Source organism: Gopherus flavomarginatus, chromosome 15, assembly GCF_025201925.1.
Source record: "Gopherus flavomarginatus isolate rGopFla2 chromosome 15, rGopFla2.mat.asm, whole genome shotgun sequence".
Lineage (NCBI taxonomy): Eukaryota > Metazoa > Chordata > Testudines > Testudinidae > Gopherus > Gopherus flavomarginatus.
Window position 1 is genome coordinate 1508997 of NC_066631.1, and position 143076 is coordinate 1652072.

The following is a 143076-nucleotide window of genomic DNA, read 5'->3' on the forward strand; positions in this document are numbered from 1 at the left end:
CAGTAAAAAGGCCTGAAGGTCTTTGGATGCAATTGGAGAGCCACTGTCACAGACAGAGTTTATGGCGCTTATGTCTGTGCCCAAGGTAGTTGTTAATGGCAGCAGAAGTCCCCTTTCTCCCAGAGACAGTCCCTGCCACTGTGACTAATAGGCAATTGCACCAGTAAATGAGCCTTAATGGGAATGCCCCAAAGATCAAAGGAGAGTTCTTCCCAGCAGGCTAGCAGCATTTCTTTTGGTTCTGGTTCTGGCCATGCTCTAGGGCCTATTAAACGATGTGATGGACTATGGTGCCATTGGCTATGTTCTAGGTCCCTTTGTGACCTATTAAAACCCACCGAATGACTGGCAGATATGCTTGTGGAGCAGATGATGTCCCAAACTTGTATGAGTGCGGGTCACAGAACTGGTCATGTCGTTGACCTGGGGTGATAGCTTAACTTGGTGGAAACCACATTTTAAATCAAGCTTATTACAAATATTTGGCCAATTTCTATTCTGCAGGATGTCTTCAGTTCTGAGAATTGACTGTATCTCCCTGCTTATGGTTTCATTAACCTCCAGGCCTGTCAACACCAAAACAGACCCCTCAGCCTGTTGGCACTACCATGAGTGGTGACAGCCAGGTTGTTGGTCCTTCTACCCATTTTATGATTTTTTTTTCCAGGTTAGTTTGTCCTCAGCAGCTTCCCTTTAAGCTGTATCAAAGCCTGCATGTGCCCTGTGCTACTGTTTCATACTGGGTCCACGTACTTTCCCTGACCTCTGAAAACACTCCTTAAATTCCTCTTCTATAGCCCTTGAATTTCCATCCCAGATATGGATTTGGCTCTCGTTTTCCAGCACAGCAAAGCAATTCCTTTCCCTTGCAGTCCAAGGAATTTTGTCTGGTGTGGATTTTTTTTTTTCCAGACTTAATGCGTGTTTGGAATTTCCCAAGGATAGGCAAAGTTTTCTTGGGGCCCTACAGCTCATTTTTAATGATCTCTCAGTTGCAGTTGTTTCTCTGTCATCTTTTTAGCTCTTCCCTGGCTGCTAGTCTAATAATATTACAGGCAGGGCCTCCATCAGTAAGTATGTGCAACTGTGTAGACCTCACTGCTCACTGAAACATTTTCTGCCTCAGTGTCTCTCTTGTCTCTTTTGTTTCAATTTACATTCATCAGCTGATGACTCCACCATCACATACACATGCACTTTTCCCAGTTTTATTTCTGCAGAGAACTGCAGAGTCCTGTCTTTCCACAGACATGGCAGATTTTCCCTTGGCCAGTTTTGGCTTATGGGCTCTCTTCTGCCACATGTGCAATAATTGTGTTGTCCTGGAATAGTTAGATCCTGCTGTGATGCTTCCTGGGGGGTATCCAGGTCTGTGCCTATGTTAGGACTCAGGTTCCAAAACCCCTAATACACTGTTAACCCTTCAGAATACCTACACACACCCCTCTACTTGCTGCCACCACACAAATATGCAATCTTAACTGACCATAGGTAAGAGTTAATAATGGATTATTTCAGATAGTTTGAAATGCTGGTGTTGAAGGCTCTTACACAAAGTAAGAGGGAAGGTGCTCTTATGGATTGGTAACTGGTTAAAAGATAGGAAACAAAGGGTAGGAATAAATGGTCAGTTCTCAGAATGGAGTAAGGTAAATAGGGGTGTCCCCCAGGGGTCTGTACTGAGACCAGTCCTATTCAATATATTCATAAACTATCTGGAAAAAGGGGTAAACAATGAGGTGGCAAAATTTGCAGATGATACAAAATTACTAAAGAGTTAAAGTCCAAGGCAGACTGCAAAGAGCTACAAACGGATCTCTCAAAATTGGGTGACTGGGCAACAATGTGGCAGATGAAATCCAATGTTGATAAATGCAAAGTAATGCACACTGGAAAACATAATCCCAACTATACATATAAAATGATGGGGTCTAAATTAGCTGTTACCACTCAGGAAAGATCTTGGAGTCACTGTAGATAGTTCTCTGAAAACATCCACTCAGTGTGCAGCAGCAGTGAAAAAAGCAAACAAAATGCTGGGAATAATTAAGAAAGGGATAGATAATAGGACAGAAAATATCATGTTGCCTCTGTATAAATCCATGGTGCACCCATATCTTGAATACTGTGTGCATACGTGGTTGTCCCATTTCAAAAAAGGTATACTGGAATTGGAAAAGGTTCAGAAAAAGGGCAACAAAAATGATTAGGGGTATGGAATGGCTTCTGTATGAGGAGAGAGTAATAAGACTGGGACTTTACAGCTTGAAAAAAAGACTGCTAAGATATGATTGAGGTCTATAAAACCATGACTGGTGTAGAGAATGTAGATAAAGAAGTGTTGTTTACTACTTCTCATAACACAAGAGGTAGGGGATCACCAAATGAAATTAATAGGCAACAGGTTTAAAACAAATAAAAGAAAGTATTTCTTCACACACACAGTCAACCTGTGGAACTCCTTGTCAGAAGACGTTGTGAAGGCCAAGACCATAATGGGGTTAAAAAAAGAATTAGATAAATTCATGGAGGATCGGTCCATCAATGGCTATTAGCCAGGATGGGCAGGGATGGTGTCTCTAGCCTCTGTTTGCCAGAAGCTGGGAATGAGCAACAGGGGATAGATCACTTGATGACTACCTGTTCTGTTCATTCCTTCTGGGGCACCTGGCATTGGCCACTGTTCTGATGTTCTTATGAAGCAAGATGGTTAGTGTGTGTTGGGTAGATTTTCAGTGGATTCATAGATTCCAAGTTCAGAAGGGACAACTGTCCGCATCTAATCTGCTCTCCTGTATAGCACAGGCTGGTTATGGTCAGATTTAAGGATTTAAATGAGTGTTTGGCAAGTGTGTGGGGGGGGTATGTTTGTTTGTTTTATTGTATAAAGTGGAAATGCTTTATTCTAGAGTTTATCATCTGAGAAAACTGTTTTAATATTTTTTGCGGTGTGTTGGGTGTGACACACCAAGGAAGTACATGGCTTTGTTTTGTCACTAGTTGATTTTTGGTTGGAGTTAAAGTTGTAGCTTTTGTGGGGTTGTGGTTGGGGATAAGGAAATGTGGAGGTCGCAAAATCATGGTTGTAGTTAGTAAGGGATGACTGAAGACTTAACTAGCAAGGCCATGCCTATGCTGGGATGAAACTCTTACAGAGCTGGGAGTGAAGGGAAAACAGCTGATTGGCTGGATGGGCTGTCAATCATCCAGACAGGCAGAACTTCTCCATAAAGGGCTCTGGGTAGAGAAGTCAGTTGTAGGGAGAGTCAGAGTTGTAGGGGAAGGGTGTCAGTAGGAGCTGTCAGAGTGATGTTGTCAAGGTATTAACTGTGGGTGTAGTAGGATAGGAAGAAAACATCTGACAACAATGGGATTTATTTTTTAAAAGACTCTTGAGGCTTTTGAAATCCCTCCAGTCTGGGTCTTGGTGCCTCATTGGACAAAGATGACCTTACTGCTGCACTCTGCCCAATGTCTTTTTCCTGGTGCCTTTTGCAGGGTGGGGCGTTGGGAGGGAAGGACTATCATTTGAGCAGCTGGGCCTAACTTTCTCTTTGAGGAGCCTCTACACATTCCCACTCTTGGAGCAGGTGGTCCAGAGTAGAGATCGTCTGGAAGAGCTTCAATTAGAGGTGGGTGTGATGGGTTCCTCCGGGGTGCCAACTGGAACTGGGGTACCACTCAGCCTGGCTGACCCACCAGCCAGGGCTCCCTTTACACTGTACTGCTGTGACAAGCCCTCAAGCCCCCACCAGCACACATACAGGTAGGGGGACACCCAGCTGCCGCTACACACAGATGCTCAGATCAGCTCTGCATGGGAAGGCTCAACTAAGGCACCTCCCGGTTCCTAAGGCATGCACGCCCCTCTGGAGTGTAAACCCAAAATTATACCATCATGGGCTTCACAGAAAACTGTACAGTGTAAGCTCATAAAATTTGCCCTCTCCTTCAATGTGGAGAAAGAGATGCAACAACTTTCCGTCCCCAGTTATAATTTCCACACACTAGTATTAGACAAAACAAAAACAAATCTATTAACTACAAAAGATAGATTATAAGTGATAGCAAACAGATCAAAGCAGATTACCTAGCAAATAAATAAAACCACACACTGAATTTAACACATTTGATAGATAGGATATGAATTAGCAAATTCTCACCCTGAGTGATTAAACAGGCTGGCAGATTCTAAAGGCACAAGCTGCCTTGGCTTTTCAGCTTGGGATTCCCAGGTTTTCATATACAGGCTAGAAATCCCTCTAGCCTAAGACCATCACTTCCCACAGTTCAGTCTTTGTTTCTCAGGTGTTTCCAGGTGTGCTATTATAGGGGGAGTGAAATCCCATCATGTTGTCATTGTCCCCCTTGTATATCTTCTTCCCACTTGCTGCAGAGCTGTTTTGCTGTGACCTGGGTCAAACAGTCCTATTGTGTAGTGCTGTCTCTGAGAGGTTTCTATTGCACACAGTTCCTGGGGTTATCCTGGTGCTTGTGTGCATTTTCTCAATAAGCCATTAACATTGTTTGGCCTTTCTGCTGTTGTACCTGAAAGGCTGCTTGTGGGTGTTTTCAACCTCACAACGTGTTTCAGTAACACATACGTAGCCAAACTTCATAACTTCACATACGATGGTAGCACACAATACAATGAGATATTACTGTCAGCAGGTCAAGACTTATAGAATGATACCTCACAAGGCAGACTTTGTACAAAACGTGTCCTAATTACATGATAGTGGTGAATATGGGGTACCAGGATGTCACACTGGGTAACCTTCATTTATCCTTTTCACCAAGCTGGCTCATTAAACTGTGTAGGGCTACCCCCTGGTGAGAGCAAGACCTGCACAAACTGAACTGGCATAGGAGAAGGAGGAGGTAGAAGTTCCTTTCCTCATAATAAGCTGTCATGGTATAATTCCCCACTCTGAACCTTAGCGTCCAAAAGATGGGGTACCAGCATGAATTCCTCTAAGCTCAATTACCAGCTTAGAACCTGTAGCGCTGCCACCAGCCAGGAATTCCAGTGCCTGGTACACTCTGGTCCCCCTAAAACCTTGCCCGGGGACCCCCAAGACCCAGACCCTCTGGATCTTAACACAAGGAAAGTAAACCCTTTCCCCCACCATTGCCTCTCCCAGGCTTCCCCTCCCTGGGTTACCCTGGAAGATCACTGTGTGATTCAAACTCCTTGAATCACAAAACAGAGAGGACAATTCACCTTCCTCCCTCCTTCTCTTTCCCCCTCCCAGACTCTTCCTGAGAGAAAGTAATCCTGGCACAGAGAGAAATCAGCCTCTCTCTCCCTCTTCCCTCCTTTCTCCCCACCAATTCCCTGGTGAATCCAGACCCAGTCCCCTGGGATCTCACCAGAATAAAAAACCAATCAGGTTCTTAAACAAGAAAAGCTTTTAATTAAAGAAAGAAAAAACAGTAAAAATTATCTTTGTAAATTAAAAAAAAAATGGAATAGGTACAGGGTCTTTCAGCTATAGACACTGGGAACACCCTCCCAGCCTAAGTATACAAAGTACAAATTAAAATCTTTTCAGCAAAATACCAATTTGAACTCCTTCCAGCCAAATACACATTTGCAAATAAAGAAAACAAACATAAGCCTAACTCTCCTTATCACCTAGTACTTACTAGTCTGAACTTATAAGAGCCTGTATTGGAGAGATTGGAGAGAAACCTGGTTGCACGTCTGATCCCTCTGAGCCCCCAGAGTGAACAACCACAAAAACTTCCCTCCCTCAAGATTTGAAAGTATCCTGTCCTCTGATTGGTCCTGTGGTCAAGTGACAGCCAGGCTCACTGTGCTTGTTAACCCTTTCCAGGCAAAGAGATATGAAGCACTTCTGTTCCATTAACTCTTACTTATCTGTTTATGACAGGCCCCCCAAATCGCTGACAGTGTGGAACCACACTGGCAGTGATTTCTCCCTAGAACTCTAGAATAAACAGATTAATAAACACCTGCACCTTTACATATGCTACTAATTATGTACAACTACAAAATTCTTCACATTACAAGGACAATTTTTAACCAGTTGATGTTAGGGAACTTTCACGGGAGAGTGCATCAACTTCTTGATCTGTTGCCGCTGCAGTTGTTTCTGGGTTTTGGAGAGGGTTACCTCTCCCATGCCATCGTTACTTTTCCCTTCATCGTAGACACCATCAGGCCACTCGGCGTCATCTCCTCCCTGGGCTGTGAACTGACAAACCTGTAAGTCTCTGGAATAAAAGGGTTTGAGAGAATTAACGTGGTACAATCTGGGCTTTAGGGAGGAATTGGGAAATGCTATGAGGTAGTTAATAGCTCCCAGGTGCTCTTGGACCGTGAATGGCCCTTCCCATGACGCTTTCATTTTATGGGCCTGTTGCGCCTTTAAGACCGTAACCTGGTTTCCTACTTTGAAGGAACGCTCTCTGGTATGTCTATCATACCAGGCCTTTTGCTCTTTGTGAGCATCCTTTAGGTTTTCTTTAGCAAGGGCTACAGAGTGTCGAAGGCTGTTCTGTAGGTTGCTTACAAAGTCCAGAATGTTAGTTCCTGGAGTGGGTGTAAACCCCTCCCATTGCTGCTTCACCAAACCAACTGTAATGGCCCCTTAACCTCGTGGCCATACACAAGCTCAAACGGTGAGAACCCTAAACTGGGATGTGGTACAGCCCTGTAAGCAAAGAGCAACTGCTGCAACACTAGATCCCAGTCATTGGAGTGTTCGTTCATGAATTTACATATCATGGCCCCCAAAGTTCCATTAAACCTTTCCACCAGGCCATTGGTTTGATGGTGGTACGGGGTGGCAACTAAGTGATTCACCCCATGAGTTTCCCACAGTTCTTTCATGGTCCCTGCCAGGAAATTAGTTCCTGAATCCATAAGGATATCGGAGGGCCAACCTACCCTGGCAAAAATGTCTGTTAGGGCCTGGCACACAGTTTTAGCCCTAGTGTTGCCTAGAGCTACTGCTTCTGGCCATCGGGTAGCAAAGTCTACGAAAGTCAATTGTTAAGATAAGTTCCTGTCTGCATCCTAAAAGACTTGCCCATACCGGTATTGCCCTGGCCTCTTCCTTTGTCAGTCAGTGTTAAAGGCATTCTGAACTATATGCATTTCCTCACCTTTTGGGGGTGAAGCCAGACTTTCAGGCACCTGCTCCCCTACTTGGTGTAAACTTTGCTTGTACCAATCAGAAACGAACACATACAGTTTTTGGGCCCCGTCCCCTATGACACTTCTATGATGTCATAGTGGGTATTTTAGGCTGGTCTGCCATGTGCAGGCAGAAGAGGAGAAAGGAAAAACGAATCCTGTGTACCTTGTACACACCCGTAACCGAGCCTGATCACCTCGAAGCCTCTCTCAGCTCACGTGTTTTAAGCAGAGTTTCTACGTTTGCCGGTCGTTATGAGTTGGTTTGTATTCGTAAGTATTGGTTATTACTAAATGCTGCATCTGTGTTTATAAATATTGTTTACTGCATCTTTGTTTATAAATATTGTTTAATAGTAAATACTTTAGCCATTGTATGTTTTAAGTTCCATTAACCCTATTAGCTAATCATATGCTGCTTCCCTACCCCTTGTAACTATCCCCAATAAAACTTTTAATTAATTAATTTTAGTTGTGTGCGTGCCTGCAGTTTGCATCGTGACCCAGACCCTCCTTGCATCCCTTACCTATACAGTCTATTGCCACGTGCAGCCTGGTAAATAATAGCTCTGCATTTTTCTTTCGCCCCTAAAAGTACGTGGCAATCTATGTCAATATGTACTGCTTTCCTCTGGGTGTCTTTTTTGAGAATATCCACAGTTACTTGCTGAAATGGGTCCTCTATTATGAGGAGTGGCTGGAGAGGGGCCTTGACCTGGTCTTGAGGCTTTCCCACTTTTTGGCACACCTCACAAGACCAGACATACTTGGCAACATCCTTGCCCATCCCCTCCCAGTGGAAGGACTTCCTCAATCTGTCTTTGGTTCTGTTCACCCCAGCATGGCCACTGGGATGATCATGGGTCAAGCTTAAGAGCTTCCCCCGGTACTTAGTTGGAACCACCAACTGTTTTTGTGGATGCCAGTCTTCTCGGTGTCCACCAGAAAGAGTCTCCTTATATAAAAGCCCTTGTTCTATAACAAACCGGGATCGGTTAGAAGAGCTGAGAGGCGGTGGAGTGCTCCGTGCCGCCGCCCAAGCTTTCTGAAGGCTGTCATCTGCTTCCTGCTCAGTCTGGAACTGTTTCCTGGAGGCTAGAGACACCAGTTCTTCCTTAGACTGTGGACTTGGGCTTGGTCCCTCTGGAAGCGATGTAGGTGATGAGGTTGTTTTCGTGGCCGGTGAACTGCTCTCCGCTGGTGCACCAGGTGGTATTTCAGGCTCTGGCTGAGCCTCTTGGGTCTGGTTGTCTGCTGTTTCTGCCAGTTCAGACTCGCTGGCGCCCTCTGGCATTGGGGTTGAAGATGCGTTTGCAAGTGCTGGCATCAGTGCTGGCAATGGTTCTGGTGCTGGTTGCGTTTCCAGGTCCGGGTCTGGGTCTGGAAGTACTGTGGCTGTTGCAGTCATTGGCAGGGGATCTGGGTCTACTACTTCTGTCTGGGTCTCTGCTAACACAGACGGGGCCCCTGTGGACAGCTCAGGAACAGGGATGGGTCTGGAAGCTTGCCTGGCTTGGCTGCGGGTAACCATTCCCACCCTCTTGGCCCACTTTACCTGGTTGGCCAAGTCTTCCCTCAGTAGCTTGGGGATGTGATAATTGTCGTAGACTGCAAATGACCACATTCCTGACCAGCCTTTGTACTGGACAGGCAGTTTAGCTGTAGGCAAGTTTACCGCTTGGGACATGAAGGGGAAAATTGTCACTTGAGCCTTTGGGTTGATGAATTTGGGGTCCACCAAGGATTGGTGGATAGCTGACACTTGTGCCCCCGTGTCTCTCCATGCGATAACCTTCTTTCCGCCCACTCTCAAAATGTCCCTTCGCTCCGAGGGTATTTGAGAGGCATTTGGGCCTGGGGATCTTTGGAGTGATGGAGATGTAATGAACTGCACTCTGTTGGGGTTCTTGGGGCAGTTGGTCTTTATATGTCCCAGTTCATTACACTTGAAGCATCTTCCAGCTGACTGGTCACTGGGCCGAGGTGGGTTACTGGAGATTGGTGAGGTGAGAGAATAGGGCGTCGGCGGCTTTCCTTGGGTTGTAGGTGGGGTCCTGGGTTGCCCTTGGTGATAGGGTTTATTGTCGGTGTGCCCCCTGGGTATTCACTCCCCTTGACAGTAGCTTTTTTCTTTTCTGCCACTTCCATCCATTTGGCTCCAATCTCCCCCGCCTCAGTTACCGTTTTGGGCTTCCCATCTAGGATGTACCTTTCTATTTCTTCAGGAACACCATCTAAGAACTGCTCAATTTGTATCAGGAGGTGCAGCTCGTCCAGATTGTTCCTGATATCCAGGCTTCATAATTCTTTGCAATGTAGTAGGCGTGTTGGGGGAATGACACATCTGGTTTCCATTTTAGGGCTCTGAAGCGCCGACGGGCATGTTCAGGTGTTATCCCCATTCCGTATCTGGCCTTGGTTTGAAAAAGTTTATAATCGCTCATTTTCTCCTTAGGCATTTCAGCCGCCACCTCTGCTAAGGGTCCACTGAGCTGTGGCCTCGGCTCTATCATGTACTGGTCTTCAGGGATGCTATACCCAAGGCAGGCTCTTTCAAAATTTTCTCAGAAGGCCTCAGTGTCATCACCTGCCTTGTAGGTGGGAAATTTCTTGGGATGTGGAACCATAATTGGCGAAGGATTGTTAGGATTAGCTGGAGCATGCTGCCTAGCCTGTGCTAATTCCAGTTCATGCTTTCTCTCTTTTTCCCTCTCTTCACTTTGTTTTTGCTGCTTTTCCATATCTCGTTGGTGGGCCGCATCTTTTGCTTCTTGTTCTCTTTTGTGGGCTGCCAGTTTGATTTTTTCTTCTCTTTCTTTCAGCTCCACCTCTTTTTCTCTTTTTTCCATTTGTCACCTGTGGTCTGCTTCTTTGATTTGCTCCTCTGCCTCCATTTTTGCCTTGGAAGTCATGGTTCCTGTTTTCTTGTGTTGGGGTGCCCTCTGCTGGTTTATTGTCTGAACTGCTGTTCCTCTGCTGCTTTCTCTGTTGCCTTCTTCGGGTTGCTTAGCAACAGAGTCTTTCTTTTTTTTTAACTCCTTCTACCTAGCTATTCCCGACAGAGTTAGAAAGAAAAAAAAACATTCATTTGCAAATGTGTTTTGCTGGTGTATGGTGACTCACAACTGGAGTCCCTTTGTTTAACAAAGATCCTTGTTAAACTCTAATGCCTCTGCCTTCAGGCAGTCTCTCTGCACAACCAGAAAGGAGAAAAGGAAAAAAATTTCTGGCTGTTTGTTTACTTTTAAAAACCCTCTCTCCTGCTTACAAACAGCTAGCAGAGAGAAAAGAGAGAGAAAAATATCCTACTGGCTTTTGCTTCTAAACCCAAACCTCTCAGTCTGCCTGCAGATATCTAGTAGGGAGAGAAATAAAAACCTCACTGGCTTTTGGATTCTCTCTTATCTATCTATCTATCTATCTATCCCACCTCTGCCACCATGTCATGGTATAATTCCCCACTCTGAACCTTAGCATCCAAAAGATGGGGTACCAGCATGAATTCCTCTAAGCTCAATTACCATCTTAGAAACTGTAGCGCTGCCACTAACCAGGAATTTCAGTGCCTGGTACACTCTGGTCCCCCTAAAACCTTGCCCAGGGACCCCTAAGACCAAGACCCTCTGGATCTTAACACAAGGAAAGTAAACCCTTTCCCCCCGTTGTCTCTCCCAGGCTTCCCCTCCCTGGGTTACCCTGGAAGATCACTGTGTGATTCAAACTCCTTGAATCACAAAACAGAGAGGACAATACACCTTCCTCCCTCCTTCTCTTTCCCTCTCCCAGACTCTTCCTGAAAGAAAGTAATCCGGGCACAGAGAGAAATCAGCCGCTCTCTCCCTCTTCCCTCCTTTCTCCCCCACCAATTCCCTGGTGAATCCAGACCCAATCCCCTGGGGTCTCACCAGAATAAAAAAACAATCAGGTTCTTAAACAAGAAAAGCTTTTAATTAAAGAAAGAAAAAACAGTAAAAATTATCTTTGTAAATTTTTAAAAAATGGAATAGGTACAGGGTCTTTCAGCTATAGACACTGGGAACACGCTCCCAGCCTAAGTATACAAGTACAAATTAAAATCCTTTCAGCAAAATACAAATTTGAACTCCTTTCAGCCAAATGCACATTTGAACTTCTTCCAACCAAATACACATTTGCAAATAAAGAAAACAACCATAAGCCTAACTCGCTTTATCTACCTAGTACTCACTAGTCTGAACTTATAAGAGCCTGTATTGGAGAGATTGGAGAGAAACCTGGTTGCATGTCTGATCCCTCTGAGCCCCCAGAGTGAACAACAACCAAAACTAACAGCACACACAAAAACTTCCCTCCCTCAAGATTTGAAAGTATCCTGTCCCCTGATTGGTCCTCTGGTCAGGTGACAGCCAGGCTCACTGAACTTGTTAACCCTTTCCAGGCAAAGAGATATGAAGCACTTCTGTTCTATTAACTCTTACTTATCTGTTTATGACATAAGCAGTGATGAAGGGTTCAGTGAACTGAAGAGACCACTACTAGCAAGTGGACTGGAGGGCAGCTGGAATTTTAAGCAGTGCTTTGTTATGATTTGTACATTGGTAGCACATTGCTTAAACAGAAGTTGTGAGGCTGGGTGTGCATGTTGCTGTGCAACATGGGGGTTTGCAGGGGTGGTATGGTGTGTATGTGGTTTCCTGTGTTCTAAGGTGGGGCCTGTGCATCTCTGGGTAGCTGTGGGAGGTAAGATGTGGGGGTCTGTCATGGTATAATTCCCCACTCTGAACCTTAGCATCCAAAAGATGGGGTACCAGCATGAATTCCTCTAAGTTCAATTACCAGCTTAGAACCTGTAGCGCTGCCACCAACCAGGAATTCCAGTCCCTGGTACACTCTGCTCCCCCCAAAACCTTGCCCGGGGACTCCCAAGACCCAGACCCTCTGGATCTTAACACAAGGAAAGTAAACCCTTTCCCTCACCGTTGGCTCTCCCAGGCTTCCCCTCCCTGGGTTACCCTGGAAGATCACTGTGATTCAAACTCCTTGAATCTTGAAACAGAGAGGAAAATGCACCTTCCCCCCTCCTTCTCTCTCCCCCTCCCAGACTCTCCCTGAGAGAGAAAGTAATCCTAACATAGAGAGAAAATAACCTTTCTCTCCCTCTTCCCTCCTTTCTCCCCACCAGTTCCCTGGTGGCTCCAGACCCAGTCCCCTGGGGTCTCACCAGAATAAAAAAACAATCAGGTTCTTAAACAAGAAAAGCTTTTAATTAAAGAGGGAAAAACAGTAAAAATTATCTTTGTAAATTTAAGATGGAATATGTTACAGGGTCTTTCAGCTATAGACACTGGGAATACCCTCCCAGCCTAAGTATACAAGTACAAATTAAAATCCTTTCAGCAAAACACAAAGTTGAACTCCTTTCAGCCAAATACACATTTGCAAATCAAGAAAGCAAATATAAAGACTAATTCACCTTCTATCTAGTACTTACTGTTTAGAACATAAGAACCTGTATCAGAGAGATTGGAGAGAAACCTGGTTGCACGTCTGGTCGCTCTCAGAACCCAGAGAGAACAACAACCAACACTAACAGCACACACACAAACTTCCCTCCCTCAAGATTTGAAAGTATCCTGCCCCCTGATTGGTCCTCTGGTCAGGTGACAGCCAGGCTCACTGATCTTGTTAACCCTTTACAGGCAAAAGAGACATGAAGTACTTCTGTTCTATTAACCCTTAACTATCTGTTTATGACAGTCTTAAAGCCAGATATGTCTTTTGCCCCCACTGCTCCCCTTGGAAGGCTGTTCCAGAACTTCACTCCTCTAATGGTTAGAAACCATCATCTAATTTCAAGTCTAAACTTCCTAGTGTCCAGTTTATATCCATTTGTTCTTGTGTCCACATTGCTACTAAGCTTAAATAATTCCTCTCCCTCCCTAATATTTATCCCTCTGATATATTTATAAAGAGAAATCATATCCCTCCTCAACCTTCTTTTGGGTAGGCTAAACAACCCAAACTCTTTGAGTCTCCTTTCATAAGAAAGGTTTTCCATTCCTCGGATCGTCCTAGTAGCCTGTCTCTGAACCTGTTCCAATTTGAATTCATCCTTGTTAAACATGGGAGACCAGAACTGTACACAGATGAGGTCTCACCAGTGCCTTGTACAATGGTACTAACACCTCCTTATCTTTGCTGGAAATACCTTGCCTGATGCATCCTAAAACCGCATTAGCTTTTTTAACGGCCATATCACATTGGCCGCTCATAGTCATCCTGTGATCAACCAATACTTCGAGGTCATTCTCCTCCTCCATTACTTCCAGCTGATGTGCCACCAATTTATAACTAAAATTCGTTATTAATTCCTAAATGCATGACCTTGCACTTTTCACTATTAAATTTCATCCTATTACTATTACTCCAGTTTACAAGGTCATCCAGATCTTCTTGTATGATATCCCGGTTCTTCTCTGTGTTAGCAATACCTCCCAGCTTCGTGTCATCCGCAAACTTTATTAGCACATTCCCACTTTTTGTGTCAAGGTCAGTAATAAAAAGATTAAATAAGATTGGTCCCAAAACTGATCCCTGAGGAACTCCACTAGTAACCTCCTTCCAGCCTGACAATTCACCTTTCAGTATGACCCATTGTAGTCTCCTCTTTAACCAGTTCCTTATCCACCTTTCAATTTTTATGTTGATCCTCATCTTTTCCAATTTAGCTAATAATTCCCCATGTGGAACCCTGTCAAATGCCTGACTGAAATGGAGGTAAATTAGATCCACTGCGTTTCCTTTGTCTAACAAATCTGTTACCTTCTCAAAGAAGGAGATCAGGTTGGTTTGGCACGATCTACCTTTTGTAAAACCATGTTGTATTTTGTCCCAATTATTCTTTTACATAGAGACTGTCCGGTTTGGCCAATGTACATGGCAGAGGGACATTGCTGGCACATGATGGCGTATATCGCATTAGTAGATGTGCGGGTGAATGAGCCTCTGATAGTGTGGCTGATGTGATTAGGTCCTCTGATGGTGTCCCCTGAATAGATATGTGGACAGAGTTGGCAACAGGCTCTGTTGCAAAGATAGGTTCCTGGGTTAGTGTTTTTGTTGTGTGGTCTGTGGTTGCTGGTGACTGTTTGCTGAACTGAACTCAACTGAATTGCTCAAATAAATTTGTTAATCTCTAAGGTGCCACAAGTACTCCTGTTCATTTTGCAGATACAGACTAACATGGCTGCTACTCAGAAACTTCTCTTACTGTGACAGTCTGAGGCCCTGTTCTTAGGCTAAGTAAGGCCTTTGGCTAAGCAGCAGAGGCAGCCATAAACTGGGAAGTGAATGGTCACATCCTCTGTCGTAAACAGATTGTTAAGGGTTAATGTCTCTTGTACCTGTAAAGGGTTACAAGCAGGGAACGGGACACCTGACCAGAAGACCAATCAGAAGACAAGATACTTTTAAATTTGGGCGGAGGGAAGCTTTTGTGTGTGTTCTTTGTCCATTGTGGGTTCTTCTCTCGGAGGGTCTGAGAGAGACCAGACATTACTACAGGCTATCTAAGTTTCTTTTCTAATAGTAAGTAAAAACAGGCTGTTTAGGTTTTTTTATTGTTTTACTCTATTTGCAATTGTGGATCTGGCTGGTTAACTTTTATATGTGTAGTTGCTAGGAATATTTTGATTTGTATTGGTACTGGGGGGAAAGTCTCTTTCTGGTGTCTGTAAGCTATAGGACCCTGTAATATTTACATCTTGAAGTTACAGAGATCATTCTTTACTTTTTCCTTTCTTTTATTAAAAGGTTTCTTTTTAGAGAACCTGACTGATTTTTTTTCTTGTCTCTCTTGTTTTATTCCAGGGGATTGGGATAACTCACCAGGACGAGTAGGGGAGACGGGAGGGGGAGAGAGAGAATCTCTCTCTGTTTTCCTTGAATATGTTTGCCTCTTTGTGGAAGGGAAGGGAGATGCTTCTCTGTATGGTGATTTAGAGGTTGGATCAGTATCTCTCAGGATAGCCCAGGGAGGGAAATTCTGAGAGGGGGAAAGGTGAGGGGAATGGTTTATTTCTCCTTGTTTTAAGAACTCAAGGGATCTGGGTTCTTGGGGTCCCCAGGGAAGGTTGGGGAGGTCAGAGTGCCTCAAAACACTATATTTTTGGGTGGTGGCAGTGGCTATTGGATCTAAGCTGGTAATTAAGCTTAGAGGATTCAGGTGCTAGTATCTCATTTTCTGAACTCGAAGGTTCAGATCTGAGAGAGAATGCTATGACATCCTCACATTCCAAACTAGTCACATTGAAATAAGGCAATCTGGGGCTGTTAGGAAGGTGATCCAATCTATCACCTCCAGAGAAAGGGAAGAGTCTAACAGATGTAAAAGGAAACTTAGTTTGATAGCATCCTGTCTGGTAAGAACTCATTTATCAGTAGCTGGGATGTGAAATCCTCATTTCTGTATTGTTCTATCATTGTCATCTCCACTTCCATATTGTTTGTCTGTATAATCTCTGGTTCTGTGATTGTTTCTGTCTGCTGTATAATTAATTTTTTTGGGTGTAAACCAATTAAGGTGGTGGGCTATAATTGGTTAAATAATCATGTTACAGTATGTTAGGATTGGTTAGTTAAAATCCAGTAAAATAATTGGTTAAGGTATAGCTAAGCAGAACTCCAGTTTTACTATATAGTTGGCAGTCAATCAGGAAGCAAGGCTCTGTGGTGTCAGAGCTGGGAAGGGGGACACTGAGGAAGGAAACTGGAATCATGCTTGCTGGAAGTTCACCCCAATAAACATCAAATTGTTTGCACCTTTGGACTTTGGGTATCGTTGCTCTGTTCATGCAAGGACCAGGAAAGTGAGCAGGTGAAGGGATAATCCCCCTAACATGGGGAGAACCCTTCCTGCCCTATTTCCAGCTTTGGCCAGCATGGCCAATCTGTCACTTTTATGAGCACTTAATTTACTCTCCCCAAAATGATAATCCGACAGACCCAAACTTGCTGACGTTATTTACACAATGTGGTTTCCTATTGGCAATAACAATGGCAGCTTTCACTCTCCACTATGTAAATATTTATCCCAAAAGCAGATATGGATCCAGTAGAGACCTTGTAGTCCTGGCCCTGGCAGCGTCGCATGTCCTTCCTCCATCCATGACAAATCAACTTGCCAGGTGACAGAGCTTGAGAAGGAACAGGATGTGATCCTTGTACAATGGACTCCAGAACCTGGGGGTGGGGGAAATTTGCCCAAGTGGTTTGATATATTGGGATTATGGAGGGGGGAGGGAGGGGATGAAATTAGCACATAATCCCAAAAACACAACACAAACCGAGCAGCCACAGCAGAGACAGAACAGCTCCTGTCCATCCAGGAAAATCTCCTTTGTACATGGGCTGTTTCCTCCTCTACCCTCTTGTCACTTTTGCTGCTGCAGTGCTTATAATGGAGTTCATTTCCCAACCAGTTTAATCCCTAATCCAGAGTGGGAGGCATAGGCACCAACTTTTCCTGGCGCCAGTGGGTATTTGAGCTCCCCTTCCCACCTCTGCTGTGCCCCCATTCCAACCCCTTCCCCAAAGTCTCTGCCCTAACTCCACCCCCTCCTTGCCCCAATTGGACTCCTGCCCCAAATCTCCCCCTTGGCCCCACCTCCCCCCCTGAGCACACCGTGTTCCCACTCCTCCCCCCTCCCTCCCAGCGCTTGCCACCACGAATCAGCTGTTTCACGGCAGGAAGTGCTGGGAGGGAGGAGAAGCTGAGCCACGATGTGCTCAAGGGAGGAGGTGGAGCGGAGGTGAGCTGGGGTGGGGGGCTGGGTGGGGAGCTGCTGGTGGATGCAGAGCACCCACCAATTTTTCCCTGTGGGTGCTTCAGCCCCGGAGCACCCATGGAGTCAGCGCTTTTGGTGGGAGGGTGGGAATCTGGCTCACCTGGGGACCTCCCCAATGGTGGAAAGTGTGCAGAGCCTGAACTGCTTCCCTTGGCCTGCTGGGCCATTTCATGGGGCATAAGGTTCAGGATGTAGATACTTGGGAGGATTTACACCAATTGAGGGTTTGGGCCATTTTTAAAGCAAATGCACAGACGTGAAGAGGGACCAGGCTGCAGAGGCTTCAGGCAAGTTCTGTGGCATTACCCTTTCACCCCTTGAAAATGACAGTTCTGCCGTGGGTGCATAGCAGCCACGTGTCACCTGGGTTTAGAATGTGGCCCGTAGTGAAGAGTCTTTTCTGAGCTGCAGTAAATGGTTACTATTCAGTGATGGCCATTGTTCCTAATCCAACTCATGTGTTACTCCCAGACTTTAGGCATTGGGGTTGTTGGGGGGAGGGTGGATGGATGAGCTACAAACCCTTTCACCTCTGAATGTCCAGCTCACAGCATATCTGGAGGATGACTGGCAATGACTAGCCCTGCCCTAATGTGTCATTGCCTAGATTCTATGGAGTCCAGCTGAGTTTAGTGACTGACAGTCACTATCATCTGGTGGCAACGCAGTGACTTGTGAAAGGAACCTAGCAGGTCTCAATCCAGGGCCTCATGGACAGGTGGCAACTTCACAAAAGACCCAATCACAATTGGCCCTGATGCCAGTTGGTACCCCCAGTGTAGCAGCCCAGGGCAGAAAGGACCAGGAAGAGTCATTCCCCTCTCACTGCTGGCAGGGATCCCTTTGGGTGAGCATTGCCATTGAGGCACTTTGCACAGGCAGGGCGAGACAGGAGGAGCTTGCACTAACATGGCTAGTGTTGTACCTGTTGTCTGGTAATAATCAGAAAGAACTCTGGCAGTAGAAATTTAATGATGAGAGACCTGGGACTGTCTCACTCCTTGGGGCAGTAGGAGCTGGGGAGAGCTGGGGCAGAGGCAAAGGACACACAAAGGGAGCTTTGGAGTGAAAGCAGGGTCCGAAGCTGGGCGACGATATGCAGTTGGCACGGATGGTCAGTGTCGGGTTTGTTACAGCTGCCCAGTCACCCTGTTTGTTCTATATCAATGTAAAGCTCTAATGACCAGGGCCGGTGCAAGGGATGTTTCGCTCCCTAGGCAAAACTTCCACCTTGCGCCCTCCCCTGTCCCCGCAAGCCTGGGAGGCGGGAGAAGCGAAGCAGCCACGGCGTGCTCGGGGAGGAAGTGGGGCAGGGGTGAGCTGGGTCAGAGAGCTCCCCTGCGTGCTGCCCCCCCTTACTTGCTGCAGGCGGCCCTCCCCCACGCTCCCCTGCCCCAGCTCCCTCTGCCTAAATGCCAGTGGCAATTGGGGCAGCTGAAGATCCAGCCGCTGCGGTCGCTGCCGAAGAAAACGCCTCCCCCCACTAGTGCCCTAGGCGACCACCTAGGTCGCCTAAATGATTGCACCGGCCCTGCTAATGACAGCACTTTCCCTGTGCATTCACCCAAACTGGTGGTTCACCACCCACACACTTTTCACTGTAAAAGAGTGGAGAGATAAGCAAGAAAAAGGCCATGCACTACTTAAACACTGCCACTGCAGTTCCATGGGGGAGAGGAGCAGTCCTGACACTAGCCCAAGAGGCAATGGCCAGAAAAAGTCCCAGAACTCTCTCTTATTGGAGTAAGCCCAAATGTGAGCTGCTAGATTTGCAACATGCTTCTGTCTTGGTGTAACCGTATCAGGAAGACCATTAGCAAAAACAAAAAGAAGGGCAATCATGAGTCCTCCAAAGAACCAAGACACAGATAAGGATTGCAACAGCCCTGTCTAATGAACCCCAGACAGATCCTGTGATATTCTGGGAAGGAACAAATCAGATAAAAGGATTGGAAAAGGTTGAACTGAAGATGGGTCTGGTTCAGAACCCCAGATCCAAACACCCCCAGAACTAGGAGGGCACAATCAGTGCTTGATCCAGATCTTGAAGGAAAATTTGTTGCCACTAATGCCTTAAGAAATTTGGGCTAGTTGACTGGGGTCATCTCAGTTCAACAAAGGTAGGGTGACCAAATGTCCCAATTTTATAGGGACAGTCCTGATTTTTGGGTCTTTTTCTTACACAGGCTCCTATTACCCCCACCCCCTGTCCCAATTTTTCACATTTGCTGTCTGGTAACCGTAAACCAAGGAGACAGCCAGGCAGTTTGGGAAAAGGTGTGGAACAGGTCTCTGGTGCCCTCCAGCAGGGCCAGAGTCCAAACACTATGGGAAATGTTCAGTAAAGGGCCTATCTTAGCCCCAACCCCTCACCGGTCATGGGCAACATTTGAATGAGAGCTGGGCAAACCAGGGATCATTAAGATTCAGATCCCACTTTAGGTGAATTCGCTAAGTTCAAAGTGATCATCTAGTCCAAGAAGACTCTTCCAGTTGGTATGGCTACTTGCACCTTTTCCTGTTCTCTGTATGTATAAATATCTCCTGTCTGTGTGCTCCATTCTATGCATCCGAAGAAATGAGCTGTAGCCCACGAAAGCTTATGCTGAAATAAATTTGTTAATCTCTAAGGTGCCACAAGTACTCCTAATAAATGAGTGTACCCCAAAGTAACAGGCAAATCTGGTAACAAATGTCTGTGTTGTAATTAAACTATTTGACACTTTAGGAAACTCTTAGACACTTAATGATTTAAAAAACAAAAAATAATAGACTATCACAACTATTGTGTTGTATTATGACATGTCAGCCATAGTCATGCACCTCTACCACTGACATGCTATGAAATAGTGTAAAAATAATATAATATAAACATGAAAAATGGAGTAAAATAAAATTAAATTACATTTTGAAATTTTCTAGATCAGGAAAGGAGACTGTATGTACAGATTCAAAGGGCCTGAAACTCTTCACACTAAAGTCCTCACTTCACTGTGCCAAACTGGTTAACAGGGGCCTTGCTGCATATGAGAATCAGGCCCATAGATTTTAAGATCCAAAAGAACCACTGTGATCTGATGTCCTGCATAGTGCAGGCCATTGTATTTCACCAAGGGATTTCTGCAGTGGAGGCTAGGGTTGCCAACTTTCTACTTGCTTAAAATCGAACAGCCAAGGCCAGGGGAAGGCAACCTATGGCACACAAGCTGAAGGCGGTACGAGAGCTGATTTTCAGTGGCACTCACACTGCCTGGGGCCTGGCCACCGGTCCAGGGGGCTCTGCATTTTAATTTAATTTTAAATGAAGCTTCGTAAACACTTAAAAAAACGTACATACAATAGTTTAGTTAGATATTATAGACTTACAGAAAGAGACCTTCTAAAAACGTTAAAATGTATGACTGGCACGCGAAACCTTAAATCAGAGTGAATAACTGAAGACTCGGCACACCACTTCTGAAAGGTTGCCGACCCCTGGCCTAAGCAGCAGTGACCATGATGAGATGTTGAGTTGAGGATCCTGACAAAAGGAACAAAGGAGAGTAGCAAAATACGGACTCTGGACTTCAGAGAAGCAGACTTTGACTCTCTTAGGGACCTGATGGGCAGGATCCCTTGGGAAGCTAATACGAGGGGGAAAGGAGACCAGGAGAGCTGGCTGTATTTTAAAGAAGCCTTATTGTGGGTGCAGGAACAAACCATACTGAACTGCAGAAAGAGTAGCAAATATGACAGGCAACCAGCTTGGCTTAACAGTGAAACCTTCGGTGAGCTTAAACACAAAAAGGAAGCTTACAAAAAGTGGAAATGACTAGGGAGAAGTATAAAAATATTGCTCGAGCATGCAGGGGTGTAATCAGGAAGGCCAAGGCACAATTGGATTTGCAGCTAGCAAAGGATGTGAAGGGTAACAAGGAGGGTTTCTACAGGTGTGTTAGCAACAAGAAGAAAGTCAGGGAAAGGGTGGAACCCTTACTGAATGGGGGAAGCAACATAGTGACAGATTATATGGAAAAAGCTGAAGGTCTTCATAGACAAGGTCAGCTCCCAGACTGCTGCACTGGGCAACACAGTATGGGTAGGAGGTGACCAGCCCTCTGTGGTGAAAGAACAGGCTAAGGACTAGAAAAGCTGGACGTGCACAAGTCCATGGGTACAGATTGAATGCATCCGAGGGTGCTGAGGGAGTTGGCTGATGTGATTGCAGACCCATTGGCCATTATCTTTGAAAATTCTTAGCGATCGGGGGAGGTCTCAGATGATTGGAAAAAGGCAAATATAATGCCCTTATTTTAAAAAGGGAAGAAATAGAACCTGGGGAATTACAGACCGGTCAGCCTCACTTCAGTCCCCAGCAAAATCATGGAGCAGGTCCTCAAGGAATCCATTCTGAAGCACTTGGAGGAGAGGAAGGTGATTGGGAACAGTCAATATGGATTCACCAAGGGCAAGTCATGCCTGACCAACCTAATTACCTGCTATGATGAGATAACTGGCTCTGTGGATATTGGGAAAGCAGTGGATGTGATATATCTTGACTTAGCTTTTGATATAGTCTCCCACAGTTCTGTTTCTCTTGGGGGGACTTCTGGTTTTGGTTTTGATACGGTCCCCCTCGGTTCTCATGGGGGACTTCAACCACCCAGATATCTGCTGGGAGAGCAATACAGCAGTGCACAGACAATCCAGGAAGTTTTTGGAAAGTGTAGGGGACAATTTCTATTTCTACTGCACTGGGCAGCACAGTATGGGGAGGAGGTGACCAGCCCTCTGTGGAGAAAGAAGTGGTTCAGGACCATTTAGAAAAGCTGGATGAGCACAAGTCCATGGAGCTGGATGCGCTGCATCCGAGGGTGCTAAAGGAGTTGGTAGATGTGATTGCAGAACCATTGGCCATTATCTTTGAAAATTCTTAGCGATCGGGGAGATCCCGGATTACTGGAAAAAGGCAAATATAGTGCCCATATTTTAAAAAGGGAAGGAATAGAACCTGGGGAACTATAGGCCAGTCAGCCTCACTTCAGTCCCCAGCAAAATCATGGAGCAGGTCCTCAAGGAATCAATTCTGAAGCACTTAGAGGAGAGGAAAGTGATCAGGACCAGTCAGCATGGATTCACCAAGGGCAAGTGATGCCTGACTAACCTAATTGCCTTCTATGATGAGATAACTGGCTCTGTGGATGAGGGGAAAGCAGTGGACGTGTTATTCCTCGACTTTAGCAAAGCTTTTGATACGGTCTTCCACAGTATTCTTGCCAGCAAGTTAAAGAAGTATGGGCTGGATGAATGGACTATAAGGTGGATAGAAAGCTGGCTAGATCATCGGGCTCAGTGGATAATGATCAACGGCTCCATGTCCAGTTTGCAGCTGGTATCAACCGGAGTGTCCCAAGGGTTGGTTCTGGGGCCAGTTTTGTTCAATATCTTCATTAATGATCTGGAGGATGGAGTGGATTGCACCCTCAGCAAGTTTGCAGATGACACTAAACTGGGAGAAGTGGTAGATATGCTGGAGGGTAAGGATAGGATACAGAGGGACCTAGACAAATTAGATGATTGGGCCAAAAGAAATCTGATGAGGTTCAACAAGGACAAGTGCAGAGTCCTGCATTTAGGAAGGAAGAATCCCATGCACTGCTACAGACTAGGGACCGAGTGCCTAAGCAGCAGTAGGGATAGCTCAGTGGTTTGAGCATTGGCCTGTTAAACCCAGGGTTGTGAGTTCAATCCTTGAGAGGGCCATTTGGGGAACTGGGGTAAAATTCTGGGGATTGGTCCTGCTTTGAGCAGAGGGTTGGACTAGATGACCTCCTAAGGTCCCTTCCAACCCTGATATTCTATGATTATACCACTATAGCTATTCCCATATGGGAAGTGGAATGGCTGTACTGCTATAAGTTCTGCAGAAAAAGGACCTGGGGATTACAGCACACAAGATGCTGGATATGAGTCAGCAGTGTGCCCTTGTGGCCAAGAAGGCCAACAGCATATTGGGCTGTATTAGTAGGAGCATTGCTAGAAGATCAAGAGAAGTAATTATTCTGCTCTATTCAGCACTGGTGAGGCCACACCTGGAGTATAGTGTTCAGTTTCAGTCCCCCCACTACAGAAGGGACGTGGACAAATTGGAGAGTCCAGCAGGGGGCAAAGAAAATGATTAGTGGGCTGGGGCACATGACTTACGAGGAGAGGCTGAGGGAACTGGGGTTATTTAGTTTGCAGAAGAGATGAGTGAGGGCGGATTTGATAGCAGCCTTCAACTACCTAAAGGGGGTTCCAAACAGGATGGATTTAGACTGTTCTTAGTGGTGGCAGATGATAGAACAAGGCGTAATGGTCTCAAGTTGCAGTGGGGGAGGTCTAGGTTGGATATTAGGAAACACTATTTCACTAGGAGGGTGATGAAGCACTGGAATGGGTTACCTAGGGAGGTGGTGAAATCTCCTTCCTTAGAGGTTTTTAAGGCCCGGCTTGGCAAAGCCCTGGCTGGGATGATTTAGTAGGTGTTGGTCCTGCTTTGAGCAGGGAATTGAACTAGATGACCTCCTGAGGTCTCTTCTAACCCTGATATTCTATGATTCCCATAACACCCTTGTGCTGCCCTCTTCCCTGCCCCTCCTCCGAGACCCTGCCCATGCCCCATCTCTTCTCTGAGGTCCTGCTCACCGCTCACTCCATCTCCCCCCACCTTCTGTCGCTTGCTCTCTTCACCCTCACTTACTTGCTCATTTTCATCGGGCTGGCTCAGGGGGTTGGGATGTGGGAGTGGGTGACGGCTGGGGGCGGGCACAGGCTCTAGGGTAGGGCCAAATATGAGAACTTCAGAGTGAGGGAGGAGGCTCTAGGCTGAAGCAGTGTGTTGGGATGTGCGAGGGGGCAAGGGGGTGCGGGAACTGTTGTGGGGCTGGGACTGAAGTATTTGGGGGGCAGGAGGCGGCTCTGGGCTAGGATTGAGGGAATGGGATGGTGGGAGGGGGATCAGGCCTGGAGCAGGGGGTTGGGGCGTGGGAGGGAGTGAGGGCTTTGGCTGGGGTTGTGGGCTCTGATGTGGGGCTGGGGCTGAGGGATTTGGGGTGCAGGAGGAGGTCAGGGGTGCAGGCCCTGGGCAGCGCTTACCTCAAGCAGCTCCTGGAATCAGCGGCATGTCCCCCCTACAGCTACTATGCGGAGGAGCAGCCAGGTGCTTGAGGTGTGCTGCCCCGTCTGCACGTGCCATCCGCACAGCTACCTTGGTCATGGTTCCTGGCCAATGGCAGCTGTGGGAGCTGTGCTTGGGGTGGGGGCAAAGTACGGGGCTCCCTGGCTGTCCCTACACATAGGAGCTGTAGAGGGAACATGCCAGCTGCTTCCTGGGAGCTGCACGGTGTGGAGGCTAGCAGGGAGCCTGTCAGCTCCACTGCGTGGTGCCGCCAACCAGACAGTCAATGGCCCAGTCAGTGGTGCTGACCGGAGCCGTCAGGATCCCTTTCCGACTGGGTGTTCCAGTAGAAAACCGGGCATCTGGTCACCCCAGCGGAGACAGTTATTTTCTCTGTTACCAAAGGGAAATATATCAAACCCAATAACATGTGTGAGCGTTTATTTGTGGGGACTGTCCCAATCATGCACCACCATTGGACGCAAATACACTTCATATACTGAAGAGTAAAACCCAAATTCCTGCATGCTACTTCTCCCACAATAACTGCAAGTGTGTAGGTTGAAAAGCAAGGTGAATTCTGCTGTGCAGTGGGTGCCATGTTGAGAGCCTACATAGAAGGGATCTGTGCCATGGTGCTGCTCCATAGGTGCGCCATCTGCCCCACTGCAGGAGGGGGTCAGAAGGCATGGGATAGTTAGTGTCTTTGCAAATTTGTGGATCCACCAGCCAAACTGTCTATGTCTGTAGCTGTACACACCATAGGGGGTGCATGGCAGCAGCAGAGGCTGCAGGAGCAGCTAGGAAATGTCTCCACATGTTCCTGCCCACCTGGGGGCAGCATTCTGTAACCCCCATGAAGGACCACCACTCAAGACCTTTTGTTCCGGCTTTGCATAGGTGAGGGTCATTTGGGCCTAATTGCAAATTCCAAGGTGGCAGCTCTAAGGGATAAACCTCACTGCTTCTCATAGACTCATAGACTTTAGGGTCAGAAGGGACCAATATGATCATCTAGTCTGACCTCCTGCACAAAGCAGGCCACAGAACCCCACCCATCCACTTCTATAACAAACCCCTAACCTATGTCTGAGTTATTGAAGTCTTCAAATTGTGGCTTCTAGTGGCAGCTAGATACTCAGGAGAACATGAAGAAGTTTCCCTGCCTTCCAACACCCGGTACATCAAACTATTAGTTACTCACCAAAAGAGACACAGCATGGGAGATAATGGCTCCTAGGATAACTTTGCTAGCCCAGCCTTCCTCCCTCTGCTTTTTACTTGTAGGCTAAATCCAATGCAGGCTCCAGTTCGGTAAAGTACTGAACAGATGTGCAAATCCCATTGACTTCAGTGCAATATAATCACATGTTTAAGTGCTTTGATGAATTGGGGAGATAATCTTCCAGGTGTCTCTGCATGCCAGTAAGTAACCTAGGGTTCTTGAGTCTCTCTGTGTATTGAAGATTTGGAGTGGACCCTTTGCTGTTTGCTATGTGATTTCTGCTCCATGTTCACTCCCTTTATCTGTTGCTCTGTATCCCCAAAAGGGCCAGTATCCCCCAAGGGGATTGCTAGAGCACAGAACCATGCACAGAAGCTCCCCCCAGGTTTGCCCCGACATGCATCCTACCCTCAGAATCATGTCAGTTTCCTCCAAGGCATTGTACACTTTCTCTCTGGTCCCAGTGTGGAGAGCACTAAGCCCCGAGGGAGCAAAAATTTTCATATCCCTGATGCATTTTTTTTATGGCTACTGTTTGCTCTCAACTCAGCTTGCAATCATGCTACCTGAGACTGCAGTTTTGAGTCCACTTACAAACCAAGCAAGATTTGGCCTGGCCTGTACTCAGGTGGGAGACCTTCAAGGAAAATGCAAGGTACTGCAGGCAGGGCTGGCTACAGCTTTTTTGCAGCCCCAGGTTGCAAAGAGGGAGAAGGGGAAAAAAAAAAAAAAAGCTGCGATTGGCAGCACTTCAGCGGCTGCTCTCCCGCACCGCTTCATTCTTTGGCAGTAATTCGGCGGTCGGGCCTTCCCGCCGAGAGGGACTGAGACACCTGCCACCGAATTGCTGCTGAAGACCCGGACATGCCGCCCCCTTCCATGGGCTGCCCCAAGCACCACCTTGCTGCGCTGGTGCCTGGAGCTAGCCCTGACTGCAGGAAGAGACATTGGTGATCTAGTAAAGAGTGTATTTCCCATTGAGTCAGTAGTGATCCAGTGCACCAGCTCAGTGCTAGTGAACCCTGTGCTACTAGCATGGCGGCTTTCAGCTGAAATGTAAAACCAAGGCCCTCATCGCTTCGGATTATTAACAGCCACATAGAATTTTTTGCAAGACCCAAGATGTTAACCCTAGAGAACCAAGGAGTCCAGTGACACCTGTGATACAGCATGGCCAGAGGGCAGCAGGAGAGGTTTAGAAGGGAGCCTTATTCCCTGTAAGGGGAAGAAAGTTTGCTATAGATTAACTAGAGCGCCTGACACCAATTAGAACACCGGAAGCCAATTAGAGCACGTGCAGTCAGTCACATGATAAAAACCCCGGCTTCAATCAGACAGTATGGGAGTTGGAGCAGAAAGGATTGATGTTGGAGCAGAGAACAGTTTGAAGGGAAGCTGTCATGGTATAATTCCCCACTCTGAATCTTAGCGTCCAAAAGATGGGGTACCAGCATGAATTCCTCTAAGCTCAATTACCAGCTTAGTACCTGTAGCGCTGCCACCAACCAGGAATTCCAGTGCCTGGTACACTCTAGTCCCCCCAAAACCTTGCCTGGGGACCCCCAAGACCCAGTCCCTCTGGATCTTAACACAAGGAAAGTAAACTCTTTCCCTCACCATTGCCTCTCCCAGGCTTCCCCTCCCTGGGTTACCCTGGAAGATCACTGTGATTCAAACTCCTTGAATCTTAAAACAGAGAGGAAAATCCACCTTCCCCCCTCCTTCTCTCTCCCCCTCCCAGACTCTCCCTGAGAGAGAAAGTAATCCTAACACAGAGAGAAATTAACCTCTCTCTCCCGCTTCGCTCCTTTCTCCCCACCAATTCCCTGGTGGATCCAGACCCAGTCCCCTGAGGTCTCACTAGAATAAAAAAAAATCAGGTTCTTAAACAAGAAAAAGCTTTTAATAAAAGAAAGAAAAAACAGTAAAAATTATCTTTGTAAATTTAAAATGGAATAGGTACAGGGTCTTTCAGCTATAGACACTGGGAATACCCTCCCAGTCTAAGTATACAAGTACAAATTAAAATCCTTTCAGCAAAATACAAATTTGAACTCCTCCCAGCCAAATACACATTTGCAAATAAAGAAAACAAACATAAGCCTCACTCGCCTTATCACCTAGTACTCACTATTTTGAATCTATAAGAACCTGTATCAGGGAGATTGGAGAGAAACCTGGTTGCACGTCTGGTCACTCTCAGAACCCAGAGAGAACAACCACCAAAAACTAACAGCACACACAAAAACTTCCCTCCCTCAAGATTTGAAAGTATCCTGTCCCCTGATTGGTCCTCTGGTCAGGTGAAAGCCAGGCTCACTGATCTTGTTAACCCTTTCCACGCAAAAGAGATATGAAGTACTTCTGTTCTATTAACTCTTAACTATCTGTTTACAACAGAAGCAGAAGACAGTTTGGAGAAGTGCTGTGGTGGGCTAAGAAGTCCAAGACCCTAGGTAAGGGGCACCTGGCTTGTGCAGAGGGATGGCAGAAAGCCCCCGCACAAGCTGAAGGGCAGGAGAGGGAAGTAGCCCGGGGAAGGAACCGTCAGTTCAAGTGGTTCACCACTATCCTCATGGCCCCTGGGCTGGGACCTGGAGAAGAGGGTGGGCCCAGGTCCCTCCCTCTCCACTCCCCTCCTCTAGGACACGAGTGGGGCAATTAATATTCCAATTTAGGGGTCAGAAATGGTGCCCTGAACCCTCCCCCAAAGAAGAGAAAGTGCGAGAGCCATCATAATAGTGCTGGCAATTTGCCACACACTGTAAAGATTAACAGATTTATTTGGGCATAAGCTTTTGTGGGTAAAAATCTACTTCTTACATGCAGCTGAAGCAGTGAGTTTTTTACCCATAAAAGTTTATGCCCAAATAAATCTGTTAGTCTTTAAAGTGCCACTGGACTCCTCGTTGTTTTTGTGGATACAGACTAACATGGCCACCCCTGATACTTGAACCCTAGAGCAGAGGTTTTCAACCTGTGGCCCATGGACCCCTGGGTGTCCGCAGACTATGTCACAGGGTATGTCTACACTACGGGATTATTCCGATTTTACAGAAACTGTTTTTTTAAAACAGATTGTATAAAGTCGAGTGCACGCGGCCACACTAAGCACATTAATTCGGCTGTGTGCGTCCATGTACCAAGGCTAGTGTCGATTTCCAGAGCGTTGCACTGTGGGTAGCTATTCCATAGCTATCCCATAGTTCCTGCAGTCTGCCCCGCCCATTGGAATTCTGGGTTGAGATCCCAGTGCCTGATGGGGCAAAAAACATTGTCACGGGTGGTTCTGGGTACAGCCTCACCCCTCCCTCCATGCAAGTAGCAGACAACCGTTTTGCGCCTTTTTCCTTGGGTGAACTGTGCAGACGCCATAGCACAGCAAGCATGGACCCTGCTCAGCTCAAGACAGCAATCATGGACGTTGTAAACACCTTGCGCATTCTTGTGCAGTCAATGCTGAACCAGAACCTGCAAAACCAGTCGAGGAGGAGGCGGCTACAGCAGCCCGGTGACGAGAGTGATGAGGGCATGGACACAGATTTCTCTCAAACCGCGGGCTCCTGTGCTTTGGAGATCCTGCTGGTAATCGGGCAGGTTCTAGCCATTGAAAGCCGATTTTGGGCCTGGGAAACAAGCACAGACTGGTGGTACCACATAGTGTTGCAGGTGTGGGATGATTCACAGTGGCTGCGAAACTTTAGCATGTGTAAGGGCACTTTCATGGAACTTTGTGACTTGCTTTCCCCTGCCTTGAAATGCCAGAATACCAAGATGAGAGCAGCCCTCACAGTTGAGAAGAGAGTGGCGATAGCCCTCTGGAAGCCTGCAACGCCAGACAGCTAACGGTCAGTCAGGAATCAATTTGGAATGGGAAAATCTACTGTGGGGGCTGCTGTGATGCAAGTAGCCAAAGCAATCATTAAGCTGCTGCTATGAAAGGTTGTGACTCTGGGAAATGTGCAGGTCATAGTGGATGGCTTTGCAGCAATGGGATTCCCTAACTGTGGTGGGGCGATAGATGGAACCCATATCCCTATCTTGGCACCGGAGCACCAGGGCACCCAGTACATAAACCGAAAGGAGTACTTTTCCATGGTGCTGCAAGCACTGATGGATCACAAGGGACATTTCACCAACATCCACGTGGGATGGCCGGGAAGGGTTCATGACGCTCGTGTCTTCAGGAACACTACTCTGTTTAAACGGCTGCAGCAAGGGAATTACTTCCCAGACCAGAAATTAACAGTTGGGGATGTTGAAATGCCTGTAGTTATCCTGGGGGACCCAGCCTACCCCTAATGCCACGGCTCATGAAGCCATACACAGGCAGCCCTGACAGTAGTCAGGAGCTGTTCAACTACAGGCTGAGCAAGTGCAGGATGGTGGTAGAATGTGCATTTGGCTGTTTAAAGGCACACTGGCACACATTACTGACTTGCTCAGACCTCAGCCAAACCAATGTCCCCTTTGTTATTGCTGCTTGCTGTGTGCTCCACAATCTCTGTGAGAGTAAGGGGGAGACCTTTATGGCGGGGTGGGAGGCTGAGGCAAATCACCTGGCCACTGATTACGTGCAGCCAGACACCAGGGCGATTAGAAGAGCACACCAGGAAGCGGTGCGCATCAGAGAAGCTTTGAAAACCAGTTTCATCACGGGCCAGGGTACGGTGTGACTGTTTGTGTTTGTTTCTCCTTGATGAAACCCTCCTCCCCCTTGATTGACTCATTCCCTGTAAGCCACCCACCCTCCCCCTTCGATTACCGCTTCCTTCCTAAGGAAAAAAAATCACTTTCGTTTAAAAATCATGTATTCTTTATTAATTAATTATAAAAAGAGGGCGAGAACTGACAAGATAGCCCGGTGTGGTTTGGGAGGAGGGAAGGAAAGGGCCACTAAAAAAATTTCAAAATAATGACAGCCTTTTGGTTGGGCTGTCCACTAAGGTGGAATGGGCAGGTGCACGGAGCCTCCCCCATGCGTTCTTAGTTGTCTGGTGGGTGAGGGGGCTAAGGAACATGGTGAGGGGGAAGGACGGTTATATAGGGGCTGCAGCGGCACTCTGTGATCCTGCTGCCGTTCCTGAAGTTCCACCAGATGCCGGAGCATGTCCATTTGATCACGCAGCAGCCGCAGAGTTGCATCCCGACACCTCAGATCTTCCTGCCGCCATCTCTCATCTCGAGCGTCTCTCCTCTCCTCATGTTCGTCCCTCCTATCCTCACGTTGGTCCCTCCTGTCCTCACGGTCACTGGCATCTTACCTGTACTTTGATACCACGTCATTCCACTCATTCAGATGAGCTCTTTCATTGCGGGTCACTTCCATGATTTCCGAGAACATTTCGTCTTGCATCTTTTTTTTCCGCAGCCTTATCTGAGATAGCCTTCGGGATGGAGGACGGAGACTTGAAAAAGTTGCAGCTGCAGGAGGGAGGGAAAAAAGGGAGAGAAGTATTTAAAAAGATACATTTTACAGAACAATGCTTATACTCTTTCACGGTGAACAACATTATTCACCTTACATAGCACATGTGATCTCACTACAAGGTCGCATTTTGCATCTTAATATTGAGTACCTGCGGCTTTAGTGTTAGAGATCACAGACACAGGTCTGGGCATCAGAATTTGGCTTGCATGCCATTGTAAGCCATTGTCTTTCGGCTTCTTCAGCCTTCATATATCCAGCGCCCTCCTTTCTCAGATAGCAAGGAAAGCCCGTTGAGTGCTGCTTCTTTCCTGTTAACGTGTAGCACCAGAACCGCTCCCATCCACTTCTCTGGGATGATTGCTTTACCCCTCCCCCCACTCCTTGGCTAGTATCATGGAAGATCGCTGCTAGCCACCTTCCCCCACACCACGTGGCTGGTAGCAGGGAAAATCCCAGCTAGCCAAATGCGAGAAAGCTCAGAGCCAATCACCCTCCCTCCCCCTGCTTGGCTAAATGCAGGAAAGGATTTCTTTTAAGCCACAGGCAAACTGCCCAACCATCTCTGTCCCCTTAATTAAATTCCTGAATTTCAACCAGGTTACCATGAACGATATCACTCTCCTGAGGATAACACAGTGAGATAAAGAACGGATGTTGCTTGAATATCAGCAAACACCAGGACCATACGCAGTTAGGTTTTGTCATGCAATAATAGCAGATTACTTGCTACATGCATGGCGTGGTCAAGTGTCCTACCATGGAGGACGCAATAAGGCTGCCCTGCCCAGAAACCTTCTGCAAAGGCTTTTGGAGTACCTCCAGGAGAGCTTCATGGAGATGTCCCTGGAGGATTTCCGCTCCATCCCCAGACATGTTAACAGACTTTTCCAGTAACTTTACCGGCTGCGAATGCATCCCAAGTCCTCAGGGCAAATTAATCATTAAAAAATGCTTGCTTTTAAACCATGTTTTATATTTACAAAGGTACACTCACGAGAGATCCCTTCCATGGCTTCATTGTCTGGGATAGTGGCTTGGGAGGGCTGGGAGGGTAATTCCATCAGGGTGAGAAAAAGGTCCTGGCTGTTGGGGAGAACAGAGTGCTGTGTGCTCTCTGCAAGCTCATCCTCCTCTTCTTCCTCCTCATCTTCCCCGTCCACAGAATCCTCAGCCATGGCTGAGATTACCACCCCCCCTCAGAATCCATGGACAGGAGTGTGGTAGTGGTGGCGGACCCCTCGAGAATTGCATGCAGCTCAGCATAGAAGCGGCATATTTTCGACCCTGCCCCGGACCTTCCGTTTGCTTCTTTGGTTTTCTGGTAGGCTTGTTTGAGCTCTTTAACTTTCACATGGCACTGTACTGAGTCCCTGGTGTGGCCTTTCTGCATCATGGCCTTGGAAATTTTTTTCAAATGTTTTTTCATTTCATCTTTTGTAAAGGAGTTCTGTTAGCAGAGAATTCTCTCCCCATATAGCGATCAGATCCAGTATCTCCCATGTGGTCCATGCTGGAGCTCTTTTTCGATTCTTAGGAGACTGCATTATTATCTGTGCTGATGAGCTCTGCGTGGCCACCTGTGCTAGTGAGCTCTTCACGCTGGCCAAACAGGAAATGAAATTCAAAAGTTTGCGAGGCTTTTCCTGTCTACCTGGCCAGTGCATCCGAGTTCAGATGGCTTTCCAGAGCGGTCACAATGGTGTACTGTGGGATACCACCCGGAGGCCAATACCGTCAAATTGCGGCCACACTAACCCTAATCCAACATGGCAATACCGATTTCAGCGCTACTCCTCTCGTCGTGGAGGAGTACAGAAACTGGTTTTAAGAGCCCTTTACATTAATATAAAGGGCTTCGTTGTGTGGACGGGTGCAGGGTTAAATCGGTTTAACGCTGCTAAATTCGGTATAAACGCGTAGTGCAGACCAGGCCTAAGATATCCAAAGGGGTCCTCACCACCATTTGAAAATTTTTAGGGGTTCGCAAATGAAAAAAAGGTTGAAAACCACTGTGCTAGTGTCCTAGCAAAATTCCAGTTTATGTAACTACATTCTGCTTCCCTACCTTCCCCCTCCAATATCAGTTGGCTCCTTCTGTGCTTCTTGCCTGTAACTGTGATGTAGTGTGGGCAGGACTGGCTCCAGGCACCAGCTGAGCAAGCAGCTGCTTGAGGCGGCCAAGGGGAAGGGGCGGCACTTTGGGCTCTTCGGCGGGAATTCGGTGCTGGGTCCCTCGGTCCCTCTTGGAAGGAAGGACCTGCCGCCGAAGAAGAAAGCGGCATGATGGAGCTACTGCCAAATTGCCGCTGATCACGATTGCCGCTTTTAAAAATTTTTTATTTTATTTTATTTTTTATTTTTTTCACCGCTTGGGGCAGCAAAAGCCCTGGAGCCGGCCCTGAGTGTGGGTGTGCACTGCTAAATAGCTGCCACCTGCCGCCCCAGAGGGCAGTAGGGCAGAGCATTTTAGCAGGGAGTGAGCATTTGGAGTAACTTCTGTGCCTCAGCAATGAGAGATATAATTATACCAACAGGCCATTGCGTTCAAGTGAAAGATTCAGTTGGGCTGGGATGTGCCTCTGATCAGGGTCACTTTCTCTTTAAAATTTGAGGCACAGGAAAGCAGTGAGAAAAAAAGAGAAATCTCTCCATAGAGGATGGGAAAGGAAACTCCAGCAGCATGCTGTGCTGTGTGAATTAATTTGAAATGAGCAAGTGACACTCACAGGCCAGACTTGGGCAGAGGCCAGGTCTGAGTGAGTGATGCTGCCTGCTTGACTGGAAAATGCGATCGTACTCTTGTTTGGCCAGGCTTCATGTAAAACAGAAAGGTGTAAGGGCCTGGTTTGCGTAGTGATTTAGGGGGCTGGAGGTCCAGAGTATCAGACTGTACCTCTGCTCCTCACAACTGCACCATAGCCCTTCCCTGTGCGAGGGCTCAGGGTGAAATCTGAAGGTGTTCCCCAGGTCCTGTGCTCATGGATTTAATGAAATATTTACTCGCTTGGAATCCGACCTTTGAAACCAGGCCAAGCTAAGGCCTCCTAAATAGCTGCCAAGCCTTAGCTGGCGAGGGAGGCCTACCGCCCTTCAGATTCATCATTAGCCTCCCCACTCCTGTTGGAGGAGCTCTCTGTGTGTGTTTCAGTGAGATATTTAATGTCGCCTGGGATCCTGTTCAGTCTCCTTTTGGACTTTCCCATCTCTCATGGCCTTTGCCTCGTGAACAACATGTCTGATTTGCCTTTCAAGAGGTTTGGGGGAGAAAGAGAAAGATCAGTATGTTGGGGAATGGGGATAAATGCCACTAATCTCAGCAAATGTCCCTTGGAACCCAACACCTTGGACTTTGGGGTTAATGGCCTGTGAATATTTATTGATTTGCTATGTAGAAGCCTCTCTAGCTGAACACGTCATGCAGGATCGCTGATGTTTCACATGCTGAGCCTGATAGATGCCTGCATTGTCATCTGAGTCCAGAGACAAAGGAGAAGACACATTAGCTGCATAAATCCTAGGGAACTCAGTTCCAGTGTCCTGCTGGGGGCAGGTGGGGTGTTTAAGATTTCTAGGAGCTCCAGATAAATGCTCAGTTTGGGGCCCTCATTCACACATGACAAATCAAACCATTGCATATAGTGCCTGAGGCAACTGAGGAATTATTACTGTCATGCACAGGGTCATGGTAAGCAGTGGGGGCTGCTTCCTGCTCTTGGTTACACCAGTGCAAATCTGGAGTAACTTGGTTGATTCAGTGAAGTTTCTTCAGGTTGATACTGGTGTAATTCAGAGTGGGATTTGGCCCAAACACTGCTAAACTGAGGATTTAACAATATGGTGGGAGGTCCCTTCCAACCCTATGATTCTATGATCCCCACTCACCTCCCTTACTGTGGGTGTACACCCATCAAACTTAATTACTGATCACTAATACGATTAACCCTTGGGTGGGTATCACATCTAGACCTATAGACTCAGTAAAGTCACCCTGGCTAATCAATGGGGGTGTGGTTAAACCAGGGGTCGGCAACTCTAAGTTAAGGTTTCGCGTGTCGGTAATACATTTTAACATTTTTAGAAAGGTTCTTTCTATACGTCTATAATATATGTAAGCAGAGTCAGGATGAGCTCTACCCTGACATCTGGTGGTGAATTATGGGGAGTGTGGAAAGGAATTTCAGGTGTTTGCATTTGCACACCCACCCTGCCTAGCATAGCCCATGGCAGCCTGGGATGGTTATTTTGACAACTCTGGGATCCCCAATTTCTTTGTTATTGGGGCAGGCGGAATAAAGTGTTGTCACCCTGATTATGTGAATGAGGAACTATGAGACTGCTTTATGACAGAGATGTCTCACCATCAATTAAGTAGCACTCGCTGGACAAGGGACATGGGTGCCAAAACCCAGTGAACTGAGAGAGGTTGGGGACTGGTGTGTGTGTACCTGATGGGATGGGCCTCTTTTGAGGGCTTAGAACACCAATTGCACATTCTCCTCTCTCCACTGTTAAAGAGCAGAGCTAATTTTGATTCTATTAGGAGTTCATCTAGAGGCTGCTGAGCTGAATTCACTTTGGGCCAATAGTGCACCAGCACTGGGGCTCCCCTACTACAAACTGAAATCACTAAAAGAGCTAAACGTGCTGAGCTGAGATCACTGAGTGCTGTGTTAACTAGTGGGGGAGCCTGAAGATCTATCGCTAAGCAGCTGGCAGAGCGGAGCAGTTTGCAGCATGGTTGGAGCAGCCCATGGAACAGTGAGCAGAGCGGAGTGGTTTGTGGGACGGTTGGAGCAGCTCATGGGTGGGCTGGAGGAGCAGCACAGCTGGTGGAGTGGAGCTGGTTGTGGTGAAGGTTGCAGCAGGACGCCACGGAGAGGCAGAGCAGTCGGCCCTGGCCCACGTAAGATGCCCCTTAACACCCTGTGTGCCCCCCCACCATTTCCACCCAGGCTCGGGGGTGAAACTCTGCAGATAAACTTTTGAACTCTGGGGCGGCACTGATCAGGGACAGAGAATTTTGGGTTGTTGGACTTTGGGGTGATTGGACTTAAGACCCTATGGGGAAAATGACATTGACAAAACTTATTTGGTGGGTCTCTTGCTCATGGTTTATGTTATGAATCCTGATTGTGGTGTTTCCCCAATATGATGCCACATTGTTTCCCTCCTTTATTAAAAGGATTTTGCTACACTCAGACTCCATGCTTGTGAGAGGGGAAGTATTGCCTCTTAGAGGCACCCAGGGGGGTGGTATGTAGTTGTCCCAGGTCACTGGGTGGGGGCTCGAGCCAGTTTTGCATTGCATTATTGAAACAGAACCCCTGGATACTGAACCTGGCCCTTGTTGCTGCCAACTCAGAGGGGCAGAAGGGTTACATATATAACTAAACTATTGTTGTATATAAAGTAAATAAGGTTTTTAAAATGTTTAAGCAGATTCATTTAAAATTAAATACAAATGCAGAGCCCCCTGGACTGGTGGCCAGGACCTGCGCAGTGTGAATGCCACTGAAAATTAACTCGCATGCATGTGCCATAGGTCGCCTACCCCTGGGTTAAACCATCAGCTCAACAGCGTGAGTCAGCTCTATTCTATTCCATCATGTCTGAAACATCTCTGTTTTACACAGAAACCTCTTTTTTTGACTTTTATTTTAAACATGTTTTTTTGTGGTGGTGGTGGGGGTTCCCCACAATATTCTACTACACACAATTCCGCTTTTTGCGTTAAATGGGTCTCTTTTACACAAAGACACAAGAGCTAGTTTCTCACAAACTATTTTTTTATTTAAAAGACATATGCCCCTTGAAAACAAACCAAGATGCTCCATCAAAAACTTTTATCTTACTTAATGGCCACATAGATCTTCTAACAGAAACACAGATAGTCACAAAGCCCTTTTCAATAGATATTTTTGTTTACAGCTACCAAGCTTTATAGCAAAGGTTTGTCCCCTCACCAGTCTCTTAATCCTCTTAGATTTCTTACAAATAGTCTTTTTCTTAGCAGGGTTCTGTAACTTTTTGTGCAGTCCAGATGGTCAATATACTGCTGTAAGCAGGCATCTTCTGGTCATCTCTGGTCATTTTCTTTAAAACACTGTCAGGGTCTCAACTGAATTGTACAGCATTTGCCAAGGTCATCCCTTGTGCTAAATTTTCTTGGGTTAGCCAAAGATATTGCAGATCATAACCTATGGCCATAACACTGTTTAATAAGCTTTCCAAACACAGCTCAGCGCACAGGTCCCAGAGCTTGCAGTTTAGATCCTTCACAGTCCAGCTCACACAGCGGTTGGGGCTGGCGCATCTATGACACAATCTTCAAAAAGCTTTTCCCTAAGGCAGTGATTAAGGACAGCATAAACAGCAACATGTACAATAGAACACATGACATTTTTAAGCTCATGACTTGGCATTGGCTCAGTTAGTTCCATGCCAAGCCTTCTCCTTAAATCCACATAGCCGTCATCCTCATCATCCTTATCAATGATTTGTACTGGTGCTGAGCAAAAACAAAGTGGGCCCAATTTGTCTTGTTGTCTGATGCAACACTGTCCAGAGCCTCCAGGGCCTCTACAAAGGCATCGTTGAGCTGTTGAGAGATTTCCAGAAAAGAAACAAATGTAAGCCCCCACTGCTTGTTTTTAGATTTACGCAACCCTGTGTTGATTCCTAAACCCATTACACCCCATCCTTGACTGTCACTTCTTAATCATTCATTTACCTGAGTGATGTCTTTTCTGTTCACCTTGTCCACTGGTGACTCCCAGGAGCCGTGGTTGCCTTCCTCCATAGGGGTGGAAAAAGAGAGGCCGTCATGGTCGTCGGTCTTCCTCACAAATGGTTGGGTTTTGGGATCAGGGTCCGGCGTATCCATCAACGGCTGGGCCAAATGGCTGCCCTCTGCTAATCCCTCCTCCTCCTCGGAACTGTTGGTGATGTAGCGCTGTCTCCACATGTGGTCAAAGGCCCTCAGCTAAAACAAAGTCTGAAGTTCTCATGGGGGTGGTGAAGGAGGCCATGTTTCCTCTCAGTGTTTCCACAATTTCTAAAACATGTGTTCTTGTAACAAAACGGCCTCTTCTGCATGGCGCTGGGACTTTTGGAGGTGGTGCTGTGCTCTGATTGGTAGAGGGCAGTAGGGAGAGCTCTTAGGGGGTCACACAACCCTCTTCTGGGCAGGTCACCAGAACACCCCGATTGGTCAAATCTGCTTTGAGGGAGGTCCTCTGTGGCTGAAACCCATCCTGATTGATAGAGGGTGGTGGAAGGAGTTCTTAGAGAGGTCACATGACACCCTTTGCTTCCGGTCATGTGTCCACCTTGTCCCCAGAAGTAATACACCCATGGGGCCTTAGGGTGACAGTTGGGTGGAGCCTATGTTTGACTGATGGTAGGTTCCTTATACTACTTGCAGGCTCACTCTGAACAGGCCCCCACTCGGAGTCCCAATTATCCAGCAGCCCCTCTACTCTCAGACCCCAAGCCCCGGTTCCCCTTTTTATTCCACAAGACTCCTAACTCAGTAACCTCTCCTTCCTGACTGGACTTCCATGCTGAAGGAATGTGCTATCCTGGCAGTAGCCAGAAAGCGAGACGTTAATAAGAAGGCATAAGTCCACCCAGATAAATACTGTAGACCCAATGAGTAACCCACTAGTAATGTACTCTGGTGTGATCCTTTACTGGGTAGTTAATGATTGGCTAGGAAAAGAGCATGAGGCAAAGCCTGAAGGGAATTAGTGAGTTGACAAGAGTCTGTGTCCCAGACCATGGGTCATTATTATTGGGAATCAAGAGGCACCTGATTCTGAACACTGCCCAGACATGCACTGGAAAATGTGACATACCCATTGCTCTGATTCATGGGGGAATGGGAGGGCTAAGGTTGGGGAGTGAATCCAGGTCTGTGGTCTGCTGTGAGAGTGAACCACTCAGAACATGAGTAACCCACGAGTAACCTACCTTGGTGTGATCCTGTATTGGGTAGTTAATGATTGCCTGGGAATGAGCCATAAGGCAAAGCCTGAGGGGATTTAGGGTTGAATGCCCAAAAGGGGTTAGGCACCTGGAAAACTCGCTGCAATTCTCAAAGCCTGAGTCAGGTGCCTGAGCCTATATAATGAATGGGGTGAGCAGGGCACCTGGGACTGCAATTCACAAAACCCTGCACCCTAGGCGGGGAGCTGCCTAAGATAGTCAATAGGAGATGCCAGCCAGCCAGCGAGGTGTGTGACAAGCCCCACCTCTCTCATGGAGATGGGCAGCTTGTGATTCTGAAGCTGGAAACCCTCTTTAGGGTTAGGCACTTTATGTCACTGGAGCAACAAGCTGGCTGTGTCCTTCTAACTTTGAGCCTGGTATTTAGCACTTGCCTGAGATGTGGGAGAGCCGGGTTCAATTCCCCCTGCTCTGCCACAGGGGGAGAAAGGATTTGAACAAGGGTCTCCAATCTCTCCAGAGAGTGGGCTAACCACTACTGAGGGATATTCTGCTACAGGGCTCCCTTATCAGAGTAGTTAATTGGACTTGGCCCTCCCTGATCCCAAGTGAGTGGGCTAACCACTCAGCTTGAAGGTGAGTGAGCACCTCTTCCTCTAGCTGGGTTTTGAATAGGACCCAGTGCAGAAGGTGGCCTCTGAGCACAGCCCTCAGTGAGTTGGCTGGTGGTCAGTGAAGCCTCTGTGCCTGGTCTGTGGATGTAGGTGGGAGAGAGGTGCACCCACATTAACAAAATCTGGGGGGAACCAGGCATGGTTTTGCTTTGGATCCATCTCTGAATGAACAAGTCCCAGCAGATCTCCACTCTTCTCTGCCTGTTCTTTGGATACTGTTTATATTTGGTCCTGGGTGCAGAAGTGCCTACACAAAATGAGTGTGTCTGCACTTTCAGTAAGCCAGTCCCCACAACGTGAACCATCGAGACGGATTTAAAATGTGTGGCCTAAACTGAATGAGCTCACTCTCTCCTTCCTGTAATGTGTGCCCTGCCTTGCCCTTTCCCTCTCTAGGGGAGCTTATATCCCCGGATCTCTATTATTGGGATTCAATTTTGTGCTAGCCATGTTGGTCCCTGGATATTAGAGAGACAAGGGGGGAGGGGGGTAATATCTTTTATTGGATCAACTTCTGTTGGTGAGAGACAAGCTTTTGAGCCACACAGAGCTCTTCTTCAGGGTCAGGTCTGGGAAAGGGGAGTGTCACAGCTGGTGGAACAGATTGATTAGCATAAATAGTTAACATATATTTCATGGGACCATTCAAGGTTAACATCTTTCCAATCATAAGAGGGAAAAGCTGCTTGGCGGTGCTTGTTGGGGGATTATAGATTAATAAACCATAAATCCAGTGTGGTGCACCTCCTCCAGTGCACTAAACCAGACAATCACTAAACGCTCAAATGAACTCACGCAGAAAAATGATGAAAGACAAAACCACTGTATCACCTATGGGTGAAGACTTTTCACAAAGCGATCACTCTATAGCTGACCTATCAGTCCTCATCCTCAAAGAAAAGCTGCACAGTACTTTCAAAAGCTGTGGGCACTTAAATTCATAACTTTGCTAGACACTAAAAATCAGGGACTAAATAGACACACTGGATTTATGGCTTATTACAACAATCTGTAACCCACTAACAACCCCCACAGCTACCTCCCTCTCTATGACTGGAGGATGTTAACAGGCCACTTCACTTGAATGTTCCCTTGAAATACACCTTAACTACTTACGCTAAACAATTGATTCCACCTGTATTTAGCTGTGTAGGTTTCCTGAGTACCTTTCCCAGGCCTGGCCCTGAAGAAGAGCTGTGCGGAAGGTGGAAAGCTTGTCTCTTTCACCAACAGAAGTTGGTTCAATAAAAGATATTACCTCCCACACCTTGTCTCTCTATTATTTGGATTGTAAAATCTTTGAAGCCAGAACCTACCTCCTCTGTGGAGTCTATAAAGCACCTAAGGCCCAATTCAGAAAGGAAATTAAACACTTGAAGTATGTAAATAGTCTTATTGAAATTCACTGAGGGTATGGCTACACTTGCAGCTGTACAGCGCTGGGAGTTAAACCTGTCTTCATACAGATGAATAGGGAAAGCGCTGCAGTCTGGCCACACTGACAGCTATCAGCGCACTGTCGTGGCCACATTTGCAGCATCTGCAGCGGCTTTGGGAGCGGTGCATTATGGGCAGCTATCCCAGCATGCAAGTGGCTGCAATGTGCTTTTCAAAAGAGAGGGGTAGGGTGGAGTGTGACAGGGAGCGTGGAGGAGAGAGAGAGTGGATTTTTGGAGCTAACACTTGGTCAGTAGCTGCCTTGCAAGTTCCGACCCGTTCACTGAAAGCAAATAGCCCTCTTTGTTTTTTTCCTCAGACACCAGATAAGCAGCCTCCCCGAAACAGACCCCCCCCTCCGCACGCCGTGCTGCTTCTCTCCTCAAGCCCCTTCCTGCCCCTCTTTTCAAGCAAACACTAGCTGTGGGCGTTCCAAAGGGAGCACATTCACAGCAAACAGTAACGTGTTTGTTTTTTTGATAAGCAGGTCCCGGAGCCCAGAGTTCACAACAGAATGAACAGAGGCATCACAACAAAACAAAGAGAGTTATCTTTACTTAAAAACATTATGGGAAAGTTCCGGAGGTCAGTTACAGCATAGCAGGATTATTCCCTGTTTACACTGGCACCCCAGCACTGCAGCAGCAGCGTTATTCTCTTTATTCCTCTTGTGGAGGTGGAGTACAACTAGCGCTGTAGCCAGGGAGACGCAGCGCTGGATGTGCCTTGCCAGTGTGGGGCAGGGAGTGAGTTACAGTGCTGTAAAGCCACCACCAGCGCTGTAACTCTCAAGTGTAGCCAAGGCCTGAGATTAAAGTTGAAGCATATGCCTGTGTGCTTTGCTGGATCAGAGCCCTAGTACATGTGTGGATGGTATAAAATAATAATAATCCCTATTTTTTCCATGATACATTTTCCAGATCTCAATCCACATATTCTGAGGCTCTGATTACTTACAGACCCCCAAATTCAAATGTGACTGGTGAGGGGCTTCACCTTTCTCTAGGCCAGGCAGTGAATTGAGTCTAATTTCCAGCTGGCTTGTCAGACATGTTCTACATACAACAATTTATAATATTGGTTCGGAAATCAGCACAGACTCACCAAAAAGGCCAAACTTCATTGTCACTGTCCTGTGATTTCCAGTGAACTCGAGCTATGAAACACAAGGAAGTTTTCACTGGCCTGTCACTGAGCTGGAAGCATTCCATCAGTAGCAACCTTCAAGGCATTTAGCAGGCATATCAAGTAGGAAGATAAAATCATGAACAGCAAGCAAGGTTCTGCAAGGATGTTGCACAACCGGCATGGAAGCAATGCTTATTAAAGCCCAGCATATCTCTGAACTCACATACTGCAGACCAAGCGCACATTTACTGGGTAATAAATCACACACACAAAGGGAGCTGGGAACAGAATTACAGTGCACAGCTGCAAAAATGTAGGCCTCTGCCACTTGATCTAAAGGACAGCTCAGCCACTTGGCCCTCTCTGCAACAGCCGCCACTAGCTAGCAACAATGCTTATTAGCATATATTCATAAAATCATATCGAGTGCAACATCACAGTAGGATCATAAGGGTTTATATGGCAAGGACTCAAACAATCTGTTAATTTCACAGTGGAAAAAACCAGATCCTCATGATTTTTTGGGCCCCTGGTAGCCAAAGAGTGGTTTACTGTGGAAGTTTGAAAATTCTTCAACTCAGGGTTGTGAATGTTTGCATTTTTTCTCCATTGCTTTCAACAATTTTGTGAAATATTTGATATTTCTTTTAGAGTTAAGCAACAGTTTTGTGTCAGGGCTGCTGTAATATGATATATCTGTTGTCATCTCAAGCTCCATTTATTTCATTGGCAACAGTTTGGGCATTCTTTTAGAGATTTGGGGGTTTTAAAATTGGAACATGACAGAGTACTAGGAGCTTAGGGCTGACCCAGCTATCCCCTGCCCTGGAGTGGACTTAACTGGCAGATGGGTTCTCAGTGGCCCATTAGGCATGGGGTTGATGAGCTAATGAGAGCAATCAACTCATCAGCTGGGAACCGTTAAAGGACAGAAAGGAAGTGCAAGGGAAAAGCTGGTAAAGGAAACAGGATCGGGAGATCTTTTCCTCCCCCTCCCTGGTGAGTGGGCTAAGGCAGGGAAAGTTTACTTCCAATTGTATGTTGCTGCACAAGGCTGAACTGGTGGAAGGGATTCAATAAATACCATGGTGCTACTTGCAAATATGTGGATGACCAGGGTGTTTGAGGTGGTCCAAAGGGTGGAGAAGACTGTCAAGTCACAAGAACAGAGACTCATTTCTTATGGTGTATGTGTATGCCAGTAACAGCCAGAAATTCCAGCTGAGATCAGTTATGCTAGGCCTTTTGCATACATACGGGGAGAGGCAGTCTCTGCCCTGGAAAGCTTATACTCTAACTAGATAAGATGGATAAAAAATGGGAGAAGGGAGTGTGATGCTCCCCATTTTACAGATGGAGTACACAGAGTCTTCCTAGGATCACAAAGGAATTCTAGGGCAGCAGCAAGAACTGAGCCTAGAGTTGAGTCACTGGCCAGTGCCTTAACCGCCAGGCCACCTCACAAGAGGAAGGACACACGCCCATGACGGAGCTTAAAATGATGTGTGGTTTGTTAGCTGTAAAAGAAGGCCTTGCACTGCTCTCTTTGAAAGCAAGGGCGAACCCACTGGCTTTATGAAAAAATTGAGGTTTTGGAATTTGTTTTAATACCCCATCAGAATGAAATGGAGACCTTTCAATATAGGAATGGCCTATGGGTCAGACCAATAGTCCATCTAGCCCAGTGTTCTGTCTTCAGAGAATGGCCAGCTGCTTCAGAAGGAATGAACAGAAAAAGGCAGTTATCAAGTGATCCGTCCCATCATCCAATCCTAGCTTCTGGTAGTCAGAGATTTAGGGACACTTAGAGCATAGGTTGGTGTCCCCGACCATCTTGGATAATAGCCATTGATGGACAAAGCCTCCATGAATGCATCAAATTCTGTTTTGAACCCAGTTATACTTTTGTCCTTCACAACATGCCGACACATTTTTTGTAAAAACAAAACAACCAACCAACCAACCCCATGAATGACTTCAATTATTTAGTGGAACAATTCCAACAGGGGATTTTGACTCCACCCATAGTGGTTAGGACACTCACATGGAATGTAAGACACCCAGATTCTAGTGCCTATTCTACCTGAGCAGGCACAAGTACTGGAACTTGGTTTTTCCCACGTTGTGGGTAAGTGGCCTAACCACTGGGCTATTGGCTATTCTAACACAGGGAAGCTCTCTACCCTGATACATTTCCACACATGTAAAGCATTTTTGACAAAATTGTATTTTCCAGCAAAGTCTGATTGAAAAATTTTCCATCAGTTCTATCTTGTAATTAGCTCCATGGTATCTGTCCTGTTATCACCCAGCTGCTTCTGTTTATCATTTGTTAACTAACTTGTATTTCTGTCAATGAGGAACTAAAACCTGGATTAACTGGAATTATAACTTTGGTGGGTAGCAGTCATCTAAGATAAATTGCACAATGGTTTTTGCTATAACTTCTGCCAATAGCTGCTTGTAGCTTTCCACACAATTGTCTTTTGGGTTGAAATTTTCCATGCTTGGGCTCCATGCTAATGTGATGATTGGGTGGGGTTTTATTAGCTTTTTTTAATTATATAATTTTAAGCCAGTTGCATTGAGTGGTTTCTGAGGAAGACAAGCTGTCACTCAGCAGTAAGCCCAGTTGAGGCCTGTTGGAATTGTCATAAACAGATAGCTAATTGGTCCTCTGGTCAGGTGCTTCAGGTGAAAGAGACATTAACCCTTAGCTATCTGTTTATGACAGGAATAGATACAGAGATTTTTTTTTCTTGGTTTTCCTTCAAACCCCATTGCCTCCTCCCAAAAATACCTAAGAAATTAAATACAAATAAAACCTTCATTCGTTCAGTGTTCAGCTGAAATCTAAAGAGGTCAGATTCCTGCAACAAAGTCAACTGAAGACAGGATCCCTGCACAATTCAGAAGCAGGCCTGGCTCCATGTACCTGCCAACAGGACTAGTTTGACTGAGCCAATCTCAGGGCTTGTCTACATCACGAAGTTGCAGCGCTGGTGAGGGGGTTATAGCGTTGCAACTTAGGAGGTGTACACATCTGCAGGGCATCACCAGCGCTGCAACTCCCTGTTTGCAGCGCTGGCCGTCCTCCCGTTTTGTCTCGGGTGTAGAGGATCCAGCGCTGGTGATCCAGCGCTGGTAATCAAGTGTAGACACTTACCAGTGCTTTTCTTGACCTCCGTGGAATAAGCAGGTATCCCAGCATACCTGAGGAAGCCTCTGGTAATCAAGCAGGTCTCCTTCCCCGGTTTGCTCTTGCGTTCCCCGAACCCCCGTGCAAGCAGGTCTCCTTCCCTGCGGTTTGCAGGGGGGTTCGGGGAACGCGAGAGCAAACCGCGGCGAAGCTGGTCTCCTTCCCCGGTTTGCTCTGGCGTTCCCCGAACCCCCGTGCAAGGAGGTCTCCTTCCCTGCGGTTTGCAGGGGGGTTCGGGGAACGCGAGAGCAAACCGCGGCGAAGCTGGTCTCCTTCCCCGGTTTGCTCTCGCGTTCCCTGAACCCCCGAGCAAGCAGGTCTCCTTCCCTGCGGTTTGCTCTCGCATTCCCCAAACCCCGAGCAAGCAGGTCTCCTTCCCTGCAGTTTGCAGGGGGGTTCGGGGAACGCGAGAGCAAACCGCGGCGAAGCTGGTCTCCTTCCCCGGTTTGCTCTCGCATTCCCCGAACCCCCCTTGAAGCCGCCCAACAGCGCTGCAGTGTGGCCACATCTAACACCACTTGCAGCGCTGGTTGCTGTAAGTGTGGCCACTCTGCAGCGCTGGCCCTATACAGCTGTACTAATACAGCTGTAACAACCAGCGCTGCAAAATTGTAGATGTAGACATACCCTCAGTGCCTTGGTGTCCTGGCCAATCTCCCAGGACAGCTGACAGCTTGGGAAACCTGTTAGTTGTGTTGCATGTTCTGCAAATGAGATACACTGAAGGCCACAATATAGGACAAAGCCCCAGTCCTACAGTGAGCACTGTGTGGGCGTGCTACACTTACAGTGGTTCTCAGCCAGGGGTATGTGAATCCCTGGGGGTGCACAGGAGTCTTCCAGAGAGTACATCAAGTCATCTAAATATTTGCCTAATTTTACAACAGGCTACATAAAAAGCACCAGTGAAGTCAGTACGAATTAAAATGTCATACAGGCAATGACTTATTTATACTGCTCTATAGACTATACACTGGAATGTAAGAACAGTATTTATGTTCCAACTGATTTATTTTATAATTATACGGTTAAATGAGAAAGTAACAATTTTTCAGTAATAGTGTGCTGTGACACTTTTGTATTTTATGCCTGAAAGGGGATCAGGAGTCTTGAAAGGTTGAGAATCACTGGGCATCTGTGTGGAGACCATTGGAGCACGAGTCTACCCATGGTGCAGGCATAATAGACTGCACTGCACATTTAAACAGGAAAACAAGACCGGTCTCCAGTTCCGAAGAGTCACATGGCTAAGTTAAAGTCACTGCAGTAGCAGGCATTTTTAAACTGCAACCTACAAGTACAGTCTGCTCGTTATTTACATCTCCCCAGATCAGAGACAGCCTGGGGTGCACTACCACCCCTGTAGTGTACTGATGTAAAGGAGAGGAAGCAGGATGGGGGAGTCAGGGGAGGTGGTTCTGGGATCCTGTTGGGTTGGGTCTGGTTCTGGGCTGGAATTAGGAAGTGGCCTGGTTTGATGGGCCTTGTGAGTTCAGTGCTGGGCTGGGAAGAGGTGTTGGCTCTAGCTTGGGAGCAGCTGGGGGATATGGTTCTGGGGTCCCTGTAGGCTCAGTTCTGGGCTGGAATCAGGCGAGGGCTCGGCCCTGGCTCTGGCTCTGGCTCGGATTCAGGAGCTGGTCCCTGTGGCTGTGGGCCCGGTTCGCGGCTGAGGCTAATGGGTTGGAGCCAGTTCCCAATTCCCGGGCTCACCCGCAGATCCGCCGGGGCCGCAGCCGGACCCGCGCCAGCCCACAGACTCCGCGCCTGGGAGGGGCGCCGCTCGCCGCTGCTGCCCCCGCAGGCCGGCTCGGGGGAGGATCCGCGTCGCGGGCTCCTCCCGGCGGGGCGGGGCGGGATGGGGCCGCGGCCCGTTTAGAGCCGTGTCCGGGCCCGGCCGCGCGGAGATCGGGCCCTGGCTTGTCCCGAACCCGCTCCGGAGCGGCTCCGCCATGGATCTGCAGATCCTGGAGCACCGCGTGCGGGTGCTGAGCCTCGCCCGCCGCGGCCTCTGGCTCTACACGCACCCGCTCCTCAAGCTGCTGCTCCTGCCCCGGCGCAGCAGGTACCGGGCGGAGGGAGCCTGCCTTGCACGGGTGTGGGGGCTGGGGAGGGGGAACCACTGGGCCTGGGTTTGCTGGGGGCCGGCCGGGAGCAGATCCGGCGAGTATGGCTGGGGCAGCTGATGGAAGAGCTAGTGCCCCGCGGTCAGTCTCTCACTTCCTTCCTTCCCAAACTGCAGAGTCCCTGGAGATGTGGATGGGCCCGTGGGCCGCCCTTTGTATGGGAGGCGGGGGCTGTGAAAGCCCCTGGTCTGTGGCACATGCGGTGGGGGCAGGGAGAGAAGGCGATACTGGTGTCGGGGGAGGGGATGAGAGTGAAGGGGTCAGGAGGACTGGTTCATTTGGGGTGGGAAGCTGTGTGCCCCCAGTGAGTCAGGGTAGTAGATAATGGATATGGGGGGAGAGGGAGACCCTCAGTCCTCCCTCTGAGCATCCTGCTCCCACTTTCTGATTGTGGTAGGAGCTAATGGGTGTGAGCTGTAATTGGTGGATGAGCTTTAGCTAGCTGTTGGGGCCAGGGTTGAGGGGGTTGGGCGGGCATGGATAATGGGTTGGATTGGGGCAAATTATGGGAGAATAGTTGCTTTGCTTGCAGGGTGAGGTGGGATGCTGTGTGTAGCAGGCTGTATGTGTGGAGATGGCTTGCTGGAGAACATGTTGCTTTGGTAGGCAGAAACTGGGCCAGAGTGAAGGGAGTCCTGTCTTCCTTTAATATGGAGACCATGACATTCAGACATTTTCTTTCTCCCACATTCCCAGGGTAGGCACACATGTTAGGTGTGAGTATGAAAAGCTTTTTGGGGTCACATAATCCGAGTTGCTTTCACAATTATGCACGCTCCTGTGCTAGATTGTTCTTTGCACTTTCTTATTCACAGGCTGGTGCTCTGGAACTTTAGCATAACGAGTATTGATGTAAAATAGAACTTTAACCTCTGCAAAAATGCATAGGTTGTGTGCGCCAGACACACTTGCCTGAGACTTTCATACACAATCATGGATAAGTCCGCTTTGTGCTCACTCCAAGTTGGGTCTTGCACACTCCTAACACAAGTGAATGTTGGCACTGGGTAGCTCTTTGTTGCCATGCTTGTTGCTTCTCTGGCTTGCATCAGACTTCCTTGTGATTCAGCAGCTGGGGGATTTTCCCTGTCCTGATATGTCTACAAAACCCAGGTCCATCTGTTGGGTGTCTGTGAATGAAATTGCCCCAGGCTCAGAGAGCCCTAGCTCCCTTCATGAGAACACTTCACTCTGCCGCTGCTTGTCTTCTCTTCACTGAGAAGTGTGCTTCTGAATTCAGGTGTGCTCTTTAAAACCATTCCCTCTCACCCCGAATCTACTGAATCATTCCAGCTGCCCTTGGATGTGGTGCTGTCTGGACATCCCTCTATGCCAGAGAGCAGTCATGTTAGCTAGAGTCATGTTTGATGTTGATTCTTGCTAGAGCAGTGCTAATGCTTTCAAATCCTACTGTAGATAATAATGAGGAGTGGTTTATAAAAACATGCTATAGCCTGGGTCTCCCTCCTCAAAGACTGGATTCATCTTTAAAAATCAAAGCCAGAAATCTTACAGTAGTAAACGTGATTGGATGGAAGGAAACCAGTCCTGTCTAAGCACTGCTGTGAAACATGAGTGTTTCTAATCCTGTTGGGCCTCTGCTGTGTTTCACAACAGTGCTTAAATGTGGCTATGTAGTGTAGATGGTTCCTTCCAGTTTGCAGAGGGGAAATGGTGGGTGAGGCAAGCATACAGGTCCATGGAAAAGTACCTTAACTATCCTTACATGAGGGGAATTGCTCTGCCTGTGGCAAGTGAACCAATACTGGAGAATCTTTCAGTGTGCACATTACATTCATTTATGTGTTGATAGGTGCAAGTTCTTCAGCCTGACAGAGACTCCTGAGGACTACACCATTATGCTGGATGAAGAAGGCTTTAAAGGTACGGTGTGACAACTCTCTCATGCTGAGGCTGCAATTCATGGAGACACAATGCTTTTCCCAGTTCTGGTATTAGCATGCTTCCTGTTTCATTGCCATTCAAATGCTGTTCAGGCCCATTGTTTCTCTTTGCTGCTTTGAAAACCCTGCATCAGAGGGCAACTGCAGGACATAGGGTAGATTTTTCTGTAGAGCCCTGTTGCTGTTACTGGCTTTAGGCTTAATACAGGTCTGTCAGTATAATGTGTGCCTCAATCCATGCTGTGGATGATCGTGTAGATGTGCATTGGGTGCCCTGTAGCTGTCTGTACATGTTAATACTAGATGAATACTTGTTATCATGTTGGTATTTAAAGAGGAAATGCAAATATTACACTGAAGCTGGTTGATGAGCTTGAATGCCCCTCCTAACCTGGATATGTGAGGGTGAGGCTTTTCCACATCTGGTGGGGTTCTCAAAACCAGCCATACTTCTACTTCTGGAGTTGTGGCTCCTGCTCAATGCCTTCCCAGCCTGCGATGTGCTGCTGATGTCACGTTCACCATGGAACCTTGCCAGCTGGCCTATAGAGGCCAGGAAAGTGCTGGTGATGCGGTCTTGCCAAGTGTACTTCTAGAGACAAGAAGATGCAACAACTTAATGCCTTATAGATGGTGCAGTATACAGCAGAGGTGCCAAACGGGGGGGCCAAGGGACCATGGCCCCACCACTTTTGAAAGTGGATGGACCTGCCCTTTCTACTTGTTGCCACAGGCCCAGCCTCCTGCCCCAACTTTTCCCCCTGAGGCCCTGCCCCACAGTCAGGCTCAAAGCTGGAGCCTGGCCTGCATAAGAGCAGCCCTGGCAGCTGTAGGGAGCCATGGACTTTCCACTTGCCTGTGGTGGGAGTCATGAGAGTAGCCCTTGGCCTGTGCCCCACTCCCCAGGGCAGGTGGAGGGTCCATTGCTCCCAGGTGGAGGGAGTGATCAACGACTCCATGTCTAGTTGGCAGCCAGTTTCAAATGGAGTGACCCAAGGGTCAGTCCTGGGGCCGGTTTTGTTCAATATCTTCATTAATAATCTGGAGGGCGGTGTGGACTGCACTCTCAGCAAGTTTGCAGATGACACTAAACTGGGAGGAGTGGTAGATACGCTGGAGGGTAGGGATAGGATCCAGAGGGACCTAGACAAATTAGAGGACTGGGCCAAAAGAAACCTGAGGAGGTTCAACAAGGACAAGTGCAGAGTCCTGCACTTAGGACGGAAGAATCCCATTCACTGTTACAGACTAGGGACTGAATGGCTAGGAAGCAGTTCTGCAGAAAAGGACCTAGGAGTTATGGTGGACGAGAAGCTGGATATGAGTCAACAGTGTGCCCTTGTTGCCAAGAAGGCTAATGGCATTTTGGGCTGTATAAGTAGGGGCATTGCCAGCAGATTGAGGGATGTGATCATTCCCCTCTATTCGACATTGGGGAGGCCTTATCTGGAGTACTGTGTCCAGTTTTGGGCCCCATACGACAAGAAGAATGTGGAAAAATTGGAAAGAGTCCAGAGGAGGGCAGCAAAAATGATTAGGGGGCTGGAGCACATGACTTATGAGGAGAAGCTGAGGGAACTGGGATTGTTTAGTCTGCAGAAGAAAGCAGTTATCAAATCCCCCCTCATTCTTCTCAGTTACCTGAAAGGGGGTTCCAAAGAGGATGGATCTAGACTGTTCTCAGTGGTACCTGATGACAAAACAAGGAGTAATGGTCTCAAGTTGCAGTGGGGGAGGTTTAGGTTGGATATTAGGAAAAACTTTTTCACTCGGAGAGTGGTGAAGCACTGGAATGGGTTACCTACGGAGGTAGTGGAATCTCCTTCCTTAGAGGTTTTTAAGGTCAGGCTTGACAAACCCCTGGCTGGGATGATTTTGTTGGGAACTGGTCCTGCTTTGAGCAGGGGGTTCGACTGGATGACCTCCTGAGGTCCCTTCCAGCCCTGATATTCTATGATTCATTACGGGGGACCCCTGGTAATGGGGATATGGCCAGGGTCTGCTCCCAGGCCCTCCTACTCCAGGTGGGTGGAAGGGCCAGAGCCTCCAGCTTGTCGAGGGGGTAGGGGGGCAGGGCCTGGGGGTAGGGGGAGAGCAGGGCCATGATGGGAACAGAGCTTCATTGCTCCTCCACTTTAGGAAGAATCCTTCGCCCTAGCATACAGTAGAACTCAATTGAAAATAAACTCTGGTTGCTTGAGTTGTTGCTGCTACAAAAGCTGCTTGTAGACCTTTGCTAAGACTTACTGTTCCAAATTACCACAACATAATGAGGCAATATCAGTAATATAGATAAACTAAGGCTGGAAGAGGATACATGTATTATTTCTTTAAAATTGTAGCAGTAAGCCAGGCAGGCAGTGTTCCATCTAATTTTTTCTGCCCATGGGCAGAATAAATGTTATGTGCACCAATATGGAGGTGTTGTGACACACATCAGCTCTATTGCTGCACATAACAAAATTTCATGTGGTGGGGATGGGGCCAAGGGATTCTGAGTGTGGGAGTGGGGCTTGGCTGGGGCAGAGGATTGGTGTGAGGGCTCCAGTTGGGGGGTGTGGGCTCTGAGGTGGGTCTGGGGATGAGTGGTTTGGAGTGCAAGCTGCCCTAGGGGCTATGATGGGAAGAGAGGAGCCCCCCACACACCTCTCTCCCTGCAGCAGCACCTGAGTTCATCCTTGGCCCCACTCCAGAGCCTGCACCCAGGGCCCTGACCCCCTCCTGCACCTGAACCCACTGTCCCAAGCCCTGAGCCCCCTGGAACCCCCTCCTGCAGGCCAAACCCTTCATCCCTGGCCCCACCCCTACGTCCCAACCCTCTGCCCTAGCCCTGAGCCCCTCCCAACACCCCTCATTCCCAGCTCCGTTGGATCACTGGTATCAACCGTTTTCTTCAACTGGGTCTAAATAAAATCAGCAGGCTTAAACCAAATAAAAGGAAGTTCTTCTTCACGCAGCGCACAGTCAACTTGTGGAACTCCTTACCTGAGGAGGTTATGGAGGCTAAGGACAATAACAGCGTTTAAAAGAGAACTGGATACATTCATGGAGGTTAAGTCCATTAATGGCTATTAGCCAGGATGGGTAAGGAATGGTGTCCCTAGCCTCTGTTTGTCAGAGGATGGAGATGGATGGCAGGAGAGCGATCACTTGATCATTGCCTGTTAGGTTCACTCCCTCTGGGGCACCTGGCATTGGCCACTGTCGGTAGACAGATACTGGGCTAGATGGACCTTTTGGTCTGACCCAGTATGTCCGTTCTTCTGGTTTGCCAGAAAAAAGTTTGAAAACTGCTGCTCTAACCTGGTGAGGATACTCTGCAGCACTGAGCATTTCACTGGCACTCTGTCTGCGACATACTGGTTCTGTTCTGGTGAAACTAGGACCAGAAAGAGATGCTTCCATTCCTTTTCAGTTAACATATTATACTAGCAAGCACCAATTGAAGTCTCTTTCGTGTATTTTTGTAGGGTTCCCTTGTCTCCTCCACCCAAAAAAAATGGTGGAGGTGGTAGGGCGTTCATTCCTATATATGGGAGTTGGGAATGGAGCTTATCACTGGAACTGTGTGTGCTGTATATCTTCATGACTCATGCCAGCTGTATGCGTGATGCGGCCTAAAGCTAACCCAGGCCAACATAGCCCTCTCTTGCACACCGTGTGCAGTATGCTTGAAGAACAAGGCCTCCGATTTGTGCTTCCCAATCTGGGTGTTTCTGACTTCCCACTCCTGTTGCAGGGCAGTACAGGCTGGCAAAGAATAAAATGTATGTCTTATCTTGGTGGATCTGGCCTAGGAGTTGTCACTGACCTGGAAGCTGAACTCCAATTCCTTGCTTCCCCCCGGCTGCAGCATGGCACTAGATTGGGTCTGGTGGATCTATCAGTGGGCACTGGTCCTTCTGTTGTAGCTGAGGATCTGGTCGTCACTTAGCTTCTAATCCATTACAAACTGTCCTGCCTTGCTCAGGCCAATTTGGAATCTCTTGCTTCAGGGCAGGGGGTGGAAAGTAATTAGTGAAATCGTTTTGGGCTGTGAGAGGGTATGGCTACACTTACATTTGTGCAGCGCTGGGAGTTACAGCTGTATTTGTACAGCTGTGTAGGGCCAGCGCTGCAGTGTGGCCACATTTGCAGCGCTGTTGGGAGTGGTGCATTGTGGGCAGCTATCCCACAGAGCACCTCGTCCCATTTTGGTGCTGTGGGTTGTGGGAAGGGGATGGAAGGGTGCGGGTCTTTCCGCTTCCTGTTCCAATGCCCCGTGGTGCTTTGCTACACATTCCAAGCAGTTTGGCGCCATTGTGAGTCTGCAGCGCGATTTCTGTTACAAATGGAGCCCGAGCTGGTGAGGACCTTGCTGATGAATGTTGCCAGCACATCACGCATGGCAGTGGAGCTATTCCTTCAGCTGCAAAGTGACAGTGAGGAGTCAGATGATGATATTGATTCGCCTGACGCGCAAGACACTAAATTGCTTGTGGCAGTAACGGACGTGCTCAGCACCGTGGAACGCCGCCTTTGGGCTCGGGAAACAAGCACTGAGTGGTGGGATCACGTCGTCCTGCAAGCCTGGGATGATGAGCAGTGGCTGCAGAACTTTTGGATGAGAAAAGCCACTTTCATGGGACTGTGTGCTGAGCTCGCCCCTACCCTGCGGCGCAGGGACATGAGATTGAGAGCTGCCCTGCCAGTGGAGAAGCGGGTGGCTATTGCAATCTGGAAGCTGGCAACTCCAGACAGCTACCGGTCGGTGGCGAACCAGTTTGGAGTGGGAAATTCGACCGTTGGAATAGTGTTTATGCAAGTTTGCACGGCCATTAATCGCACCCTGCTAAGAAGAACCGTGACTCTGGGGAACGTGCAGGACATTGTGGATGGCTTTGCACAAATGGGTTTCCCTAACTGTGGAGGGGCAATAGATGGGACGCATATTCCTATTCTGGCACCACCGCACCTGGCATCAGAGTACATTAATCGCAAGGGGTATTTCTCTGTGGTTCTCCAAGCGCTTGTGGATCACCGTGGGCCTTTCACTGACATTTACTCAGGATGGCCTGGAAAGGTGCATGATGCACGCATCTTTCAGAACAGTGCCCTGTTCAGGAAGCTGATTGCTGGGACTTTTTTCCCAGACCGCAAGATCACAGTAGGGGACGTCGAAATGCCCATTGTGATCCTTGGAGACCCCGCTTACCCTTTAATGCCATGGCTCATGAAACTGTATACAGGGAAGCTTGACAGGAGCAAGGACCGGTTCAACTAAAGGCTGAGCTGGTGCAGAATGACTGTGGAATGTGCTTTTGGCTGTTTAAAAGCACGCTGGAGGTGTCTCTACGGGAAGCTAGATTTGGGGGAAAGCAGCATCTCCGCTGTTATATCCACGTGCTGTACCCTCCATAATATTTGTGAAGGGAAGGGTGAAAGATTCAGTGAGGATTGGACCCCGGAGGTTCGATGCCTAGAGGCTGAATTTGCACAGCCAGAAAGCAGGGCTACTGGAGAGGCCCAGCAAAAGGCTTCAAGGATTAGGAATGCCTTAAGGGAGCAATTTGAGGCTGAAAGCCAACAGTAATGTTTGGTGCCTTTGCTGTGCCCATATTTCCCTTAGGGTACAGTATTTCTCACTTTCTGCAATAATAAAAAATGTTTTAAAAGCCAAGAAACCATTTATTCAAAATACAGTACATAAAAGGGCGGGGGATAGGGTGGTGGACTGTACATTCAGAGGTTTGAATATGTCCTGCTTGGATTGCTGTTCAATGCCTGCTGCACTTCAGGATTAATATGCTGCATCATGATGGGGGTTGAGTGCATAGGGTAAGGGTTGTAGCTCTCAGGGCTGGTAGGTGAATGTACAGGTGTTGGGGGCAGCTGGTGGTGGTAAGAACCAGGCTGCTGGAGAAAGGTGTTTTGTGCAAACACTGGGGAACAAGGGAGAGAGCTTTGGGGAGGGGTGGGGTTTACCACAGTACTGATCTGCCTGCATGGCTACGAGAGACTGCATACAGTCCGTTTGGCAAGCCAGGAGGCTTATCAGCTGCTTTGTGCTTTTCTTGGTAGCCAATTCCTTTCTCCTGCTCTGTGTTTGCCTCCATTCATGCATTTTCTCTCTCCAGTCCTGCAGCCTCTTACTGTCTCTGGCGTACTGATTCATAACTGCTTTGATCAAATCTTCTTTTGATTTTCTAGGATTTTTCCTCAAGTTCTGTAGTCTTCGCGCAGGCGGTGATAGGGCTGGAGTATTCAAGGACACTTAAAATAACAGAAATAGAAACATTTAATACAGAGGCTACATTGTTAATTATCACAATGAAGGAGTTTGTAGACTTTTTGTAGCATCATTTCCACATACCTAACATAGCACAAAGAGGCCACGGCAGCGAAGGCATGGCGAGCAATGGGGTGAGTGTTTCTGCTGTGACTTCACCTGGGAAGAGGAACTGCTTGAGGGCTGGGGTTTCTGTGCATTGGGGAAAGCAGAGGGCAGATAGTTGGGGACCTGCACTGGGGAAAGCAGAGGGCAGATAGTTGGGGACCTGCACTGAACGCTCATCACTACATTTTCAACAGGATTTTCTACTGCCAGATATATCACTGCTGCATGTAACCTGGGAAGAAAGGGAGGGTCTTCTAGAGCAATGTGGATTCCACCCTGGTCCCTGTGCAGCTTGTCTGTGTGCAGCAATGGTCCCCCCCACCCCTCGCGGCACAGTGGCGTGGACGAGTTAGCCTGACTGGGACAAGGACCACGGTGGCTCTCCCTATAAACTTGCGCAAGCGCATTGCCCACGCTCTGGCTGCAACTTTTGAAGAGATTACCGAGGCCGATTACAGAGACGTGATAGACCAAATCAATGGGCTATTCCACATTTAGGCATGCAGGCAGGCAGCCATAACCCCCACCCTCCTCTTCCAAAACATTTCCATCCTAAAAATAAAATCTGCTTACCAGGAACACGCTCCTCTGCTTCCTCTTCACCAACAAGTTCCAGCTGCTGCGACTGGCTAGCCTCCTCCTGGCTTGAGAAGAGCTCCTGGCTGCATGCCTCCTGGGACTCCGGGGTGTCTCCCTGCACCCCAGTAGCCTCACTCTCGGCTTCCTCTACACCCTCCCCCACTTCTCCCTGCTCTGAACTCTCCATCGTGCTCCTCGGATTGGCAGTGGGGTCACACCCAAGTATGGCATCCAGCTCCTTGTAAAAACGGCAGGTCGTGGGGGCAGCTCCTGAGTGGCGGTTTCCCTCACGGGCTTTGCAATAGGCCCTCCACAGCTCCTTTACTTTTACCCTGCACTGCAACGCATCCCGTTCATAGCCCCTTATCAGCAAGGACTGTGATATCTGCCCATAGGTATCATAATTTCTACGGCTGGAGCGCAGCTGTGACTGCACAGCTTCCTCGCCCCAAACACTGATGAGGTCCTGCAGCTTGGAAGTGTTCCATGCTGGGGCTCGTTTGGGGCATGGAGGCATGGTCACTGATTGATTGCACTCCACAGCTGGCTGAGCAAACAGGAAGGGGATTTTAAAATTCCCCGGGGCATTTAAAGGGAGGGTCACCTGAGCCCAGGGCAGTGGAGTGTGAAATGATGAGCAGAGTGGCTGAAAAGCTATGCTGGGATACCTCCTAATACCCTGGAGGCCAATAAAAGCGCTTTTGGTGTCCACACTTGATGACCAGCGCTGGAATTGCTACACCCCAGGCAGACCAGGTGTACAGCCAGCGCTGCAATCAGGGAGTTGAAACGCTGGCCGTGCTTTGCAAGTGTGGACACAGAGTGAGTTGCAGCGCTGTAACCCCCTCACCAGCGCTGCAACTCTCCAGTGTAGCCATGAGCTTCACAGCCAGGTTCCTCTTGTGAGTAGTACTGTAACAAGCAGCCACTTAAAAGCTAGTTTTAATGCATTGTTCACTGATACCTATTTATACATAGGATATATGCTAACCCTGGGAAGGGCAGGAAATGTAGAACAATAGATCTGAGAGCAGCATTCTGGACCCTGCCGAATTGCTCCCTCTTCATCCTGAGCTGTAACTTCAACAGAGCGAAAGCTCCTTGGTGGGGTGATGTAAAGATAGCACATGCTGACACAGTGAAGAGTGTTGGCAAGAAGCAGAATGCCTAGTAAAGGTCAAATGCTGTGCTCATAGTGTGAAGGCTGCACAGCTTAAAATCAGCCAAGAAATGTACAGCTAAAGCTCCCACTGCGCTTGGCCCTGTTGACGATTCTGTGAGTCTTGTGATGTGTTTAACCTAGGCCCTGTGTTCATCAAAGAAATTCACACTGTTGGAGAACTGGCTCAGGAAAGATTGCATCAAAGATCACTCTGCAGTCACGCCCTCCCATACAGCTAGCATTAAATACAAGGTAATATTATTGCAGAGAAACTGTGGTGAGCTTTTAAATGCCAGATGTTACAAAACAAATGCCAGTAATTCCTGTATGTAATGAGAGGCTAACTAGGAAATAGTAACTGAAGAACTGACTGTCTGCTTTGCCTGGGAACACAGCTGGCTTTTAGCTTGTCTCAATCCATGTATCCCCATGCATTCACCTGCTTTCCTTCTCTCTGGCAGCTTTCAGGATTACCCAGGGTGTCTGGGGTGAGTCCCTTCTACAGTGGGACGGAGCCCTGTCTGTCCCCATGAGAGGAACTCTCCCCAGCCACAAGGCTCTCTTCTCTGGGCTCTTTGAGCCCCGCCCTTTCCCTCTGCGGGCTCTCAATTAGCACACTGTACCCTGTTACTCGAGTGCCTAGTCCTTTCTGGATGCCTGCAATGTACACTGATCGGCTGCCTTTGTGGAGGCAATGCACCCCAGTCAACTGATTTCACCTCATTCCACGCTCTCCTCAGCATAAGGCACTTATACATGTCTATAGTAACACCAAAGTGAAGTTTATTTAACAGATTCAAATATAAGGGTTTGGAAACAAGGTTACAGGTAGAAGAAAACCATAAAGCAGCTATACTTAGTAACAAGTTACTTTCCTGCCTAAGGTATTTCTCACCCAAGGCTTGGTTCTGACAGTTCTTGCCCAGTCCAGAAAGCTGGGATCTGCCTTTCATGAGACACCCTGCTGGCAGAATCTCCTTCGTAATGGATAAAATCTTGTGCTCTCTTCTCCTGCACAGTTACACACTGTTATCCTTTACCCCAGGGGATCCCTAGTCAGAAATGTTTCTTTGGGTTCTTTTGTCTTTGTAAATCCTCATGCCTGCATGGAGAGGCCATTTGTCTGGTTATCAACTGAATGGTGCTCTTCCTGGGGAGGTTTGTCCCCAATTTGATACTGAGACCAAATTGAACCGGGGACACCCTAGTGGATGCGTACTCTACCCTGACCAGCGTGATCTTGAATATACCATGCATACAAGGTCATGCTGGTGGGAGCGAAGCGGTGTGCTCCTCCAAATGGCACGCCTGGGTGCTGTGATCTCACATGCAGTGGTTGTGGCATCACGCCAAAGAGCATGGGGTCGTGCTATGCCCAGAAGCACTGGAATGCCTGGTGTTCCAGAAAGGTGAGAGCAGCCACCCTAAGCCTGCACTGGTCCGAATGATGACTGTAGGGCTGGCTTAATGGAGGTCTGTGCTCACCTGAGGTAGGGCAGATCTCAGTGCTAAGTTTCACTTTGTTAAACCAAATCTCCTATGTTACAGAATTCCAATTATTTCCCATGCATGCATCACAATAACCAAGGCAATCAGGTAGCTGTTGGCTTTCAGCAGAAACACGCCCTCCACCCCTCACCCTTCAGTGAAATACTGAGGTAGTCACACACTCACACACAGGGCAACGGATCTGGGTGTGCCGGGGCATGTCTGTTACACTCTCACCTTCTCCTGTACCATGGATACAAGCCCTCTCCATTGGGATGTCAAGCCAAACAGCTCCTTTTCTGCAAGAGCTGTTTAAACAAGGGACTAACAGGGTTTGAAGTGTCTTTAAGCCTCCTTTGAAGTTGGGTGACTATCTCCCTCAAGAGTTCCCTGTACATGAGTGATTGAGGAGGATGTTGAACATCAGTCTGGGATTTGCTAGAGTGCAACCTGTACCAGTGTTGAGTAAAGACCTATGACAGTTCTGACATTGTCTCACAACCCCTCAGGATTAAGGTTGAATGCTGTGCAATGTTTTTTCTAAACTTGAATCAGATTGAGTCTGTCTCTAATAGCTTGTTTTCCTCCATCACTTAAGCTTTGACATGATTTTAGCAGCCTTTGTCTTTCTTTGCTGGAGCTAGAAATCTCTGTGGGATAGCTGTCCCATTTAAGAATCAGGTTTCCAGTGGCAGAAAATTCACATCAGATCTGCTGCTTACTGCCATGTTAGAAATGGATGTGGGGGTGGGAGAGCATGATGATGTTTGGCATTATGTGACTTTAGGGTCTAGTATTGTTCAGCCTGCCATGGCTACAGTGCTCTGGGACAGTACAAAGGTCTTCAAAACCAGTAAGTGTTTTTAAGCAGTGGTCCTGGATCAGTGATCACAGTGCAAATTCCTGATCCTATTGCACAAACGCTTCGTTTCCTGGATTTGGTCTATCACAATGGTTCTCAGACTACTTGAACATTGCAGAGGGTCTAGGCGGACAACTTAATGATCTTTCCAAATGTTAAGTATCGGGAGTAGCCGTGTTAGTCTGGATCTGTAAAGCAGCAAAGAGTCCTGTGGCAGCTTATAGACTAACAGACGTGTTGGCACATGAGCTTTCATGGGTGAATACATCTTGCATCCAACAAAGTGGGTATTCACCTACGAAAGCTCATGCTCCAATACATCTATTAATCTATAAGGTGCCGCAGGATTCTTTGCTGCTTTACAGATCCAGACTAACATGGCCACTCCTCTGATACTTAACATTTGGAAAGCTAACTATTGTAAAGCACTTTGGATAAAAACACTATATTAAAAAAAACCTTTAAACTTTTTTGTTCTACAAATAAAAGTGCACAACTCATATTTTAATATACATATTTTAATACAATGGATGTGCCCTCTCTCTCCTGTCGCAGCAACCCCCGAGTTGGGGTTGGGAAGGAGAGCCATCTCTCCCCAGCAGCCACAGCTCTGGAGCTAGGGAAAGTTGTCTTTCTCTGGCCGCCGCAGTGCTGCATGTCCCAAATTCCCCCCAGCCCCTCTTCTCACTCCACTGCCCCCTCTATCTACCCGCTATTTGCCCACAAGGCCGCCACCACCTCACCTTACATGTGTGTCTTCTCCAGGGTCCAGGCATGTAATTAGTGGAGCCATGCCTGTGCAGTCCACTAATTAGGTGGGTGGCCCTTCATTCTCTTGTGTGCAGCCACCCAGATGCGCACCTTAGAAGGAACTATCTGTGGACCACAGTTTGAGAATCTCTGGTCTATCACTAACAGCTATTGGCTTGGAGACACCCCAAGAAGGTCTGGACTGAATTTGATCCACCAAGGCTTTTATGTTATACTCCTTTAGGTTAGCTGTAGTCAGACAAGCAATCTCTGATCCGTTAGGATTGCTCAGCTTTGGTGTTTCTTTTGCTGCTTAAGGAGCCCTGCGTCAAGAGGTAACTAAATTGTTTTATCTTCCCATTACCACTTGAGTTGCCACGTCTATTCACTGTCCAGCTGCATTGCTGAGATCCATCACACTGCTCCCCTTCCCCTGGTCTGGTGCAATATCTTGAGTTCTTAGGCATGATGTCTCCATTCTCAGCTCAATTACCATTAGAGCTTCACTGCTAACCCTGATGCTGCTCTTGATGCAAAGTTACAGCTCGACCCATCCATCACTAAAGGTCTTTACCCCACACTCCTGCATGGTTTGCCCAGACTAGCTCACTTGGTCACGCAGGAGAACATCTCACCCTTACGAAGCCTGCATCCATTGCTGACTTGACAGTCCCAGCTCCTGACTGACCCTGCTGGTCATGCTCTACCAGATGGCATGGCTCAGCAGTTCTGTTCCCCCTAGTGAAGGCTTGTAGTTGGCCTTTGGGTCTGATGGAGAAGCTCTGTTAACCATGGGCAGGTGAGATCCAGGCTGTAGCAGAATAATTTCTTGGTGAGGTTCCCATCTACGTGGGAGCTGCATTTTCAGTCTTTACAGGGAATCCTGTTGTCACTCAAGCCTCCAGGTGTCAGGGAGGAGAGTTTTTTGTAATGTAGGGCCTGCCTGTGGAATGCTGCTTTGGAGGCAGGGGAAATGTCACTAGGTACCTACCAAAGTGATTTGCAGCTACTTGGCTTTGGCAGCCCTCAGCCTCTCGAGAAACAGATTTTGCAATTAGATGGCTTTTCCTCACTTCAAATGATGCAGAGACCAGTTAGTTGGGTCCTCAATGCATTGAAGAAGCTGGGGCCCCAGATGCACAACAGATATTCCCAGAACCTAGCTGGGAGAGAATCACACAACCAGGATCTCTCTGCTCCTTGGGAAGGGGCAGGGGGCTCAGTGCAGAGGAGGCAGGAAGGAAGCAACAAGGATGCCTGGCTGATGCCCACAAAGGCAGCTTTTGTGTAACTCATTCCTGGATCCCATCCAGGTGGGCTTGGCTGAATGCTCAGAGCTGATTGAAGAAACCCTCCATTCATTACATCCCCCTCTTCCTGAGGGGGAGGGCTACTTACTCTGCACCACTGTGGGAGTATGGATGTGTCTGATCACTGGGGAGCAGGAGAAGGAGGAGGGGTGCTAAATGCAGGAGCGGTCCCTCTCTCCAAGATGTGCCTGAGATTACTATGGGGGTGATTGCACCCTTACTGCTCTAACCCAGCCCTGCCTAAGTCCTCTCTTGTGCCTGCCAGGGGAATGTCTGACATGCACGCCTGAGAGAGTGGAGCCAGGGCAGCCGAGCCCATGGTTACTGCACTTCATTTTCTGCCTGTGCTATGGGACTGCACAACTTCAAGAGCTTTATTGGTGGGACACGGTGCACCAGGGTGGCTGGAGTTGGTGCAACAAAGACCCATCTAGGATCAGGCTTTGATGGGTGTGTTTGTGGGAGAAGGATGGGACTAGACACAGTCCAGCTTGCAGTGCTATGATGAGATTCTTGTTTTCCCCTCCAAGAATCTGAGCCTGGTTCTGTTGCCACTTTTGCACTTATGGAAAATCTTCTGGATGGTCTGCATAATGAGCTTCTCCAGCCGCAGCAGCCTGGCCAGGGAGTGTGGAGAAAGACAAGGAAGGGCAAGGAGAAGTGATGGAAGCAAATAATCTGTAGTGAAGAGGAGAGAGCGCAACAGCAAGGGGAGGGTATTGACTAGCAAGGGCATGCAGCTCTAGGGCTTGTCTACACTGGCAATTTACAGCACTGCAACTTTCTCACTCAGATGTGAAAAACACTCCCCTGAGCGCAACAAGTTTCAGCGCTGTAAAGCGCCGGGGTAGACAATGCACTGGCACTGGGGGCTGCGCCCCTCGTGGAGGTGTTTTAAGAGCACTGGTACGCTGCAACCACGCAGGGCACATTAAAGCGCTGCTGGGGCAGCACTTTAGCATTTTCAGTGTAGACTCGCCCTAACTTTATACTAATGACTCCAGTGAAGACAGGCCCTTTGTCTGCACTCAGGGAAAATGGGGCCTTCAACTGGATAAAAGGATATGCAGAAGGATCTAAAGAGTGATACGTTACTTTTGAGTACTGGTCAGCCAATTCTGGGTTGTTGCCCACCTATTGAGCCTGCTATTTGGGGTTGGAGGACATGTGTTAAATGCAGGTCACGGGCCTGGGTTCTCATCAACCTCTTCATTCAGCTCAGCTGTTCCACCCCATTGCCATTTGGGGTGGTTCCTTTATGCAGCACTAGCTCTGTAGCTCAAAGGCAAATAAGCACCTTCCAAGAGGCTGCAAAGCTGCAGTCCTCTGGGGTGGCTGGGCTCCTCTCCATGTTCCCTAGGCCCATCCTCCCCAACATCCATGTCTCAGAGCAGCTTCTGCTGCAGTTTTAACAGGCTGCGTCATGAGAGTGGAAGAAAGGGGGACAAGCCCACAGAGGCTGCTCTGCTGTTGTCATTTGTGCTCATGCTACATGGTGTGGAATGCTGTGACATGGATACTAAGCTCTGGTGCTCACTTGACCCCATCCCCACTTCAGGAGTATTTGGCAGGTTACTCCTCCTCCTGGTTTAGAATCACAGAATATCAGGGTTGGAAGGGACCTCAGGAGGTCATCTAGTCCAACCCCCTGCTCAAAGCAGGACCAACCCCAACTAAATCATCCCAGCCAGGGCTTTGTCAAGCCTGACTTTAAAAACCTCTAAGGATGGAGATTCCACCACCTCCCTAGGTAACCCATTCCAGTGCTTCACCACCCTCCTAGTGAAAAAGTTTTTCCTAATATCCAACCTAAACCTCCCCCACTGCAACTTGAGACCATTATGCCTTGTTCTGTCATCTGGTACCACTGAGAACAGTCTAGATCCATCCTCTTTGGAACCGCCTTTCAGGTAGTTGAAAGCAGCTATTAAATCCCCCCCTCACTCTTCTCTTCTGCAGACAAACAATCCCAGTTCCCTCTTAAGTCATGTGCTCCAGCCCCCTAATTAATTTTGTTGCCCTCCACTGGACTCTTTCCAGTTTTTCCACATCCTTCTTGTAGTGTAGGTCCCAAAACTGGATCACATCCTTTGCTCTGCTGGCAGTGCCCCTACTTATACAGCCCAAAATGCCATTCACCTTCTTGTCAACAAGGACACACTGTTGACTCATATCCAGCTTCTCGTCCACTGTAACCCCTAAGTCCTTTTCTGCGGAACTGCTGCCTAGCCATTCAGTCCCTAGTCTGTAACAGTGAATGGGATTCTTCTGTCCGAAGTGCAGGACTCTGCACTTGTCATTGTTGAAACTCCGTCCCTGTGGGACTAATGCAGTGAGCATAGCAGAGCAGTTTGGAACAGGCATGGGGAGAGGGATCAGCTTAAATCTTGGCTCTTAAAGCAGATGGGCAAGGGGAAGGGAAGATGAGAGGTATTCGGATGCCTTTTGTGGAGAGCCTTCCACTTGCTTGAGCTGGCCCTGCCATTCTGAAGTGGGTCCCTGAGTAGGGGGAAGGGCAAACCAAGAAATAACTCAGTGTGAAGGCACAACCGAGTTTCGTCTCCTCTCTAATTCCTTGCTAAGCTTTGTTCAGCATTTATCTCAGCTGAGTTGCACATACATGGCCTGATGTTTTTAGAGGTGCACAATAATTAATAATTAGATCTCCTGATGCTTTTCACCTGTAGATTTCAAAGCCTTTTACAGGCAGGTTCAGTACCATTATGGACCCAGTTTTACTGTTAGGGGAGACTGAAGCACAGAAGAAGCTACTTGCCTTACGCCATCCAATGGGAGCAGAGGATGCTTAGCACCTCCTGAAAATTGGGTACTGCTGCATACTCTTAGTCTGGTCCTGTTTTTCTTAACCCTGATAGGGCTTTGCTTCACAGCGATCTGTGCAGCCTAGTGGAGTTTGCACTACTGTTGGAATCTTCACTCCTGTGTGTCCTTTTTCATGGTTGTTTCTGAGAATGCTGCTTAAGACCAACCTTGATGAGAGCTTTCACTGTTGACAAAACCTGTGGTAAACTCCCTGATGCGCTGAAGATCCCTTGAGATCCTTTGCTTTGTTGCACTAGTCTCTTTAACTTGAAATTCCCACTGCTACCTCCATTCCAGTGCCACGAAGGTCTCGCCAGTGGGAGCGCTGATGTGGATTGGTGGCATCAGGACCTCATGTGGTGAGCAGATGTAGATGGCTCAAATGTTGGTCCAACTTCTGTCATTGCTGCTGATGGGACTCAGCTGGTGGGTAATCTTTGGCATAAAGCCTAGTGTGGAGACACAGCCATGGCAGAAGTTCATTAGTTCTAGATACAGGGAGCTGTAAAGGGCTCAATGCCGAACAAAGCAATACCCCTGCTAGCTGGGGCAGCAGGGCTTTGTCAACTAGGAAACTCAAGTATTTTATCAGCTCATGGAGTGTCTTGTCTCGAGTAGTTGAACCATCTAAAAGTCATTTGTTTCCCATAGTTGCTTTAGGTGTCATTTGTATCTCTTCTACCCGTCTAGTACCTTAAATGTCACATGGTGAGTGTGGGGTGGTAATTAGTGCTTTGGTGCCTTAATAGCTATTACATATACAGTAGCACCTCAGAGTTTCAAACTAACCAGTCAACTACACTACTCACAGGGGACCAGAAGTGCACAATCCAGCAGCAGCAGAGACCAAAGATCAAATACAGTGCAGTACTGTTACATGTAAACTACTAAAGAGGGAAAGCTTAAAAAGAAGATTTGACAAAGTAAGGAAACTGAAACAAGCACAAACATTTAAATTAAGGTGGTTAAAAGCAACATTTTTCTTCTGCCCAGTAAAGTTTCAAAGCTGTACGAAGTCAATGTTCAGTTGTAAACTTTTTTGAAAGAACCATGATGTTTTGTTCAGAGTTATGAATAACCTCCATTCCCAAGGGGTTTAACTCTGAGGTTCTACTGTACTAAATGCAACTTCAAAGATGTAAACTTCTGCACAAGTTGGCGGTGAAAGAGAATGCTGCAGCCAGTTTTTGAACTGCCTTGTCTACAGGGGGGATTTTTTTCACCATAAGCCAAAATGTATGTTTAAAGTGAGCTCTACCTGTATAACCTCCCCCCCCCCCCCAATGTAGATGCTCTTTCTCTGGAATAAGAGATGTGTTTTGGTTTAGCTTGGAAAGAGGCTTAAGCTAAATCAAGCCATTCTGATACCAGAATAAGATGATCTATATGGGGCACTGTACCCATGTGCCACATCTTCCTGTGTATTTCCCCCTAGATTTTTAACAAAGCACTGCTCTCTCCCAGGGCCTGGATAAACAAGCTGGAGTTAGTGACAGAGCCTGGGGCATAGCTCCAGTTGGTTGAGGTTGCAATTGTTCTTTTCTTTGAGATGCATTTTATTAGCAGAGCCCCTGATGTGGGTTCCACAGAGTTCGCCTCTTCTTTTGATGTGTAATTGGATCTCAGGTGCCCAGAGCCCCAACTGTTCAGGCTTATTTGTGTGATGGTTACTCCATAGCAGCACATGAAAACTAATGACTCTGTCCTGTTTCAGTGTAACGGGGGCTTTAGACTGTAATTACAAATGCCAATGTGAGCTGTCACTCTGGCCTCTTCTACACTGGGGTTTTCAGACCTGGTGAAGCTGCACCAGTGTAAGAACAGGTCTTCACTGGCAATGTTAAAGCGCTGTCTGCGGCAGCGCTGTAACATGGCTGTGTAGTCCTGGCATAGCACTGGGAGAGCGCTATGAAAACCCCACCTCCACGAGGGGAATAGCTCCCAGCGCTGGCACTTCGTACAGTGCTGAAACTTGCAGCGCTCAGTCTAGACAAGCCCTAAATGCGGTGCCCCAGTATAAGCCATGACTTGCACCTGGTGCAGCTTATCCTATTGCTGTGTGTCTGTGCTAAGGAACAGCTACACTGAGGGCTAAAATCCTAATGCAGACAAGTCTTTTGGCTGAATTCAGAAAGCTTTTCATCTGGGGGGGGAGTGCTCTCTAGTGGTGAGAGCACAGGACTAGGAGGGGTGGGTGCTAGATTCTACTCCCAGTGCTGCCAGCAACTTGCTGTGGCCTTGAGCAAGTCACTTAATGATTCTCTTTCCCCATCTGCCCTTCCAATCAGAAGGGTTGAAATTAAATTGGTTTGAATTCTGGGAAAGGACCTGACACTTCGGTGTTCATCAAGGAGTTCATAGCCTGTAAATACAGAGGGCTCTGGCTTTGGTCCTGGTTTGAGAATTATCCATCTCACTGGCTCTGAATTGTCTATTAGCTGCTGAGGTACCTGGGGACTGGTGCATGACAGGCCCTGTCCCGCTCATGCTGGTTTTTGGAGCAGTAAAGCCTTACCTGCACTAGGGAATAGCTCTGATCCAGCACTGGTGCAGTGCAAAGCAGATGTGCAGGCAAGGGCAAGTCAGGTTGTAGTAACACCGATTGCTAGATCGCGGCTGTTACTATTGTAATTCTGGCCTGAAATACTGACAGAAGTAAACGCTGTCAGTCCCTTTGTTTTCATGGGAAAGGATTTTTCCTCTTTCTTTTGCAGAGCGGGAGGAGTGCACAGCTTGAAGGGTAAGCTACAGACAGTGCCTTAACCACCTGTCCTGCCTTTGCACTAAGCTGCCTGTCTGAACTCACTCTAGCTGGCTGCCTTTTGGCTATTCTGCTTTGCCTGTCCAAGTCAGGAAACTTTCTGTGTAGTGATCATGCATCATGATGACAACTGCTCGTGGGTGTTAACCTGAGCTTATGCCTTTACAACAGGGCTCTGCTGCAGTAATGGCGAGAGACTTGAAAATTGACACCAGTGGAAAAACCACAGTATGCATAAGGCCATGCAAATAACAGCCCTTCTGGTTTCTGGTGTCGGAGCTGGGCATGCTGGGATTGCAGCAGGCTGGATGGAAGTTAGATGTGAGATAAAACAATTGTGACACGGGATTTGAAAAGCCATATCCAAACCCACTCCTTCAGTCTAAGATCTGAACAAAACCTTTTCTGGCTCCTGGCATAACTTCACCTAACCCAAACCCAATCCCTGCTATGGCCTGGAACTGGGTCCCATCCCAATGTGGATCGGCGCACACCTTCCTTGACCTGTCTCAAGCTGGGTCCCCCAGTACCATCTGAGTCAGTGAACCATCTCTCCCTTGATATTGACTGCAGTCCCACCTCCCCAGCCTGCCTCTGCCTATATAGTGTTTGCCCTTCAGGTACTGCATAAACATACAGCCCTGATTACAAGCTAAGCAGGACATTCTTTTGGCACCATGGAGATTGTTCCTGTGTTAGGTCTCTTGTGCAGAGAGAGGTATGCACCAGCAAAGGGGCAGGGCTCTGTCCTGGAACTAGCAAGCTCTGTCACCAGTCAGCATGTGTTACACTGCAGTGTGGAAACAGTAAGTCCCCATCCAAGGCAGCTGTTGCCTACATTGGTTCCTTGAGAGAGGTCCTGGCCTGCTTGCACAGTGCTTGCAGCTGGAGAGGCTTGGCACAACGAATGGCTGTGTAAGTGGGATGTAACTAGCTGCTGGGCGGGAAGGTTCATATGTTACCGAGGCAGCAGCTGCAGTTGGGTCTCTGTACTTGTTGCAGCAGCCTCATGGCTTCTGCCACACCACCTACTCTTGACTGGCTCCAAGGCTGTCTTGCTTTCATATCCCTCACTTCAGCTGTCTTGGACCCAGGCTCTGCACAGCCGGACTGCAGGGCCTGGCTTCCTGGTGGAAATGCTGTAGCCGGGCAGGAAGTGCACTGGCAGGAACGCCAGCCCCAGGGAGCATCCTGAGGCAGGAAAGGTGGCAGGGTGTGGGGAGCAGACTTGGCACCTCCTACTAATGGGGGCTCTTGGATGGCAGGGTCCCTCCTGCCGGAGGGGCTGAGGGCAGGTGTCTCTAGAGCCTAGATGCCATGGGGCTGGCTGGGGTTAACTGTTGTAGCTAGTGCCGTGCAGTGTTTGCTTTTGTTGGCTCATGGGCCTGGGAGCCGGGCCTGCTCTGAGAGGAGAGTGCTGAGTTGCCTGGTTCTCTCTCCTGTGTGTCCTGGCCCTTCTCAAGGGACACTTGACTGACTGCTTAGCACAGGCCTGTTCACACGGTACCATGGCTGTGGGGCAGCGTCAAACAGCCTGTGTAAATACGTAACAGTCCCTGGCCTGGTTCAGAGGGCTGTGCAGACTGACCCACAGTGACGAAGGGGATGTTGATGTGGCAATGATAAACCCTTGGCAGTGGGTCCCAGAGCATGGGTCAGTTGCCTCAGGCTGGGCTGTGGGCTAAACCTAGCAGGGTGGACATTCAGGCTCATGCTAGAGCCTCAGCTCTATGACCTTCCCCCTCACAGGGTCTCCAGAATCTGGGCTCCAACCCAAGTCCAGACATCTACACTGCAGTTTCGTAGCTCTGTGAGCCTGGGCCAGCTGCAGCCATGCTGCGGATCTCTTAGTACAGTGTAGATGTATCCGAAGGGATCCTTGATATGGACTAATCTGTTTGTGAATGGGTGAGACTTTCGGGCTGTGGTGCAAATGCAGTCTCCTAGCACTGCCTTGGCCTTGCTGTCTCCTACAAAGCAGGCTGCCAGGCTACTGCATGGGTGGAGCTCTGAGGCTGGGAGGCAGTGCTAGCTGGCAGGGGCTGTTACCCTTCTCCTAGCACCTTTCCTCCACTGATCCTGGTAGCCTTGTGTACACTCTAGCCTTCTCCTTTGATCAGCTGCCATTCTTTTCCAGCCACACCCTGCTAGGAAGAGATGAGCCCTATCCGAGAAGATTAGAGTTGGAAGAGACCTCAGGAGGTCATCTAGTCCAATCCCCTGCTCAAAACAGGACCAACACCAACTAAATCATCTCAGCTAGGGCTTTGTCAAGTCTGACCTTAAAAACCTCTAAGGAAGGAGGTTCCACCACCTCCCTAGGTAACCCATTCCAGTGCTTCACCACCCTCCTTGTGAAATAGTGTTTCTTAATATCCAACCTAGACCTCCCCCACTGCAACTTGAGACCATTACTCCTTGTTTCTCATCTGCCACCACTGACAATAGCCTAGCTTCATCCTCCTTGGAACCCTCCTTCAGGTAATTGAAGGCTGCTATCAAATTCCCCCCCCCCTTCTCTTCTGCAGACTAAATAACCCCAGTTCCCTCTGCTTCTCCTCGTAAATCATGTGCCCCAGCCCCCTAATCATTTTCATTGCCCTCTGCTGGACAATCTCCAATTTGTCCACATCCCTTCTGTAGTAGGGGGACCAAAACTGGACACAGCACTCCTGGTGTGGCCTGACCATTGCCGAATAGAGGGGAATAATTGCTTCCCTCTATCTGCTGGCAAAGTTCCTACCAATACAGCCCAATATGCCATTGGCCTTCTTGGCAACAAAGGCACACTGCTGACTCATATCCAGCTTCCTGTCCCCTGTAATCTCCAGGTCCTTTTCTGCAGAAGTGCTGCTTAGCCAGTCAGTCCCCAGCCTGTAGTGGTGCATGGGATTCTTCTGTCCTAAGCGCAGGACTCTGCACTTGTCCTTGTTGAACCTCATCAGATTTCTTTTGGCCCAATCCTCCAATTTGTCTAGGTCACTCTGGACCCTGTTCCTACCCTCCAGCGTATCTACCTCTCCCCCAGCTTAGTGTCATCTGCGAACTGGATGATGGGGTGGATTGCACCCTCAGCAAGATCATTAATAAAGATGTTGTTGAATAAAATTGGCCTCAGGACTGACTCCTGGGGCACTCCACTTGATACCGGCTGCCAGCTAGACATTGAGCCATTGATTGCTACCCGTTGAGCCCACCGATCTAGCCAGCTTTCTGTCCACCTTATAGTCCATCCATCCAATCCATACTTCTTTAACTTGCCTGCAAGAATACTGTGGGAGACCATATCAAAAGCTTCACTAAAGTCAAGATACATCACGTCCACTGCTTTCCCAATATCCACAGAGCCAGTTATCTAATCATAGAAGACAATCAGTTTGGTCAGGCGTGACTTGCCCTTGGTGAATCCATGTTGACTGTTCCTGATCACCTTCCTGTCCTCAAGTGCTTCAAAATGGATTTCTTGAGGACCTGTGTGTCGGGTTGGATCACAGAAGCCCTCTTGGGAGCTGCCACCTGATGTGCCAAGACTATTTCTACCCCCACTTTCCCTGCCAGCTCAGGACTTCAGCACCCTGTCTTGCTGAGCCAGACACACCCATCTGCTCCAGCAAAGACCCAGGGTCTGAATTACTTGCCCCAAAGCTGCAGATTTACCTGAAAGCAGCTCACAGAAGTGTTCCTGTCTTTAACACTCAGATACCCAACTCCCAATGGGGTCTAAGCCTAAATCAATCAGTTTTTACCCTGTATAAAGCCTTTACAGGGTAAACACACAAATTGTTCATCCTCTATAACGCTGATAGAGAGAGATGCACAGTTGTTTGCTCCCCCAGGTATAATACATACTCTGAGTTAATAAAATCATTTTACTTATTAGTTAAATACAGAAAGTAGGATTTAAGTGGTTCCAAGTAGTAACAGACAAAACAAAGTAAAACGCACAAATCCATGTCTAATCAAACCTGAATACAGATAAGATCCTCACCAGTTCCAGAATGCTCCCTTTTACAGACTAATGTCCTTTTAGCCTGGGTCCCGTAATCACTCACACCCCTTGCAGTCACTGCCCTTTGTTCCAGTTTCTTCCAAGTATCTTGGGGGGTGGAGATGCTCTCTTTAGCCAGCTGAAGACCAAATGGAGGGGTCTCACAGGGGTTTAAATAGACTTTCTCTTGTGAGTGGAGTCTCACTCCTATGCAAAGTCCAGCTCCAGGATGGAGTTCTGGAGTCACCTGGGCAAGTCACATGTCCATGCATGAGTCAGTCTTTGCAGGCAGAAGCCATTGTCTACATGGTATCTTGTATGTCTCCAGGAAGACTTCTTATGTGGATTGGATCAGTCCAAGATGCATTGTTCTCCAAGTGCTTCCTGATTGGGTACTTAACCTTGCAAATTCCTTCCTAAAGAAGCTGACCAAATGCCTCACAAAGCTTATTTAGCCATAAAGCAAGTGTACAGCCAATACTCTTAACCTCAAGTACAAAATGATATATGTGTACAAATAGGATGAATAGATAGACCATAACCTTTACAGAGATGTTACATGGCACAGGCAGCACACAACATATTCCAGTTATGTCATATTCCCATAAAGCATTATGGGGTACAGCATCACAACCTGCTCCATGATTTTGCTGGGGACTGAAGTGGGGCTGACCAGTCTGTAGTTCTCTGGGTTCGTTCTTCTTTTTTTAAATATGAGCACTATATTTGCCTTTTTCCAATCATCCAGGACCTCCATGGATTGCCACAAATTTTCAAAGATAATGGCCAATGGCTCTGCAATCACATCAGCCAACTCCCTCAGTGCCCTCGGATGTATTAGATCTGGACCCATGGACTTGTGCGTGTCCAACTTTTCTAAATAGTCCTTAACCTGTTCTTTCACCACTGAGGGATGCTCACCTCTTCCTCATACCTGCTGCCCAGTGCAGCAGTCTGGGAGCTGACTTTGTCTGTGAAGACTGAGGCAAAAAAAGCATTGAGTACTTCAGCTTTTTCCATGTCATCCATCACTAGGTTGCCTCCTCCATTCAGTAAGGGTCCCACACTTTCCCTGACCACCACCTTGTTGCTAACATACCTGTAGAAACCCTTCTTGTTACCCTTCGCATCCCTTGCTACCTGCAACTCCAATTGTGCCTTGGCCTTCCTGATTACACCCCTGCATGATCTAGCAATATTTTTATACTCATCCCTAGTCATCTGTCCAAATTTCCACTTCTTGTAAGCTTCCTTTTTGTGCTTAAGCTCACCAAAAGTTTCACTGTTAAGCCAAGCTGGTTGCCTGCCATATTTGCTGTTCTTTCTGCACATCAGGATGGTTTGTTCCTCTGCGCTCAATAAGGCTTCTTTAAAATACACCAGCTCTCCTGGATTCCTTGACCCCTCATATTAGCCTCCCAGGGGATCCTGCCCATCAGTTCCTTAAGGGACTCTATCTGCTTTTCTGAAGTCCACGGTCTGTATTCTGATGCTCTCCTTTCTTCTGTTCATCAGGATCCTGATCTCAACCATCTCATGGTCACTGCTGCCCCGGTTGCCATCCACTTCTAGCTCCCCTACCAATTCTTTCCTTTCTGGAAGCAGCAGGTCAAGAGGAGCAAGGCCCCTAGTCAGTTCCTCCAGCACCTGTACCAGGAAGTTGTCCCCAATGCTCTTCAAAAGCTTCCTGGATTGTCTGTGCATTGCTGTATTGCTTTCCTAGCAGTTGTCAGGGTGATTGAAGTCCACTATTGGAACCACGGCCTGTGATCTGGAAACTTCCGTTAGTTGTCTGAAGAAAGCCTCATCCTTCTGATACAGTGGTCTATAGCACACACCCACCACAACATCACTCTTTGCTTTATGCTGCCCCTACACAGAAAGGGTATTAACCTTTCATTTGGCCTGCAAAGCTTCTGGGATGACCAGGCTGGAGAGACAGGTGCTGTGCTGTTCTGTGCCTCCCAGCATCCATGATCACATTGGATACCTTACTCATTGCAGCATGAACCATCTTGGACGAACCTTTATTTGTTGAGGCTTCAAACCAGTGAATGAGTTTTCCTGTCCCCTATCCTAGACCCTGGCTGTCTCGCCATAAGGGAAACCAGTTCATGGCACTTTCCCTTGCACCAGCAGTGACTCAGAAACCGAAACATTGCAGTGTCATTCCAAGTGATGGTCAGCAGAAAATTTGCCCCTCTGCTTGCTCTAGAGGAAGACCTAGAAACACTGACCAACTATTTCAATGCTGTAATGAATGAGGCAGCAATGGACATCCTTGGGAAACCTAAGAAGACAAAACAGTGGGTCACAAATGAAGTACTACAATTGTGACATTAAAAGAACTTGAGAGACAAGAACCGCACTGAGAAAGCAGATAAATACAGAGTGACTGACAGAAAGATCAAGAAAGGAATGAAGATGGCCAAGGAGAGAGAGTGAAAAATACACTCAATTTTAGAGCATTTATCAATAATAAAAATAGAAAACAAGCCTTCCAGGTTGTTAAAGATCTGACAAAGGAAAGATGGACCAAAGCTAACGCAATTCAAGACAAAGGGAACAGTCTTACAGAAGAACAGGCCATCATCAATAGGTGGACAAACTACTGCTCTGATCTATACAGCCATCAGACAAATGGATATCCTAGTGTCTGCCAGCCTAGATTCAGCAGAGGAGGATGACTTTCCAATACTATGTGAAGAAGTGGAGACAGCTATGAAATCACTCAAGAATGGAAAGGCTACAGGTATTGACAACATCCCAGCCAAACTGATGAAATTCAGAGGAGAAATAGATGTACCTACCAAGATTTGCAACAAGATTTGGTAGACAGGTGAGTGGCCCTCCATGTGGACAAAGTCACTAGTCATCACTCGGCCAAAGAAAACCAAACTGGAATTGTGTCAAAATTAATGGACCGTAAGCTTAATTAGCCATGCCAGCAAAGTGATGTTGATGGTCATATTGAACAGATTGAAGCCACAAGCAGAGAATATCGTCACTGAAGAACAGGCTGGCTTTTGTGCTGGAAGAAATACCACAGAACAGATTTTCACCCTTAGTGTCCTATGTGAGAAGTACTTGCAACACCACCAGGACACCCATGTCTTTGAGAGGCAGAAACATACTGGCTTCCTTTTGGGGAGGGATAGCTCAGTGGTTTGAGCATTGGCCTACTAAACCCAGGGTAGCGAGTTCAATCCTTGAGGGGGCCATTTGGGGATTGGTCCTGCTTTGAGCAAGGGGTTGGACTAGAGGGTCTCCTGAGGTCCCTTCCAACCCTGATAGTCTGACTTCAAAAAGGTGTTTGATAGAGTATGGCACGAAGCTCTCTGGGCATCCATGAAGTACCGTGTTGGTAATAAGCTTATGCTTACCATTAAACAACTGTATGCCAAGGCCAGCAGTGCAGTTCTCACCAGCGGCACAATAGGAGAGTGGTTTCGCACCACTGAGTCTGGCAAGGCTGCCTTCTTTCGCCCACACTGTTCAATCTCTACTTGAAGTGCACAATGACTGATGCCTTAGAAGATCTCTCATGCACAGCCAGCATGGGGTGAGGGGCAAACAATCTCAAATCTTCGGTTCGCTGATGACATTGATGGCCTGGTAGGCAACGAAGATCAACTTGCCAACCTTGTGAAACGATTGGATGAAACCTCTGCATAATAGGGCATGGAAATCAGTGCAGAGAAAACCAAACTGATGGCAGACAGATATGATGGGATGAGCTCCCATATCACTGTCAGTGGACAAGAGTTGGAGACAGTGAAACAGTTCAAGTATCTGGGGGCAATCATCATCGATGAAGGATTCAAGGCTGAAATTCAGGCAAGAACTGTGCAAACAGCAGCAATGGCAAATCTAAAGCCAATTTGGAGGAATAAGAACATTTCCCTGGAATCCATACTGACACTGCTGCATACATTGGTCATCTCCCATTTTTCTGTATGTGTGTGTGACATAGACCCTTACAGCAGCACTTGAACAGAAAATACAGATTGTAGAGATGAGATACTTCTGTAAAATCCTGGGCATCTCCTACTTCAACCATCTCACTAATGAAGAGGTCCACAACATCACCACCCAATGTGCTGAGTCATATGAAAACCTCCTGACCGTGAAGTGCAAGCTGAAGTGGTATGGCCATGTAACAAGATCTGGCCTATCCAAGATCATCCTCCAAGGGACAGTACCGGGGAAGAGAAGAGGCAGACAGAAGAAGAGATGGATTGACAACATAAGAGTGGACAGGAATGGACTTCGCAGAGACTCAAGCACTGACACACACAATCGTCAGCGGTGGAGACAATTGATGGTTTCCCCAATGACCAATGCAGTTATGGGAGTGGGGATGATGAAAGCAGTGACTCTGAGCCTCTTGGCTGTGAGCGGAGCTCTCCTTCCTCCCCAGGATTGCATGTTGAGCCAGGCTTGGCCTGGCTTAGAATCTCTTAGATCTAGGCTGAATAAACCAGGCTGTACAGTGCAGTTCTGCAAAGGCTGGGGGTAGGTGGTGGCGTGGGCAGCTTGGCCCATTGGCCTAGGGTGCAGGACTTGGAGTTGAAAGACTAGATAGCTTTTCACAACTGCTGCTGACACATTGGCCTTCTCTTTACTGGAGAAATCTAATGCTGTAGGAACTGTGGTCTCCATAGCATGCTTGTAAGGGACTGTGTGCTCCAACTGGAGGACGTGCGTGCTAAGAACTAGTTCATTCTGCAGTATGTTCAGCCTGCATCTCTCTGGTGCCAGTGTGGATGCAGACAAGTTTTTTGATTATGAAATTAGGACAGTACAGCATTAACATGGCCCACATTGACTGGATTTAAAAACTAGCTGATAGGTCTCAGTGTAAATGTGGACTTTTCTTCCAGTGGGGGGCCACAGGAATCAGTTCTTGGCCATAGGCTACTTAACACTTTTTATCAGTGACCTGGTAGAAAACAATCACTGCTGAAAGTGTGCTGGTGACCCAAAGACTGGGGAGTGGTAAATAATGAAGACAGGTCACTGATACAGAGAGGTCTGGATCACTCAGGAAGCTGGGCACAAGCAGTGTTTTAATACAACCAAATGTAAAGTCATACGCCTAGGAACAAAGAACGCAGGCCGTACTTGCAGGACGTGGGGACCCGATCCTGAGAAGCAATGACTCTGAAAGACTTGGGAGTCATGGGGCCCAGTCAGCTGAACATGAGCTCCCTCTGTCATGCTGTGGCAAAAAGGGCTAATATAATCCTTGGATGCATAAACAGGGGAACACAAAGTAGGAGCAGGGTGGTTATTTTACTTCTGCTTTTGACACTGATGCAGTTGCTGCCAGAATCTTCTTCCAGTGTCCACAGTTCAAGACAGTGATAAATTGCAGGGAGTTAAGAGCTGAGAGAATGATTGAAGGATTGGAAAACATGGCTTATAATTAGACTCAAGGAGCTCAATCTCTTTTAACAAAGACAATTAAGGGGTAACTTGATCAGTCTAAGTACTTATATGGGGAACACAGTTGACAACAGAGGGCTTGTCAGCCTAACAAAGGTATAATGAGCCACTGGCTGGAGACTGAAGCTGGACATGTTGGCTAGACATAAAGTAAAAATTTTTGAGGGCAATTAACCCGTGGCACAACTTCCCAAAGGTTGTGGTGGATTCTCAGTGCTGGCAGTTCTTTCAGTTGGATATTTGAGAGATGCTGTGGTTCAAACAAATTAGTTCAGGGAAAGGTCTCTGGCCAGTGTTAGACAGGCAGTCAGACTGGATCACAGTGCTCCCTTCCGGCCCTGTGGCCTAGGAGTTCACTGCATCCCAGGTGGCCTTTCAGAACCTTCCAGAACCACCATTTCTGGGAGCGCTGTCAGGAGCTGTGGGATGGCTTACCAGAGAGCACTGTAACTGGAATAGTGTAGGCCAGCTATTCCAATGGTTGTCCACCAGGGATGCACATACCCCTGGGGGTACACAGAGGTCCTCCAGGGGGTACATCAACTGAACAGGCTACATAAAAAGCACCAGCAAAGTCAGAACAAATTAAATTTTAATACAAGACCTTGTTTATACTGCTCTATGTAATATACACTGAAATGCAAGTACAAGATTTATATTCTGTTTGATTCACCATATAATTATATGGTAAAAATGAGAGAGGAAACAAATTTTCAATAGTAGTGTGCCTTGTCACTTTTTTATATTTTTAGATCTGATTTTTTGTAAGCAAGTTTTCAAGTGAGGTGAAACTTGGGGGTAGGCAAGACGAATCAGACTCCTAAAAGAGGTACAGTCGCTTGGGAAGGTTGAGAGCCACTGACTTAGTGGTTGTGAAGTCAAAGTGCAAGCCCTTTCTGTCCTGTCTGTACATCACCTCGCACAGTGAGGTCCTGGTCCATGGCTGGGCTCCTATGTGCTACTGCAATACAAATAATGTAATAAGGTTTCTTAAATAGCCAGCGTAGCTAATGGGAATGCATTGAATGTACTGAAACAGTTCTATGCAACTGGCTTATTTCCCTCTGGCTGCATGATGTTGAGCAGCTCAGTGAGAGCTTGTGCCTCAGTTTCCCAATTTGTATACTGGCTGATAACCTGTAACTGCTTGGTAAAGCACTCTGAGCTGGTGCTGGGAAGGGATAGGTGCTAGGTGACCTAGTCATTAGGTGGCCTGATATGTCTGTTTCTAATGCTGCAGTCTGAATCCCTGCTTGGAGTCTCACCTCAGCCTCTTGGCATTTCAGAGTTGCCCCCATCAGAGTTCATGCAGGTGGTGGATTCCACCTGGCTGGTGCTCAACGTCTTGTCCAACGGCAGGTCCTCTACCAGCTCCCAGGCCATAGGAGTGACGAAGATTGCCAAGTCCGTCATCGCACCACTGGCTGAGCACAATGTCTCGGTGCTGATGCTGTCTACCTACCAAACGGACTTCATCCTGGTGAGCCCCCCACCTTCTCCCCAGGGCCATCCCCTGTGGCAGGCTCCTTCGAGCGGGGCTGTGGGTGAAAGACTCTAATTGGCCCCAAGCAACTACACAAAGAGTGTGACAGAGAAACCCTCATTAGGTGAATGGTGCAGGTTCTCCTATGGCAACAGTCTGATGAACATATTCACCTCTTCAATACTGAATGTGATTCAGAGGGTACTGGGTGCCATTCTGAGAATAGCAGGGGTCAGGCTACCCTCGCCATAGCAATATGAGACACCCTAGAAGGTTCGTGCGTGAGATTTTTCCCTGCGTGCTGTTCAGTTGAATGGACGGTGGGCTAGGTGAGATGTGGGTTTAGAAGCTCACCTCTTTCTTCCTTGTGGGGGTAGAGAAGAATGGCAAGCAGACAGCAGACTTTCAGGGGGAGGTTAAGCTGAAGGGTGAGGCTTGAGGTCTATTGCTCTCCCCAGGTGCGGGAGAAGGACCTGCCTGTGGTGATCCATACGCTGACCGGCGAGTTTGATATCTACAAGGAGGTGAAGGGAGAGTCCATCCCTATTAACTGTGATGACGTGAGCAACGGCTTCCTGAAACCCAAGCATGGTGAGTCCAGGACTGCTCCTCCGGGCTCTCACCCTGTCTGTCCTCTGCAGAATGTAGGAGGGGTTTGAATGAGCAACTCCACTGTCCCCTGCAACAGAAAACTACCTATTGTGGGCTCACCCTGCCAGCATGAACAGTTCTGTTCTCTGGCTCCGGCTACTCCAGCACAGATCAGTTACTGAACGGGTCAGACTGTGGTAAACCAGGGGGGGTCCCCAGACACGTTGTGCGGCGTATGAACCATTCATACCTCCACTTAACTGGCAGCACTCAGCTTTGGCCTAGTGGCCTAGCCCCTCTGTGATGGACAGGCCAAAACTCTGAGTGGCATTGTGACCCAGTGTGCCAGGTTACCGTGACACTTGGCTTGGGGTTCTTTCAAACAGAGTACCTAGCGCAAACTGCTTTCCTTCCCCCTCTTCTCCCCGCCCCCACCTTCTTAGGCAGTCCTGCTTCTGCCAGTGATATGCACCAGGCATTACATGCATATGACTGCAGGTGCCACTCTGGTAGACACCAGAAATGCTTGGGGATCCAGGGAGAGACTGGAGTCTAGCTAGGGGACAATCAGAAATGTGCTCTCGCATGTATTAAGGTTCCATTTATAAATGGTTTATAGAGAGAATACATGTTCTTTTAATAAGTGGTGATTAGTCCAATCTGTCATGCCTTCTGCTGGTTTGCCTGTAACAGTGTATAGCACATAAAACTACCTGTAACATCTGATTATTAACCCATTCTAATCCACCTATAAATGGAGCATTAATAGACCGTGTGACCGAAGGTACACTTTTAGATGGCCCAGAGTAGCAGTAGCATAGTTCTGCCACTGGAGGGCACTAGTACCTCAAGTTTGAGTTGCTCCATTGAGCACCTGCTCTGCGCACAGAAGCAGCTGTCTGTGCAGGTGGCTCGAGCTTGCCTGGTTTGTCCCGGCCCAGCCCCTTGCTCTGCCTGCAGCATATGCTGCTCTGCCGATTTGTTTCCATTTGCTCCTTGCCAGTGTAGCTGTAGGAACTGAGCCCTGTTGATTTTTCCTCTTCCTCATCCAAATGTCAGTCTCTGTGCAGTACCTCCTCAAGGTGGCGCTGCTGTGCTACCCTGGCTCACATCTGAAGTGTCTAGTCTCCAGGGTAAGCTGATCTGTGGGGCCAGGTACTGATCACCCCCAGCTAGTCCTACAAGTGGTTTGAGTTCGTGAGAGTTGCTTACTGCTGCCAGCTCAGACTCCTGCCATGCTGCTGCACCATCAGCTCCATGATATTGCATGCATCACCATGCATGAGAAGGGTGCTTCGTGCTCTGGCAGTCTGGGCTGTATGAGTGATTGTTTCCTCCCAGCGGCGAGCCCTACCGTGCACCCTGTGCAGAGTCCCCGGAACAGGTTCTGCATCCTGACTGTGGCTCCTGACACCCTGCCGGCCATTGCGACCGTGCTCATAGACGTCCTGTTCTATTCACACAGGTAGGCAGCTGCGCGGGGCAGTGGGAGGAGACTGTTAGCCCCACCCCTTAGCATAGGCATTCTCTGTACTAAAATGCACTGCAGTGTAGGTGAGTGCAGCTGGAAGTGTGGGGACAGCCTCTCACCTCAGCACAGACCCTGAAGAGAAGGGTGGAGGGCTGGAGTGTGGCCAAAAACCTCCAGATCTCTGAAGAATTTATGAACTGCTAAAGAACCTTCAGGCACCCAAGGGCTTTGATGGGCGGGGGACCAAGGCCTTTGCAGTGCACCTGGAGGTGCCCACAATGCCCTATGGGGGCATATGGGGCTACAGTGGTGATGTCAAGCCTGCCAGCACCTGGCTTGGATGGCACTTGGGACATTGCATGCAGCACTGGGGTTGAAAGAACTTTGTCAAAGGCAGAGCTGGAGAAAGGGTCTTCCTACAGGACAGCATCCCCCAGTAGAGGGTGGGCTGGAGTTCAGCCTTAGCTCAGCTGGGGGAGGGAAAAGGAGGACTTTCCTGACCAGCAGGAGGTGGATCAGACAATAAGTGCTCAAGGTGAGGGGAGATGGCTTTGTAGATAGAGCAGCTGGGTCTGACCTGGCTTGTTTCAGGGGCTGGCCCAGAAGATCTGTTACTCACAGCACTGGGCTAGACATGGCATCACCAGCCAGCTGGTATTAAAGATGCCAACAAGGCACTTCCCTGACTCCAAGTAAAGGCACCGCTTGGGGGGGCTGCACCTCTGTAACTCTCTCCAGGAGCCAGCCATGAAATGGCTATGTTCTGCTGTGTGCTTCTGGGGCTAACTCCTCTGTCCCCTCTGTGTTTGCAGCCCTCTAAAGGAAGCTGCTCCAGGCAGTCAGGATCTCGACTCTATCAGGTTTTTCGCTTTCTCGTTGATCGAGGGCTATATCTCCATCGTCATGGATGCAGAGACCCAGAAGAAGTAGGTACCATTCATCCACGAGAAGATGGACCCAGTGTCCTTCACCCCATCTAAAGCTGCCCACATCAGGGCTGCCCTGAGGATTCAGGGGTCCTGGAGCAAAGCAATTTCAGGGGCTCCTTCCATAAAAAAGTTGCAATATTATAGAGAACTATATTCTCGTGGGGGGCCCCTGCGGGGCCTGGGGCAAAATGCCCTACTTGGCCCCCCCTTCTGGGCGGCCCTGGCCCACATACTCTGAAGATTCGGCCTTGGGATTGGGAGGTTGGGGTTCTGGAGGAGTCACATTCCTGTTGGCTCCTGCCTGCTTCCATTCTCCCCCCGCTGTGATGTTTTTGGGAGTAGTGTGGCTTTTCTCCTCCTTGCCCCAGTCCCAAGTCAGCAGGTGGGCTGTGCAGAGGGTTCGGGCATTAAGGACTGGGGAACCACTCCTGGAATTAGGGTGGGCCCAGGGTTCTAGGAACAGCTTCATGGGAGTCTGTGCCCTGGCTCATGCCAGCTAGTGGGGGAATGAGAACGGTCCTAGGGCAGAAGTGACGTACTCCATTAAACACTTCTAGGTTCCCCAGTGACCTGCTGCTGACCAGCTCCTCTGGGGAGCTCTGGCGGATGGTGAGAATTGGCGGGCAGCCACTGGGCTTCGGTAAGTGGAACAAGGTGTAAGCTCTCCTGCCCAGTGTATCAGCTGCCTTCAGCGCAGCACTGAGCCCTCCCAGGCTGAGATGTTCAGTGCACTCTGGTGGGCAAGGCAGGCTGTTATCCCCAGGGGATAGGTGTGCCCAGAGTGACCCGCCCAGAGTCACAGAAGCCAATGGCAGAGCAGTCTGCACCTCGTCTGGAATACTGTGTGCAGTTCTGGTCTCCCAGTTTGAATTCATCCTTCTTAAATATGGAACAGGTTCAGAGATGGGCTACTAGGATGATCTGAGGAATGGAAAACCTGCCTTATGAAAGGAGACTCAAAGAGCTTGGCTTGTTTAACCTAAGCTAAAGAAGGCTGAGGCAGGGCCACCCAGAGGATTCAAGGGGCCTGGGGCAAAGCAATTTTGGGGGCCCCTTCCATTTTAAAAAAAGTTGCAAAACTATAGAATATTATGTTCTTGTGGGGGAGCCCCTGTGGAGCCAATTGCCCCATTTGCTCCTGCCCCCCCTCCCCCCCGAGCGGCCCTGGGCTGAGGGGGGATATGATTGCTCTCTCTATAATTATATCAGAGGGATAAATATCAGGGAGGGAGAGGAATTATTTAAGCTTAGTACCAATGTGGACGCAAGAACAAATGGATATAAACTGGACGCTAGAAAGTTTAGACTTGAAATCTAGACGAAGATTTCTAACCATCAGAGGAGTGAAGTTCTGGAACAGCCTTCCGAGGGGAGTAGTGGGGGCAAAAGACATATCTGGCTTCAAGACTAAGCTTGGTAAGTTTATGGAGGGGATGGTATTATGGAATAGCCTAATTTTGGCAATTAATTGATCTTTGATTATTAGCAGTAAATATGCCCAATGACCTGTGATGGGATGTTAGATGGGGTGGAATCTGAGTTACTACAGAGAATTCTTTCCTAGGTGTCTGGCTGGTGAGTCTTGCCCACATGCTCAGGGTTTAGCTGATCACCATATTTGGGGCTGGGAAGGAATTTTCCTCCAGGGCAGATTGGCAGAGGCCCTGGAGGTTTTTCGCCTTCCTCTGCAGTGTGGGGCATGGGTCATTTGCTGGAGGATTCTCTACACCTTGAGGTCTTTAAACCATGATTTGAGGACTTCAATAACTGAGACAAAGATTAGGGGTTTGTTACAGGAGTGGGTGGGTGAGATTCTGTGGCCTGTATTGTGCAGGAGGTCAGACTAGATCAGTGGTCCCCAACCTTTTCGTCTGGCGTGATGGCGGTGGAGCATCCGCCAAAATGCCGCCTATCAGGGCCCCAGAGAGCAACAAAGCATGCTGGTACTGAACACCGGTGCCTGACCGTGAAGCCCCAGCCCCTGTGGCCGCTCAGTGGCGGGGAGTGCAATAGCTGTGGGCTGCCTGGCCAGGAGCCAAGAGGCACTCATTTCATGGCCGTATCGTATTAGAGTTCATAGAAGGTTAGGGTTGGAAGAGACCTCAAGAGGTCCTCTAGTCCAGCCCCCTGCTCAAACCCCATTTTAGGCATGAGTCTGCCAGCTCGGTCTTGGACAGCCCAGAGCTTAGAGAGCCCTTTGCCTATGGGGCAGGGGCACATGGGTGATAGGAGGAGGCTGTCTCCAGAGGCACTGGGCTGGTACCCACACTGGCCCCTCTGTTCCCCTTCCTCAGATGAGTGTGGGATTGTGGCTCAGATCGCCGAGCCTCTGGCCGATGCAGACATATCAGCGTATTACATCAGCACCTTTAACTTCGACCATGCCCTGGTAAGTCCACTCCCCTGCCCAAATCTCAGCATGCTAGAAATGAAGCGGGCAAACAGATGCTGGCAATTGACCAGCTTCTCAGCCCCTTAACTGAGGAGTTCTCTCCCAGCCCCTGGGGGGGGGGGGGCAGAGCCCCCTGCTGGGAACAGACATTCCAAGGGGATGAGGCCACCTGACTGCCTCGCTGTCTGAATGGGCCTGTCTGAATGGGCCTCTCGCCATTGGCCTGCGGCTCATCAGTCTCCGAGCCCTGCATGGCTCCCTGGATGGTGGCATTTCATCCTGGCTGCTCTGACACCAGCGCAGGGGTCAGTGCCCCATTGCGGGGGTCCTGCTCAGGGTGGGAGGCACAGGAATGCATCTCATCTGAAGACTCAACCTCTCTGGCTCTGGCTGCTGCTCCCTGGCATTAGTGCCAAGCCAGGGCTGCAGCGTGAGAAATGCTGGTACCAAGAATGTGTGGGGCAGCAGGAGGGATCCCAGGTGGGTCCAGGAGGACGTCTGTTACTGAACTGTTGGCTGTCAGTGCCTGCCCCACAAAGGCTGGGAGAAGAGGGATGCCGTGAGGATTCTGGGAGCCCTGCCTAGCTGCCACCTTTCCACTGTCTCCGTGTTGTGTGGAGAAGGCAGGGGATAACTAGCTTGGTCCTGATCTTGCTTTCCTTGCCAAGGGGAGGATAAATAGAGCTGGGGAGACAGATCTGATCCCACCTTGCAGTGGGAGTTGGTGATCACTGTGGAGCTGCATGGGAACAGACTTCTGGGGTTCACCCAGTCCTCCCTCCAGCACCCCCCTTCCAAGTACAGTTGGCAAGGGAGTGATGGCCATGCAGCTCTGTCTCTGGTAACATAGCTCTGGCTTCCTCTCTCTGCTGCTAGGTCCCAGAGGAAGGCATTGACAGCATCATCGAGCTGCTCCAGAAGCGCCAGGAGAGCAGTAGCTAGCTGGCACGGCAGCTCCCGTGCGCTCTGACACCTGTCCGGAAAGGCGAGGGGGAACTCAACACTGAGAGCAGGGCAGAGAACACTCCAGTCTCCTGTTTCTGATGGCGGCCTCTTCTTTGTCTTCGAGTTTCCGGGGTGTGGCTTGCCCTGCAGTGTGGGGCACAGCTCCAGCTGTGGAGAAAGCCCTGGGCTTCAGCGGGAGAGTCCTTGTGTTCTCCCTGGGAGTGCTGGCTCTGACAGGCTCCCGAGCGTCCCACTGGGGAACTGAGTTTCCTGCAGCAGTTTCAGTGTTACCTGCCCCAGGGCTCCTTGTATCCCCAGACCCACCCCTCAGGGAGCAGAGTCCACCATGAACTGGTGTTGGGCAGATGTTGCCTACCTGTGGATTGTAACTGTCTCAGCGTGGAGTCAAGCCTGTCACATTTTTTTTTTCCTTCGACTGTTTTTGTAGCCAACTGCCTAGTTGCATAGAGCCTCCAGTATTTAGTATTTCATTTGCGATGCCAAGCTTAGGCAGCAGTGGGGCGCTCTTCCTAAAGGCTGGCTGGTGAGCATCTCTGTGTATGTGGTAGGGGATAGGGAGTTTCTTCCCTTCATGTGTCGGGGGCAGTGACTGGCTGCGTGAGAAGAGGTGCTGGGCACTGGGTTGTCTAGCGGCTGAGTGCCAAGGAAGAGGTTGCTATGGTACAATCATTCCTGACACATGGTCAAGGGTGTGGGAGAAATGACTTGTTTGGGCTTGTGTGGTCTTGTAGCAGTGTTAACAGCCCTGCCAGGTGCTCAAGACAAACGCTCGGCCTCTTAGACAGTCCCGGCTTAGTACAGTATTAAGAATTGCAGGTAACCTAAAGTATGTAAGAATGGCCCCTATTTGTAGCATGGCCCTCCCAAGGAAGGAGGAGCAGAGAACTTGCTAGGGTAGACTCTGCTTTCTATAATGCTGGGAAATGTGTGACCCAAACCCCTCTGTGGCTGCCTAGCTGCACTCAGATATGATGCTTTTATAAGCCCTCTCTCCTTAGGGCAGGGGAGCAGGGACTGATTGACCCAGACTCCCATCTGATGGGCGGGATGGCATCTGTGCCAGAATGGAGTGTGCTAGACAGCTGACTTATTTTTAGGATTTCCAGGGTACATGCAACTCCATGTGGGGAAGGGAGGAGGGTGGGAAATATACAAATCTGCTGGTTGTGAAGCTGAGAATTTCCCCAGATTGGCACAAGACAGTTGTGAAAGAAAAGCGTGTCTGAGTTGTTGTGTGGCGGAAGTGCCTGCATTGCAGCTGGAGTGTGCATGGGGATAGCTGGAGCTACCCTTGTGATGGATGCTGAGAGATCCAGGAGCCGTGTGTGTGTGTTTTCCCTTTCACGTTCCCCTCAGACTGGAGTCACAACATAACCTATGGTTACAAGAGGATTCCAGGGAGGTGGAATTCCCTCTTTGTGTCTCCTGCACTCCTGTTTTCTGGGGCATTGTCATGGCAGTGGTTTTCAAGGGACCCCCCCTCCCAGCCTCTGCCAAGGCCTGCTGCTTCCCAGAGATGGGGGTGGTCCTCCCAAAGGTGGTGAGGCTGTCCTTCCTGGGCAGCCACGAAAGCTGCCTCTAGGTGAATGAGTAGCTTGTTACCATATAAAGATTTTCCTTGTTTCTGCAAGGGAGTGGCGCTCAATCTCCAGTTCATCGCAAGGGCACTCTTCCTCTCAAAACTCATTCCCCTTTGAAGCACAGCTGTGTCTCTTACATGAGGGAACAGCTGTCGGCAGTGACTGGAAGAGATTCTCCCAGAGCCTGGTCTTGGATTTCAACCTACCGCTCAACTCCCTTTTCTGTGAGCCTTCAAAACGGAGCAAGCTGGGTTGGCAGCAGTAGCCCTTCTCAGCCAGGATGAACACTCCCACCATGCCTTAGCATAGGAAAACCCTTGAGAAACAGCTATGGTCCACTGCCCAGCATCCAAGCCAGACCTGGGCTGCTGGAAATACTCTAGATGGGGCATCCTGTGTGCCACAATGAAGAGTTTAGGGGTAGACTAGGCGTGTTCAGGGAGGCCATGAGCAGGTTCTCAGAACAGCAGGGTGATGTGATGTAGGGTCATCTTCTGGGAAAGGGCAGCTGTCCTCCATGAGTGACTCTTGTTCATCTGTTTAGTGTGCATAGGAAAGGCCTCTGGCTGCTAGCCCAGTGGCTGACTGGTTCATCCTCAAGTAACTTTATCCCTGTTGAGTTTCTTGCCGATGCAGCAAGATACCCACCAGTTTGTGCAGCAAAACCAGATTTCCTTAATCTTCTAGTTTTTTGCATAGTTTTTTAATGTCAATAAATCTCCCATTTTGAACGTTTGGTGGCTGCTGCTGTGTATCTGCCAAGTGTTGGAGGGGAAGAGCCTCTCTCGTGCGCCGAGTGTCCAGCTTTGCAGTGTCAGAACATAAACTTCAGGGGCCATGGGCTTCCCTGAGGAGTGAGGCCCTGAACAAGGATGGAAGGGCACTTAACTGGTATCTACTACACAGACCAAAAATCCATCTCTAGGCAAGTTCTAACCCCTCCACTTCATTGCCAAAGGGAATGGGGACCTAGCTGTGTTTCTAGCTGTACTGGACTAGGGAAGGTGGGAGCAGGGGTTTAGGGAAATGGTCTTTGGGCCAGCACCATTATGGATTCTCAACACATCAAGGAGGCAAGCTGGCCTTGGGGGAGAGGCACACTGCAGCAAAGGTTGCTCAGGAATTAAACAAGTAGTTGGGGGTGGGAGCGAAATACTGATAAGCCAGCTCTTCCTTTCCTAGGAATGGAGAAGGGCAGCTGTCTAACGGGTAATCTCTCTCTCTCTCTCTCTCTCTCTCTCTCTCTCAGCAAATCTGCTGCAGCAAGCAACAAACTACAGGCCTGTAGTTCTTAAGAAGATCATATTACCCAATTCCCTTGTTAGTAGGTTTCACTTCTACTGCAACTGCCCGTGCTCCTAAAGTGCTACTGGGTGCTGCAGTCTAGGGCCAGGCTAATTCAAAAGCCCTTGTGTTATGGTAGCACAGCCACTTGGGAAATTGGAAAAGCTCGAGCAGCTCATGGTGCACATGATACAGAATAAGCAGTAGGATGTTAAAACAGAACCAGAACATACTGGTTCTGGTGTCCTTACCAGGACAGGAAGTCACTTTTTCCTTTTAACTCACAAATAGCTGCTGGGTCCTGCCAGGAATTCATAGTGGAGCAGAACCAACTGCTTCCCCAATGGAACATGCTGACTGATGGCAGCAGGGGGAGGGATAGCTCAGTGGTTTGAGCGTTGGCCTGCTAAACCCAGGGTTGTGAGTTCAATCCTTGAGGGGGCCAGTTGGGGATTGGTCCTGCTTTGAGCAGGGGGTTGGACTAGATGATCTCCTGAGGTCCCTTCCAACCCTAATAATCTATGATTCTGGGTCCCTGGAATGGAGGCGTGTTCCTGTAGTGAGTGTGACAAGCACAGGGCCTAGCAGCCTGAAGTGTGAGATACTAAGCTTGATTTGGCTGCAGCAGTCTGAAGGGGCAGCTTGTTGGGGGCTTTGAGAGAGGCAGTATTGGGGGGGGGCACAAGGGGAAGAGGAAGTCACAACAATCAAGGTAGGAGGTGCCTTGACGTGGGTGAGCATTCAAGCTATAGGGTGGGATGCAATGCAAGGATCAGGCTGTGGGTGAAGAAATTGGACAATTATTTTTGAACAGTCTCTAAGCAGAGAACAGTAGTTCTATTCTGCAAAGGATTTTGGAATTTGGTGTCTAAATTGGAGCAAACCTGAAAATCTTAATTCTTAGGGTGGTTGTTCATGTCCATTCCTAGCAGGTGTGTGCGTGCCGCATGCACGCCAGCCAGAAGATTTTCCCCTAGCAGCGTCCATAGGGTTGGCCTTGGTGCCCTCTGGAGTGGCACCGCTGCGGCGCCCTATATAGGGGCCCGCCGACCCTCCACCCCCTCAGTTCCTTCTTGCCGGCACTCCGACAGAGGGGCAGGAGGGTGGGTGTTGGAATGGACATGAACAACGCATCTCGAAGAAAACAGTTACTAAAAGTTGGGTAACCGTTTTTTCTTCGAGTAGTTGTTCATGTCCAATCCAAGCAGGTGCCTCATAAGCCTGAACCTAGGCAGTGGGATCGGCGTTCACTGCTGACTGAAGCACTGCACGACCGAAGGCTGCCTCATCCCTCACCTGGTGCGTGATGGCGTAGTGTGACAAGAACGTGTGGATGGAGGACCACGGGGCGGCTCTACAAATCTCCTGAGTTGGGAGCTGGGCCAGGAACGCCGTAGAAGAGGCCTGCGCCCTTGTGGAATGGGCCGTAATCAGAGTAGGGACTTTAGCTCGACAATAACATTCCCGGACACAGGCCGTGATCCACAAAGATCCGCTGAGATGAAAGCGGGAGCTCTTTCATCCTATCCACCACCGCAGTCGAGCTGGGTTGATTTTCTGAACGGACCAAACCATTTATGTAAAAGACTAGAGCTCTGCGGACATCCAGGGAATGCAGTCTACGCTCTGTACCTGAAGAATGTGGTTTTGGATAGAACACGGGGAGAAAGATATCCTACCCCATGTGGAACTGGGAGACAACCTGGGGGAGGAAAGCCGGATGAGGCCTAAGTTGGACCTTGTCCTTATGGAAGACAGTGTAGGGGGGGCTTGGATGTTAGTGCCCTGAGCTCTGAGACCCTCCTGGCCGAGGTGATAGTGACAAGGAAAGGTCACATGGAAGAGTGTATGTGTAGGAGCACTCAGCATCCAGACTCCCAGCCCTATGCCTTAAGCCGAGAGGGCCAGGACTGCTGCCACCTCTTCTGGCTTCAACCCTCTTGGCTGTAGTGCCGCCTCTGGAGCTATCCGCAGCACAGTGGTGGGTCAGCCTGCATGACAGACACCTGGGTGCTGTGGGACTCTGCCTGAAGTGCTAGCCTTGTGTCCCGCTACCCCTGCCCAGCTCTTGGGGCAGCTGCTTCTCGCCCCCACCCCGTGGGCCCTGTTGAGCCGAGGGTGATGGAAGGTAGATACTTGTTCTACAGAGCAGGGGCCAGATGTGAGCAAGTGCTACCTTACCTCAGCCTTCTCTCTGGTGTCCACTTGGAAGCTTTTCTCCCCTTCCGTCCCATGTTACTGCGCCTCTCTGAGGGGCTCTGTCTTGGCCGTGTTTCCCCAGCCCCTCATCCACCCCCCCCCCTTTGCTGGCTGGGTTGATGGGCAGCATCAGTAGTTCAGGGAAGGGGGCAGCTGCTGGTTTCAGAGCAGGGATCTGTGGGGATGGACTTAATTGCTGGCTTCCCCTTGAGGCTGGGGCCTGAGGCTGCTGGGGGTTGGGGGAGCTGACACACATGAATAACCTGTGATCTTTAGGGGAAATCCTGTGTGGTTTTATAACTGAAATCTCCCCCTGCTTCCAGTCCTTCTGTTCTGAGGCCCAGCTTGTCCTTTGCCTAAAGGAAATGTTGGACTCTGCCAAGCACAGCTCTTGGGTCCTGGCACGTAGGGACATGGGTGTGAAACATGCTTGCCACCTGGGCTGTGGGCAGGTCAAAGCCAACTACTGCTGGTTCTGGAGAATGTAGCCAGCTTGCAGAGTGGGAGCGAGGAGGCAATATCCTCTTGCCTAAACAGCTGAAGGGATGAACTACACCCTGTGATCTGATGGGTCCTGCACACTGAGTTGAGTGAGATCAGGGAAGGGGTGGTGATGGGAGGCGCCCTATGCTTTACCATGAGGCCTGTCTATCCCTGTGGTCAGGCGTCTCTCACCTTGGTTAGAACTTGCTGCTTCCCCCTCAGCAGCGAGTGCTGACACTCTGCATGGGAGGGAAGACCTGTTAACCACAGACTTCGCAGCCTGCTTCAGGGAAGGGGTGGGGAGCCCTGACACCATTTCCCCAGCCACAAGGGATTTTCACTCGTGTGGGTGATGGAAAATATGCTCTGTGTTAGCCAGCTTCCCTGGAGGGGCAGGACCATTTCCCAGGCATGGTGAACTCTGGCATACCAGGCTGCCTAGGCAGCATTAAACAACTGCAGCTGTCTTCACAGCAGTGCCATGCTAGCAAATCTGGCCAGGAAAGGGCTGAGCCAAGGGCTGTGTTGAGCCTGTGGATGGATAGCCAAGGGGTTCTAGTCTCACCCCTGCTTCAGTTTCCCCTTTGTCTTCTACATTCTGGGCTTGCCTAATCAGGGGCTTTAAATTGCTTTAATTCAAATACCTGGGTACACATGATGCGATTCTTCCAAGGGGCCTAACTGGCCAGGTAATGCATGTTCTATAATCCAGTTTGAAAGTGCATGAAATACATTGGGGATGGAGGTTAGACACTAAACTCTCAGGTCATAGATTCTCTTACTCTGTATAGTGCCCAGTACAAGGATGCCTGCTCTCAGCTGGGTTCTCTAGGTGCTGCTGCAGTCACCATAATGCAGCGATGAGTTGAAAAGGAACAAACTAGCTGCAGGCTGAGAGGGGGGGCCAGGGAGGAGAGCTGGCACCCAGAAGCTATGGTGGCCATTCCTGTCTGTGGGCTGTGTCAGTTCCCCTCTGTAAGATGGGGACCCTTCCCACCTGTACAAAGAGCTGTGAGGAGTACAGGGTACTCCATTTACAAGGAGGCTCTGTCCCCTTGGGCCTTGCCATGACAATCTCTTCAGCTTCCATTCACAGAATATTAGGGTTGGAAGGGACCTCAGGAGGTCATCTAGTCCAACTCCCTTCTCAAAGCAGGACCAGCCCCAACTAAATCATCCCAGCCAGGGCTTTGTCAAGCTGGGCTGTAAAAACCTCTAAGGATGGAGATTCCACCACCTCCCTAGGTAACCCATTCCAGTGCTTCACCACTCTCCTAGTGAAATAGTGTTTCCTAATATCCAACCTAGATCTCCCCTACTGCAACTTGAGACCGTTGCCCCTTGTTCTGTCATCTGCCACCACTGACAACAGCTGAGCTCCATCCTCTTTGGACCCCCCTTCAGGTAGTTAGAATCATAGAAGCATAGGACTGGAAGGGACCTTGAAAGGTCATTGATTCCAGTCCCCTGCCTTCACAGCAGGACCAAGTACCATCCCTTGAAGGCTGTTATCAAATCCCACCTCACTCTTCTCTTCTGCAGACTAAATAACCCCAGTTCCCTCAGCCTCGCCTCATAAGTCATGTGTCCCAGCCCCCTAATCAGTTTTGTTGTCCTTTGCTGGACTCTCTCCAATTTGTCCACATCCCTTCTGTAGGAGGGAGACCAAAAGCGGATGCAATACTCCAGGTGTGGCCTCACTAGTGCCAAATAAAGGGGAATAATCACTTCCCTATGGCTTGTACCTTAGCAGCTCTGCTGCCCAGGCCTTCCATGAGCCCTGTGGTTTTTGAACCTCGAGCAGAATTTTGCTGACTCCGGAATGCTGTAGATGATATGCTAATTTACATACTACCCAGAATGCTTTCCCCATTCACATCTATTTATTGTGGGGACCGTTTGTGCTTGTGTAAGCCCAAATTCCTCATCCACAGCGATGTGGCTCTGGCTTCCCCTCCTTTTTAGCCCCTAAGCAATAACCCATGGAGGCCGATGAGGTGAAGCCAGCCAAGGGTATAAAAGCAAGTGAGGTTTAGAGTTACCTAGATCTTAAAGGTGCTTGGCTCAAAATGACATGAGGTTCCCTTTAATGGAGCTGGCCCTAAGGGTGGAAGGACCCTACACCAAGAGGCCCAGGTGGGTCTGGGAGAGGTGAGTGAAATAGTTTCGAGGAAATCCCAAATGCAGGAACTCTTGCTCTGTTGCAGGTTTTCAGGCTGCTCCCCTTTTTTGCACAACGTTCCTGTTAAGGCAGCATGAAAGTGAAACTTTTGCTCATTACAAATCAATCTAAGGTCCTTCTCTGGCTCCCATTCCTAGAGTGTCTGAGCACCTCATAATCTTCAATGCCTTTTATTTACAGCCCTGTGAGGTAGAGATGTGTCATTATTATGTTAGAGATGGGAAACAGGTACTGATTTCAATGGACGTTGGGAGTCTAAATACCTCTGAGCAGTTGGGCCAAAGTCACACAGAAAGTCTACGACAGAGCAGGAGCTTGAAGCCGGGCCTTCCAGGGCCTAGGCTACTGCCCAAACCACTGAGCTGTCCTTCCCGTCCACTGGGAGAGGTCCCAGCGAGGTGGAATTTCGCAAAATAATTTGGAAAATAAAACACATCTATGTGGATCTGATTCCCTGTCTAGCCTTCCCCCCTATTTCCTGGCCATAATACCCCATTGCCTCACTGGGAGTGGAATGGAACAGGTTAATGAACTGAAGTTGTTGACTAGAGCAAAAATGGGAAAAAATGTTCAGTTTTTTGGCCAGCAAAGGTAGATGTGGAGCAACTGAACTGTGCAGAGGTCAAATTTGCCCAGTTGCTTTGGTGAACCCCCCCCCCTCCCCGGGCACAATGTTTATGTTAACATTTTCCAGACCCACTAGTCAGACTTTGTTTAAAATTTTGTCACTTTTTATTTAAAAAAAAAAAACAAAAAACCCAAACCAAAAAGCCCCTCAAACAAATTCAAATTTCACTCGCAGCTCCAAGGAACCATTTTGTTTGAGTGAAAGAAAAAAATTGGCCTTAACTACCCGTTGCACCTGCACCATTCACCCCTTTGCCCAGCACTCGGGCAGTGTCAGTATTGGTGTCTGCCAGAACCAACTGAGCAACCCCAGCCTCCCCCATCTGAAACCCTCACTGTGCCTCTGCCTTGTCCTGTCACAGGTTCTTGCAGAGCCCAGCATTACCGCTGGTGCTGTCCCATCCTTCTCTTAGGCAGAATGTTCTAAACCCTTCCTTGGATGAGCAGCTTTCACGGTGGAGCCAGCTTGGAAAAGAAGGAGAACTTGAAGGAGAAGAACTGGGCTTGGCCCTATTATCCCTGCTGCACTCTTTGTGTCACTATTAAAGGACAGTGAAGGCTGTTAGGGAAACTGAGGCACAGAAGGGGAAGTGAGTGGCCCAAGGTTGCACAATGAGACTGAGGCAAAGCTGGAATGAGACTGGGTGTTCCCAGGAGCGGCGCCAGGGTTTTTGGTGCCTTAGGCGCAGGGCCAGCTCGCTGGTCCCGCTGCTCCGGTGGACCTCCCGCAGGCATCCCTGCGGACGGTCCGCTGGTCCCATGGCTCTGGTGGACCTGCCGCAGGCGTGCCTTTGGATGCTCCACCGGAGCCGCGGGACCAGCGGACCCTCCATAGGCACGCCTGCGGGAGGTCCACCGGAGCAGTCTGCCGCCCTCCCAAATCCCAGCGCCCTAGGTGACCGCCTAGGTCGCCTAAATGGAAGCGCCGGCCCTGGGTGTTCCTGGCTCACTGGGCCATAACATCTCTGTCTCTCGCTAAGAACGTTCTTCCTCTTAGTCGAAACCTACGGCGCAATCTCAGTCCTGCGCATCTGCCCTTGCTGCTACATCAACAGGCTCTCCTTTGCACTGCAGCAGTGTCTCCCTGAGTCCGCAGGAGCCTGCGCCATGAGGAAGCTGGCCTGGAGCAGTGAGAGGCATGGGCTGGGGGCAGGCCTGCTGAACATCATGGGCTGTGTTCTCCAACTCTCCCTCTTCCTCATTCCAGGGCAGTGAGTGAGCCCCCAAGTAATCCAGAGGCATTACCTCAGGGGGGCTGTGAACAGCGGGGAGAGGGTTCATTCCCAAGGCCCCCGGAGAGTCTGCTGGGCTCATTAATAACACCCACACGGCTGTATCTCATCAGGCCGTGCCCTCGCATAGCTTGCTGTTATCTGCAGCTGTGACGTCTTCTCCTGGCTTGCGCTGCTCCACTCCCCACCAAGGACGATCTGAACGTGTCATTGCAGTCGGAGGATGAAAAAGAGCCAGGATGTGACAGCACTGGGGGAGAATCTCCTGGGCCTAGAGTGAGCACTCTGCACTGCGTTCTTCCGGCTGCCCCCTGCTCCTGCTCCTGCTCTGGGTCTGGCTGTGCGTGCTCATGCTCTGCTTTGCAGGGAAATTCCTGGAGATCCCGGCAGCCCAGCCCAGACTGAGCTGAGTGACATGGGAAACTGCCCACACATGTGTTGAGCCAGAGAATCCTTGGAGGGCAGACAGAGGGAATGACCCTGGATTCTTAAGTGTAATTTGGAAATGACTGAAGGGAGAATACGTTATCCCCGCGCAACACAGGAGTGAAGGGGCCTGAGAGGAGCTAGCTGGGCTGCTGCTGCTAAGGGCCCTGAAATCAAGGACGTGCCTCAGTTTTCATTCTCCTGCTCTACAATTGCTCCACCAGGAGCCACCCTCCCAGCACGTTAACAGCAGGCTCCCTGCACTGCTGCAGCCTCCCAGATCCTGGGAGACCATGGCCCTGAGGCCCGTTGCTCAGCCAAGGGGCATTCCAGCTTGGAATCTCCTGTCACGCTTCATAGGCAGTTGGCCCTTATGCCCTTTTGGGGCCATGCCAGGCTCCTGTTAGTCCTTGAGACCTGCACTGTGCACAACAGGGGAGAGAATTTCCCCTTGATCAGGTTAGGAGAGTAGAGGAATTGCTGTGTTTATCGCTCTAGACACTTACTTTATAGGGCCCTGCTTACTGTAGTATGCGAGTGCCTTACAATCGCTCCTGGATTTTATCCTCGCTACCCCGTTAGGTAGGGAAGTGCTATTCTCATTTTACAGATGGGGAAGCTGAGGTACAGACTAGTGACTTGACTTGTGCAGGCAGGCGATGGCTGAGCTAGGACATGAACCCAAGTCTCTATTTATTAAATCATAGAAATCCAGGACTGGGCGCAATCTCCACTAGACAGTCCTTACAATACCATGCTGCCTGCTACTCCACTAGCCTGTCTCACTTAGCCCCAGACTATAATGGACTAGCCCTGCCTCCCTCTGCTTCCTACCCACCATCAGCTGGCTTATCATGTGGAGCTCAGCAGTCTCCCCCCCCTCCCCAAGCTGTTCTTTGACCATGGTAACAATCTGCCACAAGCAATTGGTTTTGGCTGCCTGCTAGAGCCTCTCAGGCAGCTCAAGGGCCCAGGGAGGGTGGGGGCACAGTCACTCTGTGGGGGAAGGAGAATTCCAGACAGCCTGTCTCCTGCCAGGACTGAACCAGTCTCCAGAGGATGAAAGATGTGGCGGTAGGGGTGCGGGAGAGGGAGGTGTAGTTTCTAGCTGACTAGAGAAAGGTGTTCTGCATGGGGAGATTGATCAGAGCAGCTGTGCAGCGCATCGTGTTAGACCCCTTTCCCCACCCTGCATCTGGCTGGTCTCTTTAGCTTGTAAGTTCTTCAGGGCTACTCTGCATATATGCAGGGCCTAGCACAATGGTGCCCTTATCTTAGCTGGCCCTCAGCCCCTCCTGTAATAAACACAGTTACTAATGGTAGACTATGCTGTCTGTACGCTCTAAAGAGTCACTTTATTCCAAAATAATTGGTGAGCTTCCAGAGTGGAATGAAATCACGTTTGCATTATGAGCTTCCAGAGTGGAATAAAATCACGTTTGCATTATGAGCTTCCAGAGTGGAATAAAATCACATTGCATTATGAGCTTCCAGAGTGGAATAAAATCACATTGCATTATGAGCTCCAGAGTGGAATAAAATCACATTGCATTATGAGCTCCAGAGTGGAATGAAATCACATTGCATTATGTTGCAATGAAATCGCGTTTATTCCAGAATTGTGATCTGTGGCCTGTGTTGTGCAGGAGGTCAGACTAGATGATCATAATGGTCCCTTCTGACCTTAAAGTCTATGAGTCTGTGATTCTAACTCCACAATAACTGCTGCAAAATAGCTTATTCCCCACATTGAGGTTAGTTCCCCTGTGTGATCAAGCTCTCAGCTGCGCTGCTCCAAGTGGGACGATTGGTGCACAGGGTGAAATTCAGCCCATACCCAGATTGCCAGCGCAAGGAGTGGACCTTGCTGCTACCACCCCCAACAACACCCATCAGCATTGCACGGGGGGGATTTCATCCATTATGAATAAAATAACCTTGGGGAAAATCATGCTGCACCCCTCTGTATCACTGAATTCTCTCCCTCGAGAAAGTCTCTGACTCTCCCTCCCCCTCACCTTCCCGTTAATCATCATGTGTCTCAATCGCTGCCCAAACAGGACAAACTAGAAGAGTCTGATAGGGTGCTGGAGGGGGGTTGGGTGGCTGTAGCCCCTGATGTGAATGAAGGCTGCTGCTCTGTATCTTGCCCTGTCCAATCAGTGGGGGCTGCATTTAAATAAAAACCCTAAAATTGGTTTAAAAGTCTGAGGCTGAATACCCCACCCGTGCTGAGCGAGGATCCTGACTCCATATGGTCATAAGCAGCATTAATGCTGATGAGTCTTGGAGTCTGTAGCAGTCCCTGTGCTAAGGTGCTGTGTCGAGGTTTCTCACTGGAATGCACGGTGGGCACCTACATACAGACATTGTAGGCTTGGAGCTCAGGACCTTAAGCACCAATCCCTGCTCCTGGAGCTGTCGTGCTCCTTGAGCACCTCAAGCCCATCCAGGGCCACCTGGGTGGGGGGGGAGAGCAAGTGGGGCAATTTGCCCCAGGCCCCGGGCCCTGCAGGAGCCCCCACAAGAATAAAGTATTCTATAGTATTGCAACTTTTTTTTATGGAAGGGTCCCCTGAAATTGCTTTGCCCCAGATCCCCTGAATCCTCTGGGCAGCCCTGAGCCCATCTCCTGCAAAGCAGAGGGTGGGACTGGGAGGTCTAGGAACTCCCTGCCTCTACTAGGGAGAATTTGACTGGGTGCTGGGAACCCTGCCTACCTCTGAGCATGCCATCCGGTGTGCCTGTCTCCTGAGCTGCACACTGTGCTGATAATCACTGAGGCAGAGGGAACAGGGACAGCACTGAAGGGAGCCCCCAAGTTATAGGAGCAGACCCGCCTGGACCAGGCTAAGCGGATGGATCAGATGGGCCAGCATGGGCCTGTATTTTGGAGGAACTGTTTGGGGATGGCCCCAGCGAGCAGCCTGCAGAGGAAACGGAGCTTCAGACAGTGCGACCGCCTTCTTATCTGGGATTAAAAATGGCTGTGCCCATGCAATTGGTATTAGACAGAAAATTACAAGCAGGGGGTTGAATTTTGCTTCTCTTGAGGGCGGAAGCTGCACCATTGCACCCCCCTTCCCACCTCCTATGGGATCCAAAGTAGGTTCCATGCTAGGGAAAAAATTAAGCAAGCAGCCAGTGATGACATTTTACTAGTGTAACTAGACACACACTTCCTAGTGAAAGAGGGAGCAGGGAATTAGCCTTCGCAAGCATGAATGCATATTTCAGCCTGTTGGGCTCGGTTCATCGGCACGCTCACCTGACATTGCTGCAGTGTCTGAGCTGCCTGGATTATCAGCACCAGTGGCTGTGACAGGTGGATTTCGTTTCCTGGCTTCATCTGCTCATGGCATGCTGTCTGTGCTGTCTAGTGTCCAGTGTGGAAAGTGGGTTGTCAGGAAACTATAAGGTATAAGGTAGCACAGCATTGTATTGATTTGCCTATGAATTTTCACCCCCTCTGGGCTAGTGGTGCAGGAAAACTTCCCATGCATTTCCAGCTCTGGATGGGCAGTTAGATTTTGGGCAGGGTGTACTTATTATGGCTGCTGATCTAGCTAACCTGTCCCCTCTATTCGTAGATCTGCTATTCTGTCACCAGATGCTGGAAACTCTCCTTTGCTCAGCTGGCTGGTAGGCTGTCCTCTGCTGGCCTCTTCCATGCTGACTGCTGTCTTCCAAGGCTGGCTCAGCCTGAAATGATGTTAAAACTGAAACTAGTCACAGGGCCTTTGATAGGAATGTGATGGGTTCCCCTGGGGTGCCTCCTGGAACTGGGGTTCTACTGAGCCCCCTTGACCCACCAGCCTGGGCTCCCTTTATACTGTACTGCTGTGACCAGCCTGCACTTTCACCAGCACACATACAGGTAGGGACACACCCAGCTGCAGTTACATGCAGACCCTGTGATCAGCACTGCATGGGAATGCTCCAGCTATGAAACATCCCACCTACTCAGACACTCCCCACCCCCTGGAGTGTAAACTGCAAATTATACCATCTTGCACTACAGAGGGAACTGTACAGCTTAAGCTCATGAAATTCACTCCCTCCTTCAATGTGGAGAGGAATATACAACAGCTTTCTGCCTTGAGTTGACTCCCACACACTGGTTTTAGACAAAGCAAAAACAAATGTATTAAACTACAGAAGATAGATTTTAAGTGGTTATAAGGGATAGCAAACAGATCAAAGCAGATCACCTAACATAAACAAAACATGCAAACTGACCTTAACATGCTACGTAGATCGGGTATGAATAGCAAATCCTCACCCTAAGAGGAGGATACAAGCAGGCTGCAGATTCTTAAGGGGTAAGATGCATTTGCTTACAGCTTGGAATCCCCAGATGTTCATTCACAGGCTAAAAGTGCCTTTAGCCTGGGTCCAGCACTTCCCCCAGTTCAGTCTTTGTTCCTTAATGTGTTTCCAGGAGTCTCTTTGGGTCAGGAGTCAGTGAACCACAATGATATCACTACGCTGCCTTAAATAGCCTTTTCATATGGTGGGAACCCTTTGTTTCAAAACTTAGTTCCCATACCAGTCAATGGAAAAACACTGATATTCCAAGATGAAGTCCAGCACCAGGTGACCTGGTCATATGTCACTGTAGTGTCACAGCAGCCATGAGTGTCTGCAGCGTATTCAGGAAGGCCCCCAGGTGGGATATAAGCTTTTCCTAAAGCCTATTCTGCCCTAATGGCTCATTAACCTGAATGGGTCCTTCCCAGCCAGCCATCTAGATTGAACCTTTTGCCTAGTGAGTGTACCCTATGTGTAAAAACATTTGTAATACAGATACATAGTCAATATTCCTAACTTCAGATACAAAAAATGATACATGCATACAAATAGGATAATCATATTTAGTAAATCATAACCTTTTCAATGACACCTTACATGATCTATCTTGCATAAAATACATCTAATAATCATACTGGGGGGCGGGATAGCTCAGTGGTTTGAGCATTGGCCTGCTAAACCCAGCATTGTGAGCTCCATCCTTGAGGGGACCACTTAGGGATCTGGGGCAAAAATCAGTACTTGGTCCTGCTAGTGAAGGCAGTGGGCTGGACTCAATGACCTTTCAAGGTCCCTTCCAGTCCTAGGAGATAGGATATCTCCATTAATTATTATTATAGCTCTGTGAAGAATATGGGGTGCAGTGTCACAAGGAACGCCCCCTCCCCAGCCACATCTGAGTCCCCCTCAGTCTTTAATTGTGCTATCCTTCCGGCCCCCTGCAAGGGAGGGCAGTGCCTTTAGTCCCTGTACAGGTGGGCATTGAAGCACAGAGAGATTAAGACCCAGAGTTGTCAAGATGTTCAGGGGTTGCTGAGCTCAGCTGTGCAACACCTCACTGACTGAGGCACTGAGAGCCAAACTCCCCATGACAGTTCATTGGATTTAGGCACCTAGATGAGTTAGGCATTACACTGCTGGGCACAGCCCCACCCAAATACCTTGAACAATCTGGGCCTAAGTGACTTGCCAAAGGGCACGCAGCCAGCAGAGAAGGGAATTCAGCTCGGGTCTGCGAAGCTGGGACCAGCCTCCTGGGCGTGCCCTCCTGGAAGCAAGACTCAAGAGCAAGTGAGAGGCACCATGTGTCCGATAACCGAAGAAACATGTGTGCTCACTGACTGCCGTGCACCCCCCCATTTGTGCCTTGTTAGCTCTCCCATGGAGCCCCATGTTGAATTTAGCTTGATCTCGGGGGCTGAGAGGCTGGTCACACGTTCTAAGGGGTGGGTAATAATACTAACAGGCCATCGTAACTTCTGAGGTTTGCAGTTATTGCAGTAACAAAACCAAAGGCAGAGCTGTGATGACAGCAAACTCCACACTCTGATTGTCCCCTTCCCCCACCCTTTGGCAACCTTGGCTATTGAGATGGCCAGCTCCATGGGGCAGGGGCTGTTTCCCACCCCAGGTATGGTCAGTGCCTAGCACACAAAGGGGTGGCTGATCCTGAGCAGAGCCCCTCAATGGTGCCCTACTACACATACTGTAGGGGATTTTTTTTAAGCTGCACCCACATGCTCAGTTTACACATCCCTGAGTGCTAGTTAATAAAACATCTGTCACTTGCACAAAAAACCGGCTGGCTAGCTGCTTTCCATTGCGATACACTGAGCTGGTCGGCTTGGCTTACAATGGCAAGAGGGAGCTAGTGTTTTTGGGTGGGTCAGTTTTGTGGGATCCAACTTCAGATGCCTCCCAGAGGCCTGATTTTTAGAATGTGCTGAGCACTTGTTCGCTGCAAATCAGGCCTCTGACAGGGTCTCAGACTGGCCCCCAGAAGTGTTTGTCCGTCTTTCTCCCTGGTGCTGCCTGATACCGAGGCACAGGGTGGGGGGCTGGAATAACTCAGCCTATTTTGTAAAGGATGGAGGAATTAGATCAGGGGCGGGCAACTTTTTGGCTTGAGGACCACATTGGGTTTCCAAAATTGTATGGAGGGCTGGGTAGGGGAGGCTGTGCCACCCCAAAGAGCCAGGCATGGCCCAGCCCCTGCCCCCTATCTGACCCCCCGTGCTTCTCGCCCCCGACAGCCCCTCTGGGACTCCTGCCCCCCCCATTCCCCGTCCCCTGATAGGTCTCCCGGGACCCCTGCCCCATTCACCCCTCCCTATCCCCGGACCGCCCCCTGCTGCCCCATCCAACCCCTGCTCTTTCCTGACTGCCCCCTGGGATCCCTGCCCCCATTCAACCCCCCCTGTTCCCTGTCCCCTGACTGCCCTAACCCCTATCCACACTCCCCGGCCCCTGATCACCCCCCAAACTCCTTTGCCCTCTAGCCAACCCCCAACCCCTGCTCCCTGCCCCCTTACCGCGCTGCCTGGAGCACCGGTGGCTGGTGGCACTACAGCCGCGCCACCCAGAGCCCCAGGACAGGCAGCCACACTGCCCAGCGGGAGCCAGCCACGCCACGGCGCAGCACAGAGCATTGCACCAGCAGCGCAGTGAGCTGAGGCTGTGGGGAGGGAGGACAGCCGGGTAGGGGCCAGGGGAGAGCCCCCAGGGCCAGGAGCTTAGGTGCCGGGCAGGAGAATCCTGCGTCTGGATGTGGCCCACTTCTGAACTAGAGAGTGCCAAGCCACCTTAAAAACTCTGTGCTCCAGGCTGCTGCAGCTTCCCTGCTGTTGGTAGCTAAGCTAGGTAGCTAAGGCTAACTCAGGTATGTCTGCAGGTGCTGCAATCACACTCCCACTGCAGGGCAGCCAGACCCACCATGAAGAGGCAAGGTGGATGGGACTGACCTCCCGCCCTGAGGTCACAGCAGCCCCGAGCAGGGCGAGTGTGTGCTCTCCCCGTTCACCATCACGCTGGAGCTGACGATGGAGGCGTTACAAATGAGGAGAGGGGAGAGCTAAGCTACAGGAAGAGGGGACCAGCAGCTACTGGGTGTCACTTTTCATTGGCTACTCCAAGCCCAGCCCAAGGCATGAGACAGGGCTTGGAGCAAACTGCCTGCTCACCCACCACTTCCTCTGCCCCTGCTGCCCACAGCCCTGGAATGTGAACAACATTTCTGCTTAAGTCATGGGCTAAAAATAATGTGCCAATGAGCTGGGCTGGGAAGCTCGGCGGGGACAGAGGCTGCAGGCACTTTGCAGGGTACAGCTGCAGTCTCTCTTCTATTAACTCGTAAGGGTGTACTTCCAAACACTCTAGCCAGCCTTCTCCTCCAGCTAAACAAGGCCTCTTCCCACCTCCTGTCACCTAGGGGCCCGACCTCAGCGCTGGGTGTGCCTTCTTTGCCCCACACAGCCCGTTCCTGGAACCAGGCTTGAGCGCAATGGGTTTTCCAAGCACCGGCTGGAGCAGGATCTGCCCTGACTGTTGGAACACCTTCACTCTCTGCTCAGAGTGGGCTCCTGGGTCTCACCTCTAGGGCCGAGCCATGCCCCAGGTCTAGTCCCACTGCGAATGAGTTAGTTGCTGAATGGCTACATGCAGGTTTTGCTTTCCGCCCAGGTACCTTCCACCATGGTGCAGAGCTGGTGGCCAGAGGCCTTTGCTAAGGCATCACTATTTCTATTTTCCAAACTCTGTAGCCCTTGGAACCGGGAGGTGGGGGGATTTCATGGTGTATGTGTGAACCACAGCTGAGGGCTGGGTGTATTTACATAGACTGGCCTGTTGGACACGTGGACACTGGAGGTGAGAGAGACCTGTCAGTCCCATCTCCCTGCAGAGCATGTGGGAGCATGTCTGTGCTGTAATGCTATGTGGCTGCAGTTATGTGATTCAGCCACTAGATGTCTCTGTACTCTAAAGAGTGCCAAACAAGGGTGGTAAACAAAGGAGACAAATCTGGAACTCAAGCTGTGTGGGAGGCTGTTTGTGGCTCTTTTCTTTAATAAGCACCTCTTGTTTAAGAAGCTGCTCCCTGCCCGTCAGGAGTCCAGAACATGATGGAAGGTCAGTCACACTCAGGGCCTGATTCTCCACTGCCTCAAAACAGGGCTGAAGTTGTACATAGCCCTGGTACTGGCATTTGCCCCAGGGGTGAATTTCACCCTTAGTCCTTGCTCAGTTCTCACGTAGGCAGTGGAATCTATGGGAGATTAGCTCAGAAAGGCCTGAGAAAGGGCCTGATTAGAATGCAACGCTCATTACCCTTTCCCTTCCATATTAGACATAGGGAGCCAGATTCTGCTGTATGGTGTAATTCTAGTGTAAGTCCATCGACTGCAGTGGGAATTTGTGCCAGTGGATGGTGGTTCCCTATGTCTGGAGAACAATTTAAAAAATGAGTGATACATGAAATATTAAAGGCGGAGGGAATGTGGAGAGCAGCTGGTTCCACCCCCATCAAAGAACCTGGCCTGGCATGGCCGTGCCTATACCAAATGTTTACCCAACACGAGTTGAGCCAGATGCTTGTGAGCACCCAGCCATCTTGAGTTCGTGCTATGCAGCAGTGGTATGCAGAGCTCTGCCAAGTGCTCTCGCACTTCAAAGCCCTTGAGTTCCTATGAAGTCCCCCGGCTCCTTCCTTCCTCTATCTCGCTGCCTTTTCCAGAGTCATAAGGCAGCAGTGACGTATGCCAGGAAGATTAAGAAACAAGTCATTGCCAGTGTGCTCACAGACTCTATTTTTATCTGAATCTGGTGTTGAAACCTTCCCCCCGCACCCTTCTATCTTTATCCTGGTTCAATCAGCGTAACCTAAAGGCTCTGACCTCAGAGGGAAGCCAGCATTTCCTTCTCTCTTTTGGGGGGCAGGACAGAGATTCTGGGTATTTAAGACCAGGATTCCCCTCCTCCCACCTGGCCTTTACTTTGGACCACTTGTGTTTCTCATAGACCGTGACTCGGGGGGATGAGCCATCTCTGGGGAGCATCGTGCATGCTCATGGCATCATCTGAAGAGCATCATGCTTGCTTCTGGGTGTGATGGGTGGTGCTCCCCACACTGGCTCTGCAAGAGTAGAATTGGGCCAGGTGGGCCCAATCAGCGATTAGGCTGCAGTGAATGGGAGACTTAGGCTGAAGGCAGGTAATTAGAGAGGCTCACCTGTGAGGGATAGGTGGGGCTTTTACAAAAGCTTGGGAATGGGAAGCAGATGGGATGGCAGGGAGAAGGCTGCAGTGCCTCCCTGGGAGAAGAGAGGAATGTTTGGGGGCCTGCAGAGATGAGTTGCCTGCAGTTACTCCCTGGGAGGAAGGAGTGAGGAGGTTGGCAAACCCAGAGGAATGGGGAGGGCCAGGAGGTACTGAAGCAGCTCATGGAAAGGCAGCAAGGTGCAGGGAATGGACTTTGGCTGCTGCGTAGAGGGTGCCGGGAGTAGAGGGTGAGCCTGGGTTGCCCTGCCAGCCCCTGTGGCATGGCACTGTGAGGCCGTGAAGCAGAAGACTGCCTAAGAGGGCTGATACATTCCCTGGAAGGGGAACCCACACTAGTGACCTGGGCAGAAGGCTGAGTCATGAATAGGATGCTGCAGTAGGGTTACCATAAGTCCCGGTTTTCCTGGACATGACCACTTTTTTTTTTTTTTTTCCCTGTCCTGCACCCTCTGGCTGGGCAGGCTTTTGAAATAAGAGGAAATATCTTGGATTTTTCTGCTCCAGATGTTGCAACTCAGAAAGAGCCATCTCCACACCCCGACTGATGCCTCCCCTTCATCCACAGCTTCTGGATCCCACCCGCCCCAGCCCAGCCCGGACTGCCGGGTAAGTGGAGTCAAGCACCTGTCAGGCAGGCAGCCTGCCCTGCCATGGGGCCTCGGAGCCCATCCGAGAGGGGTGACAGTGCCAGGCCCCAGTTCCCCACCTGGGGAAGGGGAGATGCTGACTGATGGGTTGGCGCTGCCTCCTGGGCCTGTGTCAGTCACCCTGCCACCATGACAAGGAGCAACACTGTCCCCTACCTTGAGAGTGAGGCTGCAGGTACCCCATCCAGCACCCAATAGCCCCTCCCACATCCCCAAATACACACACATCCCTCCAGCACTCCCCACCTGTACCCTGCCCCTAGCTCCCCTTCCCCTGGCAGCATCCTCTATTTGGGAACTTGAAATATGGTAACCCCATGCTGCAGTTGCTGGAGTGAGAGAGGGGTTGCAGAGGAGAAAGTGAGGGGATGTAACCACTGGAAGGGGCTTCAGCCTGACCAAGGTAATCCCCAGAACTGCCAGGAGGTATCGCCGTCCAGTGGTGAGTACAGCAACCCATCACACTTGGCAGCAAATGTAGGCAGGACGGTTGCCTCTGATATAAGGGTCCGTTATGGACTGGGCCTGACAAGAACCCCAAAGTGAGGGCAGGAAGGGACTGTAAGGTGGCTGAACCCTGCCACAAGAGGCCATAACAGAGACACAGCACCTAAGGAAGGCAAAAATGGAAATGCCCCAGCACAGACTTTCTTTGTGGAGGGAAGTTGTCCCGTACTAAGGGAGGGATGCTGGAGTTGCAGCTCGCACAGGGGGGACCTGAGAAGCAGCAGGGGTGGGTATCTGCTATGTGGGAACAGATATTAGAGAACCAGCAGAGACTGTGGGAAGCCAAAGTGTATTTCCAAGACTGTCTGGTGTGGGTGGCTGGTGAACAGCAGCAGCTGGACATAATCCTGCAGGAGACATAGTAAGGGCCAAGAATGGGAAAGGTGCTTATGGACCAGGAGGCCAGAGGCCCACACTGGAAAGTGCTATGGCTTTTGGAGCAGGGGGCTCCAGGGCACCTGGAGAGGGATTGCCCCTATTTGGAGGGAAGGAAAGAGCCATACCGGGACTGAGGCAAGGGCCCAGAGAGCCCCACTCAGTAAGCGACTGGCTCAGAGGAGACCTGCTTTCATTGTGGGGAGAAAGGCCCTATAACAAGGCATTGCCCCACTGGTCAAAGACAGAGAATCAGGGAAAGGGTCAGGGTCTGAGTCAAGAGGGAAAGGAAGAGCCAGGGACCTGTAAGGAGCCCATAAGAACGGTGGAGATGCCCATGAGGCAGGTAAAGGCATGTGAGGTGAAACCAGGGGGGGGAGGAGAGACCCCCAGGGAGGAAAGTAATCAATGCAGGGCTAACACTGAGATAAGCCACACACCAGTGGGGACCCGGAGCCTGGGTGCTGGATGACTCAGTAGAGCAAATTGACCAACTGACAGAGATGCTGCTAACTGCAGCACAGGCTTGCCAGGAGGCTGTACAGGAACCGGAGTTCCAGCGGTGCTCTGGAGGAACGGGACAGGCTGCAGCTCATGGTCAGGGCCTCAGACAGGAAAGGGATGAGCTGAGAGCCCACTTGGGGCAGGTGTAGGGGAAGCCTGCTAAACCCAGAGTTGTGAGTTCAATCCTTGAGGGGGCCATTTAGGGATCCGGGGCAAAAATCTGTCTGGGGCTTGGTCCTGCTTTGAGCAAGGGGTTGGACTAGATGACCTCTTGAGGACCCTTCCAACTCTGATAATCTATGATAGATGACTTAGAGTAGAATACCTGGCCACCCCTGGAGTTGCAGTTCTGAGGGGGTGTGATGGGTGTACTCCCCACTCTGGCCCTACAAGAGTGGAAGTGGGCCATGTAGGCTCAATCCGCTGATTAGGCTGCATTAAACAAGGGAGATTTAAGCTGAAGGCAGCTAGAGAGGCTCACCTGTGAGGGACAGGTGGGCCTTTTACAAAAGCCAGGGAATGGGAAGCAGAGGGGGTGGCTGGGAGAAGGGAGGAATGTTTAGGGGGCTGCAGAGATGAGTTGCCTGCAGTTACTCCCTGGGAGGAGGGAGTGAGGAGGCTGGCAAACCCAGAGGAATGGGGAGGGCCAGGAGGTACTGAAGCAGCTCATGGAAAGGCAGCAAGGTGCAGGGAACAGACCTTGGCTGCTGTGTAGAGAGTGCCGGGAGTAGAGGGTGGGACTGGGTTCCCCTGCCAGCCCCTGTGGGCATGGGACTGTGAGGCCGTGAAGCAGAAGACTGCTTGAGAGAGTTGATACATTCCCTGGAAGGGGAAGCCACACTAGTGATCTGGGTGGAAGGCTGAGTCATGAAGAGGACACTGTGGTTCCTGGAGCGAGGGAGAGGCTGCGGAAGAGAAACTGACACGGTGTAACCGTGGGAAGGAGCATTGGCCTGACTGAGCTAATCCCCAGAAGCTCCAGGAGGCAGCGCCGTGCAGTGGTGAGTATGGCAACTTGTCATACTAGGGCTTGTGCCTTTCCTTTATGCCCCCCATGAAATCCCAGCACTGGGGCTGCCCCCGTCAACCAACCAAGGCCCACAGTGGAATGCATCATGCAACAGACCCAAGATGATGGACCCAGAAAAATGGTCCCTACAGGAAACTTACAATGCCTGGTTCCTTCCTGCAGTGCCCTCGTTCCGCCAGTGGTGTCAATCACTGCCGGCTGTGCAGGGGAAGGTAGGCCAAATGGGGGTAGAAAGGAGGTAACTTTGGGGATAAAATGACAGACATCCCTTGAAATGAAGGCCATTGGATTGCTCTGACTACAGGCACCTATTGCCACATGCTCCCAGCGAACAACCGATGGAGAGCTGAACAGAATGAAGATCTAGCTGGAATTACAGCCAGTGACAAAGACCAACAGCCTGTGATGAAGATCCTTGGAGTATAGATTCCAAGGCCAGAACGGACCATTGTAACCACCTAATCCGACTTCCTGTATCACACAGGCCAGAGACCTGCCCCAAAACAATGCATAGTGCAGATCTCTTAGAAAAAACATCTAACTTGATTTAAAAATTGTCAGTGATGGAAAATCCACCACAATCCTTGGTAAGTTGTTCCAATGGTTAATGACCGCCACTGTCAAATATTTATGCCTTATTCCTAGTCTGAATGGTAAATCTCAGGGCAGTCTCAAAGATGGTATGCAGAGATGGAAGAGAAATGGTGTGAGATGCACCATATTGCAGCTTTCCCCAGGGGCATCAGCAAGGGTAGAGCTCAAGACCGTTAGCACCAAAAGCACAAGTTTCCACCGCTTGAACTAAGAGAGTAACTCTGTTAGTTGCTTGTAGCAGCTCTTACTGTCTTTGTGGGTTGGCCATTCACAGGAGACCTGTCACAACTGCACTGGAGAATGTGCAGAATGAAGGAGAGGCATGAAGAGCAAATCAACAATGACTGTTGGATGAGATGAGGGGCAGACAACATCAGGGATAAGTTCAGAGCAGTGAAACTTGTTCCGTACTGAAAAATTGGCCTGACAGGCCCAGAGAGCGCAGAATTCTCCATAGTGTGGTGAAGTACTTATGGGGTCTTAGTCATCCTCAAGAGATTGTCCGTCTGCATGTACGCTAAACCCAGGAAAAGTGACAATCAGCTGCCTCTTGGGAACTGTGGCCATCTTAAGATTTCCTTCAAGCCTGAAATTCACCACGAGGCAGGGCTAGGTTCTGTGCTGGAGAGCAAAGGCCCCGATCCGCAAAGGTTTCTAGGTTCTTAACTCCCACTGATTTCCAGGGACTTTAGGAGCCTAAATACCTCTTTGAAGCTGGGCCCAAGCATTCTCAGGCTGTGCTCTGTGGCTCAGCAGAGCTCTTTATGGTGGTGGGCCTCAGAATGAGTGATTGTGAGAACTAGCCAACTTTCTCCCATGCAGTGACTCACAGGAAGAATAGGTTGGAAATTCTGTTATAATACCTATAGGAATTGTTCCATCCTGCTTGGTCTATCCTTCCTCCTTGTCAGAGGAGAAACATTCCTTCTTGACACCCACTCCCACCAAAAGTGTATGCCCTGAAGCAGACCAGTTGCTATTCTTCTGCAACATCTAGATCTAGAATAATAGTAGGTGCAAATGTTCTCCCATTCATAAAACTGCTGCACCCCTTTTCAAATCCTGTTGAACTCTTTGCTGCATTGATTTGCAGACAGGTAAACTGAGGCACCGAGCAATCAAGTGATTTGCCTGTGTGGTGAGTTAGACGTATTTCTCAAGTGCTATTTCCTGGGTTTAAATACTAGATCATGTTCCCAGGAATAGGGTGGCTTGCCCTTTAAGAGCTGGAGGCCTGGGGCCAGCCAATCTTAGGTTACTAAGAAGGCCCATTTGAGCAGGCACCAGCTGATCCCTCTGGAAAGAGCAGCAAGAAGCCTCAGTGGTGAATGCTCAGGGGGAGCACAGAGGCTATTGGGAGGGAGAAGCAGCAAATTTGGCAGTGACCCAGTAAGAGGGAAAATGGATGGACTTGAGAACTTTAATTTAATAAACCAGAACCTCAGAGGGGCTGTGAATGGACAGAGGGTCTGGGAGTTACTGACAAAGTCCCTTGAATGGAGACACTGAGGTAGCTGCCACTTTCAGGGTTGTGCTGAGGGGGTGCTTTGGCATGACTATACTGACATTCCCTGCCTGTAAAGATGCAGCAAACAGGGGGCACCTTTTGGTTGTGCCAAACCTTGTCAGTCAGATTTCTGGGGGGTCTGTTTGTTCCCCAAATCCCTGAGGGAGCCTGGTTCATGTCTGCCTTTCATTTCCTGCAAGAGGAAGTTTGGCAGCGCAAGAGGAATGGGGCTGGATTTGACTCATCTCGGTGACAGACAAGGGAGAACAAAAAGGGCTCCACTAAAGAAGAGGTCCAATATTGCAAACTTGCCATTTTGGCACCAGTCTCATGATATCTGATGCTTTCCAAAGGCTCCGATCAGCTTCCTCTTTGGAAATGTGACAATCTGTCCTGCAGACTGCAAATAAATGTTACTCTTTCAACACGTCAGTCAGGAGATGATGTGAGAATCTCAGCTTTGATTGAGGGAAAAAAAAAAAGGTCTAGCCCTTGTGGTTGTGACAAAAAGCATGAAGCTGTGGCCTAACAGCTCCACTGCCAGAAGGTATAGAAAGAGATGCTAAACCATGGATGGATTTTTTAAATCTCATGATTTTTTTAAAGACCATCTTGGGATTTTTGCACATTTGGGGTTGGCAACACTGGGACTCAAATGGAGCAGCTGGGTTTTGCAAAACTGAACCCCAAAATGGTTTGAATGGAATCTCCACTCAGAGGAAATTACGCTGTGATATGGTATAACCTGGAGAATCCATCCTCAGTCACCTGCAGGAAGTGATCCTGGGAGCCCCTGCAGGTGACTTTGGATCAAATATGGCAGTGGAGATGCCCTGCTTAGTTCTTATCAATTAAAAAAAAAATCTCTGTATTCAGTTGTATCTAGCTGAAATGGAACAATTTGGAAAAGACCCCATATGCTGGCAGCACAATGGCTTTCAGGGGAGAGAGAGAGAGAGACAAAGGTAAGAGCATGGACCTCCAAAGCGGGCATTTATAAGGGTAACAACAATACTGTAATACTCAGAGAAGTCAAAGGATTTATGAACACACTGCAAGTAATAACTCTTGCACACACAGGCAGGACTCAAACATGCAGCATGCTACCACCCCGCTGTCCCCCCAGATCACCTACAACAACCTAATAACATGCAAGACAACAACTTAGCAGCATATGGCACCATTGATTGCCAGGAGATCAGTACAATAGGCAGTTCTCATTATTGGGGAAGGGAAATTAAACCTCATGCTGCAGGGCTCTTAGAATTGAGGATGAACCCTAATGCGGGGGGCAGATGATAGCACACCTGCTACTGTGGGGTTCGTACACTGTCCTTCGATGCATCTGTCACACATCTGGGCTAGCTGGACCTCAGCTCTGAGCCAGTCTGGGGGTTCCTGTGGATGCACTCTGCCATCAAAGTCAGTAGCTATTTGAGATGAATCAGACTATATATACCGAACCCCACAAGTTAGTGTGTCACAACTCCAGCTACTTCCCTAGGAGACCTCTTGAAACATTTTTTCTCTAATGCAATATAACTCTCTGGTCCAGTGTACAGGCCACAAGACTTGGTTGCTCTTTGTATCAAAGCAATAAGAGCTTCTGAGTAACAACTACGTAATTTTTTATTTAAGCAGCTTATTACTCTGACCCAGCAGAAAAGAGCCTGCAGCTCCCTGGTCCCACTACAAACCTGCCAGCCAACAGGAGGGTTACACTGCTGTCGTTGCCTCCCTGCACAACGTTCGCTGTGCCCCATAGCGTTGTGGGTTCTATTACCTGTAACCATGGACCAGTTACTTCCCTTCTCTCTTTCCCATCACTCTTGTTTATTTAGACTGTAAGTGCTTCAGAGCTGTGACCATCCCTGTCCATGTACAGTGCGCTGCCGATCTCTGACAGAGCTCAAGGGGCTGCCCCAATACAAGGAATAATAAAACGAAAGTGCAAAGTATAGCTTTGAATCTGCCCAATTTTTTCTCTCTGTCTCCCCTACGCAATGTATGTTTTGTCTGTCCCCCAGTTCTCTGTCTGTCTTTCCCAAATTTCTCGTTATTTCACCCCCCAGGCACTTATTCAGATATACGCATGCATCCAAAGAATGTACGAGAACAACGTTATAAAGAGAGATTTTACACTGATGAGTTTATTCAGGAGTGTATGTGTGTGTGTGAGAGAGAGAGAGAGAGAGATACAGGTCGCATGACATGTAGGTGAACTCCCTGTGTTCATGGGATGTCACATGTAATGGGAGGGGATACCACAGGCCCCCTAGCTCTCAGATCTCAGACCTTCTGGACATCCCCAGCCTGCTCATCAGCATGTGATTTGGCAGCTGTGTGAGCCAGGAAGGAAACACCTGCATGGTGGAAAATTTGTCAGCACTTCAGTGAACTGTCTGAGTACACGGGAAACCGAACAAGTTTGTCATGCAGATAAGCAGCATCTTCTCCTAGCAAGTGGGCACAATTTCCTAGAATGTGATTAGGGCTTTATGGGTACAGAGCCCTTCTCTGACAAAGCTGGCCCATCGCTGTGCAAAGCAGTGAAAGTATCGTCATCCTCCTGGGCTGGCAAGGAAGCTCAGATCCAGCTTTGCCTGTGCACAGCTCTGTTCAGCAGCTGAAGGGGCTGGTTGGGCCTTGAGCAATGCCCTGAATTGCACCCCTGCTTTATTGGGGCTGTGGGGCTCTGCAGGGCACAGAACAGCCAGGGTATTAGAATGTCCCAGCCACACCCCTTCCCTCCTCCAGCCAATCCTTGGCCTTTGCAGGCTTGCCAACTCTCACAAGTCTCACTATATTTGCTTGGTTTTATTTTAAAGCTCCAGCCTCTGGAGTCATTTTCTCACCTGGAAATCTCGGCATTCTTTAAACACAATGGTAAGTTTCAAACACTCATGGTTGTGGAGAAAAGCTTGAAAATGTGATTCGAGTATAACAGAAAAGCTCAGAAATCAGAAGTTTGGAACACTTAGGGTTGGCAATGCTGCCTTTCCCAGAATTCCCCCTACCACTTGGAATATAGCAGAGGCAGCCCCAAATTGGCTTGGCGCTAGGCATAGAGGCTGGGGAGGGGTTAACAGGGGTCTCTGGCAATCCTGAACAGAGGGAAAAAGTCGCGTCTCTGAGTTGTTGAGTTCAAGGCCAGAAAGGACCACTATCTCATCTCAAGGGCCTCCGAGATCCCATCTCAGCCCCCACTCTTGTGCTGTAACCACAAAGCCACCCTCCATGTCCCAGTGCCTCCATGTTATGTTTGCTCCTTCCTGGGCCATGTTTCAGCTAAGGGCCCTGCAGCTCATGCAGCTCCATTGACGTGCACAGCTTTAGACCATCTAAACTGACTGCTGTGAGGTTCTTGCCAGATTCCAGCTTCTTTGGGTTGAAAGGGTTAACAGGAAGAGTGATGTGCAATTCTGCTCTGTAAAGTGATTGTGTAAAAATAGCCCCGTGTTACTCACTGGGTTCACCACCCACATAATCATTATTATTATTATTATTATTATTAATTGTTTCCGGCAACACCCACTGCCCAACCTCATGGGGCAGCTTGCAGTCTGATAAAGGGCAAGGCCAGGGATCCAGTGTACGGTGGCCCACTTGCTTCTCAAACTTGGCCTGTGGGTGGATGTCCAGACAGAGCAGACATTAGGGCTTGAGAGATCTGGGTTCAGGTTCCTGGGGCCTCCCTGTGCCTTGGCTCCTCAGCTATACAGCGGGCTAACAGCCCTGCCCAGACACACAGGGGATTAGGAGAGTAAATGCCTTAAGGAGGCCCCCAGAGGTTACGGTCATAGAATCATAGAATATCAGGGTTTGAAGAGACCTCAGGAGGTATCTAGTCCAACCCCCTGCTCAAAGCAGGACCAGTTCCCAACTAAATCATCCCAGCCAGGGCTTTGTCAAGCCTGACCTCAAAAACCTCTAAGGAAGGAGATTCCACCACCTCCCTAGGTAACCCATTCCAGTGCTTCACCACCCTCCTAGTGGAAAAGTTTTTCCTAATATCCAACCTAAACCTTCCCCACTGCAACTTGAGACCATTGCTCCTTGTTCCATAGGGGCTATGGAAGTACCGGAGCTGGCAAAGTGCTCGAGGGATTCTGTGTGATGTGGGCTGGTGGCCCTTGGGGACCAGCTCAGGAAGGGGGAAGGGGTGGGGTGGCAAGACACATGGGGACATTTTTAGGATAAACTGCATCAGGACTGGTGTTGCAGAGCATAAGGGACAGCAGCCAATGAGACAAGAAGGGGGGATGGTATGGGGGGGCAGGGGTATTCAGGGCCCTAAAGGGAAAGAAGGAAAGCTGGGAGGAGATGAAAGTGGGAATTCAGAGTCCTGTTTGCTCACTGGATTGAGTTACCTGTTCTTTCTGCAGAGCCAGCCCAGCTCTGGGAGCAGGAGCTGGGCCTATTCTGGCTCATGCCTCTTCACGGTCTATTGTTGGAACCCCCACCTGATTCTCAGATCCCAGGCTAAGCTAGCAGAGAGAGCAGCTCAGAGGGCTTGACCTGTAAACAAGGTCCTGTAAACAACCTGTGAAGCAGGCTGGTTAGTCCCTGGGACTCAATGAAGAGGGGATCTCAGGATGCTCTTTTCAGAGTAAACGTTCAGAGCAGAACCACACTTGAAAGCATAAATTAACTCTGCTCGCACTTCAGCCAGACAAAGATGGGGTGATTCTGCAGACTGCAGTGGCCTGTCAATGTGCTTTTGACATAGGGTGACCAGATATCCCGATTTTATAGGGACAGTCCGATATTTGGGGCTTTGTCTTATATTACCCCCCCACCCCGTCCCGATTTTTCACACTTGCTCTCTGGTCACCCTATTTTGACATGAGGTGAAATTCTCTTCATAGACTCCAGCATGATTCACACAAAGAATGCACTACAGATGTACACATGAGGCCTGCAGGGCGTGTGTCGCACGCTGCGGAACAGATTGAGTACGTATCAATGGAGCGTTATGTTGATTTCTTATCTGTGTCAGATGCTGGAATTGAGACACTGAGAGGAAAGGAGAGGGCAGAGCAGGAAACATGACTCAGAGGCGACGGTATAAACCATGGTAAGATAAAACTGCGGGGGCCTGCTTTGGTGACCAGGAGATGGTGGGGGGCTAATAGCTCACGGCGATGTCTCTAGGGGTAGGTGCTTTTCAACTATCATCAAGTCCCTGAGAGGAAGGAGGGCTTGATAAGTCACTGGCCATACACTCAATAGACCTGGCTTCAGTTCTGTAGTGTGCTACAAACATACTGTGTGGCCTGGAGCACCATCCTGCATGGCTCTTGATCTGTCAGTGCCTCAATTCCCCATCTGTCAACTGGGGATGTTACTGCTCCCTCTCTGCCTGGTCTCTGTGGGTGGTGAGCACTTCCTCTGTACAGCGCCTTGCACAGTGGGGGCCTGATCATGCTTGGCCCTCTAGACTCTACATCCCTCAGGGTTTGGCAGCAGCATTGGTATTCAGAGTGGAGCCAGCCCTTGTACCTGTGAGGCGCATCAGCGCTTTGGAGGCAGCACAAAGACAGCAATGAGCTTAATCCATTCCCCTGGGGCTTCTATGAAAAGTAGAGAACATCCACGCCCCTATGCCCTCCCCTGAGCTATTGTGACAGCTGCAGTCTTAGCCAATACACACTAGGATAGCAGCTAAGGGCTGCAAGAGATTCCTTGGAGCTGGGCAATATAATAATGCTTGGCGCACACACAGCAGTTTCCATTGTGCAGTCTCAGAGGTGGATGTCATCAGCCAGGAGTGGATTTACCATGAAACAAACCATGCACTGGCATGGGGCCCCCAACAACAGTGGGCCTCCCAAAATGCAGGACAAATCTCATCTGACAACCTGCCTCTGAGTCCCTGCCGGCGGTGCATCAGGGCTCAGGCAGGCTGCCTGCAGGCCATGGCCAGTGGCTCCACGCCGCTCCCTGAAGCAGCCAGCTGCTGGCATGTTTCTGTGCGTCCCTGGGCAGCACATGGAGACCTGCTGCTCCCTTCCCCCCAAGGGGCACGCAGAGATGTGCCAGCAGCAGGGCTAAGGCAGCTCCCTGCCCACTCTGCATCCCTCCCTCCATGCCGTGCCAATGCTGGAAGCGGCTGGCATGTCCCTGCAGCCCCTACGCCAAGACTGACTCCGCAGCTCCCATTGGCCAGGAACTATGGCCAATAGGAGCTGCGGGGGTGGCACCTGTGGACAGCGGTGCATGGAGATCCCCTGCCTCCCCCCTAACCTGGGAGGTGCTGCTGGGAGGGGGGTGCCGGTTGCTTTGGGAACTGTGCCACCCCCCAACCCCTCCTGTACCCCAACCCCCTGCCCCAGCCCAGAGCCTGCACCCCGCACCCAAACTCCCTCCCAGAGCCCACTCCCGCACCCTAACCACCTACCCCAATCAAAGTTCCTCACTTTGTTTTCATTTACTTCCCATTACTTATAATATAGGAGAAGGATGAAGAAAAAGAATGAAAAACAAAGGGGAAGATAAGAGAGAATGTTCTTTTTCTTGGCTGGGTCCCAAGGGGGAGTCCCAAAGATGAAGCTGAGCACAGGGCCCCACTAACTCTAAATCTGCCACTGTCTTCAGCCCATTCAATATACAGAGAAATGTGCATGATCTTCCTTGAGGGCAAGATCATCCACCAAGGCAATGAAAGAGCTGGGAACCAAACCCAGGCCTCCCAACTCATTGGCCTGTACGCTATCATATGGTCTCCTATCTGCAAGCTTGGAGCCTCAAAAGCCCCTCGATCCTGCGGGGGGAAGACTCGGTGAATAAGAAGCTGTGAAATAAGCTTCCCCCCTTCCTGCTGGATGGCTGGGGCCTGCATCAGCCCTTTTCTTCTCTGGTTATATGGGAGTGTAACCCCATTGCAATCTAGGGAGTGACACCGGGGAAAAGGCTATAGAGGATGGTCTATCACTAGGTGCTGCAAGCTGACTCTAAGCAGTATCTTCTAGGTGCCCATAGGAGGGGTAGCTTTTGGTCCTATTTAAAAATAAAGAACTCCACGAAATGCTGTGTAACTCCAAAGGGTGGAGTGGCCTGGTCTTTTTCTGTAGCAGCCCTCTGACTAGGCACTTGGGAAGCTGCTTGCATCACAGCTGAGCTCTGGTGGGATCTCGAGGAACTTATTCGAAGAATTAGCTAGCGCATAGAGCCATCATTTCCTCTGGGTGGCCGCACAGCGGAGAACTCATTGGTGCTAGTCATTCCGTTAGCTTCTCTCTTTTTTCCTGTCACACTGGGCCACCTCCTGCAGTAGGTGTTGGCTAATCAGTATACTAAAGAAAGCAAGTTTCCCCATTTTTGGCCATTAGCAGAGGAAGTGGCTGTGCACTTCACAGCAGGCTGCACCGAACACTTGCCACTTTGAGCATGCCGTGGAACGTGAAGACCCTGGGCTTTCTGCTAGGTAGGTTATGACGTTTTCTTCGCTTGCTCGATTCTTTGGCCAATTGCTTGCTGTCGCGGCAGCTTTGAAAAAGTCCCCCCAGTGAGTTGCTGTCATTCTCCTTCGGCAGCAGGCTGTGATCAGAAGGAAAGGGCTGTGTAGGGTTTGGTGGAGGAGTATGTGAGAAAGAGTTACAGTCCTTTAGGAGACTGAGTCACTCAAGAGAAAAATAGAACTGTGTTACCAGACTGAAATTCAGAGGTGTTTTGCTGAATCTGTAACCTGTTCTGCTCAGCTGGGTCAGTGGAAAGTGAACACTGGAAAGCTTTCTGGGGAAATGGCTTTTACTGGAAACAACTAAAAATAAGAGCGAAAACTGGTTGTGAAAATCAGTACTTGCTCCCGCACAGAAGATATACTTTGTACTGGGTCTGAAAAACATTTGCCTTAGGGTTTAGCTTTGCAGTTCTTACACCCTAGGTTTGGGGCGGGGGGGAGGCGTGAGCTGCTGTACAAGGCAGTTTGGGGGCACTGGCCAGCATAGAGGGGGCTGCCACTGGGTTTAGTCTTGGTTTTGGGAATGAGAGATGGTGTTTTTTGCCTCTGAGTTGTTAGTTTGAGACCAGCCACTACTGGTACCAACCCCAAGTGGTTCTAGCAGGAAAGGAAGATGTTCTTGTGTCAGCAGAAATGTAGGCAGCCTCCACAGAGAGATCTCGGGTGGGAGATTATAGCAATCTCTTCTCTCCCCCATAGAGCAGATCCTTCCACATCGGGTGGGTTGGGATGGGATGCAGTTTGTGCCTGTCTGTGGACAGCTTAGGGAGTCCCCAAGTAGTCAGTCTGGTGCCTTTCATGATAAAATATCCCAGGGAAGTTCTCCTTACTTTCATATGGAGCCAGGCAGCTGTAGACTAGATCTAGGACTTGATTTGACAGACACATGGGCACAATCTGGTACCAGAGGGAGCTCAGCCAGTAGCTGTCTCTTCCTTAACTGCTGGCAGGAGGTAAAAGTTCAGCATGAGGTGACTCCTGGCTACAAGTGGCACCTGTAGGATCAGTGTATGAAGGATAAGTGGACCAGCACAGAGCTGAAAACTGTGTCAATATGTAACAATCCTGTTCCATCGCTCAGATACCTCCACCACAGTCCGCTTCAAGTGGCATAAGGGCTGGAAACTAGCAGGGAGAGGTGCCTACCACATTAGCCTTCTCCACAGGTAAAATTTTCAAAAGCACCTAAGTCCGAAGGTGAAATTCTACTGTATGGGCCAGAAGGCCATTTGGAGAGTCAGAGGTGTCAGGGTCAAATGATGTCCCATGACACTTTGAGCAGCGTGTCTGAGAATTACATCTACAAATGATCTTAGCCGCAGTCATGGTGGGTAAATGGTGCAGTAGTTGTTTTAAAATGTGTGAATGCCTGTGTTATATGTAACTCTATATTAATTATTAACACACACAGCAATGCTGCTAAAGAAACACACCTGGTATTTCTGGAGATTACAACTTGTTCTGCAACAGGAAAGAGCAAGTCAACTCTGTCCTTGCTAGCATCTCTGCAGCCCAGCCCCACTGACTTCAGCTAGTCTGTGGTGCAGTGTGTTCTGGGAGTTAGCTAATCTAAAAACCCAGGAGCTTCTCCATGAGCTGTGTGAGTGTCAACAGTGAGAAGAGTTCACCGAACTCAATTTCTGTCCAAACGTCACCTTCTCCAGGAGGGAAGGCTGCCTCCAGACCTGACATAAGTGGGGCAATTCTGCCAGCATCAATAGAGTTGGCTCCCTTTGTGTCAGGAGTGAACTTGCCTCAGTCTCGTTTCTTCCCTCCTGGGAGCCATGTGGGCGGCACTCTGAGGAATTCAAGTGCTCCCAAGGTGCTGCATCCGGCAGCTCTGGCAATGGCCCTGCAGATCCTGGCTCCTAGCACTGGCTGGGAAGTGGAATTTCCATCCTGTGAAAAATTTCTAGTGTAAAAAGCTAAATTGTCCTGAATTGGGACCAAGTCAAAAATCTCAAATCTTTTTTCTGGAAAGGAATTCAGAAATATTTCCTGGAAATGCTCCATGTGCCCAGGCTTCGCAGCTCTGTGGCTGCCCACCTTGCCAGCAAGGACTTGGGAAGCCCCAGGAGCCTGGGGAACCAGCTGCCCAGGGAGCAGGGAAGGTGATAAGCCTGGGTATCAGGCAGCTGGCCGGCTCAGAGCTGCCCAGAGCACCTGCCTGCTTTCTGTTGAAAGGTTTGATGGATTTGACACGTTCCCATGGAACGTCCATTGCATCTAATCATCATTTTCCAACGGAAAACTTATGGTGGAAATCCTTTGCCAAACTCTCCTAGCTACACAGCCAGAGGAAGGGGCACCCCAGGCAGCACAGAATCATTGAATCATAGGAGTGAACGGGACTTTGAGAGGTGCCGTAGTCCCCTGCACGCATAGCAGGGCCAAGTATTATCTAGACCATGTTTACTTTAACTGCATCGTGTCATCGAAGCCATGAGGGTGAATGCTGAATAACCAAAGGCAGATACCACAGTGATGCATATGAGAGAAACAGGGAGATATGTAGGGTAGGATTCACAAAGGTATTTAGGCACCTTCCTCTCCACCCTTGTGGGTACCTTGTGACCCAGCTATAGATTTAGGGAAGTAGATATAGTTAGGGCCTAGAACATGAACAAAAGAAATTACCCTGGGACACCCCGCAGGTTTCTGGCCAGGAACACCTGGATTGACATTCACTGGCATTGATGAGTCTGCCTCATACAGCGGTTATGGGCTGGATGGAGATGTAATTTGGGGCAGTGCCCTGGCCTGGGTTCTGCAGGAGGTCAGACTAGATGACCAGAATTAAACCTTCCAACCTTAGAATCTATGAATGTTGCTCAAGGAGTTGTTAGAAATCTTGGATTCTAGTTTTTCTGCAATATTTATACAGGGGAATGAGGGGGGAAAGCAGAACCTGTAGTTTCTTAGGTCTCTTCTAGTACCTTTCAGATACCCCCAGCTACCCAGCTGGGATAGTCCCAAAGGACGAGCTCCTCTGTGCTTAGCCCCACAGTGTCATTTACACCTCTAACAAGCATTGCTGCTTAGATGGACAAAGGACAAAATTCCACTTGGGAGCCAGAATGGCCCCCTACTGGGGAGCCCCCAAGCAGGTTGCTTGAGCATGGGCCCCCCAGGGAAGAACGCTGTTATAGAGCAAACGACTCAGGGCCTCAGACATCAGTGGGAGTAAAACCAGGCCACCTATGAGCTAATAGGAAAAGAAATGACACAGGGATTGTAACTGGCTTCCTAAGAAGCAGGCATGTGTCAGCCTTGAGAGCAGAAGCAGGGATCCTAGCTCAGTTACCCTGGATCCACTAGAATCCACTTCCCAGGGGCAGGCAGCCTGGCTCCCAAGTCAGTCTTTGGCCCTCCTGCACAAGCATAATGATATGAAGTGTGGGCTGCAAACATACAGAGGAATGTTGACATCCAAACCGAAGACTGTTTTCACTGATCCTTTAACCATGCTGGCTGTCACTTCCCAACCCTGGGAAAATCAGGGCTGACTCCTGCTTTCGCAAAGCACTCTGAGTCCCAGTGGTAAACCACTCTAGATAGCTATGTAATTCATAGAATCTCAGGGCTTGAAGGGACCTCAGGAGGTATCTAGTCCAACCCCCTGCTCAAAGCAGGACTAATCTGCAGACAGATTTTTGCCCCAGATCCCTAAATGGCCCCCTCAAGGATTGAGCTACACAACGCTGGGTTTAGCAGGCCAATGCTCAAACCACTGAGCTATCCCTTCCCTTAGTTGCTCTGCCATACATTGCTATATGGCCAGCTGATGCGCTTAGCCATTGCTGGTGCTGAAAGAGACACTTTGGGCTCTGATCTTGCCAGCTTTCGCAGAGTCTTATGTGGCCAGTAGCTGATCTGAGAGCTTAACAGAGAAGCAATTACATATTACTTTTTTTCCTTCCAAAGAAAGCACGGAGGTGTTCAGCTAACACCTCCTTCATTACTGCCTGCCTTGATACAAGGCCTCCAGTATGGGCCAAGGTATCTTGGTGTCTCCCTATCATCTGCATCAGTTGATGTAACTCTTTTCTATTCCTTTCTAGCCCTGACTCAGGGTCTCTTCATCCAATGTCTGGCACATGTAAACTCCAGCACTGCCCTCTGCCGAAGGTGTCATCGGAATTCCCTGGACAAAATCACAGCAAAGACAAGACAGATGGAAAAGGAAGCCAAGGAGCTGTTCAGGTCCTATGTAAGTGCTGCCCTCCAGGGGGCACCTCTGGCTGGGAGAATCTCTCAAGTGGTGCCACTAAAGCTCTGCATGGAGGGCACAGCTCTCCAGCACCCAAGGCACTGCTTTTAAGAACAGCAGCATCCAGCAGAGTTGGGGAGGGTGGCTGGCCCATGCTGGTAACTGCATAACTGTACCCACAAGGTGGCAGCCACAGGGATGGCCCCATGGAGTAAGCAAGGAGCTGACTGATTTCCCTGGAGGTGGAGGCTGGGTGACGTGCATAGCACCTCACACCCAGTACATATGGGCCTTTTACAGCACACAGCCTACCTCTTTAGCTCAAGCTGGAAAGACTCATGCTTTTAGCTCTGAAGGTCACTAGTTCAGTCCCCCGTGTCTGCCACGAAGATGGCTGTTTCACTGACATGCAATGATATTGGGATCCTTCTGCCCAAAAAAGGTATGGGACCTGCTCTGTGTCCTGCCGTATTGTTGGGACAGGAGTTTGCTGGAAATACCACGTGGTAGAGTCAGCATGACTAGCTGGGATGGCAGACTGGTGCACTGTGAGTCGTTGGAAGTGTGTGGGTGGTCTGGGGGAATAACCCCACTGACACAGTCACCTTCCCTCCAGCTAGATTTCCCCAGAGCCCAACAGTGCTTCCCTGAGCTTCGGCCAGAATGTGTGTGTGGGAGGGAACTCACAGGCCAATGAATCATAGATCAGAGGAATGTTAAGACGTGTTTGGTGCCTCCAGCAGCACAGCTGGTGCCGTCTGGCTGGATGTACCTGACTGCCATTGTCAGAGTAATAACCTGAGAGCTGACTGTGGAGAACACTTCCATCTAACTAGGCAGGCCCAAGCAGTGTCAGCATTCCCTCTGACATACTCATGTTCCTTGCAGCACCGTGACCAGCAAAGCTCCCAGCCTTGCCATGTTGCCAGAGGAGAACTGGGTTCCAAGCAATTTAGAGCATGGGAGTTTTCTTAGATCTTAAAAGCCGCAGTCCTGCCCGCACTGTATGAACATGGAGCTGAAATTTGTGTCATGTCCTCAGCCAAGATCTCCCATTCTCCTGCTGTGGTTTGGCTTGCTGGCTGCTACTCTCCACCCCAGAAATAGCTGCATTTTCATGTTATTGAATACGTATGTACTTTGTCAAGCACTAGTACTGGATCCTCTAGTCCAGTGCAAGGTCTATAGTAGAAGAAGCACGGTTTGGTAAATAAAGCACTGACCTAGGTACCAAAAAGTCTGGTTCTAGCTCTGGCTTTGTCATCAGCTCTCTAATCAAGTTACTTCATGTTTCTATGCCTCAGTTTCACCATCTATAAAATGGCTGTAATAATATTGACCTATTTCTGTCAGCTGGTGTGCCAATTAATTCCTTAACATCTGCAGAGTGCTTTGAGGTCCCACGATAGGTAGTGTCCTGTTGCTATAAATGTAATGTAGTGAATCATACACATTTAGGCTGGAAGGGTCCTCAAGGGGTCATTTAGCCCATCCCCTCATGTTGAGGCAGGAGTGAGACAATCATTGACAGGTGTTTTTCTAAGAAAGTTTCTTTTACTGGCCACGTAACCGTGGCCCAAGTGACTCTGTCAATCTCTCCCATGGTGGCTGGCATTGCATCTTTATTTTTATTTCCAGTTGACTCACCAGGGCTTGCTTACGTCCGAGCTTCGCCGACTCTGCGATGAGGCTGTACAGTGGTTTCCTACAGAGAATATAACAGACCAGCCAAAGATGGTCATGCTGCAGGAGCTATACCGGACTCTGGTGCACATGAAGGACGCCCTCGAGAACATCAAAAAGCAGCAGCAGGTGCTGAGCACCCCAGGTGCTGCACTACTTGGCAGACTCGAAAGCACTCAGTGGGCGGTGAGAGGGCTTCTCTCCAACACTTTCTGCGCCCTCTGTCTCAAGGGCGTCTTGCCCAACTCCAGGCGCACCCCAGAGAGACCTGCAGTTACTAACACTTTCCAGCAAAAGATTGACGGATGCAAAGTGCTCGGGAACTACAGCAAGTTCCTGGAGAAACTGGCCAGGGGCTCGGGGAAGAAAGCGCCACAGGCACTCAGAGATCAAAGGAAAAGACGGAAAGGCACAAAAAGAAAGGAGGGTTCCTCGCACTCCTGAATGAGCCACCCAGTGGGAGCCAGGGAACCCTAGATGGCTGCCGCCCAGACCTGGTAGTGGGGACGGAGCTAGGCTTCCAAAAAATGCTTGAATGAAATACACAACTCCTGTTTAACCCTGAGAAGTGGCTGCACAGGAGCTCAGTGCAGGAACACCAGAGCCATGTCACGTTCTGGTCCCACACTCAATGTGCCAGGACAGACAGTCCCTTGGGGCCAGATCGGCAAAGTGCCTGGCATGCAGCAGCCACCATTGCTCTGGGGGTTGGGAAGGATTCTCTGTTGTTCTCAAGTGGTTGGAGGGGATTCTCCTTCAGTCTCAATGGGAGCTGCTGGGGGCCACGCACTTATGGAAAGCTTGCCTGAGAGCTTCCAGATACCTCTGCACAGCGTACAGAAGCCAAGGCGCCTTTTTTCTTATCAAAAGCACTACCAGATTCTGCAGGAAAGGTTCATTACTGCATTGTTTGAGATCCTTTACAGTAGAATAGGCTGGATTCAAATGCACAAAGAACGAGCATCTATCCCGGGGTGGGCAAACTACGGCCCAGGGGCTGCATCCAGCCCTTCAGACATTTTAATCCAGCCCTTGAGCTCCTGCCAGGGAGCAGGGTCAGGTGCTTGCTCTGCGCGGCTCCCGGAGGCAGCGGCATGGCCCCCCTCTGGCTCCTATGCATACGGGCAGCCCGGGGGCTCCACATGCTGCCCCAACCCCAAGCAAATAGAGCCAGTGGGAGCTGCAGGGGCAGCACCTGGCCGTGCCTCAGCATAGGAGCCAGAGGGAGGACATACCTCTGCTTTTGGGAGCTGCTTGAGGTAAGCGCAGCCAAGAGCCTGCATCCCTGACCCCCTCCCACACCCCAACCGCTTCCCCAGCCCAGATCCTCCTCCCACTCTCCAAACTCCTTGGTCCTACCCTCCTGCACCCCAGAGCCTGCACACTCAGCCAGATCCCTCACCCGCACCTCTGCCCCAGCCAAGATCCCCCTTCCACACCCTGAACTCCTCATTTCTGGCCCCACTCCTGAGCCCGCACCCCCAGTTGGAGCCCTCACCCCCTCTTGTACTCCAACCCCAAATTTTGTGAGCATTCATGGTCCTGCATACAAGTTCCATACCCAGATGTGGCCCTCAGGCCAAAAGTTTGCTCACCCCTGATCTATCCTGATGATGCAACCCTAGTTTAACCCATTTTGCCCACTTGGCTGATTTTTTCCATTGCCCGACACCTTGAGCAATGATTTACACCAATGACAAGTGAGTGTAATAAGATGCCTCTAAAACAGAACGGTAACAATTTATGCTCACTTAGCACTGGGGCAAATGATGACCCAAGGTGCTGGGCAATGGACAATCTGGTCCCAGGTATAGAAACTTAAATTATATGTGAGATTAACTGGTTATTCCCCGTCACCAGCAACAGAGAGCTGCTGGGAGGTTGGCAAAGGGTATGTCTACACAGCAAAAGCTGTGCATGGGCTACCTAGCTCACTTGAATCCAGCTAGCTGAGTAACAACAGCACTGAAGGCAGTGAGCTGAGTCCACGCTGGGCATGTAACTGCCTTCACTGCCATGTCTTCACTCGATTGTTACCTGCACTAGCTGGATTGAAGCCGCTAGCCTGTGAAGCAGCTTCATACCAGTCACTCCCAGGTCAGACCAGATCATGAGGTTACTGTGGCCCGGCAGCATTGACTGTCTGAACATTAAACATGTTGTTAAACTTGGCCTGATTTTTCCAGTGATTCAAAGGTCCAGTGACCCAGCCTGACTAAGTCACTGTGCACTGTGGAGTATGTGTCTCTTCTAACCAGGATCCAACACCACTCAGCACATGACCGCTGCAGATGTTTCTTCTCTTTATGCCCCTTGTTATGCTTTTCTAGAGGTTGTTTTGAGATCCCAGACCATGGTCTAGATCCTCAGCTGGAGTAACTTGGTTTAGCTCCACACACTTCACTGAGGATCTGGCCTGGTAATTTGTATTGCTGTCAAAATGACTCTAGAGAAGTTTTAATTCCCTGATATTACCTTGGGAGTGGCATCACCTGCTGCTGCTGTGCTGATGTCCTAAGGCACTGTTGTACCCTTGGAGGGTATGCCAACATAATGAAACATGACCTTCAAAACAACCAGCACACCCTGCTCTGTAATAATTTATAGATTAATATTTATACAGGTTCTGTATTTATTATGTACAATGGTTTAATTTAAAATAGCTTTGTACTGGAAAGATCTATTTAAAAATATGTGGTTTATATATATATATATATATTTTTAAAATATGAACACAAGAATATTTTATTTATGGATTTAAATGTTTTTCTCTCATGGGAGTAGGCTACCTGGATCATTCTGATCATTCTGATAAGTCAGACCCACTTATTTTTGTATAACCAGATTGTTAATTTTATATTAAATTTTTTCATTAAAAGCAATGTTGAAATGAAATGTTGGTCCGAATTGAAAAGTAGACCCATTCTATTTAGAAAATGGGGAAACACAACATTTTGACTTTTTTGGAATTTTTTTAATGGGTGGGGTTTTTTGGTTTTTTTATTTCACCAAAACAATTCTGTGAAATTGACTCATATTCTCAACGTCTGTGTCTATCTGAATCTGCATTTCTTTGCTGGGGGAAAAATGTTTTGTGAGAAAAATGTCACTCAGCTCTTTGGAAGACCTTACTCCTTGCTGACTGGGGCAATCTCGCCTTGAAGTCAATGAGCATTTTGCCTGTGTGAAGACTTCAGGAAGTGGCTCATCCAATGTAACTCTCTTTTCTCAGCCCCTGCCCATGTCCATAAATTTTGTCATCCTGTAATGGAAATTAGTTCAGTGGGATTCCCAGTTGCCTGCATGGATTTACCACTGTTACAAAATAGCCTCACATTTCCCTGTTTTCCTTACTTGCAAAACTCTTCTTATCTGGCCGAGCGTGAGATGGCAATCACTGAAGAATATAGTGCAGCAGAGATAGCCAGCCCCTAGAGCGCCTGAGGGAATGTAGGGATTGCCAGACTGGCTCTGACAACTGGTCCATCCTATCCAGTATCATGGCTTTAACAGTGGCCACAATCAGCTGCTTCTGAGGAAGGAGTTAGGATCCATACAAATATAAACTGTTCATAGGGGAAGTTTCTTCCTGACTCGGAGCAGTGAGTGACTGGACTATGCCCTGAAGCATGGGGATTTATCTCTCTTCTGAATGTTTGGGAGAGAGCAGAACTAGCTGGAGCATGGTGTGTTCCAAGGCTCCTCTGGCTAAGGCAGAATGCAGGTGTGCTTATTTAGCTACAGAGATAAGCTGAGCTGGAAAAGCTCTTGCATACTGCAGTGAGGGAGGTTCTGCATACATCACTGGTAGCTTCATGTTGTGGGTGGAAGAGTACAGCTTTGATCACTGTTTGTAGCCGGTCCTAAGGAACTCTGCAATTGCCTCACACCAGCAAGTGTCACAGCAACAATATGAGAACCCATGCTGGTGGCAGAGAGGGAAACTAGAAATCTACACCAGTTAAATTAACTAGCCCAGTTACAGGTGCTGTCTTCTCCCCAACTTTGCTGTTCTTCATGGACAGAAACTGAGTCTTTCCTTTGCAATGTATCATTATGAATGGATCATAAATCCTAAGAAACTGTCACAGTCATTAGGCCCCAGAGTAACGAATTTTGTAAACCAAATTTCTGTTCCTTCAGGGGATTTTTGGCCACAAGGTCTAGCAAATGCCAGGAATGTGTAAATGAAACAGATGTGTGGGAGGGAAGGGAGGGTCAGAGTCTAATAGTGAAAGTTAGACAAGATAGTGACTAATTAGCAATAACCTGAAAGGAAAGTAAGAATTGGTGAAAGAGCTCACAGGGGAGTTACCTGTTGGAGAAAGTCTGTTTAAAAAGTAGAAAATCAAACATGGCCCAAAGCTTACCATTGTAACCAGGCTTTGGCCACCCAGCCTTTCACCAAGGCACTCACACTTTCAGAGCAACTTGGGTAGGGCAAAAATTTTCCATCAAAACTGGTTGTCAGTGGAAAATGGGTTTGCAATTTAAGAGATTTTTTTGAATCATAGAATCATAGAATATCAGGTTTGGAAGGGACCTCAGGAGGTATCTAGTCGAACTCCCTGCTCAAAGCAGGACCAATTCCCAACTAAATCATCCCAGCCAGGGCTTTGTCAAGCCAGGCCTTAAAAACCTTTAAGGATGAAGATTCCACCATCTCCCTAGGTAACCCATTCCAGTGCTTCACCACCCTCCTAGTGAAAAAGCTTTTCCTAATATCCAACCTAGACCTCCCCCACTGCAGCTTGAGACCATTACTCCTTGTTCTGTCATCTGGTACCACTGAGAACAGTCTAAATCCATCCTCTTTGGAACCCCCTTTCAGGTAGTTGAAAGCAGCTATCAAATCCCCCCTCATTCTTCTCTTCTGCAGACTAAATAATCCCAGTTCCCTCAGCCTCTCCTCATAAGTCATGTGCTCCAGCCCCCTAATCATTTTTGTTGCCCTCCGCTGGACTCTTTCCAATTTTTCCACATCCTTCTTGTAGTGTGGGGTCCAAAACTGGACACAGTACTCTAGATGAGGCCTCACCAATGTTGAATAGAGGGGAATGATCACGTCCCTCGATCTGCTGGCAATGCCCCTACTTATACAGCCCAAAATGCCGTTAGCCTTCTTGGCAGCAAGGGCACACTGTCGACTCATATCCAGCTTCTCATCTACTGTAACCCCTAGGTCCTTTTCTGCAGAACTGCTGCCTAGCCATTCAGTCCTCAATCTGTAACAGCGAATGGGATTCTTCCGTCCTAAGTGCAGGACTCTGCATTTGTCCTTACTGAACCTCATCAGGTTTCTTTTGGCTCAGTCCTCTAATTTGTCTAGGTCACTCTGTATCCCATCCCTACCCTCCAGCGTATCTACCACTCCTCCAAGTTTAGTGTCATCTGCAAACTTGCTGAGAGTTCAGTCCATGCCATCCTCCAGATCACTAATGAAGATATTGAACAAAACAAGCCCCAGGACCGACCCTTGGGGCTCTCTACTTTAAACCAGCTGCCAACTAGACATGGAGCCATTGATCACTACCTGTTGAGCCCAATGATCTAACCAGATTTCTATCTACCTTATAGAGAAAAATATCAACTATGTAAAATTTCAAAAAAAAATTGTTAAAAAACCAAATGCCCCAAAATTGAAATATTTTGGTCAAAAGAACCTAAGTATTTTGAGTCAGCTATTGAACTGTGGTGCCGCATGGGAGTCCTCAGTCAGTTTCCACATGGCCCCATTCTCCACTATGGGCTGGGTTCTCCAGCCAGCCAACATCTTCCAGGATGGGCCAAGTCTAGGGATTTCCAGGCTGTAACTGTCTCCACTCACCAAGAAGTAGGGGGATCATAGTTCCCGAAACTGAAAACGGGACACTGGCTGAGAGATGGTCGGTGCTCAGGGTTGGTGCTCAGCATGCAAAAAAGATACGGCAGTTTCATATATTGTACATAAATATGTTCACCTATTTTATAGCTTCATTTATTTTACTTCTGCTGGTGTGGGGAATCTCAGGGCTGCACAGCCCCATCAGAACCAGACCCACGCCACTTCCCTCGCAGCCCCCAGGATAGGGGGTGTGGCTGGGAAAAGGAGAGGGGCGGGGACACTGCTGTGGTTCAGCAACCTCCAGCTGTTGGAGATGATCATTACCAGCCAGCACTACTTAGATCAGCCCACAATCAGAAGAGTACTAAGGTGTCTTAAAGCACCTCTTCCCCAGAGCTGTGCCAGCCCTATGCCAGCACAGAGCCCAACAGCGTTATCCTGGAGTGAAACTGCAATGGGTGGAAAATCACACTTGTAGCTGCAGAGTTGTGTGCTGTTTACAAAGACCTCTTTGTAAACAACAGCTGGCCCCACCAGAGGCTCTTGTGACATAGTTTTGCTGCCCCTTAGAGATGGCCTAAAGGATTTGGGGCCGTCTGGATCCAGATGTGAAGCTGAAATTTGTGGGTCAGGCTCATCTCTGCTCAAAATCCTTTAACAACGGAGACCCAGTTAGAGGTTCCTTCTTTAGTCCCAGTCAGGGGGGACAGGGGAGGTGCTAAGTGCAGAAATATGTGCACACAGTGCCGGCTGGATGGATTCAGGCAGGAGGAATACAGGAAGTGGTGCGGCTGATTCAGTAGGTAGCCTGCTCCCTCTGAGTCAGGGCCTATTCTGTGCCACAGAGGTGGCCCCATTTCAATGGTGGGTGCAGGGAGCAGGGGCCTGTTACAGCGAGTTGGAAAATACCATTTTTGCACCACTGACTTTTTGGTGAGAAATTGAAATCAAATATTTTGATTCAGAAAAGCTACCTCAGGGCCCCATGGGAGTCAGGTGCCTCATGATCCCTTTCTCCTTTATAGACTGCCGGGATCCGTGGGAGAACTGCACCCAGGAGCGGCACCAGGGGTTTTGATGCCTTAGGTGGGGGTCCTTCCACGCTCCCGGTCGTTGGCGGCAATTCTGCTGTGGGTCCCGGAACGAGTGAAGGACCCGCCGCAGAATTGCCGTCGAAGACCCAGAGCGCGGAAGGGCCCCCCGCTGCCAAATTGCCACCAAGGGCAGCAAAATGCGGCCCCCCCGCCAAATCCTGGTGCCCTAGGCGACCGCCTAGGTCACCTAAATGGAAGCGCTGGCCCTGATTGCACCTCTTATGGTTTCATGGTCTCCCTGCTTGGTAGGGTGACCATACGGCCCAAGCATTCTGCACTAAGGGACGTGGCTGGGAAGGATTCTGGGATATGGGGGGACGTGGATGGTTTTGAGGACACAGAAGGACATGTGGGTGATATTGGAGTTGGGTTAAAGTGGCTTCAAACCCCAGAAATAGAACGTGAACACTCTAGTCCCCCTCACCCTCAGAGGCACACTGATCGGGAGTGGTGACACAGATCCTCCTCGTGCTGTATCTCATTTGTGGACAGATGCTCCTGACTGTGAGCCCTGCACTCACATCCATCAGGAGTCAGTGTCAATACCTGACTCCTAGGGCCTCATCCTGCTTCCTTGTCATGGTGTTGGTCAGGAATAACGCCACAGAAGCCAATGGCATGACACAGATATGCAACCAGAGTGTCATGACTGGGAGTTGGGCGGCCTGGCCTGGGAGTCAGGCCTAGTGGTCAGAGTAGCCATCCAGCCAGAGTCAGGGAGCAGTAGTCAAGCAGAAGGTCATAACGAGAGTCAGGAATCTGCACTGAAGCACAGAGCTGGGGTCCAAAACAGGGAATAAGGGCAGAGCCTGTAAGAGCCACAGGCCAAGAACTCTAAGTTATACAGAGAGCTTCTTGGACTGCTCTGGAGACTTAAATAGTGCACCTGAACCAATCAGAGGGCACCGGGGTACTGCCAAGGTACTTCCATGGGCAGTCTTCCTGTGGCGCTTAGTCGCCCAGGGTTTGTAGTGCATTGATCATGGCTCTGCATCGGTCACCAGGAACCCCATTAGACACAGAGTCTAATGGAGTCTCCATGCTGAAAAACACCCCCTGCAAAAAGCCCCTGAACCCAAAAGCCCACACTTCTCCTTTGGTTTACCCAACCTTCCAAACAGGGCCGGATCCCCGCGGAAGTCAGCGGCGCTGGGTTGAGTCACACCAGCTGGGGGGACCCAACCCAAGGGCTCCTCCGAACAAAGAACTCGCTCATGGCCAGCACCCAGTGTGACGCGCTGCAAAGAGCCATTGCACTCTGGCACGTGAGCAGCAGATCTGAGGCCTGAGTCTCCCTCGGCTTTGCCCCTCGTGCAATGGGAGCACGACACACACATCAAACTTGGAGCATGTCACATCCCGTACCACAGGTGCAGTGATCACATGAGGTGCAGGACATTGGGCCCCAGCCCCTCACACCCTGCGGTGACAGCCTCAGACTCCTGCCCTGAGGAAGGGGTTGCATAAATATACTGGGGGGGGAGGGGGCGCTCCACCTGCTGATGTAACTCAGGAGTGCCGCCATTGAAGAGAATGTCATTACACTGGTGCAAGGGAGAGGAAAATCAGGCCGTCTGAGTCAGAAGTCCTAAGGCATGCACCATCTGGTCATGAGCACACGAGGAGTCAGTCATTCCCTTGTGGCTGGCCCCGGTCAGTACTGCCCAGAGCAGAGCCCTGCAGCATCAGCCATCGCCGTGAGTCAGTCCCTGGAAGGATCACTGCTAGGCAGCCGTGCCCGCCTGTCCAAGGGCTGTACACTTTCTGGGTTCACCAAAAGTGCCAGTGCCCACCGCCTGACTCTGCTAGGGAATGGTCAAACTTGATGGCACAAAGTCTCCTCGTTCTAGCTCAACTACTTCCTAACTTGCAGCATCTCGACTGGGTCACCCCGTGAAAGGGCCACTGAGGAAGGCCCAGCGCAGTGGCTCCTTCACAGAGGAGGTCACCCTTTCTCCTCCAAGAGGCAAGCACCAGAGATCTTTGAGAGATGTCACAATGAAGCAGCCAGTGTCAGCTTCCTTTGCAGTCAGTGGACACGCTCCAGGACCTAGCCTGCAGTGGCTGGGTTCATGTTCTACATCTCTCCAGTGCTTCCCAGCTGAGCTCCGAAGAGGACATTGTCTGCACGGACATTGAATGCAAGGACTGAGGTAATATGCTGCCTTCATCACTGGGGGGCGTCATCTCCGCTAAGCGTGACTGATGCTCTGGAACATGGCCCCAAGGGGGAAGCCAGTCCAGTGTGGTGCAGGATTCATGCAGCTTGCAGGGGGCAGATAGTGTAGTCGTGTTTAATAAAGGTGGGAACAGGACTGAGGGTTCCCTGTGAGAGTCCATGCCTTGCCTGGTGCCCACTTCTTCACAGGCAGCCACCGCAGCTCCCAAAGTGGCTGGTGCTGGTTTGGCAAGGCAGAAAGCAGGGTAGCCAGGGGCTGTGTCACTTGAGAGCACCCCTTCTGCAGTTGGTGCTAGTTCAGCTCCTATGCCGCTCTCTCAGTGGAGATCAGACTGCCCTGATGGCCCAGAGCCCAGTGGAGGGCACAGTGGAGATAATGATGATGTGATTTAATTATGTTAGTAGTAGTAGTATTTATTTGTCTTATCGTAGTGCCTAGGAGCCCTAGTCATGTTTCAGGACCCCATTGTGCTGGGTGCTGTATGTTATTTATTAGGTGTATTACGGTAGCACCTAGGAGCCCTCGTCATGGATCAGGACCCCATTGTGCTGGGCGCTGTACATTATTTATTAGGTGTATTACGGTAGCACCTAGGAGCCCTAGTCATGGCTCAGGACCCCTTTGTGCTAGGTGCTGTATGTTATTTATTAGGTGTATTACGGTAGCGCCCAGGAGCCCTAGTCATGGATCAGGACCCCATTGTGCTGGGCGCTGTATGTTATTTATTAGGTGTATTACGGTAGCATCTAGGAGCCCTAGTCATGGCTCAGGACCCCATTGTGCTGGGCGCTGTATGTTATTTATTAGGTGTATTACGGTAGCACCTAGGAGCCTTAGTCATGGCTCAGGACCCCATTGTGCTGGGTGCTGTACTTGCCACCTCATCTCTCCTGGGGGGGGGGGGGGAAATTCACCTTGTCTCAGCGGTCATCCCAGGAGGGGCCTGCATCACCCTGCATCACTGGGAACGGAGCTCTCCTTATGGCAGCATTTAACACAGGGCACCCCATTAACTCTAGCCCTTTCTATCTGGCCTTGAGAGCTGACAGCTGGAAACTAACAGAGGGGAGTACACTGCCCTGCAGTGCAGTCCTGCCTAAGAGAGTGGTGATAGGCCAGTTAAATGTCTTCATGCTTGTTCCCATCCCCTAATACAAGACACTTCATGATGGGAGCTGGGGAACAGTGCTGGTAAGCCACTGGTTTAGCCTCAGTGGATGCCATGGGAGGTCAGCTGGGGACCAGGCAGGGCTGGTAGATTGGAAAATTATTGTCCGGTGGCAGGCATGTGAATTGCCACTGGGATGGTTCCTAAACAGCCAGTGGAACATCGTGCTAAGAGCATGGGATCTGTTTTCTAAAAGCTGGCTCTTTTCCACTGGTTGCAGAGGGCCGGTCCATTTCCCCAGAACCGATCTGTGGTGTCTCCGCTTCTCATGCTGGAGGGAAGCTTTGCTGGCTCAATTTGCCTGTGATGTGTTTTGGACCATGTGAAATCCTATAGAGCTGCTTCAGGGATAAACACATTGGGCCTCCTCATCCCTGCCCCCTGCCCATAATAGATGCTAAACTTAAATGTATCCCCCAAATTAAAAAACATAGTAAGAGAACCAGAAAAAGAGCCACTGTGGCTAAACAACAAAGTAAAAGAAGCAATGAGAGGCGAAAAGGCATCCTTTAAAAAGTGCAAGTTAAATCCTAGAGAGGAAAATAGAAAGGAGCTTAAACACTGGCAAACAAAGTGTAAAAATACAAGTAGGAAGGTCCAAAAAGAATTTTAGGAACAGCTAGGCAAAGACTCAAAAAGTAATAGCAATTTTTTTAAAGTACATCAGAAGCAGGAAGCCTGCTAAACAACCAGTGGGGCCATTGGACGATCGAGGTTCTAAAGGAGCACTCAAGGACGACAAGGCCATTGCAGAGAAACTAAATGAATTCTTGCATTGGTCTTCACGGCTGAGGGAGATTCCCGAACCGGATCCATTCTTTTTAGGTGACTGATCTGAGGAACTATTCCAGACTGAGGTGTCATTAGAGGAGGTTTTGGAACAAATTGATAAATTAAACAACAATAAGTCACCAGGACCGGATGGTAGCACCCAAGAGTTCTGAAGGAACTCAAATGTTAAATTGCAGAACTACTGTCGTCCTTAACCTCTCATTTAAATCAGCTTCTGTACCAGGTAACTGGAGGCTAGACAATGTAATGCCAATTTTTAAAAAGAGCTCCAGGGGTGATACCAGCAATTACAGGCTTGTAAGCCTGACTTCAGTACCAGGCAAACTGGTTGAAACTATAATAAAGAAAATATTGTCAGACATATAGATGAACATAATTTGTTGACGAAGAGTCAACATGGTTTTAGTAAAGAGAAATCATGCCTCACCAATCTACTAGAATTCTTTGAGGAGGTCAACAAGCATGTGGACCAAGGGGATCCAGTGGATATAGTGTATTTAGATTTTCAGAAAGCATTTGACAAGGTCCCTCACCAAAGGCTCTTATGCAAAGTAAGCTGACATGGTATAAGAGGGAAGGTCCTTTCATGGATCAGTAACTGGTTAAAAGACAGGAAACAAAGGGTAGATATAAATGGTCAGTTTTCAGAATGGAGAGAGGTAAATAGTGGTGTCCCCCATATTCATAAATGATCTAGAAAAAGGGGTAAACAGTGAGTTGGCAAAACTTGTAGATACAAAATTACTAAATATAGTTAAGACCTAGGCAGACTGCGAAGAGCTACAAAAGGATCTCACTAAACTGAGTGACTGGACAACAAAATGGCAAATGAAATTAATGTTGATAAATGCAAAGTAATGCACATTGGAAAGCATAGTCCCAGCTATGCATATAAAATGATGGGATCTAAATTAGCTGTTACCACTCAAGAAAAAGATCTTGGAGTCATTGCGGATACTTCTCTGAAAACATCTACTCAATGTGCAGCGTCAGTCAAAAAAGTGAACAGAATGTTGGGAATCAGTAAGAAAGGGAGAGATAATAGGACAGAAAATATCATGTTGCCGCTATATAAATCTATGGTACGCCCATGTCTTGGATACTGTGTGCAGATGTGATCACTCCATCTCAAAAAAGATATATTGGAATTGGAAAAGATTCAGGAAAGGGCAACAAAAATGATTAGGAGTATGGAACAACTTCCATATGAGGAAATATTAATAAGACTGGACTTTTCAGCTTGGAAAAGAGAGGGTTAAGGGGAAATATGATTGAAGTCTATAAAATCATGACTGGTGTAGATAAAGTAGATAAGAAAGTGTTGTTTACTACTTCTCATAACACAAGAACTAGGGGTTACCAAATGAAATGAATAGGCAGCAGGTTTAAAACAAATAAAAGGAAGTATTTCTTCATACAATGCACAGTCAACCTGTGGAACTCCTTGCCAGAGGATGTTGTGAAGGCCAAGACTATAACAGGGTTCAAAAAAGAACTAGATAAGTTCATGGAGTATAGTCCATCAATGGCTATTAGCCAGGATGGGCAGGGATGGTGTCCCTAGCCTCTGTTTGCCAGAAGCTGGGAATGAGTGACAGGTTATGGATCACTTGATGATTACCTGTTCTGTTCATTCCCTGTGGGGCACCTGGCATTGGCCACTGTCAGAAGACAGGATACTGAACTAGATGGACCTTTGGTCTGACCCAGTAGGGCCATTCTTATGCATTCTAGCAGTGCAATGGGCACAGAACCTGTCCACCTCTTCTCTGCTGGCAGGATGGAGTTTCCAGAAGGTGTGTAGCTGGCAAAGCCAGCTCCTAGGTCTGCAGCAACCAGTAGAGTGGGTACTGAGGGCTGGGCAGGGTAGGAGTATGTTCTGGCTATCCCTGATTGGTAGATGGCTCCTTAGACACCTGTCATTACTTGGCAGAGTTTAGCCCCTGGGTTGCTTTAACCTCAGCAGATGATGGGGAAGGGGACGGTGAAAAACTGGCTGGAGGATCAGGGAGCTGTAAGTAGCTCCTGCCCCATGGGGACTGATTGCAGCAGAGAATCTGGGCCATTTGGTCACTAGCATGTTGGGGAGAAAACTGGGTGCCCTTGCTCCTTTCTGGCTAACGCTATATGTTTGCCACAGCCAGGACTTTTGTGACTTATAAGGGGGTTGCCTGCCAAGTCGCATGGCCTGCTCCCCCCGTGGCCTTGCACCTCTTTCATCTGTACCACGAGGGCATAAAATGCTTTGAGATGAGAATTCTCCAAAGATAGCAGTGCTGGGGTTTTATGAGCACTCTGTATAAATGTAAGGGTGTGGGCCAGTGGGGATCAGACCCATGCTTTTTGTAACCTGAGCCACTGAGCGAGATTCCCATGTATTTATACAGAAGTACTCTCTATGTGCTGGATTTTTAAGGGAACCCAGCATCTCATTTGCCTGAGCTCTTCTGAAAACCTGACCATTTAATAATCTAAATGAGAGCAGAACTGAAAATCTGGCCTTGACTGTCCTTTTGAAACTTTTAGCTCTGTCTGTTCAGTGTAAAGAACAGACAGACCTGGGTTTTTAAACCGTTTTCTTCAGAAGAACACGTTAGGATGAAATGTTTTCAAATCACCCCCACTGCAAAATGAAAGAGATTTGGCTCCACTCAGTGACAACGTGTGACTTTCTCTCCAATCAGTCTTCCCCTGAATTTGAGATTTCTGCCCTTTTGCCATGACAAAGCCCTGCCTTTTCCCCAACATTTGCCATGACAAAAATAACCCCCAGCCTTGGGCAAAGTCTAGAATGGAGGCCCACAAAAAGCAAATGCACAAATGCCCTTGTTTTTACATGAAGGCCTAGCATGGTCCGTGCTCTGTGGCTGTGCTCTCTGAGTGCCCCGGAATCCATTGGGAGTTTCCTCAACTCTCAACTTACGGGGCCAGGAGTGTGGGATCCCTTGACAAGAAGATGATTTCCGTGTGGTTAGAACAGCCTGGTTTCCGTTAAATCACTATTGATAAAAGAGTTGGAAGTGGTCAGACAGCAAGTCACTGGGTGGATTTTAACCACAGGAAAGTGCTGATGTCTAAAGTCCATTTGAGCTTTTCTTACAGGACCGTGGAGACATTTCCCAGTCTCCAACAACAGAGAGGACTTCAGCCTGCCTGCTGCTAAGGATTCCCCCAGTGTGAGGGACAGGTCAGGGCCATGCTGGGAGTGCGATGAGCACATGGCTGGCGCATGCTGCACTTGGGCAAGACCTGCTGCCATAATGAGCCCTAAGGGTCGTAAAAGAGCAGTTTAACAGGGAGCAGCCTGAGGCCCAGCTGCCCATTCCTGGATTAGGGAAGGAGGCAGAATGGTGAGGTCTTTGGGCCTCCTCCCCGTGCCCCAAGTCCAGTTCTGGCCTGTCTCAGTATCTCCAGCATTGTAGCAAAGAAGGCGACAAAAAAACACAACTTCTTGAAACATGCCAGGCTCTTTAAAACCCTGGGCCTGCCCCCATACCCAGACCCCTGTCCTCCCAGAAAGGGGGTAGTTCAGCCACTTCCTTAGGAGCTGAGTCAGCAAGGCACATGCTTAAGCCAGAAGTAGGGTGCAGCTCCTTCTAGTCCGATTGCTGAATATTCCCAGCTCCTGTGATGTGCTCCTCTACTTACTCCTTTTCTCTCATTCCTAAGGAGGTGAGCCGTTCCCCACTCCAGTTAATTCGGTTTCATTTCACTAGTACCTGTGATGGCAGATTCCTGCTAGTTCGCCAGCTGGCCATAGAGTCTTCCAGGGTAGACAAGACCTGAACTTCTTATGTACAAAGCAACAGGAGGACTTGAAAACAAACCAACTCTTTCAGGTAGTCTTCAAACCATTCTGCTCTAGTGGCATTTTACGCCCACTTTGCAGAGGTCAAAGCACTTACACACAGGCTTTATTTAAAATCAATGGGACTTTTAAGTCTTTGTTTAAAGTTAAACAGGTGCGTTAAGTGCTGGCAAGAACATAAGAACCAAACTGGGTCAGATCAATGGCCCCTCTAGCCCAGTATCCTGTCTCTGACAGCGGCCAGTACCAGGTGCTTCAGAGGGAATGAACAGAACAGGGCAGTTATCATGTCAGCCATCCCCTGCCATCCAGTCCCAGCTTCTGGCAATCAGAGGCTTAGAGACACCCAGAGCATGGGGCTTCATCTATGACCATCTTGGCTAATAGCCATGAACAAGGCAATGGAGAATCATTCCACACCATCTCAGTCCTTGGTATGGAAGGATCATTCATCTCCATGAGTCAAAGGGGAATTTATGGCTGTAATTATTCAATCCTGGGCTTCCCCGGACCGTGGGTGCAGTCCTGAGCTCCTTACTCAGTCCCTACTTAGCCAAACTCTCCTTGATGTCACATTCGCCAGATGTGGGGAACTCTGACCTCAGACCTGGACGTTGCTGCTTGCTGAAGATGAGGTGTTTTAGTAAACACACACCAGAGCCCCACCCTGTATGACCGGAGCGAGCCACCTTCCCCTCTCCATCGCTCGGTCAGCCTTTCCTCAACCTGAGTCCTAGGCCCGGCTTTGCCACTGGTCTGCTAGTGACCTTGGGCAAGGCAGTTCTTCACTCTGTGCCTCAGTTTCTGCAACTGATGACACCAACCACCTTTATAAAGTGCTTTGAGACCTAGCGAGGTGGTATTCAAATGTGGCCACTGATTTTGGTGTCTGGGGGCTGATTTCCAGAATTGAAGCCACCAGGTGCCATGGCTGCTCAGCTCTTCTGGCTGCCCCATCTCAGCAACAGGCTTGGAGGGGCTCAGGCGTGTGTGCGGGGGGCGGGGGACAAGCAGGGACATTTACCCCACAATCAGTGCAGGCCCAGAACTCCTCCGGGGCTGGGGCAGGGAGATGACAGCTCCTCCAGCCCCGGGGAAGCAGCGGGAGATCCAGCTCCTCCACCTGGCTGCCGTGGGAGAGCATGCTCCACTGGCGCCAGGGCCACAGCAGGGAGAGCTGCAGGGGGCACAGAAAGTGACCCTCCAAAAGTGGCCAGATTTGTATTCTTGTTCTTGCTCCTGAAGGGGCTGGAACAGTACAGCAGTGACGGATCTCCCTCGTAGATGCAAAAAACAGTCTAAATATCACAGACAATTGGCATCCTCCCACCTCTGAGAGTGCCCACCTCCAATCACGGGGACCAGCATATTAGAGAGATGTCTGGGGATAGGAATGGAGCAATGGCCACTTTAAATCAGACCTGAGTCCATGTATGCCGGCAGCCTGGCTCTCACAGCAGGCAGCACCAGATCCTTTAGACAACTGAGCAAGAAACCCCCTTGTGGACAATGAAGGAACAGCCTGCTCCTCGGGGAAGTTTTTTGACCCCAGTAATTGGCTCGTGCCCTGAACCATGAGGTTTTAATCCTGAGCTTGGTGTTGTTTACCCTAACTAACGTACCAGGGTGCTCATTAGCCGTGGGAATGGCAAGGCTTTTTTTAGACTGCTAGACAGGAAGGATTTGCTCTTGGGGCCAGGGACTCTAGTATGTGCATGACATCCTGGCCCTATTGTAATCAATGGAAGTTTTGCCATTGACTTAAATAGGTCCAGGAACTCCCACTACAGCTGTACAGGGCACATGGGAAACACACTCCTGACTGAGCCCCTGGGTGCTGCTTAATCCAAAGAGCAGTAATAATGGACCTGAGGGGCTGAATAGCCAGCTAGGCCATAGCCCCTCCTTAGCTGTGCTAGTGGGCTGCCAGGCATGCTAGGGCAACTCCCTTGTAGAACACTGGGACCCAAGGGTATGATGTAATAGTCTGACCAATAATTCCCTTCTCTTACAGCATCCACGGCTCGCCTGGGCCTTGGGGCATGTGCTCTCCCAAGCCGCTCTGCCAGTTCAGTCCCTCACGCACAGGCTCCTTGGCCTTGCAGAACTCTTCTGGATCTGCCCCTGCTCACATCCCAGCAGAGCTTAGCATTTGGTAAGCTCGATCCATTAGCAGGGTTTCAGCTGGAGCCAGGACTTGGGCAGCTCGCCTCTAGGACCAAGGCTAAGAGGTGCTTTATGCAAGATGTAACATGCAGGGGCTGTGGAATACAGAACTTGAGTTTAGCTCCTCAGGTACCTGAAGGGGTGGAATCCGCTGACCTTAAAATCCTGGCAGAGCCAGAACAAACTTGTTCTTGATAATGGTGCTGATGAGCTGCTTGCAGGGGCACCTAGCGGATGACAAGGTTGGGACCCCGTTGTGCTGGTGATATGCTAACATATGAGGTGAGATTTTTTGATAGTGCTCAGCGTTGGCCTAACTCAGGTCTCGTGGTTAGTCATGACAAATCTCTCTGTCACTGCAGGCCAGTGCTGAGAGCCCCAGAGTAAATGCTAGGCCTTGCCCCAAAGGCTAGAGGGTGAGGCATACCAGGTGGGTTGAGATGCATAGATGCTGCAACTCAGGGTGTGGGCGGTACAGTAGCCCCCCCTGGCTTGAAGGGGTTTCCATCATCTACAGGGTTGGCAGTTCGGTTCAATGGCTTCAGTCCCCCCCCCGCCCCCGCCACACACACACTATACACATTGTTCCAGCCCCCCCCTCGAGATGGCGCAAGGGGATAATGGCAATAACATGGTGTGTGCAATTCTTGCTCGGGCTTGCAGCACCAGCGGGAGAGGGGGAGCTGGGTGTTTCAAAGGTTGAGAGAGATGAGAGCTCCACCCCTATGGTCTTTTTTAACATGAATAGAATTGGAAGGTACGTGAGGTTGTAGCCAGCCGGAAAGTTCATTTTGAAATTGAAACAGAGAGGGGCTGAGCTGTGGGCATGTACAACCAGACCCATAATGGATTCTGAATGAAGTGAGAGCTTTTGCTTCTCTAATCCGGCAGACTCAGGAGCCTAGTCCAAAAGGAAGAGGAGAAACTGCATCTGCCCTCTCCTTCTTCCTCTTTAGCTCATCCATGCTTTGTTTAGTCAGACATGAGGCTTTTTGCCTCTTGAGAAGAACCTTAAGAATATTCTGTGCATGGCCTTGGCTAGCCTGCTCTAGCTCCACTGCCAGAACTGAGCTAAATGCTGGAATTACTGGGGGAGGTTCTCTGACCTGTGTTATACAGGGGATCAAGACTAGTTGATCAAAAGGGGCCCTCTTGGAGATATACCTATCCTATCTCATAGAGCTGGAAGGGACCTCAAAAAGGTCATTGAGTCCATCCCCCTGCCTTCATTAGGCAGGACCAAGTACTGATTTTGCTCAGATTCCTAAGTGGCCCCCTCAAGGGCTGAATTCACAACCCTGGGTTTTAATAGGCCAATGCACAAACCACTGAGCTATCCCTCCCCCACTACCTAGTCTTAAACATGCTGACTCTAGCCTGGGGATTTGCCCCAGTACAGGCATCAGTGGAGCTGCACAAATACAACCTCTAGTGAAGAAGGTCAAACTGCTAATGGCATTGGGTGAGTTTAGCCTGACTTCAAGCAGAAATAAACTCCCCTACGTCAAGTAATTGCTATGCCTGTCTACCCAGGGGTGCAGCCACATTGATGGTTGTAACCAGGGCAAATCCTTAGTCCAGACAAGGCTATCAGTGAAGATGGGGTATAGAACTGTTGAAAGGCAGAGACTAATCAAGCTAACACTTCCATTTTAATGAGTTGTTAGCCCAGAAACCAGGAGGCCAAGCCAGTTATTCTGATCCTCTTTTATCTTTGTTATGATTGGTGTGTAATTTGGACCACAGAGATTTACCATTCTTGAGATCTGTATTCCAAAGTGTCAAAATCCATGTGAAGAGGTCCAAGAGAGTGGAGAAATCAGCTACAAAACTGGGGCTGAGTTAATGGGAAGAAACTCCAGTTCCCAGGTTGATGATATATCCTGAAAGCCATGTGGAACTCCTTTGGGGTTCAGATGGGGAATTCACTGGAATCAGCTGAGCTAGACAGAACAGGATCAGCTGCATATAGGGCACCAGTGGTCCTGCAGGTTCTACAGCCAATGTGAACCGCAGAGAGAAACCTATTCAGCAGGGCAGAGATCCAGATTTCAGCGATTTGCAGTCTGGAGAAGAACGTTCCTATCATTCCTGATGGTCTTAATTTTCATGTCCGGCACTGCTCTGGCTGAGACCTCTTGAACCATGGGTAACTTGATTACAGCCCATACCTACCTATCTGGGGAACAAATATGTCATAACTGTCTCTTCAAGCTAGCAGAGAAAGGTCTAACACAATCCAACAGCTGGAAGCTGAAACTAGACACACTCAGACTGAAAAAAGGTGTACATTTTTAATGGTGAGAGTAATTAATCAGCAGAACAATTTACAAAGGATTGTGGTAAATTCTCTATTACTGGCAAGCTGTAAATGAAGATTGGATGTTTTTCTGAATGCTCTGTTCTAGGAGTTTTTTTTTTTTTAAGTAGATTATTAGGGTTGGAAGGGACCTCAGGTGATCACCTAGTCCAAACCCCTGCTCAAAGCAGGACCAATCCCCAAATGGTCCCCTCCAGGACTGAATTCACAGCCCTGGGTTTAGCAGGCTAATGCTCAAACCACTAAGCCATCCCTCCCCAGTCTCTGGTACTGCTCCCTGGCCTGTGTGATACAGGAGGTCAGACTAGATCAGGGGTTCTCAAACTTCATTGCGCTGTGACCCCTTATTACTACATGATCCCAGCAGGGAGGACCGAAGCCTGAGCCCACTTGAACCCCGGCGCCCCAGGTAGGGGGGCCAAAGCCTGAGCCCCACTGCCCCAGGCTGAGCGGGAGGAGTTGAAGCCCAAGGACTTCAGTCCCAACAGGGAGCCTGCAACTGGAGCCCCACCACCCTCAGGCTTTGGAGTTGACCTGGGGCAGTTGGGCTTGGGCTTTGGATTTGGCCCTGGGCCTGGGCCCCAGCAAGGCTAAGCCAGTCCTGGTGACCCCCTTAAAATGGGATCAGGACCCACTTTGGGCTCCTGACCCACAGTTTGAGAACTGCTGGACTAGATGATCACAATGGTCCCTTCTGGCCTTGGAATCATTGAATTTAGGGGAGTCAGACCCCTCCTTTGAAAAAATCTCACCCCAAATTCTTTAGACTCTCTGGCTTGAGCCACCCTCTGTCACCTTCCCAAATCCATATTAATTTAAAAAAGTCGCTCAGCCCACTCAAATGGTTTTTCCTTGTTAAGTGAGAAAATTGCACCTCCTTCATTGGGGAGGGTGTATTACTGAGAAGTTAGCACATTGCCCTGGGACTCTCGAGAGCTGGCTTCTATTCCTGGTACTGCCATTGGCCTGCTGAGTGACCTTGGGCAAATCGCGTCATGTATTTGTGCCTCAGTTTCCCCCTTTGTAAAATGAG

General features: G+C 49.2%; 2 protein-coding genes across 2 annotated transcripts; both read left to right on the forward strand.

Annotated features, from left to right (window-relative positions):
- Window positions 1-47023: 47023 nt before the first annotated feature.
- CASTOR1 (cytosolic arginine sensor for mTORC1 subunit 1) lies at window positions 47024-85715 on the forward strand. The gene is made up of 9 exons (XM_050923865.1): window positions 47024-47230; window positions 49105-49175; window positions 78029-78222; window positions 78684-78816; window positions 80158-80281; window positions 81100-81213; window positions 81774-81856; window positions 83511-83605; window positions 84485-85715. Exons 1-9 carry the CDS (start codon window positions 47118-47120, stop codon window positions 84548-84550), a joined length of 993 nt encoding a protein of 330 aa, XP_050779822.1. The 5' UTR covers window positions 47024-47117; the 3' UTR covers window positions 84551-85715.
- A 35150-nt stretch (window positions 85716-120865) lies between these two features.
- On the forward strand, window positions 120866-125309 carry LOC127034712 (leukemia inhibitory factor-like). Its single transcript, XM_050923886.1, has 2 exons — window positions 120866-121008; window positions 122647-125309. Exons 1-2 carry the CDS (start codon window positions 120973-120975, stop codon window positions 123133-123135), a joined length of 525 nt encoding a protein of 174 aa, XP_050779843.1. The 5' UTR covers window positions 120866-120972; the 3' UTR covers window positions 123136-125309.
- Window positions 125310-143076: the final 17767 nt, after the last annotated feature.

Bases quoted from the DNA above. Each gene is read 5' to 3' on its own strand.
- LOC127034712 (XM_050923886.1), top strand. From the start codon at position 120,973: ATGGAAAAGGAAGCCAAGGAGCTGTTCAGGTCCTAT. The intron at 121,009-122,646 runs GTAAGTGCTGCC...TTTTATTTCCAG, and splicing joins AGGAGCTGTTCAGGTCCTAT to TTGACTCACCAGGGCTTGCT.
- CASTOR1 (XM_050923865.1), top strand. From the start codon at position 47,118: ATGGATCTGCAGATCCTGGAGCACCGCGTGCGGGTGCTGAGCCTCGCC. The intron at 78,223-78,683 runs GTGAGCCCCCCA...TGCTCTCCCCAG, and splicing joins ACCAAACGGACTTCATCCTG to GTGCGGGAGAAGGACCTGCC. The intron at 81,857-83,510 runs GTAAGTGGAACA...CCCCTTCCTCAG, and splicing joins CGGGCAGCCACTGGGCTTCG to ATGAGTGTGGGATTGTGGCT.